At 38.0% G+C, this 144,179-nt stretch overlaps 6 protein-coding genes and 2 long non-coding RNA genes across 8 annotated transcripts; 7 read left to right on the plus strand and 1 right to left on the minus strand.

The window, feature by feature from the left end:
• Positions 1–19,553: 19,553 nt before the first annotated feature.
• On the plus strand, positions 19,554–75,230 carry LOC122968833 (synaptic vesicle glycoprotein 2C-like). Its single transcript, XM_044334330.1, has 13 exons — positions 19,554–19,743; positions 40,528–41,442; positions 52,548–52,728; positions 57,771–57,922; positions 65,834–65,967; positions 66,173–66,262; positions 66,349–66,459; positions 66,547–66,635; positions 68,801–68,965; positions 70,430–70,563; positions 73,244–73,447; positions 73,634–73,793; positions 74,261–75,230. The coding sequence occupies exons 2-13, from the start codon at positions 40,836–40,838 to the stop codon at positions 74,442–74,444; spliced, it is 2,211 nt and encodes a 736-aa protein (XP_044190265.1). The 5' UTR covers positions 19,554–19,743; positions 40,528–40,835; the 3' UTR covers positions 74,445–75,230.
• A 3,771-nt stretch (positions 75,231–79,001) lies between these two features.
• Positions 79,002–82,041, minus strand: LOC122968834 (proteinase-activated receptor 3). Its single transcript, XM_044334331.1, has 2 exons — positions 81,861–82,041; positions 79,002–80,549 (listed from the first exon to the last, which is right to left on the minus strand). Exons 1-2 carry the CDS (start codon positions 81,922–81,924, stop codon positions 79,510–79,512), a joined length of 1,104 nt encoding a protein of 367 aa, XP_044190266.1. The 5' UTR covers positions 81,925–82,041; the 3' UTR covers positions 79,002–79,509.
• Positions 82,042–95,289: 13,248 nt separating this feature from the next.
• Positions 95,290–99,074, plus strand: LOC122968855 (proteinase-activated receptor 1-like). The gene is made up of 2 exons (XM_044334356.1): positions 95,290–95,527; positions 96,662–99,074. Exons 1-2 carry the CDS (start codon positions 95,428–95,430, stop codon positions 97,915–97,917), a joined length of 1,356 nt encoding a protein of 451 aa, XP_044190291.1. The 5' UTR covers positions 95,290–95,427; the 3' UTR covers positions 97,918–99,074.
• Positions 99,075–101,109: 2,035 nt separating this feature from the next.
• LOC122968985 (proteinase-activated receptor 2-like) lies at positions 101,110–123,351 on the plus strand. Its single transcript, XM_044334540.1, has 5 exons — positions 101,110–101,118; positions 101,529–101,547; positions 102,697–102,720; positions 103,826–103,852; positions 122,069–123,351. The coding sequence occupies exons 1-5, from the start codon at positions 101,110–101,112 to the stop codon at positions 123,124–123,126; spliced, it is 1,137 nt and encodes a 378-aa protein (XP_044190475.1). The 3' UTR covers positions 123,127–123,351.
• On the plus strand, positions 114,579–116,667 carry LOC122967892. The gene is made up of 3 exons (XR_006398705.1): positions 114,579–114,714; positions 115,872–115,895; positions 116,651–116,667. It is a non-coding gene; the product is annotated as an uncharacterized LOC122967892 (long non-coding RNA).
• Positions 123,352–131,113: 7,762 nt separating the features above from the next.
• Positions 131,114–133,742, plus strand: LOC122967891. Its single transcript, XR_006398704.1, has 3 exons — positions 131,114–131,198; positions 131,919–131,951; positions 133,720–133,742. It is a non-coding gene; the product is annotated as an uncharacterized LOC122967891 (long non-coding RNA).
• LOC122968986 (proteinase-activated receptor 2-like) lies at positions 131,695–141,227 on the plus strand. Its single transcript, XM_044334542.1, has 9 exons — positions 131,695–131,701; positions 131,919–131,951; positions 132,930–132,962; positions 133,714–133,746; positions 135,463–135,486; positions 136,028–136,051; positions 136,613–136,627; positions 137,772–137,786; positions 140,110–141,227. The coding sequence occupies exons 1-9, from the start codon at positions 131,695–131,697 to the stop codon at positions 141,225–141,227; spliced, it is 1,302 nt and encodes a 433-aa protein (XP_044190477.1).
• On the plus strand, positions 139,384–141,592 carry LOC122967888 (proteinase-activated receptor 2-like). Its single transcript, XM_044332679.1, has one exon. It carries the CDS (start codon positions 140,160–140,162, stop codon positions 141,225–141,227), a length of 1,068 nt encoding a protein of 355 aa, XP_044188614.1. The 5' UTR covers positions 139,384–140,159; the 3' UTR covers positions 141,228–141,592.
• The last annotated feature ends 2,587 nt before the right edge of the window (positions 141,593–144,179 follow it).

The raw sequence follows: 144,179 nt of genomic DNA on the forward strand, positions 1-144,179 counted from the left end.
GCTGACAGAGAGCCCAGGGTTGCATAAACAACAAATGACAGCAGTGCAAAATACATGAACTCTCAGTCTGTTTTATAAAGACATGATGATACAGGAGTATGTATAAACTACCAGTAGGCTACACTGCTGCACTGTCCTCAGATAGGATGTTCCTCCTTCTCACACTGTTAATTTCAATGCTTTGCTCATTTTTTGCCCCCGTCAACAACACTATAACCAGTTTTAAGATTTTACATGGTTCACAGACACAACAATCACTGCTATTGATCTTTAAATGAATTTACATCACATGCATTAAAAGGTTTCCTATATTTATTGCTAATATTCAGTTCAGGCTGCGTGTGCACTATTTCTGGGTCACCATCAATACTGAGAGAACAAAAAACAAACCAAATATGAACAAAGCAAAGGAAATACATCCAGACACTTTTATATTTAAGGACTTCAATGTCATTTAATATTACCAAAAGTATACAGCACACCTTTTTCACAGCAGACATTTCAACTTGTAGTAGCAGGAAAAGCAAATGTGTTACTAATAATGTTAAGAGCTTCTTTTAAACCTTTGGGTAGAGCCAGGCTATCCTTTCCTTCTATTTCCTCTATAAGTCTTTTCATTAAGTCAACAGTCTCCTGGCTTTAGTTTCATATTTAACAGACAAACATGAGGGTGTTTTTTTCTCATCTAACTGTTGGCAAGAAAGCATCCCAAAATCCCAAAATCCCAAAATGTTGAACTATTCCTGAAGTTGGAACGCAACGGTACAGCCAAACTTTATCAGTCACGTGCATGTGGACCATGTGAGTGAGCCAGGAATGATTTATGAGTCTGGTTTAATGTACCTCAGAGGAGGAGTACTGCTTACATAAGATGGAGCGCTGTTTTAAACAAGAGCTGTCCCTGGCTCATTGTATATTCTGATAGAAGACCATTCTCGCTGTCTCACAGGATGACAGTCACAAAATGAGCCGCACCGTATGTCTGTGTACAAGTCTCAAAAGCACACCGGTCTCGAGGAAACTTGAGGGAAATGCTGACTAACTGAACAAGAGAGATGTCTAAAATTGCTTGTGACAATGATCGTAGTTTTAACTCATCTCATCACTCCCATCAGTCAGTGAACTGGAGACGCCTCTTAACCTTCAGAGGACCGCTGACAGTAAAGTCTGCATTAACAGATTTATAGTTCATGAGGAAGTAAGCATAGATTCTGCTAATGTAAACCCACATGTACAGTAGCAATGATGCAGATTTATGTACAGTATGTGTGTATAAATGCATACAGTATGTCCATATTTCAGTACACTCAGTGCAGCCTAAGAAACATTAAGGTATTCTGTACAGGCTTTTCTTCAGCCTGCAGATAGACCTTCTCAGTTCTAATCTTAATTAAATTACATAGAGGAGCAAGACAAACAGCCTGAGGGGCAAAATCTGACACTTTCACGACATTGTGCTGGACTGTTACCAGGATGGTCATAAATCAACCTGGTATCACGCCAAAGTGTGTAATACATCCGCTGGTCCATCCAGTTAGTGTCACGTTGCCTCGCCTAGGCATGAAAAGTACACACGTGTACGTAAGGAGCATTTTCTAATATGGCGCCTCTGTCGGCAGTAATCGGCAGGACAACTTTAGGTGCTTTCCAAAACTATTACAAATCGCTGTTAAAGAATAATTGTGTTTTATGGTGTAACAACGCTGCAGTTAAGGTCTGGTTAGGTTTAGGCACAAAAATCACTTTGTTAGGGAAAGATCATGGTTTGGCTTGGAAATGTGACACTTGTGGTTGGAAGTGAAAAATTATTTTAAAATCTGTGATGTCACCACAGTCTATGGGCCGAGCGGGAACTCGCAGACGAGGCCAGTGGTAGAAACAGTACTGTGCTTGTTACCCCCAGAAGTAAACCTGGAAGCTAGAAACTTTTTTGGCGTATGTGCCAGGTGAGCAATTCTTATTGGACTGAATAGACACCATTTTCGGTCTGGTATCCAACTCTTTTAATACATGCATGGTGGTATATGAAGCAAAAGAAGTTTGTCTTAAGTTCGGCATAAATTTACCAAAATCCCATGGAGCAGGCGTACTAGAGACTTCTGCCTGCCGATCTACCCTCTGCTAACTTGAATGAGGTTAAAATAATTTAATTGTGCGGTTCCTCTAGACTTTCCAAATGTTATTGGACCTAATAGATCACATTCTGATAATGAAACGAATCAGTTCGCAGGGGTTGTGACGCCCAAAAAAATGTATCCGCTGATTTACAGATATCTCTTTCACAATGTCTATGGGAAAAAGTCTTTTTGAGCCAGTGTGCATCATGTGACGGGCGTAGAAGTTTACTTTTCACGCCTAGGCAAGGCAAAATGTGACACTGACACAGTGTCCTCTAGTGGATTGGCACATGTATTACATGCTTTGGCATGATACTAGGTTGTAGTAGTGCCCAACAGATGTTAGCAACAGCGGCCTTCTGATGTCACTGAACTGTTGACAGTGTAAACACTCACCAAGACACTATGAAACTGAATCCCTTTACTATTAATTTGTACTGTAAAATTCCATTAATTTACCCATTTTAATGATAAAATTAAGGTATTTATCAATAGGATGTCAAAGGGATAATTAATGTATTGAAATAAATTAAGGGATATTTAATGGATTACTTGCATGGTTTTAATAGGCTTTTAAGGGATAAAAACCGCTTCAAATAGTGCAAAAGCCATTAAAAAACACCTTTATACCTTAAAATGTCCTCATTTTCTAAATAAGGGAAAGGGAAATAAGGTACATTCAGGAGTGGTTTTCATGGATTTCTGTCCATTTCAAGGGATTTTTTTTACCTCTTAAAATCCTCTGGAGGCTTGATGCATAGACACTTTTTCCACAAGTCTGAAAATGGTTTTATCCTCCTTTGAAAAGTACACACAATAGCTGCAGTATCATCATGCTGCAAAACATGAGGAGAATTCACATTTCAGTTCAAATTTCCAGTTCCCTCGCCTCACATTTACACTTTAATCTGTATATTGATCTGTACTCACTGCACAAACACAAGAGCTTCAGTTAATATGACTACTGAATATCAATGATAACTGAATAATGGCCTGTTCAACAAATGAAACAGAATCAGTTTTATGGCAAGATATTATTCAAAGCTTGGTCAAAAACGCTGCACACCTCAGGGTGAAATATGGAGCACAGAGTGGCGGTGGCACTCTGAAGTATTGACCACGCCTCACAGGGATTCACATTTGATTTATTGTTCAGGGGAGACAAAAGGTGATACAAGAGCACCTAGGGTGAGGGTTAAAGAAGAGACTACTATATTGATCAATCGTAGGGAGATAAACAAAAAGGGGGCAGAAAACAGAGCAATATATAACATTAGGCATGGAAGCAAGTGGAGAAGGAAGGCAGTTGCCAATCCATTAATTACATTTTCCTGTCAGTCACTCCCCTTTTAAAGCAGTGGTGGTGTGTGAATATTATTAAATTGGCTAATATTTGGTTGCAAGCACATGTTTGTCCTCGTGTGTGTATGTTTTGTGAGTTTTTATGCATGTATGCCATTGAATCAATGCACAGGGGCCAGTATTGCAGTGCAGAGCTCCTCTAGAAATAAGTGTATATGACAAGGCTAATCCTACTACGATGTCATCGAAGCCCTACTCTAAAAACCTCACCGTCTGACAATGTCATATGGTACCAGCTTAGAGGAACAAGAGGCGAAAAGCAATCTGTAGTCACTGACCAATTTCCTGGAGAGTGTCAGAGACGTTTTACTTTCTGCTGTCACTGTGACTCAGCAAGAGGTAGATTTAAAAAGTCAGTGGAGGTATTCAGCCAATATGATCTCTAGAATCATTATCATACAATAATCCTCACTGTCACTGGAGAAAATGAGGCATTGTAAAAGTGATCTAAGAGACCATTCATGACAGAATAAATGGATTAAAGGTAAAATTAGCTGTTTGCTAAGCCTCGTTCCCCTTAGTTATTCCTGCTACACCAGCTTTCTATTCTCGTACGTCTCATAATGCAGTTTACAACGAAAACAATGGCAGACTCACTTGAAATTCTTTAAGCAATGGGTCCTTAATTTCAGATAGAAGTAAACAAAAGCAGGCTTTTCATTTCTAGCTAAATTTTGCCAGCAGAATTGACAACATTTGCAGATTTCATCAGTTGTAGCAAGCTATCTAGCTAATTAAGCTAACGTTAACTGCATGAGTTGGTTGAACACTCTGTCTCCAGTTGACTTTTTTAATGTTTCCAGCTGACTTGAAGACGAGAACCCTGTAAAGGATCATACTGTACACATGCTATTAATGGTTACATACATACAGTAGGCTACCAGTCAAAAGTTTGGACACACTTTCTCATTCACAGGAATGAAAAGGTGAGTCCAAACTTTTGACTGGTATTGTACATGATATTGTGCTAAAAGACAGAGGCTAAAGCTGCATATCTGAAGTAAAAAAGTCAGCATTCTCACCAGTTGATGATCCATGTAGAAGACGCAGAAATAAAAAAAACAGTATTATTCTCATATTGCATGTGTAGTGTAGTTGTAATATTATGGCTGTTATTTTGTCCCAGCATATCACTGTTTGGGTGCTTAGCTTACATTCAGTGGTTGTTTGAATTTTGAAACAGTATGTTTTCACTTTTAATGTTAAAAGAGGAAAGGCTTTTAGGATGAGGACCAACTGATGTGTTTGCTAAATGTAATGCTATCTTGGGTAACATTGACTGGGGTTGATGGAGTGTAAACTTCTCTAATCAAGAGCAGGACAGATGCTAACATTATCCTAAACTCTGATAGCATCCAGGACCAGTTTACTTACCATCAGGCCTAGTCATCATGCACTACTTTGGTATAAGTAATGACAAACATTTGAAATTAGGCAGACTTCCATATTTTCATCAATTACTGAGTGTGTGCCAAAAAACTGATACTTCCTGTTTAACTTTACAGTGACAGAAAAGCATACCTGAGGCATTTCAAGAACCCAGCACTCACAGTTACTCACGGAAGATCACAGATCAATGATATTCCCCAATTTATGGATTTTTCACCATAATGTAGCATATCAGTTCAGCTCGTCCTCACAAGAAAAACGACAGTGTAGCTCTAAAATTCAAGCCGGCAAAAATGACCTATACTTACGTTCATGACATCTAGCAGCTGTAGTAATTATGACCCAGTGAAAGTGACGCAGTTCAGATGACGTCAGTGTAAGGGGAAAAGATGATTTTGCCTTGTTAGGAGGAAGCGGTTGGTTGGGTGGATGGCTAGATAGTTAATCCCGCCTCCAACTGCAAGTGTCATGTTTCCAACTGAGTCACAATATTTAATATACTGGACTTATATAAGTCCAGATGAAACAGCATTTGGAGAGAATCTAATTTCTGTATTGTGACATATTTCCTAGTGAAACAAGATAGACAGGCAGGAAATAACATTGGGAGGAATTTGAGTTGATTTGATAATGAATTTTAGCTCTGTGCTGCTAAAAAATGTTTATTGATTAAAGGGTGGATAGCATGACATTATTGGTTGAAATTGGTTGGTTCAAGCCTACGTAAGCACATGTCATATTTTGATTTACAGGAAGAAAACATGATTGGATTTTGATATAAGAATATCAATTGTATTTTTTGGCATATATTGTTAAATAGGTACACAATATGACCAGGGATGTGATCTAAAAGGGTTAAAAAGGCATTTTTCATTTCATCTCCACTTTAAAACCCATAATGTTGTGGTGTTTACTGTTGCCATGACAACAAAGGTTGCGTAACTTTAAGGAAGTATAAATCATGTTTCAAGTGACCATTTTAACCCAAACCATGATCTTTCCCTAACCCCAACAAAGTGTTTTTTGCGCCTGAACCTAACCAGACCTTAACCACAGCGTTGTCACACCATAAAATACAATTATTTTTTAACAGTGATTTGTAACAGTTTTGGAAAGCAGCATATTGCGGTCGTTCTGGAGTGCATTACTACAGCTGCTAAATGGCGTAAACGTAACTATAGATTTTGCCAGATGAATTTTAGATCTATACTGTTGTTTAATTATGAGGATGTGTTGATTAGTTAATTAAACTGCCGGTTTGAATACTTCTTTTCCTACCATGTTCTGATTTTCACTTCATGCAATAAGGAGGCATCTTTGGCATACCTTTATTACAACCTCTCAGCAGAATTATGATACTTAACATCTCTCCTGGCTTTGAACATCCAAGAATAACAATCCTACACTCTGCAGACTATAATACGCTTTCGAGTTTTAACATTCCTGCAGGTCTATCAGCTCCTTTCATTTATTGCAGACCATATGGCAGCGACCAAGCTGGCAGTGAAGACACCTACGGGACGTGGGCCATATCTCTGCAGTGATTCTCAAATCATGTTAAAAAAAGGCTTAGCTCATAGACGCATTCTCATCATGCAGTGTTCTCTGCTGGAAGCTATAGCTCCTTTAGCATTTTATCTGTTCTCATGATGCTATTACTTTAAAAGAAAGCTAGTTGCGTTGGCAGAGGTCACTGAGGTAGTTGGAAAGTTCCCACCGGTTTCCCGAAGGCAATGAAAACGCTCAAGGGTGTGTTCAGGCCAGAAATTAAATGGATACGTAATCAAAGTACACAAGTAGCAGCAGGGGTATTCAGACCAGAAGTGCATTTCTACATGCTACACATTTTACATTGTCCGTCAACAGTTGAGATAACATCACCCCAAGCTTTGACTTTTTAAAAGTTATCTTTGAACTAAAATATTTTCATATAAATAATTGGATCCATCAACTCTGGTATAACTTTTCTGTTTTTGAGAGGAGGAAAGGAGGTTGTGTTTACTGAACTGGAAGATTGATTGCAAATAAAATCTCAAGGCACAATTTACACTCAACTATGTCACAGTCACGGCCATAAGATACATGGTAGGCATTATATTGAAACTGTGTTAATTAAAAGGACATGCATTTGGAAATCTGCTATGTAATGTTACTCTATTGCCAAATCAATCAATGTGAAATGTGAAACAAAGTATTTGGAAATGTCGGCTGTTCACTTATTCATCACCAATGTCAGCATGAACCTTTCAAAGATGCTTTCAAAGTGCTGCCAAGAAATTGCAGGGGGAGCAAGGTGTGCCGGTACTTGCAAACAAGGAAAAGCGAAAAGAAGAAAGAGATGAAAAAGAAAAATAAATCAGGGCATGTAGTTAGAAAGGGCTTGTGCAAGAAAAAAACGCACAGCCACATGTGGAAGATGGGAGAGATGCAAGGAACTATCTTAGCATCGACGTGTCATCATCTCTTCACTGACACTGATCAGAGCTGATTTGCATAACACTAAGGATCCCTCTTTCAAAAGATAAGGCGGATGAGCGGTGAAGGGAATCAGTGATTCCTGCAAGGTGGCTTTTCACTCCCACTCCCGCATGTCCCATAACAATTCACCATCACATGACTCACATCTGGGAATTCCTCTGTGGTGAATCTGGCCGCTACAGTATATCCTTGGCACAACACTTTCATTTGGATTGAGCTGACAAGTTAAAGCAATAAATAAATCCTTCTCTTAATTACCTCCATAACAAGCAGCCATTAGTTTGTACAAGCCAAGGAGAGGATACTGCTTTGTCCTATTAGCTTGCACACTGGTTTGTCATATCCATCAGGGCTCCTTTTGCTGTAGTTAGTGTACAGATAATGTGCTTACAGGCCCACTGCAGCCATTATAGGCCTGACACAATCATCCAAACCTCATATTTCCTACTTACTCAGATAAGAAAACACATGCATTACACCTGAGAAAAGACATTAACAGTGGAGTCCTGTTCAGCACCTATTATGTGACTATGTGTTTTTGATCCTTACAGTTATCCACAAGGTTTCAGAAATAACTGCCACAACCTCTGAAATGTAAGTGTCAAAATGAGCACAGTTGGATCCCACTATAAAATAACCAGTTCAGCAGCTTTGTGAGCCCATTATCCACTTAACCATTTCACATCTCAACCCACACATGATAAAACATTTTATCTGTCTACATTTATCTTTGAAATTGTGCACGATCAGCTAGATTCAGGTGCCACTAACCTAACAATAGCATAATGTAGGTTACCTTCATGTGTATTCTTGTTATTTTATATTAATAATGACATGATGATGGTTAACTGGAATATACATGTCGGTAACTTCATTATGCTAACATATGTAGCTGTTGAAATGCATGCAGCATTGTTAGTTTAGAAAATAATTGATTCCTCCAAAGTGGCGCCTGACAAATGTTAAATGTGAAAGCATACACTCGTAGCCACCAAACCCAGAGATTCACAGAGCTCTGCAGTTCCCCTCAGCTCTATAGTGCATTTTAGCATCTTTCAGCTCTTTGTTTTGGATTTACAAACTGCAACTTTATTGTTTTGATCCCACCACTCTCATCAACCTAGTTTTCAGACACAGCAGGCAGCTGTTTTCAGCAAAAACGCTCTAAAAACCCACTGGACACCAAACAACAGACAGCCAAAGTTAGCGACCAGCTATAGTGGAGCATTTAGAAGCTACGAAAGCCTGATATTTCTCTCTGGAGTTGGTGGAGAGCAACGGCTTCAGCTGGTTACCTACCTGAGTGGAAACTGGAATTGAAGTGATCTAACAAATTCATTTTTGTGCCTACCCCCACAGATTTTGCACCAGTGAAATTGCAGATCCAACATCAGCACTTGCACTCACTTGATAGTACTACATCTTGGACCAAATAAATACACAAGTCAAAACAAACACTGAGGATATACACTCACTGAGCACTCTAATGTGCAATCTAATGCGATCCAATACAACAGTTCTGCCATGAATTCTTTCACAAAGCTTATCCATTTTCAGTTTCTGTTGTCAGAAAGGTGATAATTCTACTTCATGTTTTTTTTATTAAGGTTGTAGTGGGTGGTGATGTACTGGAGTGTATTATATTGAAAAGTGTTCCTAATATTTTGCCAGCCTCGTGTATGTTAATGCGGTGGAAAAAAGATGTTTTTTAACAAACATGAATTTTAATCTCAGTTCACCTTTAAATAGTGAGAAAACATATCTGTATTTGCATGTTATGTCTGTGGTGATAAATCTCATAGCACCTGGATAGCATCATGGAGAAGACATACTCCTTGAATTCACTTCAAACTCCTCTGTCAGGAAGACAGACAGAGCTGTTCACAAGCTGCCGCAATCATTACAACCTTTATAGCAGTTTCAAAAAGGCTGCAGCGCTGTGGCAGTTTCAGAAAAATACATCTCATAAAAGAAAAGAGACAGGTTCTTTGCAGTTTCACTATCTGCTGCTGGTGCAAAACCACAAGTGGCAAACAAAAGTATCTCAGTGCTAGATTAGTAGTTTCTCAATTTCCAGAGTTTTCCTGAAACCATTTTCTTTGTCTGTTAAATATAATAGACTTTCCTCTTGTTTTAATGAATGAAAATACTCATTGAAAATAATTGTCTTTAGTTGATATGTTATCAGTAATTTTTTTTCAAGCCGCAGCTGAATTGTTTGGAGGCTATTAAAAGCAAAAAGATAAAGAACCTACCTTCACCTGCTCATATGATAAAAATTTAGTGTCAGCTGTCAGTTTCTACAACTGCTGTGCCCCTAAAAAGGAACGTTCATGGACATAAAATATTTCACACAATGTGGCATTCTGTGGCAGAATTATCGCAATGTCTTTTCTGCTCTAATGCAGTTCCTGTCAGCTCATGCCACAACTTCACTGTTTGGATCCACTCTCACCACTCTAATCAGCTTAATTTCTGATGCAGACAGTCACTTTCAATGAAAAAACTCTAAAAACCACCTGTATGCTACCTGCCCAGCATTGAGCATTTAGCCACTGAAGAGCCAGGAATTAGTCTAGACCAAAACCACAGCTAAAAGTAGAGTGAATATTGGACTTATATTCATCAGGTGGCCAGGAACGAGACTCCAAGTCAATTCTGATATTGCTCCATGTCTTCTGAATGTGTAAATAGGCAACTGTTTGCTAACATGTTCACCATATCAATTTTATATGGTGAAAATACAGCCAAGTATCCTAGGAATTCATATTGGACAAATCTGCACTTCACAATTTATGTCCAACGAAAGTGTTCAGTGCCAATGCAGGAGTGTAGTCTACAACTAATAGTGGCATTGCCAAGTAGCCAAAAAAATCAACAAATGTAGTTGTTTTTTTTAATGTAACTCCATATAGATTGATAGATTAATAATAGTTATGTTTCCTGAGGTGAGGTGACTTGTATCTTTGGTTTAATGGTATACAGTTGATATGAAAGTGTAATCAGATGTGTCTGGAAATGGCAGATGAGTACAATATGTTCTCTGCAACAGGAAATGCAGAGGAGTCAGGCACAGTATCAGTGATGAGACAATGTGATTAAAGACAAAAGCACAACACACATATATGGATGGACGGATTTGACTGGCCAGGTCCAGAATGGATAGACACGCACGAGAAAGAAGAGGAGGCTGAAATAGATTGCGTGGAAAAACAAGAGGTGGAGGAAGAGAAGAAGAAAAATTGAACATACAAATGAGTGGTACTAAGAATAGTCTTTCTTCCTTTTTTTCTTTCTACCTCTCCTCCTGTCTCCTCACCCAACCTCTGGTTGACAAGAGGGGGGAAAGCAATTAACATCCCTGTCACTATCCATCTATTATCCTCCATCCTAATGGAAGATGACAAATTATGGAGTACAATATGGGATGCCGTGGTCCACCTCCTACACCCTTCTGTGTGTGTGTGCAGGTGGGTGAAAGACAGAGAGATGGAGTGAATTGGGTAAAGTAGGTTCCTCCGTTCGCCCTGAAAGTGGTTCTATACTTCAGAAACTAGGCTTGTAGTATCAGAGGGGAATCCTAAGGGATTGAGACAGACATTAGCTTTCACTTTGGTGGTCACATTATATGTAACCTGTAACAACTAACTTACAATTAGCTTGGACATGAGCTTGACAGGGAATAAATGTCATAAATGACAGCTGGAGTGATGCTTCTGTGAGGTCTTCATGAGAACTTCAGTACATACAGTATAGTAGTAGTACCAAGATGTGTTCAGTCGTTGTTGTTGTTGTTTTTCAACCATGGGAGCCATAAGTACTGTAGTAGGGGACATAAAATGCTTTTTGTGATTTTCTGTATTGTATATATGGTTATAATGTTGGATGTTGGATTGTCAAAGTTCCAAAACTTGCGGTGAACATATGTAAAAATGCTGCCTTCAAGTCAAACGTCCAGGCTTCAGCTCCATTTGCAAAGTTACCTCTTCTTCCCCATTGAACTGACGTCAGATCCTTCACACATGCCCACAAATGACTGTCCATTGCACACACAAAGAAATTCACTGAAAACTGGAATATTTCAGTTTAATGTGGCTCAATGTCAGTGATGTAAATGTAAGCCAAAGTGTAGCCACGCCCACCTGTTGTAGCCACACCCACCAGCGGACTGAGCACTGTCCCTTTAAGTAAAAGACTTCATACAGAGCCTTTGTTGCTCAGTTTGTTGCTAAGGTTGTTGCTAAGGTTGTTCCAGGGGTTGTTCGCGTTGTCCACTTGCATATTTCAGATCAGATTCGGGCTCAAACAGGTATGGATAGTTTATATTTTGAGTAAAGACTGGGAAAAATTGGGGAATCTGACTGCTGTTTACGTAGCCTCCAGAGTTGGCAGATGACCGCTGAGGGGCAGCTTCGGAAATCCAGAAGAGAGTGGACTCATTGGGAGTAAGGCCTTAAAGAGAGAGGAGCTAAAACATCCTATTTCAGACAGAGGCTGACCTGAGGGACTACATAAAGGGCCAGTATAAAGCCTCTTTCACTCATAGGGTCCGATAAATGACTGGGATAGTAATCACTGCTAGTGATTTTCACTATTCATACATGCAGCCACATTCAGGAACATTTCCGTCTTGCGTCTTGTCACACACGCCATGGCAATGCCGAAATAGATGGGGCAAGGGACAGTCCAGCAGATGGTGGTCATGCAACACTTATGGATGCCAACCACCATAGAACTCAACAGAAGAAGAAGGAGTGGCGAGGCCAGATGTACGTCTATGTGGCGGAAGACGTCTCCTATTATTTTCAGGAACATGGCAGGCAAGAAGCTGTTTTTGTCCAGTGCCGATGTTCTTGTCATGTTTTTAATATTCAACAAGTTTGAGAGAGATTTTCCCTGAAATGTTACTAGGTCTTGAGGTGGTAAATTGATGGTACAGATTTCCCTGAATATTGATCCCATTGCTCCCATTCACACATGAGCCCATGCAGGAAATTGACTGCTTGTGTCAAAGAGGCTTACGACAAATAAGGAGAACTGTAAATCATGCAAAGATATTCCAGTAGAGCTCCAGAATAGAAATATAGACCTGGAAATGCATGGAATATGTCTTCTTTAATATAAGATATTTCACTGGTTGGTTCACCCAAATTACTGTAGATTATCCTGGATAATCATGAGTTCTTAATTCTTTAATTTTTTTAAAAATTCTTAAAAATGCTGTTTTTTAAATTTGTGAGCACCACAAATGACCCTCCATTGTATTTGGGTGGAGGCAGAAATCTCGGACACATATCTAAAAACTTTGGCAAATAAATAATCTGTATAAAAGTAACTGAGCAAAAATGCAAATGAATTTTTCTTGTAAATTGGATGAAAGAAAAGCTTTTCTGACTGTAAATCATGACTCCTCAGAGAGACAGATTCTCATTCTCTTTCAGCCGAATATCCTCATACTGTTGGGCATTTTATGTCCACCTCTCCAAACCAGCCTGGTGGAAAAATTGGTCACTTCCAATCTTTCAGATATCATTCTTCCCGGGTGACCAGGTACACATTTCTCCACCTCATAGTACTCATCTGACAAATGCTGCAGTCTCTGGCCATGTTCAGGACTCTGAATTTGTCAAACTTTTGGGAAATATGCTTATTCGCTTTCTTGCAGATAGTGAGATGAGAAGAACGATATGAATTTTGTACAAAAATATGACCACTAGTTCCAGCATGTAACTCCTTGGAAAACCACAACTTGTCATTTTCACATTTCTACCTGTGTATGCATTAAACAAAATTAGATACAACATGTTAATTTGTCAGTTTTAAAATGAATTGGTAGGTTAATTTTTTAAAATTGACTAGCTGTTCCCCCCTGCTTCCAGTCTTTATGCTAAGCTAAGATAACTCCTGGCTGTATTGAACAGATAGTTATGAGAGTGGTGTCGATCTTTTCATTTCACTCTTGGCCAGACAGTTAATAAGCTAATTTCTCAAAATGTCGAACTATTTACCTTTAAAGGTTTCTTTTCCTGAAGAACAGGCAGTTTTGCTTAACATCTTCCAGGTAGCTTATATCCCCCCACCTCTTCTGTTCATCACCATTGAGTTTTATATCTCCACATACATCTACGACTGGATGTTTCTGCACCTGAGGGATAAACCAAGTCAATGTTCATTCCTGTCCTAATAGAAGGGTCCACCTCAGCTTTACCTTAGGCAAACTGTGGTTCTTGGTGCGGACCACAAATGTTGTTTCTCATCTAGAGATCATCAACCTCCAGGCCTCCATCCCCTTCATCCCTCCTGGTTTTTCTCTCTATCTCTTTCCTTGTACTTAACATTAAGCATCTCTTTGGCTCCACATTGAGTGTGGACTTCACTCCAGAGGATCCTCTCCCCCAAGTTTCATGAATTACTGTTTGTATGGTATGTCATTCAGCTCTTCTCTATTCTCACGCAACCTCCTTCTAGTCCATAGGTCAACTCAATAACCTGAGAGTGATTACATGTTGTTTTGACTGATGGGTCCTGGCTATTCTGCCGCCCACACTTGCCTCATTGCATTAAGTTTCACATGACAACACTTACTCACACACGCACTTGACTGCATCTATACACCCACACACACTAACACACACACACACATCATTTGTGTTGCTTGTAATTAATACAAAAGCAGTTTGTTTGGAAAAGAGAGCCCCAGAGAGGGTATTTTTCCTCTTTTTTTTTTTAAATATAATCTTCCATTTGCTCCTGTGATGGGAAAAGAAAATGAAAAAAGAGAGATGGGGGGTGAAAGCCCTGGAGCTTTTTCCAGCATCATCAGGTTCATGTCATACTTTGTAGTTGATCCTTTTAATACTCGGAAAATAGCTGTACCTACATAGAGGGGAAACAAGAATGATAATGGTAAGATATTATAGTGAGATGATGGTAAGCAGTACAATAAAAGGAAATTCTAAATAATGTTTCATCTACTGATTGCTTTGTGCTTGCAGATTTTAAATTCTTTTATGCAATCAAATCACAATATAAAGTCACTCTAACAGGGAAGTGTCATAACACATAAATATGGTGATGTTAGCTTAAAAGCTCTGCAAAAAAAAAGCATCACGTAATAACCAGATCAAAGTGATAAAATACCAATTTGTTGGTTTAAAATCAGAAAAAGCAAAAGGACAAATCCTCAAACTCTCAGGCTTCTAAATTAGTGCTTGCGTCATTTTTTCCTCTAAGGAGCAAAATGACTTGACATTTTGGCATTTGCAGAAGGTTTGTAGACAAAAGTATCCACTCTCCTTGGGGTTTCGGAGACGTGACACATAAAAGATCATAGGGCAAAGGCAAATCGGGCTGTTTTCATTGAACTTTCCATGTTTGCGAAAATGAATATCAAAAATAGCATTTCCACTCGGTCACTGACTGTATTTATACTATCCTCCATTATGGTGCAGCTCACGTGTGGCTGCAGATCAAAAGCATTCATTCAGGTGTCCCTTGACACAGAAATCAACAGTGGTGTATTAAAGTATTATATGGTGCCACATTGAGGACACTATTATACTGAAGGGATCACAGTGACATGACTGAAACACCGAGATGAACATGATCACATTTCTAGTAGAACCACTTTGGCCTGCTTTTATCAGCAAGAGGCACTTTTCACACAGAATAAATCCTGGTGGTATTGGCTTTTTCTTCCTAAAGGGAACCTATCATGCTTTGTGATTTTCTGTTATTTTCTATACTGTTATAGTGTCGGATGTTAAGCATGATCAAAGTTCCAAAACGTGAGGTGAACGTATGGAAAAATGTGCCTTGCAAGTCAAAAGTCAGGGCTTCAGCCTGCTCTAAAAGCTTCATTTATAATGTTATCTCCATTTCCTCCTCGTCATGATGTCAGATTGTTTGTGCATGTCCACAACGACTGTCCGTTCTGTAGTCTTTGTTGCTAAGGTTGTTTGCGTCAATTCGCATATTTCGGATGGGTTTTGGGTTCCAACATGTACAGATGTATTTGAGAAGTTTCCATTTCAAGTAAGGAACAAGAAAAAGGAGCAAAATCCAACTATTGTTTGTTATGTAATCTGTGGAGTCAGCAGAAGCCCTCAGAAACTGACCAATCAGAACAGAGTAGACTCATCCGGCCTTAAAGAGACAGGAGCTAAAACGGCCTGTTTCAGACAGAGGCTGAACTGAGCTGCTGCATAAACGGCCAGTATAATATAAATAAGGAGTTTTTTTAAGCTGTATATCATGCAAAGATATTCCAGTAGAGCCCCAGAATATAAATATAGACCTGGAAATGTGCATGATATGTCCCCTTTAACTCTCCCTCTGTCTTTTAACTGATTTCCCCTCCTCTCATCCCTCCGCAGTCTCCTCATCTGCAACCCTTCACCCCTGTGTGTTAAGAAATGTAATTAACCTTGCTTTAACCTGCCAGGCTATTCCAGAGGCTATTTGTCTTGTTACTTAACACCACTCAACAGTATCTCAACCCTCACAAGCTCTTTTATGTAGCTTTATGAGAGGGTGGAAACAGAAGCCAGTCCACTTGTGATGTGTCGGGCTGAATGAACAGTTATATTCAGCATCTTTTCTATCTTACCGAAGGGGTTAAAATGACAGACGTTGAATGCTTTTCATCTAAAAGTTCATTCACTGCTGATATTATCATATCAAAACCAGTATAACTAAAGATTTCTTTATGTTAGTAGCTACCTGGAATAGAGTTTTTGTCCATTAGTTTGTGTGAGTCATCACTCTTTAAACATACTTACTCAGTAGTTTGGAAGTTATGGTAAAAACAAATAATTAACTACTACTTAAAATACATTTTTCAAAGGTGTGTGTGTGCAAAGTATGAGCCAGAAGATGAGCGAAGTGTGTAATTACAGGGAAAACAAAGCAGTGCATCCTGATTCATTCTAAAGCAGACCTTGCTAACAACCCCCCCTTTTGTTTTTTATGCATGAAATTATGCGCCCACCAGGGCGTATAATTAGAAATCAATTAAACTCCATATCACACATCCAACTAAATTGCTCGAAACAATTTTGCAGTATATTATCTAAGTGTACACCCCCCAAAGGCCATAATATTGAGAGGTTTGGAGATGACAAAAATGTCAAGTTCATCCATAAGTATTGGTTATATTCACAATGTGTTTGTTTGAATGCCATACATGCAGACATGCATAAAGTTCTATTTTTCATTTGTTTTTCATTGGTGAAGCAGTTGATTTTATACAGTTTTATACAATTAAACAAGCCTTACATAACACAGACAGACAGAGGGAAGGTTGTAAGTGTGAACTGAAGTTGATACTGTGTAAAAATATATGTGCAGGTGTGGTGTGCATGTTAGGAGTGAATGAGCGATGGGCAAAAACCAAAGACGTGGATCCTACAATTTCCATAATGCAACATGGTAGCATCTTTTCTCAGCAGTCCATTGGAATAACGTCTGTAATGGATTCATCTCACGATTTATAGTACCAGTCAAACGTTTGGACACACTTCCAACATTATATATACTGTAAAGTTGTTCAAATTAGCCCCACATCATGATTATGCTGCTTCCATGCTAATGCATCAGTGATAGTATTCCAATAATATACACAGTAATATGACTCTGAATGGTGCCACTTTGCACTTTCCAGTGAACAACTTTAAGGACATTTTGCCACTAATACTTCTGCACTTTTGTGTGTAAGTACATTTTGAATGCAAGACTTTTCCTTAAGTAAAAGATCTCAATTCTTCTTCAACCACTGTGGATGAATATTGTAGATTGATGATTGTGAAGCATGTCTGACTTTCATGCAGAAGACTGGAGTTTGTGTCCTGTCACAGACTTTTTCCCTAACTTTAACCAAATGCTGTGGGTGCTTGAATACAATAATAAAGTAGTTCTACTATCATTTTCTCATATTAGTTTTTATGAGTGGATATTGTATTGCAAGAGTGGCACCAGCCTCTAGCAACAGATGGCATGAGGCTGCAGTGTGGCTGCAGTAGAGTGTTTTTCCAAGTTCTGCAGCCTATTTACTATCATTTTACTTATCTTATTGTTATCATCCTTATATTGTCATATGTGCCATCATTTTTTTTGTTAATTCGCCAATTGCTACGTGCAGCAAGCCCATTTATTTTACTAGAGAGAGCCTGCACAGATTACAAAATCCTCTCCTCTTCATGTTGAACCTTAACAATAGGGCTTTGTTTTGTTAGACACAAGCACACAGAATTTAAAAATGTCTCTTTATCTTTCCTCTCTTGCTGTTTCTCTCCAGTATTATTCTCTACGGCTGCCCACTCACCTACCTGAATTCTGCGTTTGAGCATATTTGTGATTGATCTGAAGATTGTGGGTAAATGTTCATGAAAAGGAAAGAAAACAGAGACAATAACTATATGAAGATTTATGAGTTTGCATACTCAGGTCTTGATTTCTGACACCAAGAACAGAGCTCATGTTTTGTTAATGCAGGAGTAAATTATTGCCAGTTGAGTACTTTTGCGTTGTGCATATACAGTGTATGTGTACGTGTGTGTGTGCAGGCATGACCCGCTATGTGTGTGTGTGTGTTTGGTTTTCATTCATTTCAACCCTCAAATTAAACAACAGCTGCTGGATAGAAATGCAAATGTGTCTGCATTTTTATTTGACTGAGTGAGAGGGACGTCCTTCCAGGCTTCCTTCCTCGCTCCTTGAGAATTCTCTGGTAATGGTTATTTCTGTGAGCGGAGAAGAGTGCTCATTCACTGGAGTTCATAATGGCCCCTCTCTAGCCATGCAGAATAGGATGGGTTTTTTGGGGATTGCTTACTGTCTCTGCCCAGACGTCCGCATTGAACTTGAGCCTGAAACTTTATTTGGGAGTAATTTGGTGCTGACTGACACCCTTCAAAAAGTGCAAATATAAAGAGTTCAGATATGCAAGGAAACATGCATACACACATACAATTGTGCACTTCTCATGCACAAATATGGGTTAATGATAAAAAAAAATATGAAGGAAAGGCAAGTGGGCAAAACTGACATTTTACCAGCTGACATACAAGCTTTTTATTCATTAAAAAATAAAAAAAATTCTAAGTAGCTTTTATATCACATGAAAATGAAAAAACTTCAACCTAATAAAACACTCCCGATTGCCTTAAAATTTGTGATTTGGCTGCAATACTATTCAATAGTTTGGTGAAATACTCCCGAACTGACACAATAATGTCAGTTGCACATCTGTATCTATCTAAAGTTTGCAAATATTAGCCACCATAAGCTAACGGTAGGTAAGGCTGAAGCAGGAAAACAACTGAGAAATGTTGCATTTTATTGTTAATAAGTTCATATTTTTGTTATTTCTCATTTGAAATGTTACACACTCTTTAACGTAACTCTTTCAGTGAACATGTGGACATGTGTTGAGCTGAATCCATTTATCTTTTCAGTGTCAGGCCAAAAATCTAATATTTGCACCACGTATATTTATCTGCCTCTAAAACTAGACAGCTTGATATATTTAGAGATCCAGACATAATACTGAAACTTGCCCAACACTATTTGTCATTTCTAACAGGGATGTAGATATGTCTAAATCGCCTTATTGTTCTAATTTTCATCATTGGAGTGATTTCTTGCACCAGAGGAAGCAAAAATGTTTTTTTGGAGTGTGGAGATTGATAAAGTAGCCACACATCAAATTTTATAGGTTCAGACAGTTATTATCGTAATTGCTTTGTAAGATGATGAGGTCATTTGAAATCATATCCTGCTTAGAATCAATTAAGGTGATACAGTAGATATGGGTTTTAAGGTGTAATTGATACATTGATAACACAGCCTACTGTGGGTGATTTGGTTTCATTAAACTGGGCTTTAGGATTTTTAAGACTATTAGGTTCCAAGTTGACAGTGCAGATCCAGTAAACTTCTTCCCGGGAGCCACATTTCAGCCTTCACACCTGCTCTTCTTCCTCCTCCTCATCAACAACAAGTCTGTGATTCTGTCATCCATCCTGCATCATCGAACCTACGCAAAACACTGATGTTCATACGGAAATACTCACTATTCTCCGTAGGATACGAGCCTACTATTGATTTCAGTCTGCCTATTACTCTACCTCCCCCCCGTCCTCCCTTCTCTCTCTCTCTCTTCCTCCCTCCCTCCTCCTCCTCCCATCACACTCACGCTTCCCACCTCTCTCAGCCTCTCTCGTCTTTCTTGGACTGCAGCAGAGGAACCGCTGCATCGAAGAAGACAAGGAACAAGAAATCAACGGCGCGATGCTTTCTACAGTCTCTGCTGCTGCTGTGTAGAGAAGCAAATCGGGGGGAAACGGACACTTCAGACTCATCGAGCTTTTGCTACGATGCATCTGCTGCTGTCTACATGGTGAGAATTTTTAATCTTTTTTCTTTTGTAAATGTGCCAAACTATAACTTCATCCTTCCTTTACCTTTTAGTGCAACACAGATGGAATCATTTACACGCATTTCTGGATCATTTCATATGCAAAATGGAAATAGGACATAATGATGAGATGGTGCTTTAAAATGCAGTGCTGTTTTTTTTTTTTTTTTTTTTTTTTTGACAATAAAATTATCAATAAGCAGCCTGTGCGCATGATTGACAGAAAAGTTAGGGAACTTTCTGAGTTGTCCATCTTGACGCGTGCTTGGAATAACAAATTGGCACCACATGAACTATATTTGATCAGAATATTTCTTAATGATGTTAAATCAGAGCATATTCTAAGACATGAAGATGATTTATTCCCATATATTCTTTTGGCAAAGTTTTTTTTTTATGAAATGCAGAAAAAAAGGATTGTGTGCGTCTTCAATACAAATTTGCCAGCATTGTACAGTGACTTTTCGGATGTGGTGGTGGTGGTGGTGGTGGTGGGTGGAGGGGGGGTGATGGAGGTGGAGGTGGAGGTGGGGGTGCTGCTTTACTGACGTGATCAGTGTGGTCATGGAAAGATGAGTTAGTAACGTTACACACACACACACACACACGCACGCACGGAGGAGGCAACCCCGAGCTTTCCCGTCCGCCGAGCGCGCACATGAAGGCAGAGTGAATCTGCAGTGAGCTGCGCAGAGAGAGAGAGAGAGAGAGAGAGGGAGAGAGGGAAAAAGAGAGAGAGAGAGAGAACAGCTCCATCCATTACTCAGGAGGAGTCAATGCTCGATGCAGTGTGGGGACAGTCACCTAACTGTATACAGCTCCACTGTGCCGCCGCCTCGCAAGGGTGGATTGATTCCCAGGCAGCAGGACAGCCCGAAATCTAATTATGGGACGCGACTTGCGTCAAAAGGCTGCGTGGTGATTGATGTCCCTTCATGTACGTGGTCTGTGGGCTGTGCTCAGCCTGTGGAGCCACTGTGCAGCCCGCATCAGCAGTAGTAAACGGTGCAAGAGGAACAAAGAGGAGGAAAGTGACATGAGTTTTGCATTAAGCTCTCCCTGGGAAGTTTAATTGGATCAAATATGTAGAGATTCTGTCCAGGTGTTTGCTTCAAGGCAACTCTCTGACTGGATAATGGTTTTGTTTGAATAGATATTTGTCAAACACCCAAGTCAGTAAATTAATGTTTGCTTTAGCCCTGTATACCTTACGGTTTGCTTCAGCTGCAGCAGATGACAGTCCAGGCACCTATTCAGTATGTTTAAGCATTTTCTTTTGTGTGTTATCTCAGCCTCATTTATATTTGGTAACTGGACACAAAAGAGGGTTTGTGGCTGGTTCTACACCACATGTCACCGTGAGGGCCAGGGCAGAGAGTCAGGATGCAATCTGTCTGCCAATCACTAGCCTGGAAAGAGGAGAGAGGGTAACATCATCAAGCCAGTCAAATGTGCAAACGTACCGAAAAAAAGATGGTTGCGCAGGACTGAGCACATGGAGTTTTAATGGCAATGCAGTCAAGAATTGCCCCCCACAATTCCCACCAGTGTAGAATGAATGAATGGCTGTATAGTAGTCTGTACGTTGCTCTTTGCGACTCCTCAACTGTACGCTAAATAGGATTCAGTTTTCCGTTGTACATGCCAGCAAAGGTTACACCAGTAGAGGTGTAACAATAGTTTGACCCACAGTTGCTGATCGTTAGATGAGAAAATTGATACCAGTCTCATAGGCTATCTGGTGTTTCAGGCCAAGAAACAGTTCTGCACAAAACCCTTGTTGTCTTTACACAGAGGACATACAGTACAGTACAATGTCTTGCAGAAGGTGAAGCAAATTTTGCATATAAAGTCAATGAAAAGATGCAAGTAGATTTGCCAAGAGTGGTGTGAATTGACACAAATATGCTATCTATTCCATAAACAGGTGGACAGAAATAACAGAAAGAACCAGAGTTTTGGTAAATTCTGAGTTAAGTCAGAGGCTGAACTGAGCACAAATACACAGACACGGTTGGTGCGTCCATTGCTAACTACCTTTGTTGGTATTTTTGGTTGTTTGGGGCAAATAACCGGTACAGTGGTCAAATGCAAGCGAATGAGAGGAGGCAAAAAATGGCTTCATGTTCTGTGTGAACACACTTTAAAAGATAGTAAGTGGGTTTTATAACCTTTCGGACAATCCAGGCTAGCTGTTTTCCGCTGTTTCCAGTCTTTATGCTAAGCTAAGCTAACTGGCTACTGGTGGGAGCTTCATATTTACCGTTGTGAGATGTGACTGGTATCAATCTGTGTATTTCCCAAAATATTGAGCTATTTATTCCTTAACAAAAAATGGGAACTTTTCCAGTGCAATAAATAGAAAAAGGAAAAAAAAAATCACACTTTTCTGTAAACAAAAAACACCATCGGCAAAATATAAAAATACTGAAAAGACAGACAGACACACACTCACACATACACACAGTTTCCATCAGTAGGGCATCCACCCAGGGACCCCCACAGCAGCTGGCCAAGCTCCAGCAGTCGGTAAACCCTCACAGCCATCATTATATACAAGCAATCAGGCAGCTCTGTGTGTGTGTGTGTGTGTGTGCGCACATCAGGAGGAGAACCCAAATTAAATGCTGTGTTGTTTGGTAGTTCCCTTTGCGGCCTTTGTTAATATATGAATTTATGTATTTCTGCTCTTCACTTGCGTTCAGTGGATCTCGGAGCTGTGTGGCATGATTTTGCTGTATAATGTAGTGTGTGTTCATTACTTTAATCTGAACCTCCACTCCGCTGCTCCCCCGGCAGTCATGCTGCTTCAACAGCCTCCCGAGGACGCGTGTTTAAACTGCTTGTTCATCAGCCTGGTTCCCCTTTTGGGAAAGCAGAGCCTATGCTTCAAGTGCCTAAAAAAGTTTAATTCTAGATGTTTGAGAGTACATTCAAGTTAGTGCAGGAAGTCTTCAGACCTGCAGTCAATTGTAAAAATCACTTACGTCCATATCTGTGACCTCAGCACTTAGTATCTACTGGGTACTAACATTGTGTCATCTGTGCCAGCCTCAGGAAAAAAAGTCTAAACTTGAGTTTTTTCACCTGTTTTCCAGCAGTGGGTTTGCATCATGCTCTTGATTTCAAGGATGTGTGAAATCAACCTGGGATGACAAAATGTTTACCCAGAGCAAAGCTTAATGTTTAAATCCAATTTTTCCACAGATTGCGTGAAGTTTTCCAGTAATGTAGCTACAAACACGACTAAGCTTTTCTTTTTTTCAGCGTACATGCTGCGTATTACGTCTACTGCCTCGGCTTTACTGTTCGCATATTTCAGATCGGATTTCGGCTCTAACATGTATGGAAGTACTTGAGAAGCTTATAGTGCGAGTACGTAACAGAAAGAGTAGCGAAATCTGAATATTATTGTGTGTTTACGTAGCCTCTGGAGCCAATCAGAACAGAGTGGGCTCATTTGGAGGGGGGGGGCTTAAAGAGACAGGAACTAAAACAACCTGTTTCAGACAGAGGCTGAACTGAGGGGCTGCATAAAGGGTCAGTATTCATAGAGAGTTTTTTGAACTGTAAATCATGCAAAGATTTTCCAGTATATAAATATAAATATAGACCTGGAAACATGCATGTTATGTCCTCTTTAATGCTCAAGGTTGGTTGCACTTTTTTGAAGATGTTAAATCAAGGGAAAATAACAAAAAAATCTAAGAAAGTAAATGAGAAGGTGCTGTTCTTACAATCCTTTAAAGATGTCAATTCAACATCTTCAACAACCTTAAAGCTGGAAAAATGTATCTTTACAGATAGAACTCATATTGCACATTAAGCTGCATGATTATAATGGGAGTCCTGTGTTATTTCTGTCAAAAGCCAAACCTCGAGTGTGTAGCATCTGCAGAGCTTGGCGTGTAGTTTCATTCACACGATGTGCATTAGCAAATGCTCACTGCAGCCATCTGTGGGCGCCGCAGAAAGCCTGCAGGGCTCTGCACACACCACTTGCATATTGTCAACCAGTATGTTGCATGCAGATACAGAATCTGTCTTATCTGCATGTTAATATTGCTATTCCCCACTTCAAAAACACTATCTGTACAGAGAAAGTTTTTTCTTTTTTTCTTGGAATACAGCAATGTCCCGTAGGAAACATTTTCTCCATTTCACAATGCACAGCATGAATATGTCTACCAGGGTCCCAAAGTGTGCACCTGCAGAGTGTATGCGTGTGTGCGTGTGGATGTGTCTACTGTATGTGTGTGACGGTGTGTGCGTTTGCGTGAGTGATTAATGAACGTAGCTGGATGGCGTCAGCGGGCCATGACAGCACGACTGCGAGGGGAATCATTTCTTCTCTCTCCGTGGACTGCTGATTCAGAGCTCGCAGGAATTTTGCTGATTGCTAAAATCACATCATAAGGGTGCTGTTATAATAACCCCAATCACAGCATCACAGCAGAGGGCGAGGGGAGTCGCCATCAAAAAAGAAATAAAGGCGGCCGTAAACGATATTAGCTTGCCTGTTTATGAGGGGAAAGGCCAAGGTTGTGGGTTGAAGACCATCCCTGGATGAGAGGAGTAAAGTGCTTTACAATGAGGTTGATCAGTACGTGGGGTTGGAAATATCTATTAAAATGGGCAAGACAATTAAAATTATAATGAAGGCAGTGGTGGGAAGTAGCTAACTAAGTATATTTACTCAAGTCCTGTATTTAAATGCAATGTTGAGGTGCTTTGGTTGAGTAAAGTTTCATTTCTACATCTTTATTCTACATTTCAGAAGGAATATTTTACACCATATTTTTCTTCCATCACATTTACCTGACAGATTTGCAAATTAAGCTTTTAAATAAAAAAAGACTATTATTTTGGAAGTGGCTATTGGTATGGATTCCTCTGTGTCAATAGTCCGTTTATTGTTAGTACAGAATTATTACTCATTGGTATTGATTGTGCAAAATCACGTGATTAAATTCAAATTGTTTCAAAGTGGAGGAACGTTATTGCTTGCAGGTGATCCGCCAATCACTTCCCATGGTTTGGGTTAAAATGGTTAATTTTAGGCACTTGGTTAGGGTTAGGGAAAGATCATAGTTTGGGTTAAAACAGTAAAATGCAGTAAAAATGCTGACGTGATGGTAAAAAATGCCCAGTCAATGGTCTACTCTGAAAACCGTACTTATAGAACAAACTACTAGAGAAACCAGTCCGGACCAACAGCCTGTGGGCTACTGGCACAGAATACTGTTCAGTGTTAATGGTTGGTAAATTATTGCACCAGTTCAGTAGCCGTAGTCGGTGCCCATTATTTTATAAAATGTGATGAAAAATGAATATGATGTAACAGATTAAATTGTTAGATGGTATATAAAGAACTTAAAATTAGCTCTATCAGCCGCAACATTAAAAGTCTGCTTACAGGACGTTGCATCAGCAATAAAGATCTAATAAAAAGAAGACGCCCTCCTGCAGCAGAATGAGTACTTGTACTTGTACTAAACAATTTTGACTGCACAACTTCTACTTGAAGTATTTTTACAATGTTGTATTGCTTATTTCAGGCTACAAAGGTAACCGATTTATTTTTTTATTTCCACCAACCAACCTCAATTAATGGACGTATAGCTCATTCTGTCAGCTGTAGCCTCCTTAAACACCAGTATAGCAAAGTTGACTTTGTGAGAGAAAGGGAGAGAGGAGTTTAGATGTATAGATATACTGTTGACAAGTGAAAATAAATAGCCTCTGCAACCTGATAAAGGAATCTTAACGTGCAATGCAGTATATCAAAATGCAGCATGTAGCCTATAAAGGCTGTAGATATAGCCGCAACCGTAAGGAGCACTTGATATAAAGACTGAGACCGAACTTTACAGCAGACAAGTAGGCCGACGGAGCACAGCAGCTCAACCAGCTCAGTCAACAGCCTGTTAGAGCATAATGTGGGTAACAAGTGTCCTGGAAATTTTTGCATCGTTGCCCAAGAACCACACAGAGACATAAAGAAAACATTAATCATTGTTACTTGTTGAAGCAGTTGTAGACACTGTACAATCCATTACACAATCAGCAGCCATTATACAAATGTCCATATACAAAAACACAAAACAAAAAGGCGATTATCGTGCATTTTTGGAGAGAAAGCATGTTGTTTAGCCGGCCCTTTCTCTAAAGATGGTGAACACAAACCAGACAGCTTTATACCTCTCTGGAAGCAAAGCTAAAAACAGTCAGGTCCCTAAATATCCACTTCCACAAACCGCTACCCCTTCTTACAAACAAGTATGGTCATATGATGATCCCACAGAGACCTGATGGTCAGTCAATAACTTCAAATAAGGACATCCTTCAAATTTAGCTCGTCTTGGTGCTTCATGATCCACAAAATGTCTAAAACAATACGCCTAATGCAAAGATATCTCTAGCTAACTGCAGAGGTCAGCAAACAACCCTCAGGACAAGTTCAAGAGTTCAACTAGTCTAGGAGCAGGATTTATTATACCACAGTGTCACAGTGACATTAAATTACACTACACTCATAACCTATTATTCAATTTTCTGTCACACAGGACATCAAATTATTCAAGCGAGAAATGGATCAGGATTGACTTGATAATTGATGAATCTTTAATAAGTAGTTCTTACTTACTAATAAGTAGGTATTAAGCAATTAATCAGGTATCAGGTTGCTCCTGATTCATTCCTCAATAACTACTTACAATTTTGATATTGCTCTTCTCATATCACTCTGGGTCATACAGAAAACTAAGTATATTTAATTCTTTAATATATAGTTATGTCCTCCAAGCAACAATGAAAAAGACAAAGGAATTCTTGTTTTTCTGGACTTTGAATGTAGATGTAGGATACACTGATAAACTGAAACATGTAAAGGTCAATGAGATGAAGGTAATACAACAGCCCCGTAATAAATGTTCAGTTTGTACGTTGACTTAATGATGCAGTATGTTTTAACACCTTAATTTGAGATGCTGGTGTATCATTGTCAGTAGGTAAAACAGTAATAATAAATTCTGATTCTCTCCTGATATGTTCTGTCCTACTGTGCCCTCAGGTGGTGGACTACAGCTTTGCCAAATAGGGTCACACTTGATAATAAGGTCACAAAATAGATGCTTTTAAGTGATGCATTTTGCTGAGGTCACCAAAATCAGAAAAGAATTGTATAGACGAGGATTGTCAGGAATCAACAGCCAGTACACACCTACACAGTCCTGAGACCAGGTCCAGTCTGGCAACAAGTGAAAATACCTGTGTTACTGAACGATTGGGGGCTGTTGCTGTATCATTAACTGAATTATGGTGTGACGTGTGGAACAAAATGTCCTCAAAAGCTCTGGATTAAACTGAATATCCTTTGGTGAGGTGATGTCACAAGACTCCACACACTTAAAAAAAAGTCCTAAAGATGTACAGTGAGTTGTACCGTCTTAACAGAATTAACCAAGCTTGGTCTGTACACACGGACACTGTCCTGACAAGAGGCCTAACTAGGCAAAAAGTAAAAAAAACACCTGTGTGGACGGGCTTCAATAAATAAACCAGAGGCTCATAAATTATCCATCCTTCACCAGTCGAAGAATTCTTTTGAAACAGAATTGTGCATCCAGAGTATGTTGAAGGGCTTTTAAAACTTCTTCACATCTAAATATAAGAGAGATGTCAAGGATAAAGGATATATTTATTTCTTCTAATATAAAATTAAAAACTAAAAGGTGAAAATGGGATTCCACAAACCTTCACCTGAAAACCAAAACTTCCAAAAGAAGTCAATATATTAAGCAAGAATAGTGCAAAATATTTAGATAATTCTTCATTGATCATTATGCTTTCATGCATGAATTCATTCACTATGTGTCACAAATTTCCTGCTGCTCGCTCTAAAAAAGACCGAGTCACTATGAGTTTATGTGATTAGTTCACATTTAATGGATCATCAAATAATGAATGTTAACTCTCATTTGATCAGCCTCTATGAAACCGTTCTCATGCTGCTCTCATAGAAATATGATGCTGTTTTATTTTTTATCAAACTGGTAGTGAGATGTACACAGATGGCCGACATGTTGCTCCATGATTCATCGTGTTAGATACACATGAGGGGAGTATGTGTCAACTGCTGTATAGTATGATGTTATTTTTGTGTCTTTTTAATGCAATCATTAAAAAAAAAAACAGTTTTGAGAGCATATTTCTCACGCTGCAATCAAAAATCAAGTTTGTAAGTACAAACATGAACTGACAATAAAATAATCTGGATCGCAAACAAATGATCTGTTACAGTTTTGTTAGTTTTGGTCACAGACTTGAGAATTTTGCTTACAAAACCGGCCTCTTTTTTGCGTCACAAATTTTTTTACTTGCGAATCAAAAAGTTTCGCTTTCATGCTGAACTGGACGTAATGGGCGGGATCTACGCTGATGGATGAGAGAAAAGTTTCTATTGGTGGGTTTGACTCGGACTGACAGCATAGCTACATTCACAATTTCCTCGCTCCCGCTGTAAATACTCCACTGTCTGGAGATGAAAGGTGAGCTACAGGGAGGTAAGTGGACATTAATTTCCCTCTTTTTAATTGAAATACCTTTAAATGTATCATAGCATTATTTACACTTTACGTCAGCTTGTCAGTGTCATGGAGTTTGTCGCCGTCGCCATCTCTTTATAAATCAATAACACAGACAGTTTACGCAAGGCACCAACAGCAGCAGCCAACTTGGCTAGCTATGTTTTTTGCTACTAACTGGCTATGCTGCATGCTAATGGTATGTGTTTTCCCTGTGTGAGGGAGAGAGAGAGAGAGAGAGAGACAATATTGGCGGCTTTAATATTTCATGTAGCATGTGGTGAGAGTATTTAGGCATAATGAAAAAATATAGGCATATGTAACAGTCTTTATTGTCTGGCAAAAGACGTCAAGACATTCCCATCGATGCAGCAGCATCATACACATGCACAGCGCTGCATAGAAAGATTTACTTGTATTTACATATATACATATGCACCGTAGCTAGATGCATGATGTGAGTAGGAAACTATTTGACATTTAATCATTAATTTTCTCCATGCAATATTAATAGAATAGCATGTACCATTTATGATAGTTGATTATTAACAAAATTGTGTCACTTGTGATGTTCTATGTGCATTTATAATAAACCGTTTTTGCATTAGCAGCACTGTGTAACTGAAGACTTGCCACTAGCAGGATGCTCAGGATGCTGCAAGTACCTGAGCCAGAGCCAGATCTGTCAGAGGTATGAAACAAGAAAAAAAAAATGGATTCTAAAGTATGGTATACACTGAGTTGCTTAATTATTATAATCTGATAGAATACATATTAATTTATATTAGATTTTCTACAGCATTTGAAAAGACAATGATTATAATAGTAATTAGTGTCTGATGTGTTGTTTTCATCACAGATCCAGTAAGCAGAACACCTGCATGATCAGGAACCTGACAGTGCTGATCCAGAACATGGAGTCACTGTAGCAGAGGTGCCATGCCCCTCGTCAGCTGAGGTTCTTGCTGCAGTGCAGCAAGTAAACCCCACCGCGGAGTCCTCTTCTCTTGGGTGGGACATCTATATGCATGTCCTTCAATTGGCCTCATTTTTTGGGCCCCATTAATACTTGATGTACATCTGAATTGCTAATTCTAAAATCAGTCTGCACTTTCAACTAGTCACAAATAAAGCACACTAAATAGATACTTGTGTGTCTTTTATTTTGCACATTGAAATCATAACAAGGCTACACTAATGACCCCGGGGATTCAATGATTATGAACTATTTTTTGTGTTTTTTTTCACAAAAGAACAAAGAATACATCAAGAATAAGCATAAGTACTGCAGATCATAACACAGAACTAATTTCTCGCCTACAATTTAATGCATTCAAATCCTGCACCGAACTTAATGGCAGTTTGCAGGAGTGTTTTGAAGGATTCATTGTCTCTGATGTGGGCTACTGGGAATGTGATTGTGTCTGTGCAAGCACCGGGTAACATGCAGTGTGGTTAGGCATGGTGTTCAGACAGCAATGGTCAAATTTCATTGTGATTTTGAATGTTTGCCAATCTGCCAAAAGCAGATGTCTGTGAGCTTGACCAGTCATCCATTGCATGACTGAGGGTACAGTCAAAGTCACCCTACCGTGCCATCCTCAGGTTGTGAGTCTGAAAAAGAAATACAAAGTTTAAACCAGAATAAATCTGATGACTAGCCATCCATGTCATTCTTTAACAAAGAGATAAACTCCATGACATGGAGAAATATAAGTAATAGAAATCATTACATACAGGAAATCTTGACGTGCTACATTTAAAAGCATTTCCATTAAAAAGAGCAACATATCGTCAACTGCAGCAGTCCTCTCCAGTCGAGTGTTCTTCCTCTTGCTGCCACCTACTGTACCGGAGTGTGTAACTCCAATTTAGTGTTTACTGGGAGTGAGGGCATTGTGTATGTGGTCATGCCATGGATCCAAGTCAAACCCACCAATAGAAACCCTTGTCTTATCCATCAGTGTAGATCCCGCCCATTACATCCAGGTCAAGCCCCCAGGAAGAGAGCTGGCTTTAAAGCCAATTTGACATAGTGGCCAAACCATGTAATTACAATGTCACATGACGCTATTGGGTCCAAAAAGACTTTTCCCCATAGACTTTGTGAAAGAGAGGTCTGTAAATTAGCAGATACATTTTTTTTGAGTATAACAACCCCTGCCAAATTACTTTGAATTAGATTAATTTGGTCTGAGAGAGAGCCACACGATTGAATCGTTTTATCCCCAATCAAGGTAGTCGAAGGGCTTAACTAGAAGTTAGCTGTCTCGGCCAGCAGAGGTCTCTAGTGAGCGTGCTCCGTGGGCACATTGGGCCCATAGAGCGTGTGCAGTATGTTTTCAGGAAGTGGCTTTTTTGGCTTCATGCGCCACTGAGCAACTTTTATAGGAATGAATGGGGCCCCGCTTCCGACGCTGTATCCAGTTCTCTTTATACGTCCGTGGTCCACATCAACTTACAAGCAAAACTTTTTGACTTGCAACCAATGAGGATTCTCAGTCAAAACTTTTTGTGACGCAAAAAAGAGGCCTTCGTAAGCAAAATTCTCAAGTCTGTGACCAAAACCAACAAAACTGTAACGGATAATTAGTTTGCAATCCAGATACTTTTATTGTCAGTTCATTTGTTTTTACTTACAAACTAGATTTTTGATTGCAGTGCGAGAGATATGCTCTCAAAACTGTCTTTTATGGTTGCATAAAAAGACACAAAAATAACTTAATATATTAGGAATCTTGTGTTTTTCCTTCTCAGTTCTGATTCTCTCCCTGACATGTTTTGTCCTGGTGTGCCCTCAGGTGGTGGAGGACTACTACAACAGAAGTACAGCAGGGTCAGCAATTACGTTCAACCATGGGACAGTTTTTTTTAAAGATTTTTCATTGTGGCCATTAACTGGTGCAGTGGAAAGGCAGGACTATATGTTTTGTTTTTATTTGAACTCATTTAAGAATAAAATTGATTTATAACGCTGTTAAGGACTGTGTCTGAGGGGGGAAAATGTCATCAACACACCATTTCTGTTCGACTGCCAACCATTTGTGTTTGTGAAGAGCAAATCTGTTCTGGTCATACAGGCTGAAGTTGTTGAGTTCACACATTAAACTTTAATTTCTGGTAGGTTTATTGGACATAGACATAGTTTTAATGCCTATCCTCATGTGGGGGACAGTATTAGATGTTACAAGGTTATATGGCGATAATTGGGATTTTCAGGATCCTTGTGTTTATTTTGTTATTTGTGAAAAAATATGTTTTGATGTCAACTATGAAAGTGAAAACTTTAATCATGGGGCCAAATATGTTTGCTGCAGGGCCGGATTTGGCCTACGGGCCACTATTTGCCTACAACTGGAGTACAGCTTTGCCAAACATAGGAATGCATGGACAATCGACCTGTGTGGTCATCTAATTATGAGGATGTGTTGGCCTCAACAGTCGACCACTATGCCCAATTTGTAATCCAGTTTTACAATAACAGCAAAGTAACATTTGTAATCTCTCATTAGCAGCTATAACAGTGAAATGGAAAGATTTCAAGTTCAGTAACTTTTGTGCAACTTATTTTATACAACATTGGACTACACTGATAGCGGAATCATAAAATATATCCAGACTAAAGCAGCTACTTGCACATCATGTTAATGCAGCTTTAATGGAGGAGAGCTGGTTTGATGAGATAAATGACCAATAGGCAAATTATTATTATTATTATTACTATTATGACACATAATTCATACACACAATCAAATAAAATGACATTCAAGTTTATATTGCACTGAATTATTGCAGACACAGAACATAGATACTCCCATAATGTAAAGACTGAAAGAACATTTTATAGCAGACAAATAGATATGGGCTTGATCTCAAGCCTTTTGCAGGTTAGTTTGGATGACACTTTATATCATACAGGTGAGCTGTGACTATAAAAAGACATGAGCACAAAATGGACGCTAAGGATTGCTATGGTTGCTATGTTTTGTTCATGTCATACAGAACTTTCTTATCTGGATGCATCAGTTACTACAAACCTGTCAGTGAGTAAACTTACCGATACGAGTAGAGAAAGAGCGTAAGAAGACAAAGGACAAGATGACTGCAAAACACAAGGTTCCTTTATGAATAAAATGGAGATTCTGAAAAGCCTGATGAAACTGACCCCGGAGGAGAGACAGAAAGAGGTCAGAAGAGGAAAGTACATTGAGCTGAGAGCTTAGTGGAGATAGGATGCAGAGAAAGAGTTGCTCTGGAGATAGCAGAGAGATGCAAGAGTGAGAAAGAGGACAGGAAGGAAGCAACAGAGAATCAGAGGAGACAGAGAGAAAAACATGAGGTGAAAAGGATGAGGTGGAAGGCTAAACAGAGGAAGGAGGAGAGGAGGGCAAACGAACAAAAGGCCCTAGAGGAAGTCAAAGAAGACCAACTGAAGAAAGAGAGGCTTTACTAGGAAAAGGTAATGCTGGTAGAGGAGTAGCTGGTTACAAGGCCCAGGTACACTTTGAGCACTCTGAAAAAACAGCAACTGAGGAGGCGTGAGGACGCTGAGCTCTGTCATCTGCCAAGAATGGAAGACAAAGCTAGCCCAAATCGCCTGACCTCTGACCTGAAGGTCAAGGAACAGAAAAAAAGGAAAACTCTGCACCCACACAGCTCCATCTACCTCCTATTCATTGCAAAACCAGGCCCCAAGCCTGAAGGTTGTTATCCAATTTGTTACATATTTCTTTATCCTACTCTACATTGACCTTGTATATAGTTGTACTATATAGTTGTAACTTGTAATTTTTTATTTGATGACTACATTTTTATCTTATCTTGTCATTAGAAAAACAAGCAACCAAGGCAGTGGAAAGTAGGGGTGTGGAGGGTGCTGCAGCACCACCTAGTGGATGGTAGAGGACCTGCACATTCACGACGATAAATTTAAATAATGATAAAAAATAATAAATAAAAAAGTTTCATTTAATTTTTTTGGTTATTTTCATATTCAGTAAGTGGTTAACAGTGGTTCCAAATTGTCAGTGCGGTTGGAAATTACGTTTAGGTCTCACATGACCACACACTTGTTGCAAACAGGCAGGCAACAGCACGAGAAAATTGCAATGCAAAAGTTTCAGTAGTCAGGTGGTTTTAATGGGAGGTGCTGGAAACAATATTTTTGAAAGGGGGGCGTTGAGGTGTTCTTACATATATGTATGTATATATGTGTATATATTATGTATATGTGTGTTTGTTTTTCAATGCCAGTTTATTCCAACATTTGAATGTACATTTTCTCAATTTTATCATTAGACTTGCTTTTACCACAATCACCTGAAGCTTTTTTTCGATGAGGCTTTCCCTGCTAAAGACGAGTCTTTTTTCTGAATCGCTTGTGTGCAGCTTTTCATTGTTTTCTATGTAACAGCGTGCGCTCCTCTGTCAAAGGGTGCGCTTCAATTCTTTTAATGTGCATCAAAATAGAAAGCTATCCTACTTGTATGCGGGGTGCGTTGGAAAACCACATGAAACAGTGCTTTACAGATAGAGAGAGGGGGACTCGGCCAAGGGACAGGCAAGCTCGGCCAAGAGGTTGCGGCTGCGTCCACCTCGCTTTTTTTTCAGCATAGCAAGAAGCCTCGTCTATAGGTCAGCGGTCCGTACAGTCGGCTCTCCTCGCTCTTTGTTAGATCATTTCTGCATGATCGCAGCTTATTCAAAAGTGGAACTTCAATTAGCCCACTCTGCTCTTACTAGCCAGGTTTTCACTACATTTAAACCCCTGTGGGCCTTTTTGTAATGATATAACAGAATAATAATCAACATTAATATTCAGGGAAGACATTTAGCCTTAGTAAGTGTTAGTAAGGGACATGGATAATGGATACGGGGGTGCTGGCCTAAAAAAGGTTGAGAACCATTGATTTATACAGATCTTTTTCATGTGGGTGTTGAGGGTGGTACCTCCCCACCCCCAACTCACACATATTGCGTCATTCCCACAGCAATCCTCACTTAAAACATGTTCCCACGGCTATAGTTAGGGTGTGTTGACTTCTTGTATCACCATAGGTGTTGCTTACATCAGCAGTATGTGTTTTATGTAAACGCTGTATAGGTTACTTCAACAAAGGACTGGACATTGACTTTTAAGAATTATCTTTGTAGCTTAAACAGCATGGAAAAACTAAATGTCAGCATTAATGACAATTTGCATAAGGAGAAGAGCGGTTAGCCTATCATGAATAATGAAATGTCAACAGAAGAGGGATATCTTTCATGTTCTGCATTGCATTGAAATTCTCTGCGCACTGGGATGAGAGAGCTGGGAGGATAGAGAGAGAGCAGGAAGAACGAAAGAAAGAAGAAGTGAAGAGAGACTGACAGTTACAGAGAGAGAGAGAGAGAGAGAGAGAGAGAGAGAGAAGGTGAATTGAGACCAGGGATTATACACAGACCTGGCTGCCTGTTATGCACCGTTATTCATTTTCCCTCTATTATAAAAAGTTCTCTCAGCGATGCAGTGCAGTGAGTTGATTGGCTATTTTCTTCTTGGCCATTTGGTGCAGAAACTCTCAGAGCATATCATGAGGTTTATCACAGAGTTTGACCTTTAGTCTCAGACGTCAAGCTCTCAGTTGGAGGAGCTGCGTCGCTGGAAATGACTTTTGGAAAGTTTTGCAAAAAGGAGTTCTTGTAGATACTCAGAGTACATGTCTATTCCTGTAATATGCTTTTTGAGGCTATTCTCAGCAGTTCATAAACTACAGCATCTAAAGCTTTAAATAGGTGACCAACAGAAAGAACACAACTGTGAGGATGAGCTCCTCTATCTTATACCTTAATTTTTATACTTCATATGGCAACAAGTCTTCATGCAGTACCTAAACAACAAAATATGTATTTTGTCAGCACCTTCCAAAAGACCTACTGTATAAGATCCTTACAGAAATGGTTGATAAAAGTGTTTGCTGATCTGCAACCTTTATGGTTATGTTGACATATAAGCAACTGAAAATATGTGGTGGATGTTAAGGAAAGATTGTGGTTTTGGTTAAAAGAGCATTTCAACATCTTGGGAAATTAACTTATTTGCTTTCGTGCCAAGAGTTAGATGAGAAGGTCGATACCGTTCTCATATCTGTGTGTTAACTATGGAGCTAGAACCAGGAGGCAAATGGCTCAGCTTAGTTTAGTATAAAGACTGGAAGCACTTCTTCCAACTCGTTTGTTTGGTTTTGGGAACAAGATCTGGGAGCTGAGTGGATCAATAAACTTGTACAGTACCTAATTTCATTGGAAACCTTTGGAGACATCCAGGCTGGCTGTTCCTCCCCCTGCCTCCAGTCTTTATGCTAAGCTAGGCTAATCACCTCTCAGCTATAGCTCCATACTGGAAGCACAGACATGAGAGTGACATTCATCTTCTCGTCTAACTTTCAACAAGAGACAAAACAAGCATATTTCCCAAATTGAGAACTATACCTATAAAACAGAGAAACAAACAAAAAAACAATGTTCTAGTGTTAAGGTCACATTCTTTGTATGCCCAGCCAGCGCTAAAGCTAACCCACCATGCTATCTCAGCCTTTGACTCTGAGAGATAAGAGTCATTATTTGCACAGCCACAAGAGGTCACTAGTCAAGAAAATGTAAAGATGAGTCATTTTGATAAATGCTGTTTCTGGTGAGGACAGTCTCACATATTGATTCAGTATAATTATTTGAATTTTAAAGGTAACAGGTAGTAGATATACAAATCAGATATACTGTACACATCAAACCCTCCAGCAGAGCTTTATTGTACTAAAATACTGGCTTTAGCAACTTGTAAAACCACTCACTTGTACGTCTCATTACTGTAGGACATGTTGATGCAGTATAAATTTTTATAGCAACAGATATTGTCCAGAAGCCATAGGATGGAGAGACTTTGCATTCATGGCCAGGGGCAGCTAGTGTCTCATCATCTGGCCGTGCACAAAGTTAGTTAGAACACACTTCCAACTTCCTTTCATTGCTGCATTGCACCAAAGTCTTTCGGGCTGCTTTGCGTTGCTGTGGAGCCCCGGCGCTTATGTTCAAATGACAGATCCCAACTGATGTTTTATCTAATCCAGCAGAGCAAAGTTTAGCAGAAACACCATACATCAACCTGCCTCCGTCTATTTGGGCCTTTAACCCAGTCTCTGCACCTCAGTGTATGTTTTCTATTCCAGGGACTGTAGACATAGATAGAGCAGCATGTTAAGCCTAATGTAGAAAAGATGGATTTTCTTCTTTTTGTTTGCTGATTGACACAAGTATGTCACATGACTGAATGGCTGTATGGTTTTATCTTACCATTATTGACATTGAGACACTATGAAACTGAATTCTACAAGAATACTTAATTGATATGGGGATATTTCTTCTTTGGCTGATTGAAATTATAGAAGACTATGCTGAGCATGTTTTCTTCTTCTGTATATGAATCATTTCACAGATTATAGTAGATGATGATTCAGGTTTCAGTGCTGTTAGTGTTTTTGACTAGCAGACGCCACTGACTGCTGCTCTTCTTTAGGTCAACAACTAAATTAACAAGATGCATGAAACAACAGACAGTGTCATTCTATTATTTAATTTCAACTTTTAAAACTGATAAACTATGTATTGAATTATGGAGGATGAAGGAAGATACAGAGATCTTGGGCTGCAACTAACGATTATTTTCATTTTCAAAAAATCTGTTAAATAATGTCTTGATTAATTGATTAATTGTTTTGTCTATAAATGTCAGAAAATGCTGAAAAATGACCAGAGTCAAAGGTGACGTCTTCAGATGTCTTGTTTTGTTCGACCAACAGCTCAAAACCCAAAGATATTCTGTTTACTATCACTTATGACAAAGAAAAGCATTAAATCACCACATTTTAGAAGTTAAATAGTTGCAGATTAATTTTCTGTCGATGGACTAATCAACTAATCCGTGCAGCTCTACAGAGATCAGTGTTTTCCAGACGTATGTCTGGCAATGAAAATGGTACTTCACATGTGTTTAGCATGTGCAGTATATTTGTATTTGTACAATTTGTGCTCTGTAATGGACCCATCAATAACACTGTTGCTTAAGGGCTTTTGGGTGTAGTAGGAGGGCCCAAAGATTGCTGGTGTTTCTCTGCAGCAGGCTTTGGGTCTGGTGACTGCCGGCTGCAGTGTGGCAGACAGACGGCTTGGGCCTGATGTGTTGACAGGTCTTCTGAGAGGTCATGCCAGTGTCACAGTAAAGAGAGCCCTAAGGGTAGTCAGTCGTACAGGCTGACATGTAGTCTGAGCCTCGAAACATGAAGCAGAAAAGCTCTGACAGAAAATACAGCCACAAAAGCCAGATTTCCAAGAATGTGATATTTCTGAACCCATAATATTAATGAATAAATAATGTCGGGTATGAATAATATTTATTTAAGTCAGTTTAATTCTGTTTTGTGCTCTGAATCTAAAAAAAGCCTTTGTGTCATACCACGCATGATGCAAGCCTGACATCAGAACAATGTAAAACAGAACAGTGTAATAACAGAACCCACTGCTGCAATACAAGGTACTATTTCAACAGTAACAAAGTAATGATAGGAATAAGAAAAAGAATGGGGTTGAAATAGATTTGTGATGAAAAGAGGATGCAGATAATATTGTAATTGGCAACAATGGTCAGCAGATTAGCAAGCCAAGCAGTAGTGCTTGTTTGGTTATCAGTCATGTGACTCTCATCTTGAAGGTCGTAGCAGTTTGTCGAGAGTCTCCTGCAGCTGCAAAGCAACCAGCAGAAACTCACAAAAGAGGAAATCACCCAGCCCAACCTGTGTTTTTTTTGTATAGAGAAACGAGATATGATATATTGCTTAGTGAGCTTTAGAGGCTAATGGGGTAGCTGTTCCCTCTGATTCAATCTTTGTGCCTGGCTAAGCTAACTGTCTCCTAGCTCCATCTACATACTTACAAATTGTGCTTTTTGTGATTTTCTGTCATTTATACACTGTTAAAATATTGGGTCTCTATCTTAACATGGTCAAAGTTCCAAAACTTGAGGTGAACGTATGTAAAAACGCTGCCCTCGAGTCAAAAGTCAGGGCTTCTGCCTGCTCTGAACGCTCCATTTTCAATCTACTTCCCCATCCAACTGACGTCAGATTGTTCACACATACCCACAAATGGCTGTCCTTTCTGTTGTCTTCACACTTTTTTTCTCTTCAAGGTTTTTCTTCATGCTGTTTGCATTACGTTACGTGTTAAATTATGCGCCACTCGCATGTTTCGGATCAGATTTGGGCACAAACATATATCGATGTATTTGAGAAGTTTATATTTTGAGTGAACAACGAGAAAAAGAAGCGAAATCCTACTACTACTGTTTCTTGATGTAGGAAACCTGCTGAGGGGAAGCTTCTGGAAGCTGACCAATCAGAACAGAGTGGGCTCATCGAGAGGCGGGCCTTAAACAGACAGGAGCCAAAACGGCCTGTTTCAGACAGAGGCTGAACTGAGGGGCTGCGTAAAGAGTCAGTATAAGATAAATAAGGAGTTTTTAAAACTGTAAATCATGCAAAGATATTCCAGTAGAGCCCCAGAATATAAATATAGACCTGGAGACATCAGAAGTGGTATCACAAATAAGTATATTTCTCAAAATGTAGAGCTAATCACATACAGTATATATAATACTGTAAATTTTGTGGTGACTGAGCATAATATATAAAATGTTTTTTAAAAAGGTTATTCCAATACTAATATTACTCTTGTAATATTCCTGTTTTGGTGGTGGTGAGTTTGCAGGAGTCCTGTGGTCAGAAGGTGGTCTGATTGTAAAATTGTTCTTGACTTGGACCAGAGAGCCTCTGTCTGATGCCGAGGGTCACTTATGATGTTACAAGCTTTCTGCTTCGACAACTTGTTTTACAGTAAATGTTCTCTACGGGTGAGAGTGAGATGTCACTGATGCACTGACGCATTTTATCACCTTTGTCACGACACTGCAGTCGGAGACCATAAAGTGCAAAGCAGCGTTGTGGAGGTTGAAGGGGGGTCACCGTGACTTTTTTTTTTCAGATTGCTGCTGTCTTTTCCTGCTCAATGCAGAGACACTACAGAAAACAAGAGGTCATCATTAATGTGCAGCTGTTGATTCTCCAGTGTGGTCCTATCAAACAGTACATGTGAAAAACTTTGTCTTACTGAATGAAGTACCCACTGCTATCTACAGACCATTATTCAAGGTGTTTCATCTCTTCCCTGAGGGCTGGCTCATCATAGTCCATGATTAGACCCACTGCTGTGAAGTCATCAGCACGCTTATAATTGGTGAATAAAGCACATCAGTGGGCTTAGTACAAATCACTGGAGGGGCCCAATTCACAGTTTGTGTGTAATATTCTGAGCGCGACAGTCCTGGAAATGCTCCAGAAATACTTCAAGGGCACGAGTTGTAATTAAAAGGAACTCTGTTGTTGGGTTGCAGTTGTTAGTTTGCAAGCTTGGCTGACAGCTAATAGACTTAGCATCATTATAGCTTTCTTGCAATCAATCGCATCTGTTTGGATTTTCTTGTTTTTATTTTAATTGCTTAATCAATGTGCTCATTTAAAGTAGCTTTTTCTTTTCCACATAATTCAAAACAAGACTAAGTGCGGGTAGTTTTCATTAAAGTTTCAGAAAATCCTTATTTAAAAGGTAAAGGAGTACACTTTGCTATATACAGTACATCCAGATAAAAGAGCCCTGCAATAGATCTTACCTATGTGAAGCTTGTCACATTCAGTTTATCAGACACATATTCAACTCTTTTTGAAGGCTGTAGTTTGTGCTTATAAATTACATTGTATTATATTCATAGGTGTCTTAAATTTGTCCACACCTGTTATATTTGTAGTATTGCTACTCACTGTCACATTTGTGAATATAGAAAATACCCAATGACATTGCACAGTTTGTTCTCAATGAATCATTTTCTTTTGTTATTCCCCTCTCAGTAAAGCATGGCTACAGGATCTGTGACTCCAGTAAAACAATGCGTCAAATTCAATGGAAATTTTTGTGTCTCTGTGTCAAAATGTTCTTTTGCAGTTCCTTCCACTGAGCTAAGAAATACTGCAGTCAAGTCTTTGTGACAGACAGCTTTTAATCAAGCTAAACTTGCTTTTCTCTCTCTCTGTCCCCACAGGCTGACGGTCTCTTCTACTGAGCTCTGACAGGGCTGAGGAGCTTTCCAATTTGAGATCAACTGTCTCCATTTCAGCACTGTCTGGCTGCTCCCATCCAATGGAATTAGAGATCATTACTTAATTATTAGTGTCCTGGCAGCTGACTGACCTTTCTGCACTTGGCTGTTTGAACTAAAACTGCCTTAAGTCTTGCTTTGACTGGGAATAGAAAGAATAAAAAAGGTAGCTTACATCTGTTTGATCTGGTGAAACAAGCTTTGTAGAGTTGAATTAAAAGACATTTAGTGCCAGTTATCTATTTGCCACGATGGATGAAACTCATAACAACAGGACTTCCTTGGCAAAAGGTGCCAAGGACATCGCTAAAGAAGCCAAGAGGCAAGCTGCCAAAAATTTCAGCAAAGCTGTTGATCGTGCCTCAGATGAATACTCATCGCATCGCAGCTACAATCGCTTCCAGAACGAGGATGAAGAGGAGGACAACTACAATTCTTACACTCAGCAAGACTGTCGTTATGCTGACAACGCAGCCAATGACGACGACGGGGCCTCCAGTGATGCCACAGAGGGCCACGATGACGAAGATGAGATCTATGAGGGGGAGTACCAAGGCGTGCCCGCATATAATGACGGGAAGCTGGGGGACGGAAAAGTGGCTCTGGGCCAGCCGGTCTCTGACAGCCTAAAGAGCCGCAAGGAGCTGGAAAATGAGAGACAGGCAGATGAGGAGGAGCTGGCCCAACAGTACGAGCTGATCATGCAGGAGTGCGGCCACGGGAGATTCCAGTGGCAGCTGTTCTTTGTACTTGGGCTGGCGCTCATGTCGGACGGCGTTGAGGTGTTCGTAGTGGGCTTCGTCCTGCCCAGTGCTGAGACAGACATGTGTGTCCCCAATTCTGGTGCCGGATGGCTTGGTAAGGACTAGTGGAAAAAACCCTTCCTTTCAAATCAATTTCAAGATGTTAAGATAAGAAAATAAGCACATTCAATTTGTTTTGTCATTGTCAAACTCTTCAATATCTATATTAATATATTCCCCCTATTCATACTGACACCCCTCTACCACCAGACAGGGAATCACATTTGTGGAGGAGGGATAAAACACAGAAGCCTAAAGAGTAACTTAACACCCCTTAATAATCTTGTCTTTGCTCAGCTCCAGTGGTTTAGTAACTTCTTACCTTGCTGCAGTGATGCAGAAGTGTACTCTAAGGTATGTCAGTACACCATGACATCACTGTTGGGTGTGGTTACAGGTGCAACACCACACCCAAACACACCCATCAGTGATGCTTGGTGTATTCAGACGTGAAACTGACTTGAAACTCTCAACCATGGCAGTGAAAACATTACTTTTCAGCCTGGTAGTAAACTATCCTTCAAAAACATAACATATTTTCTGAATCAGCTTCTTACTGTGACCGATAGGGTCCCTTTCACATTTTTTGTCCTTGATTTTCTCACTAGTTTGGAGTGGGCAAGGCCCATTTGAAGTGACATGATGTTTTATTTCTTTGCGCCAATCAAGAGCTTAGCAACATTTGAATTAACAAGATAAATTTCCCTGCACTCAGCTCTGAAAAAGGGTGCGATGTCACATTTATGATGCTACAGCTTGTAGTCTGGTAGGGCAATAATGTACTGAAAATGGTGACTTCTGCATTTCTAAACACAGTGCAGCAGTGTTTCTACTGGTCGACTGATCTGCTGGTCAAAGTTGAACAAAGATGAACTCTGACCTGCAGGTTAGAGTCAGCTTGTATATTGATCTACTGAGTGAGAGCTTAAAGCACTTCACTTCATCAGACATGTTCTGAATCTGTATGTGAATTGGCTGTGATATGGATTCACATCCATAAATAGTGTATCTGTCACACAGTCAGTGTCACTCGCACAGTGAGAACTCCTGATTTTGGAAAGGTACAGCGTGCCATTTGCAATTCATCTGGAGCTAGTCGCAAAAACCATGAATTCAACTGAAAGTCAACCTTGCAGGCGCAGAAAGGACTTCTGATTGATGTAGTTAGATGGAAGTAAAACACATGAAGTCTACAGACTGGCTTGGTTTTCCTGCTCACCACCTGCTAATGATTTGTGTTGTTTATGACATGCAGGGTGGTACATGGAGTAGTGGTGGGTGACATTTTCAACAGTAATCTCATTGCTTTAGGAGCTGCCAGTGCGTTGTCATGGCACCAGGTATTTGGATACATGTGTAGGAGGTGTGTTAAGCTAGATGGATCTCTCCCACACCAGGGAAAAACTGTGTTTGTGTGACCCTGATGCATTTGTATGTTTGAGTGTGTGTTGTGTGTGACTTCATTATTTCTCTTACTAATAACTGCAAAAAATAGTTGCACAGCATCGGCCATTTTTTACGATATACTGTCTACGTTCAGTGTTAAATGAGAGCATTAGTCACTTATCATTCCTATACAAAGATTAAAAGAAAACAACCTGCTTTTTTGTGTCTTTTTACAATATGATTGTGTGGTTTTAAAAGCAAAAAGAGCACGCTAACATTGTTTGTTGGGAGCAGGGTGGTTTATTATTCACCCAGATTTCACCCGTACTCTGACTCATCTCTCAGTGGGAGACAGGAGGGAGAGAATAGAAAGAATGAGTCATTTTACCAACTCACTCACGCACACCGTGTGAATAAAGGATGTGTATACATGCTCCCTTGTGCAGAGGAGTAAGCCCTACATGATGATACTGATTGGCATTTTCATCGTAGTTTCTCTATGAAGGTCAGTGACTTTTAAAGTGGTCAGTAAGTGGACATCTGGCAGGAGACTAAAAAAACAGAGAGAAATAATAGAATACAGAATATAATACAGATATTATCCAGTGGTTACAGCACAATCTTGAGCTTGAATTACCCTGCATGACTGTTTAGAGCATTAAGAGGCCAATTAGTACAAATATAATGAATGCATAATTCATTCACATTAGATGTTTCCCTCTGCAAATTGTATTGCTAATCATTTAGGTGCAGTATATGTGCACAGAAACACAATCAGCTGAATTAAATAACAAGGTAATAAGGAAACCTTAAAACACATCTTTATTACCAGAATATATAAAGTAGAAGAGTGGTAGATAAGATTTATTTTAGCTGGAGCATTACATCAACAACATGCTCAAAAATAGATATTGATTGTGCACAGGTGTTGTCCGGCCATGTGCTGCTGAGTCAATGGAGTATTTGGAGGAAATTGAGAGTGTTTTAGACGAGTGTCCGTCAGATATGGCAAAAGAGCAGAGTCACCGCAGCTGCTGAAGTAAGATGCTAACCTATATTTTCCTTTGTAGGAGGCAAATGTTTTACAGAATGTCTGTTGTTAGTTTAGTGTTAAAGTGTTTAAGGCTGTAGCTAGCTAGTTACCGTTACTCGATTCGGCAGGTTTATGTTTCCGTCGTGGCTCCATCACTCAACTCTCGGTGTGCAGCTGTCAGTCAAGTGACTCTACTGGACAGACTCCTGTTGCAAGTGACATCACAAACGCAAGATGGCAGCTTCCCTAACTGCGATATTTTAGCTTCATTTTGCATTTTGTCAGGAAGTGGTGACATGTTGTCCATTTTTACATACAGTCTATGGTTATGATTCATATGGGTTCGGACTTTTAAATATACTGAACTTTCAAGTTTACCAGGTTTTCGATTATGAGGTGTTGCACATCTTTCAGGCCAGAACAGTACAGCACACTAACAGCACTAACAGGATGTACAGTGGAAGTAAAAGATGCTTTATCATCCTACCAAAATATTAAGTTGTAGGCCACATGAAGCTGATAACTTAAAATCCCCTCCCCCTCTCATATGCTGTACAACAATCTGGCAAGCACTTTGTCTGAAGCATATAGACCCCTTTAATCTGAAGTTGTTTGGAGAAATATGTGGATATTTTATTATTAAATAGAAATAATGTACAGCATTTTAAATAATATGTTTATATTCATGAAAAAGGCAAACTGGGAAGGGAAATCTACCTTTTATTTAATAATAAACATGATGAGCAGCTTTGTATAGATTTATCTTATATTCCCATAGCCAACCAGAATATTTTAATTTGCCACCATTAATGTCCCATGTTTCATAGTTCTCATTTGTACTTTTCTTTATAATCACCATATAATTGTAAAGTGTAAAATATTTACTGTAAATTCAGTCATATAGTTTTTTTTTTCAGTGAAGTGCAAAATTATCTTATTTTTCCTCATAAATGGTGACTAATCACCTTTTATTAATCAGCATATTAGCAAACTTAATAGCAACCAAAACATGATTCACTGGTTAATTAAGCATTGCTGTAATAGAAAGTGTTACCTATACAGAATAAAATGAACCAATAGCTTCATAATTGTACCACTGCAAAAATTTAAAAAGGAATTTTGCCTTTTACATTTCTATCGTATGATACGTCTCAATTTCCTCCAAAAGATCTTATTCATTCATTCATTTTCATGCATTATTGGCATTTCTCCCTCTAATCTACCCCAAATCCCGGGTCTTTCCCCCCCAAACAGCTTCTCTTTAGTATGAAATAAAAGGTGAGATGCCATCCAGATTTGGGATGTTCCAGTTTTTTTTTTTTTTTTCCTCCCTGCTCTTGTCTGTCCTCTCCGTTACCCTCCTGCTGTAATCCCTCTCTGACACTCTCTCTGTGTCTCATAGCCATGCAGGCGATCTGAAGATATGGGCTGGAGTTAATCTCTGCAGCATTGTGCTTCACTGCAGTTTAGCCATGGTAGACTGGCTCACGTACCTCCCCAGAGAAAGAGAAAGAGAGGGAGAGCGCTGCTTCCATACGCCTCCTGTCAATGCCCTCCCCTCCCTTCTCTCTCTCTCTCTCTCTCTCTCTCTCTCTCCCACCACATATGGCGTTCGTTTGTCTGCGGGTGTTTTCCTGCACCACAGTTAGCATTTTGAGGATGTTCAGTAAAACGTGCGCTTGCTCAGGTGAAGCCGTGCTGCAGGTGTAGCGTAGAGTGTAGACCTCAAGGTGGAGCTTTGTGCAACTGATGCCAATCTGTTTAAGGTCAAACTTGCTTTGTTGTTGTGGTTACGTTAGTGATCAAAACACCATTGACAGCAGGACTAAGCAGTGATAATTAACTAATTAAAGAATCCAATATTTGCTACCACCTCTTAATTCCTTCCTCTCTTCTCTTTCTCCCTCACAACAAAGCACCACCACAGCATCCAATCACACATTCACTGTCCAGGCAAAGAGTTCACAATTCAGTGTGGATTCACACTAAAACCTGGATGATTCAGCTGTTGTGTGTTTCAAGGAGGAACATGAATCCTGTTCCTTGTTCATGATTAGACTGAACGACGAGAACAAAAGGAGCAGGATGATGGTGGTGAATCAAAACTTCTCTGGAAATCAGCTGAGTGGGTTAAAACATTTTTGTTGTAACTATGAGTAGGAGATGCAAAGGCAACGTTAAAACCCTGGCTTTTGACTTGCAGGGAGCATTTTTACATATGTTCACCTCAAGTTTTGCACCTTTGACCATGTTAAACAGTATATAAATGACAGAAAATGACAAAAAGCATAATATGTCCCCTTTAATCTGGATGGAGCTCTACGTGGTGCAAATTTTCAGGCTGTGTGCACAGATCAGGTGACTCTTACTTGATCTGAAGATGTTATGTTAGTTGTAATAACTTGTTCTAACAGTATACTGAAGACATGTACATCAGATGAACTTAGATGAAATAGAAGTGCCGAGTATTTTGAGTGAACACCTGCTGATTTGTTTGGTGTTTATGTAATTAATACCAGAGGAATGTGTTTTGCTCCCAGGGGTCTACACTCCCCTCCCTTCCCCGCCGCCACCGTCTCATTCCCTGCTGTAACCCACCTGTCAATCACACTCGCTCCTCTGGGAATCCCCTCATCTGTTGAAATCCTCAAGCTCTCACATAATGTCCTGAATGTTCCCACCGAGGAAATTAGCGCTTCATTCGACTGACTGCTGTCTGTCTGTCTGCCCGCGTTCTCCTCTCATCCATGCCAAGACACTGCGCTGCTGCGAGGAGAGAAAACAGAGCAGAAAGGTGTCAAGAGAGAATTACACTTACATGTAAGAGCTAATTACTATATATATATATATATATATATGTATATATATATATATATATATAAAAGCAGCATGTGTGGAGACTGCTGTAGACAATTTAAGAGTCATCTGAAATAATCCCTCTGGATGCAAAGAAAAGCTGCACAGTGTACCATAAAAAAGAGCATAGACACTGTCCGCTGGGAGCTGTTGCTTAAGAAAAAGATTAGTAGTATAAGTCTGGTGTGCTAAGTACAACTTTACTGACATTGGCTATGTCATAGTTTATAACCACATTGTTTCTGCTGGACAGATTTTGGTGCGTTTTAAGGCTTATGTCTTTTGAATTGTGAATAACACATTTTCTTACTAACCTCTAGTAGGATTTAGCCACGATTTCATTTTTCCTGATTTTGAAGTAGCCATTTCTGCAGCCACAGCAATATAATGGCAGTGAGAGGAATTTCATTTGTGGTGCTCACAGCATTTAAACAAGTCTAAGGGTGTTTTCATACCTGTTCTTGTTAATCCACAGGTATGATCTTTTCCCCCTCGGTGCAGTTTGTTTGGGCAAGTCTGAGCACAAACGGCTCCCATAGCCAGGTTTGCTTTGCATGGTGGGATGAATCAAGATCCTACCAAGTCCGTACTGGACTAGTGCAGCAAAGTGTGTTGCATTTTTGATGTCTGGCAGATAGTCTTCTTCAGGACCTTCTTCCTGTGTTAATATTTTTGCTCTAGTCCCAGAAACATGACTGATGAGCAGAGAAACCTTCTCACAAAGCTTGTAGTGAAGCATTTTGGTTTGCTTGGATTTTTCCCTGTATGAGAAGAAACCAAACCAAGCAAGTTTACCTACTCATCCACTGATTCCGACCAGAGCAAACAAACTATAGGTTTGAAAATGCCCTAAGACTCTACAGCCTTGCTAGCAACTTTGCTAACATGCTAACATGCTCTTGATGATAATGCAAATAAGTTCATGTAGCTGTTGAGACATTTGAAGGTGCAGTCTGTAGGATTTAGTGGCATCTACCATTTAGTGGCCGTTTTAGAAACAGTGTCCTTATAATCCAGACTTCATTGTCAAAAGTTTTCTTTCTTTGTTTTCTTTCTTCTGAATAGTTCGCAGCAGAGATGTACTGTATATCTAAAAACCCAACCAAATAAAACAAAAGTGTTCTGTATGATTAGATACCGATAGGGCTATGTATGTTTTTCATAATTTAGGTGAACCTTTAACAAACAGTGTGTTACATGCTGTCTACACAGGAGGCATTTCAGTTTAAATTTTCAATTGTTTCATGCACATCTGATGGAACAGATACACTTCTATTTTATCAATCAATAAAGCTGCTCTACGCATGTAACCTGACACAAAGTGTCTTTTTACGGTCAAAGTCCTCTTGTCCACTGTTTAACAGCATGCAGTAATTATTTTGGGGCTCTAAGGGCATCCATAATGTGCGTGACCACAAAGCTGTACTGTGGCAAAATGCAACCCGTGTAGACAATGATGGAGGACTGAAGCTGCTGCTGACGTGCTGCTTTCATTACGCAGCCTGAGTGAACACGATGTCACGGATGTCTATCAGTTGGAGCTGAAAGAGACAAACGTTTTGTTTTTTCAGATGAATCATATCCTCATACTGTACGGCACTCTTAAAAGACTTGTGTGCAAAGTCCAAAGCCTTGTAGTGAGAAGAAAATCTTTAATTTTATACTTTTTATGTTTTATTAGAATCATACGACGTACATCTTACAACATTAAACTTAGGTTTAGTCATTGTCTGATATTACTCAAGCTATTAAATGACTAATCAGTGTGAGGTTGATAGCAGGTACAAAACCTGTGTGTCAAAGTATTCTTTTAAATTTTAGTGGTGGACATTAGATATTCAGTTGATAGTGTGGTTCCCTGAATGAGGCCAAATACTTAAACACATCTATTGTCCCTGTGTTCCACTACTTTTAACTGACCCCCTCTAATTTACATAAAAGTGCTGCAATCTTGAGGTAAGTGGAGGTTTTAAGGTCTGACCTGAGTTTGAACCCTGCAGGAAATCACGAACCCAATCTTAGAGAGAATCATAGTGCGTCTCGGATGCCCTATCACCACAACCACCCTCCCCTTTATTACACATACAAACCCAGTGTGAAGGGGAGCCATAAAACAAATGAGCTGGCGTTACTAGATATAGCATCTTCGCGGGTTTATGCATTCAGATGCATTGTTTATGAGCAGCTACACTGATCAAAAGATGTCACCAGTTTGTGCAGAATGCCGCGTTTTTGATATTCAGTTTGATATTTGTGAGCCAGACGTAGTGTAGCTTGCTCTTTATATCCTGCTGCCTATAGGAGAGCCTTCTCCGCCGCAGCAGTGCATAGATAGATCCAGTGGCTGTCACCTGTAATGAATCACTAGCTCTCAGCATCATGTCTGCGCAGCTTGATAAGACCCTCTACTTTCAGCGTATCTGTCCCGTCACCTCAAACACAGCGAGGGAGAGAAAAAAAAAAAAAGAGAAAGAAAAAAAAGAGAAGGCTTCCTTTCCTCTGTCGGCGTTCTTTTTGCCGCTGACTCGTCAAACATTCGCAACTCCCCCTCTAAGCACATTAGCATTTTCATTAGCACATAGAGAGTAAAGTGGATTATTTACTGGCCTGACAACCCCCTACCCCACCCCTCTCCACCACCCCCACCATCTTTTCTTTATGCTGCATGTTGGTGGGGACAGGAAGAGAAATGACCCCGACTTCCTGCAGACAAACCGCAGTAAGAGACAAATGCCTGGACTGTAAAAGCAGGGCTGCGAGGTCAAATACTGCTCTGTTTCCCCAAAGTCACTTCCAGAAATATCTGTCACCAGACAGACTCATTTCTGTAAGACAGAAATAAACTGAAGTCAGATCTTCCGTATTCTGCAAGAGATATTTAGTTTATAGACATAACAGATAAATTAAATACAAACACATCTCTCATTTAAACACATTATAGCTTGAGCACAGTGAGTAATCTAACAGCAGCTGTTAATCCCTCTAAATATAAGTTTTATCATGTAACGTGGTACCAAAATGTCAGCCTGCCGTGTGAACTGTGGAGCTCATTTAAACCCAGACATGTTTACTATCATAATTAGAATTGGGAAATTGAATACTATACAGTACGTTCAGTCCAGTGAAAACACAGTCGAGTTGATCTACAGTGTTGTTTCCTCGCTCAACTTAGTTTAAGACTAATTTTGGCTTTCGATTGTCAGGTTAGACTAGGCTAATTAAGCCTATCTGTTGCATAAATATTAAGACTGGCTTAACTTGAAATAGGAAAGTTAACCAGCTCTCCCCCTGAGGCAAGAGCTTTGCTATGGCAACAACAATCTGTTAGAACATCAGTCAGAGGGCACAAAGACTCACGTATATTGATCGTTTTTGCCATAAAAAAGAGGAGGGGGGGTCCTCCCCCATTCACTTTTTAGTTTCCAGATTTCTTCTTTGGATTTTTGTACCATATTCTTAAAACGTTTCTGAACATCTTTCTAACGACCATTGGATTTATGCTGGTTACCTTTTCAGTTATTTTCTCCCATACTTGGTGTTGCTTGCATTGTATTCCTTCAGCAGACACAGGTTTTCAGCAGGTGTAAAATGTATCGATCTTCCGCTGCAAAGTGTCGTTGTTGCATCCACCATTTTTGCACAACAGGATATTTAAGTCAGTCTTACATTAGTCACTCATAGAAAAGCTTTATGCAACAGGTACATTTAAGTGTCTATAGCAAGTCTAATTTAATGTTATATTTAAGTCAAAGACTAGATCTATTTTTATGCAGCTGGCCGCAGCTCTGCTATTTATATAGACCCACATTTTATGTGACCTCTCAGTGTTCTGTTGATAGCTGGGAAATAACACAACCAGTTTCAGTCTGAGTTCTGTTACTCCACTGATGCACTTTATGCTTTAGATGATGTTTAGCAGCTGTGTGCACAACTGTGTGTGTGTGTCCAAGACCAATGCACTACTACAGGACTGACATCTGCAATGCCACAGCTATCACCAATCTAACAGTGTAACAGATAATATGGTGTAATGTATTTCATTTATGTATAATATAGTTGATGCCTCTCTACAGTAACATTGACTCAGCATGTAGCAATGTCCTTGCTACTATATGCTGCACCAGTTTAATTGTGTAGAAATGTAGACATTTGGAGGATACCACCACTTTTAAATTCACTTTGAAATCTCCAACACAACTTTTAAATCTAATAGGACAGCAAAGTTTTTAAGATTTAAAGAGTAACTGCACCCAGGCAAATACTCTTGCTTGTGCTGCCAGCTAATGGTGAACTACAGTGTTGCCAATTTAGCAACGTTTAAGACCCCTTTAGTGATTTATTTTTCATCTAACTTTTTGCACTGACCTTAGCTCGTCCTCTTTGAAGGGAGTTGATAATATTCCCTAGTTAGTGTGCTCTCATCCTCGCTCATTATCTGGATTGACTGTGTTGAGTGAGTGGGTGAGAGCAGCAGCAAGTTGAGACGACCAATCATCAGCCAGACAGAAACAAAAATGAGCTGTGAATATGTTAACCAGTGTTAACGACCAGTTTCTAATCTCCGATGGTTGATTTAACTTGACAATAGAACATAGTTTTTCACACAATAAAGAATTTCTTACTAGAGTTTATTGCTGTGTCTATTCAAAATGTTCCAGTTTATATGACAGCTTTCATAAAAAAGTTTTTGAAATTATGTAGATTCACAGTAGATTGCTACATATTGATGAGATGATAGCAGCTATAATAATAATAGCTAATCATGAAGCTAATTAAAGTCAATCAAGTTTAGCTTGACTTCATTTTCGTACAGTAAAACATCACACAATGTCACCACACAGATGCAAATTAGCTTCTGACATCATCTACCAACATCCAGCGACATTTCCAGCCGGCTTTAGCTACTTTCCATTGAAAATAGTTGGCGATATTGTGCAGCAGTGGGTGTCGGCTCAAGTACAAAAGTCCCTCTGACCACATCTAGCTGTGATCATGTATTTGGTTCAACAGACTTATACCTTTAAACCCAAAGAGGTCAATACAGCAATGCTTTTACTTCATCCAAGATATGTGGACTTACAAATGTTAAGAATGCAAAATATAAAAGTTAAGAATTGCTCCATATGTGTCTAAATAAATCAGTATTTTATCCATCTATTGTATATCTGTATTTTGAACTAAGGGTTGTTTTAAACAGGCACCTGTGCAGACATGTTTCAGTGGTTCATCCTTGTCAAAATGGGAAAACTTCAACACATAAACTCTTGAATCTAAGCAGAGCCCAAAATTAGTTTATCTATTATCACAGATATAGTACATCAGTATCAGCATATTGTTTAGGTGATCTAATAAATAACAATAAATTGCAGTATAGAAACACAATAGATTTGTTTGAGGTAATTTCTAAACTTTGTCCATGAGAGAGCATTTATTCTTCAACTGTAAAATCACATTTCTTTTAATATAACAACCAAACTTAAGGGATATTTGTGAAAAAAATGGTTATGAATGCGTGTATATTACAAAATCATTTTCAGCCAATATGCCGTCTGATTGTTTCAAACTCTCATAAATTGATATCAGTATTGGCTCAAAAACCTGGCCTTTAAATGTAAGTGTAAATGTAAGTGAGTCAAGTTTGGTGCAGAGAGAGTCCAGCTGTCTGGATCTCTTGATTTTTGCTGGAATTTGAACGCTGTGTTTATGGGGGTATACACCTGTGAATAACTGTTGGTGCACATTCAACTGTCTCTCTTTTAAAAGAGTAATATCTGTTTTTTATTCACTCAGCAGTTTAATGAATAAACATTTGAGTCCAGATGTTCATGATCATTTACATCTTTTACTGCCTCCCTTTATCCCCTTGCCTGCCTTTCTTTCTCCAGGTAGCATCGTGTATCTGGGGATGATGTTCGGAGCGTTTTTTTGGGGCGGCCTGTCAGACAAGGTGGGCCGTAAACAGTGCCTGCTGATATCCATGTCTGTCAACGGCTTCTTCGCTTTCCTCTCCTCATTTGTCCAAGGCTACAGCATGTTCCTCCTCTGCCGCATGGTGTCTGGCTTTGGGTGAGTTTACTTAAATCTTCCCCTTCTTGTCGTCTTTCCTCTTCTGTTGAATATTCTTCTACTTTATATCCTGTCCTCTTCCATGTTGTTGAGAGACTGAAGCCCCTCTGAGGACTTTTCCCTCTCTGGCCTGATCTGTCCTCCCACCGGTTCCTCTGCCATCTCCCCTCCTCCAAAGTCAAAGACATGACAAGAGGGTATTCTAACTGCCTGGCACCAGCCCATTCTCATCCCCTGAGTTGGGGGTGGGGATGGGGGGGACAAAGGAAAACAGAAACGTTTGCAGAAATGAGCTGAGCACAGTAAATGAACATCTGTGCATTTTAGTGCTGGTGTGGTCTGCTTGACTGCCCACATCCTTGGGAAATGACATGCCCTCCCATCTCAGTGATCTGACATCCCTGCTCATACAAAGGTCACACTGAGTTCAAATGTCAAGCTTCTGAGGCAAATGTATTGTAAATTATCTGGAACACGCATAATTTATGTCCTACCTCAAAGACTTTTTATGGTTTTATGTTAAGCTGTTTTCCATTTATTTTTTTTTTAAGTGTTAAATTAATAAACTTTATTATTATTATTATTATTATTATTATTATATGTTGATTATGGTGAGTACTGGTCCTCTAGTTCAAAGCTGCATTGTGGGGTTCCTCAGGGTTCTGTGCTTGGCCCAATTCTCCTTTAAAGGACATCTTTTAAGAGCGAACAACATCAGTTTCCACCTTTATGCTGACGATACCCAAATTTATTTTAGCTGCAACGCCAACAATTGTAATTAGACTGTCTCCCTTTTAAACTTCCTTGAGGACAGCCAAAAATGTATGGCTGTTAATTTTTACAAATATACCCTCAATAAACTGAGATCCTTTTAATCAGTGCTGATGTTGCTAACCCTAAAATTCCAGACAAACTTGCGTCTTACTCCCACCATATCACTCAGCAGTATAGAAATCTCAGTGTTTTATTTGACAGCAACCTCAGTGTCATTGGTCATATTAATTCAATTTTGCAGTCCTGTTTCTATCAACTTAGGAGAATCTCAAAGATCAAGCCATAACTATATGCCATAAATGTGGAAACTGTTATTTGTACCTTCATCTCAGCGTGTTTTGATTATTGTAACTTGCTTTTCTCTGTCTGTAGTAAAAACAACTTTTTCTACTTCAAAATACAGACATCAGAATTTTAACAGGTGCCAAAAAACAGGAGCACATCACAGCCATTTTAGCATCTTTGTTGGTTGTCAGTTAGTTTTAAGACTGATTTTTTAAATTTACTTTTAAAGCCCAGATGGAGCTGGCCCCCAGCTACATCTCAAACCTTTTAACTGTGCCGGCCTGTTCCCTGAGTCTCCTGAGTCACAACCATTATAGTACTGGTCCAGCTATTAAACTCAGTGTAATCACCCTGTTCTGGCTGTAATGTTACTTGATTTGCATTCAGCTCACTTGTATTTAATTACCGTCGAGTAAGCAACCAGTAAGCCTCTCACTGTATCTTAGTTAAAATTGAAAAAATCTGCCTCTACTGTAATACATTTCTTTAGCTTTTATTCCATCACTTAATTGTCATACAATTATGCAGATGCAAATTTATGTTGGGAGTAAAAGAGTTTTATGATTGCACATACTCCTTCTAGAAAATGGTATTATTGTGGAAAAAACTTCCTGAACAAACAAATCTATAAAGTCTGTAGCTGTGGTAGTGTATATAACAGTGTAACAGTTATCTAAGGGAATATTGGGGTTTCCATCTTTTTTACAAACTTAGTCTGGGAGAGATATGATCCTGCCACTTTGACTAGATTCTGCTTGTTTCATTAAGATTGTTCTCACCTCATTAACTTTGCCACCATGAGCAACAAATAGGAAACAAGAGAAAGGAGATTCAAAGTGCTAGTTTGTCAAATCACAGATTAAGTGTCTAAATTAAAAGTACGTTATACTTTTTTATTTTTTGATATGTGCTGAAAAGATGTTTATTAAAAAAAACTCATTGTATATTTACATTGTAGTCATTGTAAATATATGCTAAAAAATATGAATTCTGAGCATATGTTTATATATTTCACCTGAACTATTCTTTCCTAAAGTCAAACAATTCTGAAATATGGTGCAAGCAGATATTCTAGAAAGGAAAATCCCATATTCAAGTCCATGGTTGAGCATTGATTAGTTTAGGCCAACTATATTCAAGTATATTGATGAATATTTTTTTATTTCTGTTAAAAAATAGAAAGAATGTGGTTGATCTCACTCTCTCCTTTTGCCTTGTGCATTGAATGAGTTGGTGTTGTGTAATTTGAATTAGCTCTTAGTGTGTGGATGCAATTAGAAATTTAAATATCACAGTTGGCCGCTCAAGTGAGCCTGCTGAGATGTAACATTATGTTAACTTATGGATATTTTGGGTGTAAGTTACCAACTTAAACCTGCAATGTGGAACTTTTACATATAAATGTAACGTCTGTTACATCCAAGCCCTTGCCAAACGAGGTTAGCTAAGCATAAATACTGAAAATAGGGGAAAAGAGCTAGCTCGGCTCCATCCAAAGAAAATACAAAAAAACCAAAACTGAAGTCTAAAAATAACAAGTTATGGTTTTATAGGGGGTTATGTACCAGAGTATGTCTTAGGCAGGTTCAGTCATTTCCTGGATTCACCATGAGGTTGATGTAATGTGCTGGTATATGGATTTTGTTACCTTTGGACAGAGCCAGGCTAGCCTTTATGCTAAGCTAAGCTAACTGGCTGCCAGCTTCATATTTAATGGACAGATATGAGTGTGGGTATCAATCTTCTCATCTAATTCGCCACAAGAAAGCAAATAAACATAAAAAATAAACAAATAAACATATTTCTCAACATGCTGAACTATTTCTTTAAGGAAAAACATTTCGTTTTTGTCATTAGCATATTCAAATACTGTCAAACGAGTCCCGCATAATGTCACATTATGTCCTACATGATCTGTGATACAAGAAAAAAAGCAGCTGAAACCACACAGCAAGCAGAAACTAATTTTATTTTATTTTAAACACACTGTTTTTCAGACAGAAAAATATGCCTAGAGGCAATCCCTCACAAAAATAATGTTGACTCAAGAAATAAAGAAGCTGTGTTTTACACTAAAGCCGAATACTCAACCAAAAACCCAACTCAACATTTCATTTCATTATGATATATTGTTTTGTATGGTAATGCATACTGAGAACGGGCTCCAGAGCCCCATTAGCTAAATAGAAATAAATGTAAAATGACATAAGAACATAAATCCTTAAACACAGAGCAGATGTAAGTTGGAGAGTCTTGGTCTGCTCACACTTCTTTTATTAGCCTCTGTGGTCCAATACAATGCTGATTTTTTTTGCTGATATGAGAGGAATGGTCATGATGAATAAACTCAAGCTATGTGACTCATTCCATATTTCCATAGTGAATTCAATAACATCAGCACTTTATGACAGTCTGTGCTGCATTTCACTTACTTGTCTAATAGTTTGCCATTTGGTTTTTCTTCTATAATTTATTTGGAGTTGTGAAACAAACCAGCGAGAGAGTCACTGCAAACACAGATGGGATCCCGCTGACTCTGCTTGACACCTCACTCGTGGTCCAGTTCAGTGCAGCTACACATCAGATAAACAGAATGACATGACATTATGTAATTGTATTAGTATGGGTCAATTGTAGACATTTCGCTATAATGAAAACATTTATTCAAAAGCTTAAAGGATACCTTTGATTCTGTGCAATAATGTAACAAGGACCTTTGAGGGAAAGGAGCAGTGAAGATACATCAAAGATTAAATTACGCACTTGCAATATCCTGTGTGCTACAGCATGGTGCTTTTTCATTTTCTGAGGTCAGTAGACGACAACATGTTTACCTCAAACAAATTTTAAGTTGGATGGCGGCAGAGGGTGTTGCTGCTCCCTGAAGATATCTGTTTAAAAATAGGATGAAACAATGTTGTTTCATTTAGGAATCTTTCTTGTGACATGATTGAATATCTTCAGTTCATTTTCCAAGACAAAACATTCACTAAGCAAAAGAAATTACATTCAGTTCCAAGCATTAGGGAACAGGACACACTGGTCAGATCATATTTTTTTCCTTCTTGATTGTCTAAATTAGCTGAAATCTAACATCCCCAATGATTAATTGGATAATTAGAAGATGTCTGTTGGACATATGTATGCATACAGTATTTTGTTACATGGGATGATGAGTTGTTTGAAGTTGATTCACATTCACAATTCATATGCAAATTTAATATAATTTAAAGGGGACACAACATGCTTTTTATGATTTTCTGTCATTTCTATCCTGTAATGATGTTTCACAACTTGGTGAATATATGTAAAAATGCTTGTTTCAAGTCAAAAGCCAGGGCTTCAGCCTGCTCTGAACCCTTCGTTTGCAAAGTTACCTCTACTTCTTGACGACATCAGATTGCGTAAATGGCTTTCTGTTCTGTAGTCTTTGTTGCTAAGTTTGTTTCACAGGCTATTCACATCATCCACCGTCATATTTCAGATCAGTTTCGGGCTCAAACTGATGTAAATGAGAAGTTTATTCCAAGTAAAGAAAAGGAAAAGAAGCGAAATCTGACTACTATTGTTTTTATTATATAGCATTGGTAGCTGGCGGAAGCTTCCGGCAACTGACTTATCAGAACAGAGTGGGCTCATCAGCTAAAACCGCCTGTTTCAGACAGAGGCTGAACTGAGGGGCTGAATAAAAGGCCAATATAAGATAAATAAAAAGTTTTTTGAACTGTAAATCATGCAAAGATATTCCAGTGGAGCACCAGAATAAAAATAGAGACCTAGAAACCTGCATAATATGTATGCATAATATCTCTTTAACAGTGACAAATAGAAATATGCAACCACAAACTCCTTTACTTTTTCCCAAATGATTTTCTGCATAAATGCAGGTTCATTAACATTTGTCATTGTGCACATTAATGTAAGACAAATGAAGGTTGGCTTCTGAGGCATACATAGCTAATTACAGCAAACTATATTTGCAGGATCGGTGGAGCGGTACCAATAGTATTCTCGTGGTTTGCGGAGGTGTTGGCTCGTGAGAAGAGAGGAGAGCATCTGAGCTGGCTCTGCATGTTCTGGATGATCGGAGGAATTTACGCCTCAGCCATGGCTTGGGCCATCATCCCACATTATGGTGAGTGACAGTTCTGACCTGATGAAGTCAAAACAATGCTACACCGATGTTAGTGCCACACAGCGCTTTTCAGTCATTTGTGACTTTTTCCTGATCAGCATTATAGTGATCTGCTCCTTATGAGGGTCACTGATTTGGACATGTTGGACATTCAGCACCAGTGATAAAAGCAAGGCAAGAGATAATAGAAGACATGTTAGTAATACCAGACTTTATTGGGCTTTATACCAACTATCAGTATACAGAAATATGGTCGATACACAAGAAATTATGCAGGAGATATACAGTACTTTTTTTAAAATGAACACAGCAACAGATACAGACAGTATACAGAAGCTTAACTTGCATAGTGGAAAGTAAAGGCAAAGTGAAATTCCAAACTCGGTAAGTTTCCCACTGTGACTGAACTTCTGTCCGAAATCACTTGCATCACCAGTTCAAACATTACCGCAAATAGAAATGGTGATAAAGGTTGACTCGGCAGTATGGTTCTGCTCTTGATGGTGCTTCCTGCTGTAGTGATGCAAATACAAAGTAACATGATAGATAACGTGCAGGGAACATTGCAAATAATCCCCCACCCCCCCGCCTCATGGGACTTAATTTAGAAATCAAGACCCTCTGGGGTGCAGACAACACAGAGCAGGTGGCAGCGTAGGTGGAGGCTCTGACAATAGCAACAACAGAAAAACACAACATATGTCAGCCTACACAGTGAATATGAGTGAATATGAGCATAAGCTTGTCTTTATTAATTTTACCACTACTTTTTAATGAATTTGACTAGATATGACACTGTATTTCTAAAGCTTCTTTCATTGGTATCTTCAAATTATCTGCTGCCTTATTTCATAATTTTCCTGTTGAATCTCCTCCTCAATGTTATGATGTCTCACAAAAATGTCTTCTGCGATAAATATTTTGATATTTAGAAGTAAGAATTAGATTCACAGAGTGGTGGAAAGAGGCAATTAAAAAACTTGGCCGTACAACTTCCTCTGCTCATTTAGATCTTTTCAGTTCAAGATCACATACAGAGAACATCTCTGTACTCATATATTGATGATAAATGTGGCAGATGCCACAACTTGTTCTGCCTCATTATCTCATCCACAGCTTTGTCTAACATACTCAGGATTTTTCTAAAGCTGTATCCACTAAATGCAATTTTTAGTGTTCCACAAAATCTGTTGTATTTCACTTCAAAGTAAAGAGACTAGATGGTTTTATATCACTCGTAGCACAGCACTCATCACTCAGTGGCCTGATAATTTTTTATTATTGGAAAGAAATGTAAGGGTTTTTTTTTCTAAATGGCAACCTTTAACAATTTATAAACCCTACTGTACCATGAGAGCAAATTCCATTTGCCAAAAAAACAAAACAACAATTGGAGACCTTATCACATAATTGTGACTACATGCTGCTAAACCGTACCGCTTTAGCTGCTCCAGAAGGAAAAGCAACTTTTCGAGGAGGTCAGGACTTCCCATCTGAAAAATCCCAAGGATTTTAGATGCCTGTGCAATGTTGACATAATAATACTTTCATCCACATTACTCAGAAACATTAATATATATTACTGTTTCAAACCAAGGAGGAAATAAATGTGAGTTAAATCCGGTAGCACCATCATGCCTCTGCCTTCTCAAATAGAGATGATTTATAACCACCTTAACCTTTTCTCATAATGCAAGATAGTATTCTTGTAATTACATGATCTTAATCTGGTAATTATGAGAGATATGATATTTTCAAGATTAATCAAGAGTACATTTTAGCTGGATTTTAGCTTCACAATGGGAGGTGCTCGTTGCAGTTTGCTGGAGCTTGGTGTGACGTCTTCAACCTACAGTCCAGGACCCAAAGATATTCAGTTCATAACCATGTGGGACAGCGAAGGGTGGCGCATCCTTAGACTGCAGGGGATATCTGGCAAGAGGAAGGACTTGAACGACTGAGTGATCAGCAGACTAGTAGCTGATTGATCTTCTGTCGATTGACTTATTGACAAGTCGACTAATTGTCTAAGCTGTAAAGTTACACGTTCTGTCTCTGTTGTCTTTCTGTGGTTTTTATCAGGGAGGAGTTTCAGGGATGTAACTAAAAGGCAACTATGAGAGGCCACTGATGTTATTACAGTGATCTTTGCTTTGTTTTTTTTCTCTCTCTATAAGGGAGGGTTAAAGGTGAACATGTGTTGGTTTTATGTTTTATATGAAAGCATTCTAGATGGAAAGAAAATTATTTTAAAGGAAGAGAATTAGATAAAAGGGGCAATTGTTTGTGTGCTTGCTCTTCATGTATTTAACTCTCTTTCAGTAGAATACATTTTTAAAAAACTCACAAAATGAGTACACTGAGATACACAGGGGATGTGGCAGGCAAGACACAGTAAAGCAGGATGAGAGAGTCCGATGTTGTTTTAAATGTTTAGCTTTATGACTCCAAAAATCTTACGGGAGCAATCTACTGCAATCTTTTATAATTTATGTCTTCAGGCCATCTTCTGCATAATCAATATTTGTTCTCATTTTGTGGACCAACGGTGTTGGAAGCGATGAAAAAACAGATGATGAAAAAAAGTAAAAGATTGGCTGATATCTCATAACGTGTAGTGAGCGTGAGCTAGAGGATAACAAAGAGGGGATGTCAGAGGATAAGAACAAAATGGGAGAAATGAAATCAATCTGGGTCGGAGGGGTGTGGACAAAGAAAGAGGAGCAGAGAAAGAGATTAGGAGGACAAGAGGGACGCAGAGGTGGAGAGTGCACTTGATTTATGTGGCCTGTGTCAGGGATAATCGAAAGGTGAAGGAATACAGCGGAGGGCTAAAGGGAGGTGGAGAGAGAAAACAAAGAGAAAGGGACAGAGAGAAACAGTACTAAAGGAAAGGAAGAGAGGAAGGATGAGTGAAGAGGAAGGGTTTCTTTGTTTGCCATTTTTCAGGGACATGTTGATCAGATATAATGAAGTTTACTCTTGGATGCTGGCCATCAGGACACTAATCTCTGCCGGGGACAATGCTCTGAGTGTGTGACTCTATAATGTGTGAACACCAGTTTGATGAAGTACTTCGACCAAGTGGCGTACTTATCTAGGACAAAGTCAAAAGACCAATACAAACATCACTACAACATGTAAAGAAAACTAGATGGGGAACAAAACAAGTGTAAACTTTTTTTTATACTGAATGGACTGTAAAGAAAATGTGTGCAAGCTAAACAGACTCATCAACTGTTTCCATCAACATATTTTTATGCGTGTTTTGAAGTATCACATTAGAAAAGGTTTGATGGAAACAGCAAAATTCGAAACACCTTCCTGATGTAGCAAACATTCAGCTCACATGACTGATGTTTCGTCTGCATGAGCGTGATTCTGATGTTTTCTCTTGATACTGTGTGTGGTGACAGTTTGAAATAAAGATTAAAAAAGAAACTAAGATGAAAAATAACAGCAGATGAAAACAGTAGATCAGTGAGAAGCGATGAGGAGTCTAACACAACACAAATTACTACTTGAAACAAACAGAAATATCATATTTCCATTATATTTTCTACATTATTATTCACTGTCTGATGTTTGACTAGCGCTTGTTTATCTTGTTGAGCCCTCTTCTTCTGCAGTGTATAATGGCACCTGACTGGAGAATTAGCGTCACCTGCTGCTTATCTTGATGAACCAACTCCTAATATTCGCATAACAGTAATGGATGAAAACGCGCATAAATTTGCTTTCTTTCGCTGATTTTCTGAAAATTTGGTTAAAATTTGTGATACATTTGGATGGAAACCTAACTACTGTTGTTGCTGATTTGCGTTTACACATTCATTCACATTCACATTTTCGGTCTTAGTCAAAGTCCATAAAGAAGACATCACATATGGTAAATGGACTGTACTTGCATAGCACCTTTCTAGTCTTCCGACCACTCAAAGCGCTTTTTACACTACGAATCACATTCACCCATTCACACACATTCATACGCTGAATGGGAACAGGGGCTACCGTGCAAGGTCCCAACCCTCCCAACCAAGGAAATCTAATCATTCACACACATTGACACAGTGATGGCACAGCCGTCAGGAGCAATTTGGGGTTAAGTATCTTGCCCAAGGACACATCGACATGTGGACTGGAGGAGCCGGGAATCGAACTGTCAATCTTCCGACACACATACTGTGCAGAAAAAAATCATCTGGACAAAGACAGACTGGTGCAGTGGACTCCTCTGAAGGTTTTAAGAACAAATACATAAAAACCTGAAAAATAAGAAAGTTTGATGATGTTCACGTTCCATTTAGTCCATCATTTGAAGTTATAAACCTTATGATTTCAGTCCTGGTGGATTTTGTGACACCTGTGGGAAATGCACACAAACACAAAAGCAGCTGGTGGATTTGTTTACAGTGCAGCCAAACAAACTCATGTGTTTTTTTTTTTTTTAAATAAAGAAGTCAGTCAACCATTTGCCTTTTTTGTCATGCCATGAGCAACTGCAACCTGATTTCATGCTTCGCACCACAAAATAGCAGCTTTTACAAAGTAAAAAGAGTTGGGTTAATTGGATCCACTGTTTAAAAAAATGAAGAAAATTACTTGTCTTCTAGGCACATTTTTGATGAACAATTGCTGTCAGCGCTAACTTCTGTGATGAATAAAATACGTTTCCTGTGGCTGCTTCACAACAAAAGCCAGCTCGTGTTTCACCAGCTGGATGCTTTTAATGTGAAGCAGCAGCAGTTGTAAATGTTGGATTTGTATTGGCAGTAACTTAATGCAGCTCTGATACAATTTGGAGAGTGAATAGTAAACAGTGAAGCTGATGAAATTAAACTACAAACATGCTGCATCATCTCCTGTGATTCAACCCGCACGGGAAGGGCGGACTCCGCCACTAACAATGAAAACTACATTATAGTGAGGTAATTACAGAATTTAAATACATTGAATGGCTACTGCTCAACAAAAGCCAGACATTACTATAAACTATAGTTTTATTTCATGAAAATCCTAAGGATTATAACTTTAAAGTACGACCAAGACACAGACCGCATTTCAAATCGTATAGCAATTAAAACACACTAAAAACATACAGTACATGTATCATGAAAACTCCCAAAACAATGGAAGTATATGGAACTTTGTGCTCACAATATTGACACAAAATTACATTTAAAATATGTTCAACTGTAGGATCTTTGTCCCTGGATAATCCAAAGACCTCTACAGATTTCTTAGGGACTATTTCTTTGGTAGAAAGTATTTCCAATGAAAATGATCTCTACTCTTTACAGAAATTGTGACACCAAACTGGGTTATTTGCCTTCAATAAATAGTGGATAAACACCAAAATAAAGATGTATTATTTCATGAGGAAACAGAATATGTTTGTGCGCAGTATCTGTGTCTCATGTGCAATAACTGGCTCTGTACAGCAGAACCAAGTTTCTATCTTAAAGATCTCTGTCTGTCCTCAGAAACTTCGTTTGTGAGAGTGAGTGTGAGAGTACCGGCTGAGGCTCATAATTGAGGTCAATTGATTAGATGCCAGTATTTTAACACATTTTTTCTCCAAGATGCAGTGGTGTGTGGGTAATAGGTTCCGCCGCAGTGCTCTTTGCATTGACTGGTGAACAAAGGCCAGAAAACTGTGTGTGTGTGTCTGTGTGTGTGTGTGTTTGTGTCATTTTGTCTATTTCAAGGTCTTAAGAGTGTGATAACAGTAAAAGAATTGGTAAATTACAAGCACACAACCTGCTTTTTGAGCAGCTTTACGTGTGGTGTGTGTATGTCGCAGTGTAAATGTAAGGCGGTTTTGTCTGTATGCCTGTCTGTGAGTGAGTGCACACACCAGTGCTTTAAAATTTGTGTCACAGCACTGAACGATAGCCAAGGACTGTGTGTGTTTGTGTGTGTGTGAGTGAGAGAGAGTGTGTGTATGCGTGTGTCTTAGCTGTGCTCACTTACTGTAGAGTAGGGACATAAATCTTGTTGAGTATCTGAATCAGTCAGCCATCCCCTCCAGTCCATTATAGCTATAATCCCCCTAATGACACACACACACACACACGATTTTTGTGTGTGTTCACACTAACATACTTCCTTGATACTGATTCTCTGACACAGACTTGGCTGTATGACTGAAATTCAAACACTTTCACAAACACTTTCAAAGTGTTGTTATTCAAGACTCGCTGACGATCGGTGCGCAGTGATTTCTGCCAACAATCCACTTCATCGTTTCCGTAGACTTTATGATAAAGAGGAGAATAATAGGAACGTTTATGAGATTTGCTAAAAGCCACTTGTACAACTTTCTGAGAAATCACATTTTAAGTTTTATGCTTTTTTATGCCCTTTATAACGAGATGCAGTGGAGTCAGAATGAAGGATATTGTTGCCAAACTTAAACCTTAATTGTGCTTTAATACATTTTGTACTTTCAGAGACATCACACATTCAATATCTAGAATAGACTGAAAAAGTCTAAATTTCATTTCATTTCATTCATTCATGGGAACTTGTGTGAGCACTACTGTACAATATAGTACGTACATTTTACACTGAGAATTTGGAAATTTAGATAAAATGGCAGAAAGTAAGTAGTACATGTCTGCTACTATTCAGAGTGTGAAAATGGGTCTTTTTGAGTTATTTGAATGCTTCCAATGTCATCCCTGCATTCATAACTACAAGCTACTTGACTGAGCACTTTTTAATAGACAGTTCTCTGCTTCTATCAATGGCAGTGAGCACTGCTACTACCACTCATACAAATTCAGTGATTTTTCCATTGCTTCTTTGCCACATTATGCTTCATCTACTGTATGTGCTTATCAGCGAGCACAAATACATTTTTATCCAAATTCATAAAAAAGCAAATGTGGGTCATGTCCTTCAGGTTTGATGTTTAACTTCTGCACATGATGGACTGGACTGTAGTGTACATGGGTTATGTTTAATATATCCACACAACTTTAATGTCTGGCTTTCATTATTTACATCCTGCAAAGGTTTTTCATTGCTGTATTTCAAGTGAAATTTACCAGCAACAAATGACCACATAAACACTATAATCAAGTGATGTCTCCCGACTTTCCAAGCTGACGAGCTTTGCCTGAACACTGAATTAAACAAGTTAGCGCAAAGGATTGTGGGATTGTGATTGAGTTGCATCCTATAAATTCTTGCTAAGAAAAACTGCATTTCGTGGCTGCTTTTGTAGGAGCCTTTGACATGAAATAGAACCTTTCAATCCTGTTTCAAACTGCTTTACCCCATTCAGAACACTACACCCCGCAGAACACCCTAGCAACCAGTTGAATATGCCCTAACAATCATGCCAAACACCTTAGCAACCATCTACCACATCTAGCAACCACTTATAAGCAACCTGGTGACATCTACCTGAACACAGAGAAAGTATCTACCAATAACCTAGCAGCCACGTAGCCTCCACCCACAGCAGCAACACCCCAGCAACCAAACAGCGCTGCCGTCCAAGCGTGTTTTTCTCCAGGAGCAAGCACACCTCTTGCTTAAGAAAATGCAGCCGTTTCTAATTTCTATTGCAATCAATAAATGATTCAGGTGTGAAAAAAGACACAATAGGAGACAGAAACGATTACATTATGTATCAACAGATGCCAAAGAGTGTACAGTGACACTCTGGGAGTTGTTGACCTGTTGGTTATTTAATTTCATTTACTTGTGACACAAGTGTAACAGACTGAAAGATAAAACCTTGAGGGAAAGAAAAGAAATGAATGAAAGCAGATTGAAACCACAGGAGCTATCAGTTCTTCTGTGTTCGTTTTGTGCTTTTTGAACTCTGGCCTGATGCCGCACCACATTATTTCTGACTGTACAGTATGCGTGTCCTTCTGTGCCTCCTCCTTTATGCAGGCTGGAGTTTCAGCATGGGTTCAGCCTACCAGTTCCACAGCTGGAGAGTGTTTGTGGTGGTGTGTGCGCTGCCGTGTGTCTCTGCAGTGGTAGCGCTCACTTTTATGCCTGAGAGCCCCCGTTTCTTCCTGGAGGTAAGAGTGGCGAGAGACTGTAAATTGCCATCTTACTGGTAGCACTATCATGTCTCTTAATGATATCAGGGAATACTAAAACCTTTGTAGAAAGTCAAATATGGTCAGAAATATAGAATCTGAACCTGTGTAATGACATAATGGAGGTATAAAAAGAAGCTCATACTCACGCATACAAATTACGTTTCACTTAACTGCCCCCTAGATGGGTAAACATGACGAAGCCTGGATGGTGCTCAAACACATCCATGACACCAACATGCGCGCCCGTGGAGAGCCTGAGAGAGTGTTCACTGTGAGTACGCACTGCCTCTACACTTTGCATCCTTCTTGTTGCTGCAGTGCCACCAGCAGGTGACAGATCAGTGTCTCCCCCTGCAGGTGAACAGGATAAAGATCCCCAAACAGCTGGACGAGCTGGTGGAGATGCAGAATGAGTCAGCCAACCCCGTGCTCAAGGTCCTCTTCAAGATCAAGGCTGAGCTCAGAGGGGTATGATGCTTTTTTCTTTTTTTTGGTTTTGTTTTACTCTGATTTTTTTTTTCGTGGTTGTTAAAATCTTTTTTTTTTTTTAAACAGATCTGGTTGACTTTTATGAGATGCTTCAACTACCCAGTGAAAGACAACACTGTGAAGCTGGCTGCAGTCTGGTTTACTTTGTCTTTTGGGTAAGATTTTGGGTGATTTCCTGCACACAGTGTCTGACGTCCCCTCCAGCTCTTCTTCTACACTTCTCTATGATATTATTATATGCTTCCGTCGTGTTAAATAACGCTATATCGCCCCACGGTGATACTTAGCTGAGTCACCACTACTTTCCAGCTTAATAACAGAGTTTTAATGAAATACTTAGCACTGAGGCAGATGTACTCTCATTTATACCCTCTTGATGAATGCTGACAGGTTAGATTGGAAAGAGAGAGCCTATTTGAGAAAGGGTGTCACTTTTTCTGCTGGCTGGTTTAATGAATTACAGTACGTAGATGTCGGGAATTTTGAGCCCTAAGGACAGTCATTTAAAATTACAAGAGACAAAAGTAGGCTGCGGTGTACTACGAGGGAAAATAATTTATTCTATTCTGGTTTCATTTTGTGTCAAGTCTTTTTGTCTCAATCTTTTTGTTTTATCTCAGTTTTTTGGCTCCTGTTTTTTTTTAATCTTGTCTCTTGTTTTATGAGCTTGTCAGGTCACTTTTTTTGTCTTGTCTGCTTGTCACATCTTCTTTTTCCCCACCCTGAAACAAGTCCAGGATTGTTTGCTTTTTCTTTTTAATTTGGCTCCTCAGCTCAGCAATAAGAATAAACCAGCTGCACCTCTGACACCACCTTGCCCTGTTCCCCTCTGGAGATGTACAGCACAACCAATTACAGCATGAGAAGATGTGTCATTTCTCTGACCCTCTGTTCCTTTTTTTACGTACACATACACACACATGTATAGACATTTACAGGCACAAATACACACACACACACACACACACACACATAGCTGCTTCATTACCAGAGTTAATTAAGATGATGCGAAATGCAGTGGCATCTTTTTAAAGCTCAGAGAATGATAATTATTTTATGATGCTCAGATCCACCTCAGGCATATAAGACACTAATATACGACACATAAGAGAAAACAACAGCAAACACAGAAGACTTTTGGACTTTTAAAGACTTTTTTCCACCACAAACTTTACATTTTGCTAATTTGGGTGCATATGATTTTTGGGAATATGCACCTTTTTGGAGTGTGTGTGGAAAACAGAGCAAAGAGCACAGGGGACAACCCTGTCAGGAAACACTTTCACACCTGAGACATTTACATTTTACACCTTAAATTAAGGTTCGGTCACCTTACACCTCTGACCTATGAATATTCACTTCAATTCACTTCTATTGAAGCCCTGTTTCGTTCCTGTTTCACTGTGATGTCTGCTCAGTCCCAACAGACTCAGAGGTGCAACAGATGTGTTCGGTTTGCCAACAAAAACACTGATATACTGTGTTTGGGAATGAAGAAGTTAGTTATTTTTCTAGCATGTTTTATCACTATGTTTAGTATGTTGTACTCAGTATTGGACTATAAACTCTAGCATCGCTCTCACACACTGTTTACAGTTTGCGACCACTCTGATAAATATTTATTCTGCATCTATTTTGGGAGCAGAGTGACCATACCTGTGCTCTAATGCTTTTACATGTACGTGAATTTTTTTGGCTACATGTTATTTATGTTATTAATATATTCATCATTATCATCATGTAATGTTTTTTTTGTAAACAATTTAAACAAAATAAACCTCAGGACAATTTAAACAAAATAAACCTCAGGATCATACACTAAAAGTTCAGTTATAGGGTGAGCTACCAGTTTCCATTAGAAAACAGTGGAAAAAAGCAAAAAAAAAAAACCCTCAGAAAAAAGGAAGGAAACTGTTAGATACAAAAAAATGAGAGAATTTAATATGCTTAAAATGTGCACAAATAGGAAGAGGAAGACTGTCAAGCTTGAAACACCTTGCAATTCAGAGTAGCTGCTGATCCTTCATGCCATTGCCTGTATTCATGCACATATTGAGTAGAATCTAACAATTTGCCACTGAGATGAAATCATGTCATTATAGTTATTAAAAAGCAAACAAATGCAATAACAAAACAAATAGTATAACAACAAATATAAAACATCACATGAAATAGAAAAATCCATCTCAGTCTTCTGTCTACTATCATCTGCTTCTTCCGTTGTCAGACATGGTCATGAATTCAAAGTGACCAGTACCAGTCTGTGTGGTCTGTGATAATGTTTAACACACTTTACTACAGAGGCTGATGCTGTGTGCAGGTACTACGGGCTTTCCGTGTGGTTTCCTGACGTCATCAAGCACCTTCAGGCTGACGAGTACGCCTCCAGAGTGAAGATTCACAACAACGAACGCATCGAAGACTTCACCTTCAACTTCACCCTGGAGAACCAGATCCACAGAAATGGAGTATTTATAAATGACAGGTAAAACTGGATGTGTGCACAAACTCAGCGTGTTTTCTATCCAGCCCCCGGTTTTTCTCAGGGATTAATGAATAAGAAATGTGTGCAGACGTGAGAGATGATTTAAAAACCAGCTGCGATGTAACACATTGAGATTCAGACCTGTGTGAGTCTCCCCAGGCAGAATGTTTGCGGTCAAAGCTGCTTGTCCCGTTGTGGGATAGCAGCACTATTCGTCATTCCCGCTAACAACACACTGCTGCTGGTAATATTAATCCTGCCTCCTTTATCTCCACTGCCACCAGGAAATTAAAAGGCTTATCGCTCTCTCCTCTCCTCTTTCTCTCTCTCTCTCTCTCTCACTCTCTCTCACACACACTCACATCTTTTCCTTCTCCTGCTGATTATGATTCTCACTTACACAAAGGCCAGAGAAAAGACGCATCGATATGCTGTTTTGTTGTTTTTTTTTTTTTCCAACCCCGCTGCAGACCAGCATGTAAGTTTATTAAGAGATTGAATCAAGACCAATACCCTGCTACTGTGTTCAGCAGCATGCAACAGATCAATAACAGACTGGTAAGCTCTGTCATATTAGATATGCTGAAGAAAGGACATGCTGGTCTTTCCTTAAGCAGTAGTGGAAGAAGTACTCATATCTTTTACTTAGGTAAAAGTAGCAATACTATTCTGTCAAAATAGTCCTGTAAAAGTAAAAATATTTAAAGTTTTGCTTAAGTAAAAGTACAGAAGTATTAGTAGCATATGTGAATATCTTTAACTGTGTACAAATATGCACTGAAGTTGGCTATTGAGGTTCACTGGAAGATACTATATGTGTAGCTCAGTTATGGAATTGGTTACTTGGTATGGAAGAAAACAAGCTGACAAGAGAGATATTTATTTGGGATAAACAACTCGGTCTAAAGACGTGTGCACATTGTTCTGCGACTCCGGGTTTGGTGAGGCTTTTTTTTTTTAAAACAAAAAGCTCCACATTTGTTTGTTCAGTTGTGTTTGCTCAGAGCAAAGGGGCAGCGGGCATTTAAAATGTATAAAACATGAATTTTAAAGTCACAGCTGGTCGAGTCGGAACTAATTAATTCACTCTCTGATTTTTCTTTATATACTGTTCGCTATTTGCTGCTCGCTAATCTATAATGATGCATCATATTTTGTAAGTAGACAATATGTTTTGTATGTAAAATCTTTATCTGTTAAATAACTTGTAAATATGGCTGTCAGATAAATGTTGTTGATTAAAATGTAAAATATGTTCCTCTGAAATGTAGTAGAGTATAAATATTATATAGCATACAATGGAAATACTCAGGTACCTCAAATTGGTACTTAAGTACAGTACTTGAGTTCAATTCAACACCTTTGTTGTCAGAAATATTTCACCAATCCCTGTTACTCCCACTTTACTGGTTGATTCTTTATTAACTTTTCCGCCTCCATTTCTCTTCTCCTTCCTCTTCCCAGGTTTATCAGTATGAGGTTCAAGGCGGTCACATTCATCGATTCCTCTTTCATCAACTGCTATTTCGAGGATATCTCCTCAGTAGGATCCTTCTTCAAAAACTGCACCTTTGTAGACGCCTTCTTTTACAACACGGGTGAGTTTACACCTGCAAGATTCACTCGTTGTTCACAGCGTTCCTCTCCTGTGAGTTCCCTGTACTGAGGTATTTCCTTCCACCCCAGAAAATCCTATTATACTGTAGGTGCCTTACACATAAGTCTCTCTCAGTCTCTCTGTCTCCCTCTGACAGTTCATTTTGGATCTAATGTCCAGGCTTAGAGAAGAAAGAATGGGTTTGAGCATTTATGGCTTTGCTTTATGCAACTAAATTACTGCTTAACCTCTCTGCCCCCTGCACAGATTGCCTCTCTGAACTCAGGTGACTGTAGTTAACAAAGAAACCGAACCAGACTGGGTTGAAGAGAACAGAAAATGGCCATTTTTAACCGTACAAAGACTCCTGAAGTGATGCTTTTGTTGTAGGTGATAGACATGATTCTCTGGGCAGAGAACGATATAAACTCCAGACCGTGGGACCGAGACAGCTGCACAACCATCCAAAACATCTTCATAAATCCAGACTGCAGTATAAAAGTGCAAGCCAATCATTCCAGGGCTGACAAAAACACAAGCAGGAAGCAAAAGAAAGGCAGAGAGGCATTTTAAATGTTCTGAGGGAACTGGCGCTGATTCAGACCTTGTGGGAGCTCAGGGTTGAAAAATAGTTCCCTCCAGCTCTCTGGAAATCGCTGAACATGGAAACAGTAAGGGTATGTCAGGTTGCTTGTAATGCCCCATGGGAAATGAAGTCTCTTTGCCCCCAGCTATGTGTCTCGAGGGAGCAGAGCATAAAGAGAAACAAGGAGAGACAGAATTAGAAAGGGAGGGAGGAGTGAGAGCAGGGAATGTTTTCTTATTCCTGCATCTGCTGAAGTTTATTATTACTCAGTTTCTATTGAGGGAGAGATCACAAAGATGTTTAAACTACACAGAACACGTGCAGCGTCTAGATATGAATATCCCATACACATAGTTGAGAAGGGTTATCTTTAAAAATGAAAATATGCAAGTGCAAGGCTTTTTATTTAGCCTTTATTTATCCCAAAGTGTCTTTAAGATTAAAGGAATCAAGTTCAACATTTTGGGAAATATGATTATCCGCTTTGTTGCCCAGAGTTGTACGAGAAGATTGATACCACGCTTATATTTGTCCATTAGATATAAAGCTACAGCCAGCAGATAGTTAGCTTAGCTTAGCATAGAGACTGGAGACAGGGGTAACAGCTGGCCTGGCTCTGTCACAATATCAGCCTACCAACACCTCTAAAGCTCACTAATTAGCATGCCATATCTCACTGTTTTAATCTGTACAAAAGCTGAAGTGTAAAAAAATGAAAAGCTGTGGTTTTACGTGTAACTATGTGCCGGACAATTTCTTGGCTAGGACAGAGCCAAGCTAGCTGTTTCCCCCTACTTCTTTATGCTAAGCTAAGCTAAACAGTCTACTGGCTCCAGCTCCATAATTACTGTACAAATCAATCTCATCTATCTCTCTGAAAGAAAGTGGATATTCAAATGTCAAACTAATCTTTTAAGATATTCCGACAGGCAGCAGTAACTCAGCCTCACAGATTAACAACATAAAACATATAACGTAAAATATGTCACGGATTAAATAAAATTGGCGATAAGAGTCATAAACAAGGTCACATCCTCAAAACAACCTAACATGGCACCTCAACTTGGCCGCATTAACCTGTTAGGGGACCAGAGCACTAAAATTTGTTGTTTGGCTTCCACTGACACCTCATGCACTGTGTGTGTAACTATGTCACCTCACATTAATTCCCTTTAAGTACAGTTCACGTAGCAGACTATATAGTATATGAATGACAACTTCACTATATATTCAGAGACCATACAGTACTACTGGAGTGATACTACCTGGTCCCAGATTTTTTGTGTGCAAATTAGTTTGTAGTAATTTGATTAAACACAATTTTATTTGAGCACAATAAAAGACTGAGCATCAGGGTGGAGCTCGGAGTAGAGCCGCCGCTCCTTTGCTTCGAGAGGAGCCAGCTAAGGTGGTTTGGGCACTTGGTCAGGATGCCTCCTAGACGCCTCCTTCTGGAGATGTTCCAGGCACATCCAACTAGTAGGAGACCCCGAGGCAGACCCGGAACACGCTGGAGGGACTTCTTATCTCTCCTGGCCTGGGAACGCCTTGGGGTCCCCCAGGAGGAGTTGGAGGGTGTTGCTGAGGTGAAGGATGTCTGGGTTTCATTACTCAGTCTGATGCCACTGTCCCGGATAGGTGGATGGATGGATGGATAGATGGATAGATGGATAGATGGATGAATGGATAGATGGATGGATGGATGGATGGATGGACAAAAAGACAGGATAAAAGACAGGACCTCCAGATCACCTAATAATTACATGCAGTGAATGTAGGACTTTTGCAGGCCCTGTGGCAGCTGCCTGCTTTGCCTGGTTGGTAAGACAACCTAAGAGGAGTCTAAAACCATCAATAAAAATAAAAAAAATAATTAAAAAAATTAATGAAATTAATAAACCAAATTAAACCACCAAAAAATAAATTAATGAGATAAACACAACCTGATTTTAATAAGAACCAAAACATCAGCAGAAGACAAAGCATTAAAGTTTTTGCAGCAGTGATTGAAATTCACAGGAAGAGACCAGTTTTACAACTGTTCATTATTTAAACACAATATAAAAACTTCCTCTCTTGTCTCTCACATTCACAGATATTGATGACGCTAAGCTAACAAATTCGATGGTGATCAACAGCTCCTTCCACCACAACAAGACAGGTTGTCAGATGACATTTGATGATGACTACAGTGCCTACTGGGTCTATTTCGTCAACTTCCTGGGAACGTTGGCTGTGCTGCCCGGAAACATTGTCTCTGCCCTCCTCATGGACAAAATAGGCCGCCTTAGCATGTTAGGTATGTCATGACATACTCTGATCTTTGCTCTGACTTTTTGTTTTGGCTATAAATAGCAGCCTTTCCTCTTGCAAAATGTCTTTATGTCTTCTGATGTTGGCCTTTGTATCTGCGTGACCTCTGGTGACGTAAATGAGGCTATTTTGTGTCTGAGATGTAAAAGATGTGTCGCGTCGTGTCCTGCAGGAGGCTCCATGGTGCTGTCAGGCATCAGCTGCTTCTTCCTGTGGTTTGGCACCAGTGAGTCGATGATGATCTTCATGCTCTGCCTGTACAACGGCCTCAGTATCTCTGCCTGGAACTCCCTGGATGTGGTCACCACTGAGCTGTACCCAACAGACAGGAGGTAAGTACTGAACTCACTGTATATTACTTAGACCATTACCTTTAATGTATACTTCTGTATAAAGTATATATGAAGCATTTAAAGGTAGATAGAAGATCTGTATTACACTTCCTTTGTAGGAGATAACAAGAGTGCATCTGTGCTTTATCCCTGACCATGTGTGCATACAATTTTCACTCTCTTAATCCAGCACAATTAAAGAAACATAACTTTCCCTTTTCTAAAGTTGTACTTGCGCTTGACTTGGCTAAAAATATTAATTAAGCTACTGAGACGTTGCAGTGAGATTGCTTTGCTAAGTAACTTCTAAAGTCAAGAATGAACTTTCAATTTCAACACTTCAGTCAGCAACTTATTGCCTTTTTCAAAGAAAATATTGCAATGCAGTAACTATATCAAGGTATGCAGTAAAACATCCGACACGTCTGACTCTCTTTGCTCTTTCTTCCTTGTCTCCTTGTCTTCAGGGGCACAGGCTTCGGCTTCTGTAATGCCATGTGTAAGCTGGCAGCGGTGCTGGGCAACCTGATCTTTGGCTCGTTGGTTGGCATCACCAAGGCTATCCCCATCCTGCTGGCATCAGCTGTGTTGGTTGGCGGCGGGCTGGTGGGGCTCCGACTGCCAGACACGCGTGCCAATGTCCTCATGTAAACCTCAACACAGAACAATATATTGATTACCAGGTATTTACTCAGTTTACTGCATAATGACGCATTCAACGGACTATGATTTAATTACAGTAAATACCACTGAAACAAACACTGCAGTCATGATTATTTGATAAATACTGTAAGTTGAAAAACTCAAATATACAAGTAATTGTTATTCTGTTATTTCTGAGTACATACCTGGTACAGCAGGATTACGAAATGCTTTTTAACTTCACAGAGAGCTGTGGATGTACAGAGATTGAGGGATATAAATTTGAAATATCAGCGGTTACAAATCTTCACAGTATCAATGGCTGCTTGCCAAAGCCCTGCACAATCTTACAGGAATTCAAGCTGAACAGGCTATTCTTAAGAAAAAAGCTAGAGCATAGATAAAACTCTGTATATCAACAGCTCATTATCTAACATGGGCTGATTCATACATGCAAACCACAAACGCATGTGTCAAGGCTGCAAAAGGCTTGAACTTTCAGCAACCTTCCACTTCTGAATCCTGCTGTAATCATTTTGTAACAGTTGAGTATTTACGATTATATTTATTTATTTGTATTTGTATTGATTTATTTAGTTGTTTAGATGCGTTATTTATCGCTTCACCGGCGTGTTTTCCTGTTTCAAGGCCAGAAATTGTGTCTCATGTAAGAATCTCTGTTTCTAAACCTGCGATCAATACTCCAGGAATGGTTGATGACGTTCGAGCTTTTTGCTGCGATTTGCAAGAATGAGAAGTCCATAGTAAAAAATAAATAAATAAATAAATAAAAAATCAATAACAATATAGTAGTTTAGTGAACACTTCAGCAGCTACATTTCTAAAGTGAAAAGAAGTTTACATTTTCTGCTTTTTACAGTCAGAGACTTTTGAGATTGGAAACCTTTTGTCTGAATGCTTCCTCTCTCCCTCTCTCGTGTCTGTGTTGTGTTCGTCTCGTGGCGCTGAGCTCACCATGAAGGGCTTTGCTCTCCGTTGCAATCCAATCTGTCAAGAAGAATTTATAATAGAGGAAACCTGTGCTGTTATAAAAAAAAATATGCTCTTCTCCTTGTTTTTTTTTTTCTTTGTTTGTTTGTTTCCTCTATCTGTCTCACCAGTGTCTTGTCCTCTCGCTCGTTTATCTCCTCTTGCCTTGCTGCTGCTCCCTCCAAAACTCAAAGGCCTTTCTCAAATGTCGTGCCTCTCTCTCCATTGAGCCTGTCTCTCCTTCCAAACCTTGCTGGAAGCTTTGCTGCTCTGTCCTGCGTTTTTTGGTCTCTCATCTCTTGATACTGCAGTGTGTATGCATGTATGTGTGAGTGTGTGTGTGTCCAGAAAAAAAACCCTTATGAGATAAAATTACCATGGTTTTTTTTGTTTTAATGTCTTTTTATACAACAGAACTGAGGTTTTTGGAGGATTTGAACCACATGATAAAGTGAAATTAAAAGCCATGTTTAAAGGGTCAGTGCAGCCAAATCACAAAAAACATATTTCTTTACTTACCTCTAGAGGTATCTAACATGTAGATTGTTTTTCTGTGAAAATACCAACTGTTTTCAGGTGAATGACGTCCTGATGTCCTGTACTTAAGTCACGTGATGACATCTCGTTAACAAAGGCTGTGGGATACAGTCAAAAGCTTCAATTTAATATTTTAATATTTTTTTATCGCAGTATGTGTTCCCAAGGTCAATAATTCCCAAGGTCTGATAGTTTTACCCATGTGTGCGGGTTTTGAGATACCCCTCCCTCTCCCTACCACCTCAATATAATGAAGGTCAATGAAGATTTAATTGTGCTGCTCAAAAATGTGAGGTTTCTTTGTACGAGTTATTCAGCTTTATGAATGTCACCTGTTCATGAGGAGGTGAATGTTTGTGAGATTTTATCGTTAGCATAATTAATGCCCCTAAAATTACCATATGAGGCTAGATGTTCTGATCCATTTCTGGGCTAGTTTCATTCACAAAAATGTTCCCAATGACTAAAAACACACCGCAACATAACAAATGTTGGAGTGTCAGTAGTGTCATCAGAGCAGCGCTTTAATGTGACAAAGAGGGAATGTTTCTACATGAAGTTAGATGCTAAAAAATGTCTTTCTAAAGCAAAGCGTTTCATGATTTATATGATAGGCGGTCATGTGACAGTCACAAGAGATATTAGAGGAGAGAATAAGCCTTCAGTAGGTGATGTTACACTGTCAGCTGCAACAGAAGATGATACTGGACAGAGAGCTGCAGAGAGACACTGAAGCAGCTGTTCACAACAACAGCTGAAATGTAGAAGCTGCTCCGCCAAAATAAAAATCATAAATTCTAAAAAACCTGTCAGTAAATTGGCAGCCATGATGATGATAATAATATGGTGATACAGTTGCAGAGTTGAAACATTTACCAAACATATGTTTTATTTTAGTTGATTTCAGTATCATATTTAAACTCCAAATTCATTCAGATTAAAACATTAAAATTCTGAATAAAAAAACAAGTGTTTCTTCCCTTGAGGCCCGTTGTTTCTAGAAAGACAGATTCCTCTTGAGATTTTCATTCGTAATTTTCCAATGCTTTGTGCACCGTAAACAAAATTCCATTCCCCCCCCCCCCCCCCCCCCCCCCCTCTTTTTGGTCAGATGCCGAAATCTCAGAGAAGGATATTGCAAAACCTCTGCAAAACGATCTGCATGGCTAGATAACCCTAAAATAAGAGATATTTTTTTTATGATTTATGCGTGAACAGACCCTTTAAAACTTCCAATGACGGGAACTCTTGCTGCTACAATGTCAGTGCTTTGATGTTAAAATGTATTACCATAAGTAATTTGTAAAATAAAAACCTGTAACGTGTTCTTTTCTGGGTTTGCTCAAATACAAGTCAATTAATACAAAAGTACAGAACAGTTTCATTTGGTTATTTTCCAATTAGTGTCAATCAGATGTTCTGCTGCTCATGTATAAATTTATGCAGTACATAACCTCCTACACATGCAGCTATTTCCTTTTAAAATCACATTTGTTATGACTGAAATGCGACTGAAGTTATGAGTCTGGTTTCTAGATGTTTGATGCTTTACTTCTCTGTCTGCTTCCGTCCCCTCCTCCAAACTCTTGTGCTCATCACTGTTTCCACAAAGAAATCCTGCATGTTTGTTATTGAAGTCCCTCTGTTGTGTGCGCTTTTTCTGTTTTGGTGTCTTCGCTGTTCCTCTGCGGGGGGGAAACAGACATGTGATTCCGGGTCAAAGGTGAATGTATCATTCTCGTGTGTTGTCAGATTTGTTGTGGACAGGTGTTCATTATACTGAGTTGACTTCTACTGTAGGTCATTGTGAAAGGGCATGCTAGTGGTGAGATGACTGTATCCAGCAGGGGTGGTCAAATCTGCTTTTTGGGAAGGTTTCCATTTAGATGAGTCATTATCATAAAGTCACTCCGAAACTGGGATGAAATTGGCCTGAACGTTGTGACTTTCAGATTTGAAAACCTCTGCTCTCAAACAATACGTGGAAGTGTGTGTAAAAAACAATTACCTGTCCTTGATATGATTTATTTTAATAAGAAAAGGCTCAAGTGAATGCAGTGTAAAGGTGGATTCCTCTGGTGTCTACACATACTGAATAAAGAGTTTCATTTGAACAGCTGTGGGAGTTTTGTTCAGTTTATTCAGTCCAAATATACTCACTCACACCAGCAGATGGCACTATTTACACAAGCCTAACCAAGGCAGGACCCAATGTCTGTCAGGGTTTATGAGTTAATCAAAGACTTTTATGAAGACTTGTTTTATTACTAACTTCTGAATCACTTTATGACTGCTCTCTTGTGAGTCTTCATGTTTGTTTTGAGGTCAAAGGTCACAGAGATTCTTAGTTTTTAGTGTAGTTTATTTGACATCAGGGTAACATCTGGAGCTGTTAGAATTGCTGCTTGCCAACATGTGGTCTTGGTTTCAGGCCCAGAACAACCCTGACTAACATGTTCTGAAAGCTCTCTAGTTTTTCTTTAAGTGTCTTTCCCAGACCTTCAAACCATGAAGAGACTTTGGGGAACTATTCTTGACGAGTAAACAGAACTTCATGTGTGAAATTACTGGAGTGCCCCATTAAAAGGTAACTGATTTGGTGTAAGACTATCCACAATATTTTTTTATCTGAAATTTTAGCACAATGTTAGCAAAAGAGTACCACACTAATATACAGTATAAGTCAACAGATTTCAACCATAAATAGACTTTATATTTGTTTCCAGACGTACAAATCATTCCAGGAACATTCCATAACTGTTTTTTTCCAGTTATACAGTATGCATCTATGTGTAAGTTTTGCCATTGAACTGGTGTGTTATGTGTCACAATGCATCCTGTCACAGGCAGGGCAGGAAATGCCAACTCAGTGAGAGAAGAGTGCAGTCTTCCTGAGCGGTTAAATGATAACATAAACAAAGCTCCTAATTGTTCTATATGTTTGAAAATGTGCTTTTAGTTTGGTTGTTGGAAAAAGGGGATTTAAAGAAACAAGCCACTTCATCTACAATACAAAATAATAAAATAGCTTAGACATGGTTAAGTTTATGCTTTAATCAACATATATTATAGCTCCATATATGACTATTATTAATGCACAAAAAGCCTGGGTGACTAATTTTCCAAAATCAGTTTGTTTCACATCATTCCTTGTCAGCTATACTGATTTCAAGGACAATTTGCCTCTAAAGGAATACTTAAGACTCAGAAATAATGTCATTTTTGTGTTAGTTTTTCCTCCAAACTTCACATAATTCAAATATATATAACAACTATAACAACACAGACTATTGTAAAAATATAAACTAAAATCATAAACTATTTCAAAATGAACATACTTTCCTTTCATCTTTTATATACATTAACACATATGTTTACATCATTCCCTCTCTTGCACATAAGAAAAACTGTATTGCTACATAAAAATATTTATTCAATCTGTGGAGAACATATACTCCACTTTCTCTTTGGATTCCAGCCAAAGAGACCATTTCCTCCTCATCAGAGACAAAATCAGAACCAGTTTTTGGTAACATGGATATCTGTCTCAGATCGATATGCTCACAGTCTTGCTCCTAAAGGGCCTGAAGAAAGGCGTGGAGCCTGCAGACTTTGACATGAAGATGAAGAGGAAGGGGTCCAGACAGGCATGGAGGCAGCACAAACACACTGCCACATTAAAGTACACGTACAAACTCTCTGTTCCGTTCAATGACAGTTGCATGTAATGGAGGAAGTGCAGGAATCCAGCGGGGGTAAAACACACCAGGAAGATGACAAACACCAGTGAGCTGGCCTTGATGTACATCGTCCAGTCGAGGTGTGACTGGTTGAGCTCACAGATGATCCGGGCATAGCACACAACCGTGACCACCAGCGGCACCAGGAGGCCAAAGATGGTTAGTAAGAGGTTGTAGTAGAGCAGGAAGTTATGGGAGCTGTAGTACAGAGGCAATACGTCATGGCAGGTGATTCGGCCCAGTTCAGAGAGCAAATAGGTCTGCTGGACGAGGAGCTCAGGGATGACAGCGGCACCAAACACCCCCCATACGGCCAAGCTGACCCCGGCAGTGCACATCCTCTTGGGAAGACTTTTGTACATGAACGGGTGCACTACAGCCAGGTAGCGCTTGATGCTGATGCATGCCAGCGTCTGGGCCGAGCAGTAGAGGTTGCCATAGAAACAAGCCGTGACCACTCGACAGGCAGCCTCCCCGAGCTCCCAGTGGTTTCCATGGAGATGGTAGTGAGCCTTGAAGAAGAGGGAGAGGAGGAGGAAGAGGTCAGAGACAGCCAGGCTGCAGTAGAGGATGGCCGAGGACACCTTCCTAATTTTAGTGGCCAAAGTGCACAGAATGGCAACATTGGCTGGGACCCCGAAAGCCACGACAAACATATAAATAATGGGGATGACCCTCGTGCTCAGAGTGCCTTTGAGGTAGCCTGCTGTGCTGTTGCTTAGTAACAGCAGAGTTGAAATGGGAGCTTGTGTCCCATTTAGGACAAGAGGGGGCTGAGTCTCAATGTCTCCGAGAAATGTTCTGGGCACAGGCAATAAAGGCTCAGAGTCGTTCTTCTTACGTTTCCCTGCAATAAAAACAACAAAATACAAAAGTTAACAAGAATTCTAACAATTACATCGATTATATTCAGTGGTGCAAAGAATCATTAGTAGTATTATCATTTTATGCTACTTGATACTTCAGAGGGAAATATTGTACTTTGTACTGTACTACATTCATTTCACAGCTTGCATCGCCATCTTGATGGTGTGAAAGGATGTTTGAGAAACATGCTCTGCTACCTTGGACCGAAGAGAATATTAGCTTACTTAGGCCAACGTTAGCTATACTTTAGCTAAAATGTACTAACAGGGCAGGTATCTCAATTAAGTAACATTAAACTTAGTGAAATATTGCAACAACAATGAGACTCAACGCGAGTCCCAGAGCCGGGGAGAGCAGCAGGTGAACCAACTGTCAATCACAGCTGTCAATCAACACCCACACGGCTGCCATCAAAGCTACTATAAGTCTACCAATTTTGTTAACGGAGCAATAATTTCAAAAATGACCACCAGCACACTTATTAGAGGTCCTGAATTTAGTGATTGAGACCATAATGATTCATTGAAAAAAATGATTGACTTTGTATTTCTAAAGAGAAGTTTAGGCTTTTTGATAGGGAGTCAACTGGAGCATCTAGTGGCTGTCAGTGGAATTGCACTTTAAGGTAATTCAGCCTCAAGCCGTGGTAGTTGTCGCTTGGATTTATGGTGACCCTTTGGAGGGGCCAGACCCCTAGGTTGGGAATCACTGGACTAAACTACCAATCTGTTTATAAAGCAGTTATAATGATCTCCAACAGTAAAATGCTGCTTACACACCGGGGCTTCAGTATTCACAATGTACTTTTTTAAACATGTAAGTTCTTAAAGGCCAAAGTGACACCTTTTTAAAACCTACCTCTTTAGATCAGCTTTTTAATTAGAATATTTTATGGTAATTATTTATTTTATTTAATCATTTATTTTATTGTGTTCAGGTTCCTAATCAATTAATCAACCAATTGTTTCAGTTCTAATACTGATTATAAACCACCTTGTCCCAGTTACAATAATGTGTTTTTTGGTGTTATAGTGAATCTGTGACGGTCTCCACTGTCCAAGTTGTTTTTCTCAACCTGGTTTTATAATCAACTCTTCACTTTTGTTACTGATAGATGTCAGAAAAGTGTATCAGCAAATAATATTTTACATTATATTCTACACTTAATAAAATCACCAGATGAGTTTACGAAAGGTTCATTGTTAAGCAACATGAAAAAACAGATAAAAGAAATGTAATCATTTAACACAGGAGTATATTCTTAAACTAAACTTTTATAAGCATTTCTTACCTTTCTTTTGGAGTGTACCGCTTAGACAGAGAACAAAAACCAGACAAAACAAAAGTTTCTCCATAATGTCTTCTTCTTTGAACAGCACTCAACTCAAGCACAAGAGCCACATCTCACTTCTCTACATTCAGCTCCACATTTCATTGCTGTTCAACGTCACCTCGGTCTGCAGCTGCTCAGTCACCACCTACCAAGTAAAAAAAAAAATCTTGACGTTTTCGCTGAACAAGAATGTGGGTTGTCTTTGGTTTGTGTTTTAACATGCAGAGTGTGTGCTTGTGAACCAACAGTTTCACATATGATCTTTATCACTTTACTGTACTATCTCTGTGTCACTCCTTTGTTTATTTATATTTACCATAAGCTATAGTTTGCTTTTTACTTAATTTAAAAAAAAAACAACTGTTCAGACATTTCCCCTTAAATTCCTCCTAAAATAGACTAGAAGTTCCCTTTCTCACACTGTTTTATAATAGCTATTCTGTTCAGACACTTCATTGGAACTTTATGGTGCCTGACTGAAATATATAACCTCCAAGATATAAAACAGCCTGACATTTTGACACCTTTGGAAACTTTTGGATTTTTTTTCCCCCAGAAGTGTGATGCCAGGAGGGATATAGTGAGGTCATTCATGCTAAAAAAGTACTGGTTAAGTGGGGAAATGCCTGTCTGGAGATGATAAGCGTGCTTGAACATGAGCAGTTTTGTTTAGTCTTCATTTCCGCTTTACGTTGTATTTTCCATGAAGATACTGTATTTCATGTCATATTTTGGATCATCATCCCTTTGGAAAGATGTGAGATAAAAGCCTAGCATAGCGTTATATGTAAATGTTGTGTTATCACGTGGGAACCCGGTTAGGATGAGTCACTTGCAGACATATTTATCATGTTCTAATTTCTCTGCAACTGCAGTGGTAGATGTCTTTTATAATAACTTCAATTCAGGTTTTCTTCTTTTCTTTTCATGCACTTTTATTTCAATTTAATCTTAGTCATATAACTCTCAGTCACTTACATTATTTGCACATTCCACTTGATATTTTGTTATTTCAGCTTTATCTGAGCACTGACATCCAGCTGAGTACAGCCATAACCTGTGTCTTGTTTATCAGATACTGTTCATGGGAAGTGATGTTTTAACCCTTGCAGATGCCCGCTGCCCACCTGTGACGTCACCACGGATGTGCAACTAAAAATATTACAGATGACTCGAACCTGAGAGCAAATGAAATGCATCTGCTCTGCACTGCAGTTGAGTATACCAAAATATAAACATGTTGTTTCCATACTTGGTGGAAGAGAGGCAGAGAAGAGAGAGGCAGTGACAAACCAGCGAGGTTATGTTTACTGTAACACTCAAAAATGGTCAAACAGTCATCCTGGGCCACACGCTTACGAGAAAGTTTGTTATGATTGTTTAGAAATGTTTTATGTTGTGTTTTATTTTATTTTTGACATACACACCCACAAAACATAAACTCACTGAGAAACATTTATTACAGGGCAGCATTCCTTCATTAGTCAAACATGCAGGCAATGGTGGAAAATTACTAAGGACATTTTCTCAAGTACTATAAAATTTTGAGGTACTTGTACTTTACTTAAGTATTTCCATTGTATGCTACTTTACACTACTAGTTTATTCCATTTCAGGGGGAATATTGTACTTTTTACTCTTCCGCTACATTTATTTCACAGCTATAGTTAGTAGTTACTTTTCAGATCTAGATTTTACATATAAAATATGATGTATTTATATATTTTTACATATTTGTAATTAACTTTGACTTTAATGCCAAAATGATTTTCTGCTGATCACATTAAAGCCACATTAAATTGCCTTTGATTCAGTGTTGTTAGACATTACAACATGAAAACTTTCAATGGGAGTGAATACTTTTGAAAGGCACTGTATATCTGTCTATATATACTGTATATATAGCAATATAAATATAAACACAGAATGGGGCCATTTTGCAATATGAGTACTTTTTAGGGCTGTAACTGACATTAATTTCATAATCACTTAATCTGTGGATTATTTTCTCAATTTATTGATTAGTCATTTGATCTATAAAATGTCAGAAAATGGTGAAACATGTCTATCACTGCATCCCAAAGCCCAAGATGCAACCTAAAATATCTTTTTTTCGTCCTGGCCAACAGTCGAGATATTCAGTTTACTGTCACAGAAGACAGAAGATCTCAATACTTCACAGATTCAAGAATAAACACAACCAGAAATGAGGGCAATACCCGTTAACTGTGAAATACACTGAAGACACACATCTATTTCAGGCCTTATAGAGAAGACGTATCCTTCCGTTCAGTTGAACTCCTGCAAAGGGTAACAATGCATCCAAAAAGCCACAAACAGCTGTTTCCTGTATAGGTCATACAACAACTTCATGTCCCACAAGACTGTTCTCTGTTTCCTAGTTTTCACGAAGGCAATAAATCAAGTTTTTTTTTGTCAAATTTGGGGCATGAACTTCTCAGAAAAAACTTAGTAATCAAGCTGAGCTATTTACTCTACCAAAGGAAAAAAAGGATGCTAGATTCCACACACAGATTGTGAGGCTGGTGTTGTTAAAACTGTGAAGTTGACTGAAATTTCTAGAAAAACTCCCAGTTTTCCCCACAAGATGGCGATATTTCCCGTTATTATAGGACTATGGTTTCATTTTTTTCATTCCATTGATTTTTTTTTAAGACATAACGTCTCATACAGTTCTGTTGTTCAAACCTCCGAAGAACAGCAGTTGCTACAGTAATTAGATTGGCATGCAGAGGAATTTATGCTGGTATTATCTCTACACTCTCTCATTAATCACCGAGTTGTCACGGTCACTGCTGGTTAGTCAGATGGCCCAGATAAGAGGACAATTTCGATGGTTTCCTGTGCTGCCAACCCACCGCCCCCCCTCCCCCCCCCCTTTTTTTTTTTTTTTTTTTGCAGTACTCACAAGGCTGAAGTAGAGGTAATTTTGAAAATGAAGTGTTCAGAGCAGGCTGAAGCCCTGGCTTCAAAACAAAATTTCAAATTTCGGGGGTCTTGAAAATTCATAAATAAACATTACCATTTATCTTGTAGTGTGTGTTGTATTTGTCTGTTTGTATTGCTTGTGTTTATTTTTGTAACAATGTTTATGCTGCTCTCTTGGCCGGGTCATTCTTGGAAAACCCCCCTCACAAATTCCTGATGAAATAATATTAGTCCATGAAACACCAGCTCACCTTGTGCTAACTATCTTGTCATACATCGAGCCACATGCTACCAGTAAATCACTCTGTTTAAAAAGAGAGAGATAAGATTTATTCCCTCTCCAAGGAAATAATCAACTGCTTTTTCACAGACTTCAAACAGTTCAGGCATAGTTTCAGTATTTAAGATGAAAGTCATGCTAGGAAATGAATCATCATCAACACAACCTTTAAGCAGTGACTCAACAAAAAGGCAGGGATGCTGTGTTTTTGTCATTGTGATCACATCTACAATGGAAGAAAGGAAATTTACTCAATTACTGTAAATACAATTTTAATGGTATACCACTTGAGTATGTTGATGCTATTGTATACTTCTACTCCACGGAACAAAAGATTGTCTTAGACAGTAAGGATAGTTAAAGTTAATACATTAAAAAATAAATTGATACCAGTGAAATTGATGCCTTATCTCAAGAGGGAGCCATCTGAGTGTGTCTAACATTGTGCAATGGTGTTTAAAAGAGAACAACCTAGTACAAATCTCAGAGTAGGGGTGTGCCCGAATACAAATACATTATTCGGCAAAGCACAAATAGTGGGTTTTATATGAATATTTGTATCATACAAATATTTTAGAAATTATTTGTTGGGGGTGTTTCCCTGAGATGAAGCTGAGCTGCTGACACATGCAAAGTGCTCCCAAGGGACTCTCCATAACCTGTTGTTCTCCTTCTCCTTTCCACAAAGTTAGGTCATAAAAAATAGGCAATAAATGTGCAAAGTGCAAAGCAATAATTGCCTTATTAAGTTTTTCTCTACACGTTACATGGTGTGCTGTCTCTGTGTTATGGGTGATTAAACAGGAAGAGGTCTGTCTGCAGTGAGGTGATGAGTGAAGTTTTAGCTCAGTAGTCAGTGCAGTTGTCTATGACCTGGGAGACTCCAGTTCAAGACCCGATGTGGGGACCTCCTTCTTACATCCCTACTAGGTAAATCTCTTTAGAAAGTAGAAAAAATTAAATATCTAGGTGTGTGGAATGACTCTGAACTTACCTTTAATTGTTACCATTGTTTACCAAGATGCTTCAGTCTTTATCCCCTTAGTGTTATATATAACATACTCTGAAGTAAGGATGTGCAGAGATCCCAGTATTTGTATTTGTATCTGTATTTGTTGAGGCACCAAAATTATTTGTATCTGTATTTGTGTTTGAATAAAAGTGGAAAGAGGCCTAAAAATCCTGTTTTTATTTTTATGACACTTTTAATTTTAGAAAATTAAAGTGTTACAATAAGTGTTCATGAATAAACTACCTTACAAAGGAGGTCCCCACATCGGGTCTTGAACTGGAGTCTCCCGGATCATAGACGACTGCTGATTACTGAACTAAAACTTTACTCATCGCCTCACTGCAGACAGACCTCTACCTGTTTAATCACCCGTAACACAGAGACAGCACCCCATATGGAGGAACTTCAAAGGCAATTATTGCTTTGCACTTTTCAATTCTTGCCTATTTTTTACAATCTAACTTTGTGGAAAGGAGAAGTGGAACAAGTTATTCATTAAGATGCTCTGATCAGATCCTCTTTGTGGTCCTCTTTGTATCTAAGGAAGTTGGTAAAAAATCTTTTATGTTTCAGGCTCATTCTGATTGAAATAAATTACCTGCAACTATCCGCTCTCTATCATCATTTTGTTTATTTAAGAGTGTTTTGTTTTCTCATCTTAAAACAGATTGCTGATGTTTTCAGTAATGTCATCACTGTTCCTTTATTTCCTTTATTTCCAGTATTTTTAGACTGATTTTTTTTTTTTGCTTCTATAAGCTGTAACACTTCTCTTTTCCTCTTTCTTGTTTTGTTTTTTTGGGTTTTTTTCTGCTTTTTGTGTGTGTTTTAATTTTATTCTATTATTTCCCCCCCCTCTTTGTCATCCAATGTGTTTGTTTGTTTGTTATATGTTGTTTGTTGTTTTGGACTCCCCTGAAAACAAGATGATACATCTCATGGGGTTTATCCTGATATATAATACATTTCCAAAACTACATTTCAGAGGGACATATTGTAGTTTTTACACCACTACATTCATTTCACTGTGACATGAATTGATTCAAGTTTCAGACAAAAGAAGGAAGGGCACACATGTGGTTGTGGTCTAAAATGAAAATAATTTATTTTACAAAAAATATGACACACAAATATCTGTGCAATCAGTTATATAGGAAGGTGTTTAATATTTGTGCTTTAATATTTTACATACAAAACATATGATCCGCTTAAAGTACCCAGTATTATACAAGGTAGTGAAGAGGCTGGTGTCATCAAGGAGATCCTGATATCCTCTTCTGATTGATCAACACCTACTGTAACAATTTTTAGAGTTATGTCTCTGGCCATCCTACAATTGAAAGTCCAATAGTCACATTTGGCTCAAAGATCACAAATGATTCTACATGTATATGTTGCTTTCTTATAAAGTTTGAGAGCATTAAATACAATTCTAAAAAGCATTCATTTTCAGAACTGTTACTCTGGGTGATAATGATTTGTTTAGGACTTGAAACACAGAGTTTAGGACTTGGTCTTGATGTTGGACTTGTCGATCTTGATGCAGAACTTCATTGCCAAGATGTGAGATGTGACCTGTAAAACATATAATGACTTTGTCCCACTTTGCCCCTCATCCAGTGCTGTTTTTTTTTTTAACCTAAACTAACCAAGCAGCTGAAGATGGCCTTCTGTACAGTCATGTTTTCCCTGCAAACAACCTCACTTCTCGCAATGACGCAGATCTAATACAAGAATGTGCTTATGTGGAAAAGTACAAGTTGAAGTTTTCTCACAGATCAAAATGCGCACATGGTCTGTGGGTCCACAATTAAAGCTGCATTGCGGCTCCCATATGTCTGTGCTCAAGACCATGCATGGCCTGTCATGTGAGCAAAAAGGGGATGTGTGAAAAAATGCTAAAATATTGGTTTGCCCAAGTATTCGCATTCTGTTTCCAAAGATACATCTCCTCAAACTCAATAACGTCATCTTACAGGTGTTACTTGTAGCGCTGCAGTTAGCCATCAATACCACATCATTCTGCAGTATCCCCCATATGTCACTCTTTCACTCCCCATCAAAGTAGCCTCCTTTTCTTCTTAGAAAACACATCTGGCACCTCTGCATAGACTTTATTGATAACACTAAGAGGAGTTAAAATGAAGAGATTATTTGAGGGACATGTCTCTACCATCCATACCCAAATCTACATATATGTTGTTATGTTAAATTTAAATGCAATATTACTAAAATATTAAAATTCTGCCTACATGTCAACAGTAATAACAATCCACTAATAAAACATATATAATACAGGACTTTAGCCTGGAGTTTTTGGGGGTATTGCCACTATTACTTTAATTGTTTGCAGGATTTTGGTAGAGCATGGGCATTTCTTTAAATGTAATATAGGGGAGACCGGGGATGGTTGTAACATTTTTGACATCTCTGTCTGTAGCTTGGAGCTCTTTTAAACCAATGCATTCAAAATGTGATGCAAACTAGTGACGTGTCTGCTATTAAATGATGTAGTTTTTATCTCTGCAACACAAACAGAAAATGCATGGTTTAGTCTCAAACACAAGGAGTGAAATGTTACAACTGACCCCATAGTCTGGGTTAGTCGTAACATACCCTGGGGTGAAATGTAACATTATGAAATAAAGATTATGACAAAAACTTAAGATATTGAAAACTTTTTACTCAACACTTAAATTACTTTTTAACATAATTGGGATGTGTTTACGTGTGTGTGTGAGTTTTTGTGTGTCACACTAACATTTGAACATAATAATAAAACTAAAAACAAATGTGCAAATGTGCACTAGTGTGTTTCTGTGTGACTGTGTCTGTGCGTGTCAAGTATGTCAGTCATCGTCGGAGTCACAGTGGTGACAAATGTATGGCACTCCTGGAGTGCAGGCTTTGTGGGCCCACAGACTACATGTCATACACCAAACCCAATCTTAGCTTTCCCTGCTCTTTTACATCATTTGATGCTCTTTTCTAAATGTTGAGAGGCACCCCCCTGTCAGTCTTTCTCTTTCAGGACCTAGGCAATTCAAGGTAAACATATAAATATAGTGAAATGTTTTGCTTGGGGTAGGTTGCAAAATTTTATCACATGTTGTTACAATTAAACCAGACTCTTGTAGCCATGAACTATCTTACCTTACAGCTAACAAATAAAACATTAGCACTAACAACTTGCATGAAAGATGTCTACACTACACAGACACATAATTAACATGATTTAAGTTTGATGAGTTTATCTACAAAGCAGGCAATGCTATCACAAAAATAAATGAAGTAAAAAAAAATACTTACCTCAAAATTAGTTTTTTCTTTCTAAAATGGGCTGTGTCTGCCACAGGGTGCTACTTCCTCACATTTGGAACAAGTACTAAATTGAACATGTGCAGAGTGAATCAGGTGATTTGTAACTTGTTCCTGATTGGAGAAATTGAAAGTGTTACAACTAACCCATGTTACAACCATCCCCAGTCTCCCCTACTATCTGTAACTCTGGGTGCATAATGATTTGTTCAGGACTCTGAACACAAAGTTTAGGACATCTCTAGCTGATGTTTAGATCATGCTATTTCTGTTTATCTTGCTTCTCTAAACTGACCAAGCAGCCAAAATTGTCTCCTCTATGCATGCAAACTGCCTTCGTTCTTATAATAACTTAACTGCTCCTGATGACGTCAGTCTTACACAAGAATGTGCTTATATGGAAAAGCATATACATACAGTAAATAGTCTGTGGGTCTACTATGAAAGACACATTTTCGCTCCCATATCTTTGCACCTGTGGCTAAACAGCAGTTTGACATGTTACATCGCCTGTCTCATTTAAGTGTGGCTACAACTAATGATTATTTTCATGATCAATTAATCATTCTTTCTATTAAATGTCAGAAAATAATGAAAAATGCCTTTGACCTTTTCTTAGAGGCCATGGTGACGCCTTCAACTGTCTGGTTTTGTGTGATCAACAGTCCAAATCACAAAGATATTCAGTTTACTGTCATGTATGATATAGTAAAGCTTCAAATCCTTAAATTTGAGAAGCTGTGACCAGAAAATGTTTGGCATTTCTTCTTATATTTACAGATTAATGTCCTAAACATTGTTTTGTTTCTTCTACTGAGGCTGCAGGTTGCCAATCACTTTTTCACTATACTTACACCGAAAGGAGAAGAGTTTTCTTTGCACAGTTTGCTTTGTTTTTTGGTGAGAGAAGCTTTTCTGCCTTGTGAGCATATCGGCTTGATGTACTGAAAGGTTAGCTGAATCTGTAAATTGTTAATATAAGCTATTTAATACCAGACACCTCCTTCTGTCTGATAGGAAATACACAAAGTTCCTCTTTCAGAAGAGGCGCATCTATATCTAACTGGTGGTTTTGGTTTTCAATGTTGTAGATTTGAATAATACACCAGGTGGTAAATGTATGGAAGAGTGGTCAGACTGCCTATCTCTCTCTCTGCATGCCTATATACACAAACTGACAAAGCCAGTGTCTTAGTTTCCTCTAAAAAAACGTCTTCAAAGACACGATAGAGGATGTTGTAATTCTGAACAGGGTCAGTTTATGTCCACCGGATGTTCTGTGTATTTCAAAGATCCTGTTTTACCAGTTAAAACACTCTGTCAGCATAATCTTCTGTGCTACTGTCATTGTTCACCTCTATGTTTTTGTCTGTTCCTTCTCCCAACAGTGTAACACCCTATTGTTGAATTTCAGTCTATCCTGACTGGAAGATACCCAGAGAACGATAAAATGTATTAAAGTGGACACTGAAAACAACAGGAATTAAACTTGTGAAACACTGGCCTGGAACTATGCCGCTGACTTCACTCTGGATCTAATCTCCCACAGTCTGTATCCTGCCTCCTCTATGAGCAGGAATGAGCTTTTGTTAGTCTAGGAACACCCAATCCCAGGAGGCTGCAAGAGCAACATGAACTCTACAATGGAGAGCATATCCAGCTGCACTGTCTCTCACTGCAAAATTTGAAGTGGCTATTATCAATATTTTATTATTATATTACATCACTACTTGCATGTGAAAAAGGGTCGGTTGTAGTGATGAACCCCCAGAGAATTTTTACCCGACTCCGTTGTTCCCCTCAGGTCAATGCATCATCTTAGCATCTTTCTGCTTGCTATTTTGGTTTTATGACTCAGTTTTACTGTGTGTCTGTTCATTCTCACAGTTCTCATATTGTTTATCAGTCTTCAGTGAAAAAGCTTCTTAGTGAAAAGCTCTAAAAACTGACTGTACGCTTCCTGCTCAGCACCAAACAGTAAACAGACAAAAGTTGCATGTAGATCATGTAGATATCTCAAAGTTTAATCCATAGTATTTCTTGGCCAGGTACAGTGACTTCACCTCACGGTAATGACAAGACTTCATGTTGATGTAACTTGTTAAAAAGTGAGCTTTAAATGTGCTGGTGGGTAGATTTTGTTACCTTTAAACAGAGCCAGGCTAGCTGTTTCCCCCTGTTTCCAGTCTTTATGCTAAGCTAAGCTAACTGGCTGCTGGCTGTAATTTTATATTTAACATACAAACATGAGGGTGATACCAATCTTCTCATCTAACTCTCAAGAAAGCAAATCAACATTTATTTAGTGATTTAGTTTATTTGAATCATAAGCATGTTGGACAAAGAAATTAGTTTTAGAAATAAGACCATTGAGACCATTGGGATAAATATTTTGTAAGGAATGGGTTTAGTCTGGCTGGCTGTGAGCTCAGACACTGAGTCCAAGAAGATGTGGATGAATGAGTCAGACTACTCCCACCCCATCCTGCACCCACCTCTCCCTCTGTCAGAAACTTTCTTTTCATCTCACTTTTTCTCTTTTCTCACAGATAGAAAGGACACATATTTCTCTTTCTTTGTTTCTTTGTTTCTTTGTTTGTTTCTTTCTTTCTTTATAACACACACTTTTTCTGTCCTGCACATTTTGTTCTCAAGTTCTGGCCTCTGTCTCGAGGACACATGATGGTACCCATCAGCTTGTTTGGTCTTGATCTGTACCAGAGGCAGTGGAAGCTGTCTCGCCATATGCAAAAAAATAAATAAATAAACATCTTCTAGAGGAGTCATCAGAGCTTGAACAGCTAGTGTACGTGAGAAAGTACACAAGAACTTTAACCACAAAAAGATTAAAAAAGAAAGAAGAAGGAAAACAGGGCTGCCAGCTGCTGTTGTACACTCAGAACATCATGATACACTTTTAAAGCATATGTTTGGATGAAACAAAAAAATAAAATAACTGCCTGCAAACAAAGTACTTTTTATCATCCAACATTATAATCTGCTCTAAAATAGGTTATCTTAACTATCCTCTCTAAATCTCTCTCTGATGGTTATGTATCTGATTGCTGCAAACAGAGGAAGCACTTTAGCATCCCCTGGGATACACAGCTTCATGACAAACAAATTGTGTTTATGTAACACAAGCTGTACTCAAAAGCCAACCCCCACTCTTTTCGACTCTGAAGCTATCTATTTTCTTGGCTACATTATTTCAAATGACTGAATGCATGATTGAATGAAATACATGTGGCTATTTTTATGACATTTGTAAAGTTCAAAGTTCAAATTTTCATTTAAAGAAATTTCTTAGGCCAAAGACATTTTTTTTATATCTTTTGAAAGTGCTGAGAAATCAGTTCATGTTTGTTTGTCCTCATGTCTATATTATCATAAGTCATTGAACTCCTTCCTGCCTCAGCCAAGAAGCTGTAGCTCGTCTGCAGATGGTTCAAAAGGTGGCAGCTCATCTTCAAAACAAAGACAAAGCAGGGACCACACACTTAAGTTGTAGTCTCACCCAGTGTAGTTTTGGATTCAATAAAAACTTTGAGGTAACACCTGACTATTTTGTGGTATTACTTCAGGAAATAATGATTTTCCTTAGCAACAGCAACAACACTTCTTCCGACCAAAAAGTCTACGCTTTTTAAAAAACTCTCTCTACAGTTTCTCAATTATGGCAAACAGCCTGAGTAAATGATACAGAGAGCATGTCCTACAACAGCATCTCCCATTTACTGTCTTACAGGTATAAGAAACTACACAAGTGAAGTTCCTGATTAGCTAAATTTTCTGAAATTTTATGTCCTTAAAGTGTAGTCAGCTAAGCAGTGTCTAATGGATGTTTGCAGAACTTGGCTTATAAGGATTTGGGTGGTGATTTTCTATTTTTTTCTAATTGTCAACCAATTTTATGTGCAGAGCCAAACAAACAATGAGCTCATCTGCTAAGTATGTGTGCCTGATATGTCGTATTCCTCTGTGCCGTAGACCTCCATTGTTCCATTGCTCCAAAAATTATTAAAAACACATCAATGAATCACTCCACTCCACTGGATGACAAGGTCTTTCATTATGAAGAGTTTGGTCACATTGGTTTCTTTAGAAACGCCTCCAAAGACTTATAACAGCAAGCACGTTTTTAATCTCTGGAGAGTAGTTCTGTGTTAGGCAGACGCCACTGAGCATGTGCAGGAAGACGGGTCTGTTTACAAAGGTTCACTAGCTTGTTGTGCTACATATCACAACCTCTTTACTTTGTATTACATTGTTAATTTCTCAGAGAACATCAGTATAAAGGCCTGGCCTATTAAATCATTGTTGGTTTGACTCTGCACTTGAGAATTGTTGACAATAAGAAACATACAAAATCGCAGCCTTATCCTTTAAAATGAAGAAAGATGAGCATTTGCTTTCTTTGCCCATGAACTTGCCCAATTCAACTTAAAAAAAAAAATTCTCTCTTATATTTCCTCTTAACTGGTGTTTTGCTGTGAATTCTATTTTGTTGCTTTTATTGTAAAATACTTAATCTTTACTCTCTTCCTTGATTTTTTGTTTAACTCAGGTTAAATAACGATTAATCTACCTTGTGGTAAAATTGGACAACAGCATGGTTACATTTGACTTTCAGAAATTACAATGTAATGAATTAATTAATTCTTAAATCAATGTCAGCTGTGCACCATTTCTAAATTTTGAGTGCAAAAACTAATAAATTAAACTGAAATTGTTGATATAATGTACTAAATGATTCACTTTGCTATGGTTATGAGTTACTGTTTACTATTAGGTCTGTCGTGTTAATCTCTGAATTCCATGTATTTTCAAAAGTGACACCATCAAATGAGAAAAATGGACTTGGTCCCTTCATTTTTAACACAAGTGACTGTCATGCCCTCTTGGGGAGTAGTATATGTATATGTAATTAAACTAGTAGTTTAACTACATTTTGCAGTAGCTTGCTGGTAGTTCAACTACATTCATATTTGCAGTGACTCAAGTAGTTAAATTACTCTTGCCATTTTGTGTAGTTAACTACTGAAACTACAAACAGTTTTGGACCATAAAAGGAAAGGAATGATTATTTATTTATTTACCTTTGATCAGCCTGCCCCCCTTTTCCTGCATCCTGACTGCTGTGAAGGCACACCCAGACAGCGTCACTGATTAGTCATAAGTATTGATTATTGGTATTTATTAATAGATGTTCAGAGAAGTTGTTGCATGCTATTTTAGAAGTTACCTGGCTAACTGAGTAATCCACCTGGACTCTGGTATCTGAAAGGCAGGTGTCTGACTGATAGACATTGTATACAAAAAAACAGCTGACATGCTTTGCTCTTTCCCATGAATACTGGGGTATTTATTTATTTATTTATTTGGATTATGTATGACCTGTGAACAAGTGTGCACTTTTGCAATAAACTCAATTGAGTGGCTTTTTTTTTTTGCTGGCATTTGACTTTTTGTATTATATTTTGTTATAATTTCACATAACGTGTATTGTCAATTTAATATTTTTGTTTTACTACGTAGTTTGAACTATTTTTTATGAGTAGCTTTAGTTGACTAAACTAGATTTTTCACTGTCGGGTAGCTTTGCTGTATAGTTCATCTTCTTCTTGTGTGAAATTATTGGAAGCTTGCACAGCTTTCAAAGTAGCTTCCCAAACACTGTTGTCATGGTTCATTCAGTGCTGATAAATTAATTGCCAGATTGGATGTGTCTGCTGTGTGACGGGAAAAGTGACATCAGACGAAAGGAATTCTGCTCTGCGTGAAGTCGGCTGCTGATTGGAGGGCGGGGGCGTTTCGGACCCACTGGACTCTGGGCGGAAACAAACATTTTCACATTCACTGAGTGGTGATCCGCAGCAGAAAGACCCTGAGAACGACACGAGAAACAGCGACAGTATCTACGCGTGTGGACCATATTTGACACAGGTTTTCTCTCTCCTGTTTTTATGGCTTCATTTTTCGGCAGCAATATGTTTTCAGTTTTTCCAAAAACTTTGCTGTTGGTTCTGGTTTGTGCGCGCGCTGCCTCGGCTGCAGGAAGAAACGGTAAGAAAACTTCACTTTGTACTGAGTGTAGCATAAAGTGGATGTTTCATGCAGTAAACAGTTTTAAATTGCACTTTCATACGTATTTTATTACAAATGTTTTGTACATTCATAGATTATAGTAGAAAATGTATGATATAATTTACATATAATAGAGCTGAAAAGGTTAGTTGATTGATCGATATTATCGTCAGAAAATTTATCAGCAGCTATTTTGATAATAAATATATTGTCTCAGTCATTTTTCAAGCAAAAAAAAAGACAAAAAGACAAACATCGTATGTTTCCAGCTTCTCAGATTGAGGATTAGTTGCTTTTCTTCGTCATATATTATTGAAAATTGAATATCTTTGGGGTCTTTGAATTTATGACGTCACTGTGGGTCTGGAAAACTCTTATACCCCCTACGTATACAGTGCTACAACTAACTATTATTTTCATTATTGCTTAATTTACGGATATCGATTCATTGTTTAGTCTGTGAAAGGCAAAAAAAATCTGAGAAAAAATGTCCCAGAGTCCAAATGTCTTGTTTTGTTCAACCAAAAGTCCCAAAAACAAAGTTTATAGACATATAAAACACATAAAAACTGAAAAACTTCTCATTTTGAGAAGCTGGAACCAGAAGATTTTTTCACTCTTTGGTATCAAAACAGTTTATTACTTTTTTATTTTACTCTTGATTGACTTATCGATTTAGGGCTGCAACTAATGTATATTAAATTATTAATAATCAATGAATCATTAGGTGTATAACCTGTTGAAAAATAGTAAAAAATGTCCATCATAAATCTCCATGGCCCAGATTGACGTATTCAAATTGCTTGTTTTGTCAGATATTTAGATAAGATATATAATCTATTATAATAGAAGAATCTGAAAAATAAAAAAACTGCAAATATTCACAATCTCGAACAAAACAAGAAAAATGCTTTTAGAGATTATAAAATTAGTTATTTTATTATTTTTCTGTCAATCAACATAGTGGTTAATTGACTTAACTGTATCATCTCTAAATCGATGAGTTAGTTATTTGTTTCAGCTCTATAATATAAATCATTATATGAATAAAAACACAAATCATTTATTCCTGTGTCTTGGATCCTACTGACTCATTTTCTTTTCTCTGTGCAGGCAGCGGGTATGGGAGGACCTTTGTTGTTTTTCCCAGTACCATCACAGATGAACCAATAGACCTGACTGAATTTTATTCAGATGATGATGTTGCTGAATTCAATAATTCTACAAGTGTTCGGGCTCGTAATGTAACCTCTATCAGGAGGCAAGAAATCTCAGAGCAGGCGCTGCTGTTTCTCACAGGCTCTGTGTCCACTGTCCTCATACCGTCCTTCTACACGCTGGTCTGCCTCATCAGTGTGCCAATCAACATCTGTGCAGTGCTAGCCTTCGCTTGGAGCATCCGGCCCAAGAAACCAGCAGCGATCTATATGCTAAACCTGGCCTGCGCTGACTTGCTCTTTGCCTTGCTGCTCCCCTTCAAGATCTCCTACCACTTTGGCGGCAACAACTGGATATTCGGCCCAGTCATGTGCCGCGTGGTCACTGCAGCTTTTTACTGGAACATGTATTGCTCTGTTCTGCTCATAACTTGCATCAGTGTGGACCGGCTTCTTGCTGTAGTCTACCCCATTGACTCCCTGGCTTGGAGGAAGCCCCAGAACTCAGTCATAGCCTGTGTCACCATGTGGATATTATCCTTCGCTGGCTCAGTGCCCCTCGTGCTTTCCGACCAGACTTTTTACCTGAGAGAGTTGAACATCACCACCTGCCATGATGTCCAGCAACCACATGAGCTAATCTGGAATTACAAGATCTACTTCGTCACTCTCTGCTGCATCCTCTTCTTCCTGCCTCTGCTCATCACAGTGGTGTCCTACGCTCGGGTGATCTGGTCGCTGACCGTAGTCCCACGTGGGGTTCCAGGACGCTCACGCAGACGGACGAGAGCAGTGGTGATGGCTTTAACGGTGCTGGTGATGTTTGTGTTGTGTTTCATGCCCACAAACTGCCTACTGCTAGCGCATTACCTGCAATTCAACGAGGGAATGGAAGAGAGCCGAGAGGCCCCTGATGGCTCCTACGCGGTCTATCTGGTTTTCCTGTGTTTGGGTAGTCTGAACTGCCTTCTGGATCCCCTGGTCTACTACTTTGGATCATCCCAATGCCAGAGACAACTGTCCAAGGTGCTGAGGTGTCAGAAGGTTACAGAGGGCAGCAGCAGTCATTCATCATCTGGTTCATGCAGATCCAGTGCCAGAACTATTCTGAAATCCAGCCGCAGCGAAAGTTCAAAGACAAACACATCGACTACCAAAGTGGACTCTTTCCAAGCGAGCCTCAACAGCCAATACAAGAAACTACTGGTCTGATAGACTGTCACACTGAGCGAGAACGAATCAAAGTGACTCAGCTGACTTCACTGAAACAATAGAAATATTTTTATCATGAAGTTGAAGTAACAGCAAATAAAGAGCACAAAGCCTGTAGGGTCTAGCCTTTATGTTTTTCTGTCACGATTAGTATAAAGGGAGGATAGCTGAACCTATGATACCAACAGAAAGTGTTAAAAATGTAATTAATTGTTTAGACTGAGAAGTCTTGCTTTCATAGAACAAACTGTGAAATGACAGACATGCTCATTTGCGTGAATAATGAAGTTAAAAAAAATAGGGAAGGAAGTTTGAGATTAGATAAAAACAACTCAGCTGAACATTTGATACTATGAAATACTGTTATGTTTGCACTGTATATGTAAGAGCTTAAGAGTTTATAAGCTGCAAGTGAATATTGAAATGAATACAAGAACTTGGTATTTTGTCAATATTTTCCTGTATGTATGTATGTATGTGTGTATATATATATATGTATATTTACTGAAAAGCGTATTTTATTGCACTTATGTTTCACCTATGAAAAGCTTTCAGTTGTGTCTTACTTTGTAATTTCTTTAAATATACATCACTTTTAAAACAAAACAACCTTTTGTCTAAATATGTTTGAGTATCATTGTGATATTGAAAGACAACCAAGAAGCAACAGTTATGTGATCAGCAAACAGCCCTCCTTGGCATAGTTTGTTTTATGCTTCCCCCTGCTGGTGAGAAATATGCAGTACATCCTATATGTACACTCACTGAGCACTTTAGTAGGAACACCTGTGCAATTAAATGCAATCCAATACAACAGCTCTGACATAAATTCTACTTTTTTTTTTTTTTTTACGAGGCTTATACATTTTCAGTTTTTGTTGACATTATGAGAAAGATGATACTTCTACTTTTTGTTTATTATTGATGTCATAGTGGATGGTGGTGGTGTACTGAAGCGCATTATATTGAGAATTGCTGCAAATATTTTGCCCCCCTCATGTATGTTAATGTGGTGGACACTTTTTACTCCACCACATTTATTTCACAGCTAGAGCTTCTTTTCACATGAACACTAAAATGTAAAACCGACCCAACAATATATAGCCTTGTTAAAATTTGCTCCATTTTGAAAGCAATAAAATGCTGCTTACAGGTTACTGCATCAGTAATAATGTTTCTAATATTCATAAGTCAGGCTGGATTACCAATCTGGCAGAGCAGCAACTGACCAGACCCCCAGGTGGCCCCAAAAGCCCCGATGTTATTTGAGTCTTTGATTTGACTCAAATAATTTGATTTGATTAATTGCATATTTGTTTATAGAAATCTTCAAAGAAATTTGCACCACCGAATATCAACTCTGACAGGTCCTCCATCCTCTGTATTTCTCATTTATGCAGAAATACAGAAAATTCTAAGGAATTGTATTACGTGTACAAATTGAAGACATCCAACACCATTGTTACCCTCCCCAGGAGTGGTCGAACAACAAAAATCACACCAAGAGCAGGCGTGTAAAATACTGGGAGGCCACAAGGGACCCCAGGGTAAAGTCTAGGAAATTAAAGGCCTCTCTTGCAGTGGCTACAGTCAATGTTCACGAGTCCACCATCAGGAGAACATTGAACATTAATGGTGAGCATGGCAGAATTGCAAGGAAAAAAGCCACTTCTCTCCAAAATGAACATTGCTGCCATCTACGGTTTGCTCAAGACCATGGGTCCAAGGTGATTGGAAAAATATTCTGTGGATGGACGAGACCAAAATCAAACTTTTCTGCTTAAATGAGAAGCATTATGTTTGGTGATGAGCAACACTAAAAGCAAGGGTTCATATACTTTTGGCTCCCACACATATGTAAGATTGCATATTTTTCTTCAATAAATAAACAAAAAAGTTAATTTTTTTGTCTCATTTGTTTAATTGGGTTCACTTTATCTAGTTTTGGGACTTGTGTAAATATCTGATCATGTTTTAGGTCATATTTATGCAGAAATACAGAAAATTCTAAAGGATTCACAAACTTTCACGCAGTACTATATATGGATGTAGGAATGTAAGAAGGGGGAGATGTATTGATATAAAAAGAAAAGCCAAGAGAGACTCAGGGTATCTTTTTGGGCTTCCCTTTTGGGTTCGTCACTTGAGGTCCTTTTGCAAGTTTGCCTGTTTTGCATCTTTAAGTTTTTATTCACGCTTTTGTATTTTACTTTTTGAATTTTGCATTACTTATTTTTGAAAAAAAAAATCCAAATAAAACTGGTTTGTATTTTTGTACACTACAACCAAAGTTCCTGACTTGTGCTCATCTCTGAGGTCTTCTAGTATCTCCTTCCAGGTAAGAGGGCGCCCCCCTGGGATATGGCTGACATGAGATTTAAATTTACTTGGATTACAAATTTATAATGAAATTTGCTAAGGATGAACTTGCAATATTTATTAATTAATAGAATCTGAATGGTTTAGATTTAATAATTGAGATCAACCTGCTTCACATGTGATAGAGGTATAATTTCAGTACAGAATCAGGTTGACAGGTTTATTATAGATGTTTAACTGGCTAAACTGTTAGGGCCAGGGCATCGACATTGCCCTATAAAAACAGGCAATGCCCTCGACCGTCAGAGTGGGCCTCCTCCAGTGATGACCTATTAGAAGGCCATGTTGGAGTACTTTCAAACCTCCAACACCTATTTGCACCAATACACTTCGTTGCAACCCAGCTGTCAGGCATTCCTTACTAAATAGGCCCGTTTAGAGCTGTTCAATGACAGCTTGTGATTATAGAAGACAAGCTGAAATCTGGTTCCCTAAGCAAGGCTAGGATGGTCTCGCGTGTAGATTTTGGGAACCCGTTTGATACCTGTGTCAGAGGTAGAGGAAAGCCGTCTGCCGGTGCCTTATCCACATCAGGGGGTTTCGGTTGTCTGAAGGCAGAAATCATTACAATATATATATGAATATGTATAATATATAACAAAACTAGCACATATTCACATATAAGAAGCTGGTACCAGAGAATTTCTGGCATGTTTGATTAAAAAATGACTTAAACAATTAATCAATTATGAATATTACTGGCAATTAATTGTCAGTCATATCAGCAAATCAATTAATCAACTAATAATTTCAGCGCTAGAGTCCTACTCCCATATGTTCTGGGGGCCAAAAACAAACCTTTGCCCTGGGACCATGTCGGAGGTAATTCCGGCCATGTTCATACGGAGTATTTTTACGGCATTAATACTCATGTACTTTTAGTGAAGTAATAGTTTGAATGCATGACTTTCCACATAATGTTCCTGTAGTGCAGATGAAGAGAAATGCGTGTTCTAGTTATCAATGACGGAAGGAAGATGAACTCATGAGTGAGATTATTATCATATTACCGAAATCAACCTGAGCTGTGTCTCGGTTGGTTAGATGCGGTCAGCTGACTCAGTGACATCAACTAGTGTCCAAATCATCTATTTAAATAGGGGATGGCAGTTCAAACAGTGAAGCAGTAACACCATCGGACATTACATTACATATTATTTTAACCCGCTTTTGCAGCCATGACTTTAAAGACTCGATGGTCTCACCTGTTTCTCCTTTTGTGTTGCGTCCAGACTTGTCTTTGTCAGTCAGGTAAGATAAGACAAAGTAAGAAGATTGCTTTGTTTTTTTCTTTGTTTTTTGTGCTGTCATGAAAACATTCACCTCAAGTAGATTTAAAATCCAAAAAGACTTGGTCATAACCTAGTAGCCTATATGGCTGGACCGTGTATGTTGAATGTGTGAAATTATGGACAATTTGTTACAGAGATAGTCAGTGTCAGGGGCGCCGGATTCATTTCAGAAGTGCGGGGGGACCGCGGACGCGCACACGGTTCCATTCATACTTTTCTGGGGTCGCGGACACAGATATTGTATGTTCATGTATATGCTTTATTACAAACAATCCTACCGTATAAACCTGGAATCTGTGTGTAACAGCTGACCTCTTTATATACAGTCAATGGTGTAGATGGGTAGCAGAACACAGAACATTATTTACCGTTAGATCCTTGCCGATCCTGTTAATGAAGTTACTGCTGCTGTGCCAGGTGCGTGAATGCGCACATCACTAATGTATCGTTTCAGCCTCTGTGTGATGCTGCAGGTATTTAATAAAGTAAAAAGGAAAGAATCTGACGCACAGCCAACTGTGGGCAACAAACATCATTACTGATGTTTTTGCAACATTACATTATTCACTATTTAAACTCTACATTCATGCAATTAATTTGCAATAACTATTTTCATTCACAGTAGCATTTAGTGCCAATGCATGAAGTAGTGTGATGTTCGTAGAGTCCAGGGAAAACAAATTGATCTTCTATAATCTTAATTTATTTCTTGGAATCTTCCCAATTTATTTTGGTTCTATTTTAACCAGTTAATTAAAGTTCAGATCATGGGATAGACCCAGTGAGGGTACAGTACACAATGTTTCTGCTCATTATATTTAATTATATTGTTTTATTCTGTATTCATTCAAATGTAATAGTCACAAGGAAAAAACCTACATTGTGCTTTTTTATTTGGCATGAACCACATCTCCTGTCCTGTACTTCTTACACCTCTGCTGATATCGCTACAAAGCTAGTCAGTTTAGATGGAAATGGATACTTTAATAAAACAAAACAAGGAACCTACAAAGTCCCTGTTTGTAATGTGTGTATATTTATGTTATTCTGCATAGTAGTAGTATACACTCCTTTATTACATGTGTGTAAATCTCTTTTGTTATTCCAGGTACACCTCCACCATTTCCACCAAGTGAGTGACTGAAAATAAATTCTCTTTATATATAACATTCAGTTGTAATTCTAATGTTTACAATGTCTACTTCTACCATCAGCTGTGCTTTACCATGTACTATACCTTCACCTCAGCCTCCCTTTACCTCAAGCTCACTCTTGACTGTCTGATCTATTCATGTTTGTAGCAGCACCAAAGCCAACATCTTATCCAAATTTACATGAAATGATCAGAAAATTCAAATGAAAATGATGTACTCTTTGCACATAAAGTGGCATAAGTTTATTTTCTCAATTTCACTAATCTGGATACCCAAGTTCTGGGAAATTGTAAAAGTACTTACACCAAATAAATTAAAAAAAAAAAAAAAAAAGTCTAACTCCACCAACTGCACATGAATAAAGTATAAGAGGAAAAAAACACTACATGATAAACAGATCAGAACTATATTGAATTATTGCCATAGTATACGCTAACATGTGGTATTCACATCTGCCTTTTAGGGTATATATATATAGTTATTTTATACAAGAAACATGTAATGTGCAATTTTGTATGAAAAGAAAATGTTTTGTAAACAGCATGAAACTCAAACCTTTCCCACCACAATCAACCTCTTGCCAAATATTATTCACTATTTAAGCCCTACATTTACACAACTAATTTGCAATAACTATTTTCATTCACTTGTAAGATTCAGTGCCAATGCATGAAGTAGTGTGATGTTCATATAGTGCAAAGAAAAGAAACTGATCTCTTTTTATCTTAATTTATTTCTTGGAATTTTCCCAATTTCTTTCTGTCCTTCTTTAACCAGTTAATTAAAGTTCAAATTATGGGATGATCCCAGTAAGGATACAGTACATAATGTTTCTGCTCATTATATTTAATTATATTGCTTTATTTTGTATTTATTCCTGTACTCCTGTACCTCTTACACCTCTGCTGATATCGCTGCAATGTTACAGCCAGTTTAGATGGAAATGGATGCTTCAATAAAACAAAACAAAGAACCTGCAAAGTCCCTGTTTGTAATGTGTGTATATTTATGTAATTCTACATAGCAGTAGTATACACTCCTTTATTACCTGTGTGTAAATTTCTTTGTCTTTTGTTATTCTAGATCAAGGTCCAGGAGACGGTCATCCACGTGAGTGACTAAAAATAAATTCTACTAATATATAACATTCAGCTGTAATTCTAATGTTTACAATGTCTACTTCTATCATCAGCTGTGCTTTACCATGTACAATACTTTAACCTCAGCCTCTCTTTACCTCAAACTCATTTTTCACTATCTGATCTATTCATGTTTGTAGCAGCACCAAAGTCAACATCTTATTCAAAATTTACATGAAATGATCAGAAAGTTCAATAGAAATGATGTACTCTTTGCACAAAAAGTGACATAAGTTTATTTTCTCAATTTCACCAATCTGGATACCCAAGTTCTGGGAAATTGCAGTAGTTTCACCACCAAAAAGAAAATAAAAAAAGAAATATGTCTAACTTCACCAACTACACACAAATAAACTATAGGAGGAAAAAAATACTACATGATAATCAGGTTAGAACTATTTTGAATTATTGCCATATACACTAGCATGTGGTATCCATGTATGGCTTTTAGGGTGTATATATATAGTTATTTACGTACGAAACATATAATATGAAATTTTGTTGAAATTTTTCCACCTGCCAGGTACAATGAACAGTTCTCAAGTTATGCGAAGGACAATCCTACATACATGCATACAGGCATAGTCAGTGGTAGTGTCTGTAATGTGCATTCCTGGATATTAAATGTTCATTTGCAATTTTCTGTAGTGGTCCCAGTAATATTTGCTGGTAAAGTGTGCTGACGTAGCATATCACATGACATGGTTACGGTACGTTTGAGTCAAAAAGGGTATAAATGCAGTTGCAAGAACAATACTTTCCACTCATATCTTGGGATGTTTCATATGTTTCACTCTGCAGATTCTCGTTTCTCACTCTGCATTGAAATTTTTGTCAGAGTGATTATTATTTGGGGCGCTTTAACTACATGTTCAACCTCTGTCATGACTCTATGTGCCTTTTTTCTGCCTCTTTCCCAGTCGATGATCATGGAGGCTGCACTGGAAATTATGAATGAAAATTTTGACAGCGTTTTGTGTGCAAATTCAGGAAGCTCATCTCTGCCCAGTTACCACAATTGCAGTCAAATCAAGCGCACCTGCAATGCAGTCACCCCATAGAAATCTGATATAACAGCTCCATGAGTCGCATGTTTTACCCTCAAGACTCGTATTTAACTGCTGTTGTTCATAGTTTGTGATGTGAAAACATCAGAGAAATAAAAAGTTTGCGTCCTGGTATTAGTTCAGTTATAAAATCCAAACACACCACAGAGGAAACACAGTCAGTCTGCGCCTCGCTGCTGTTCTCTGTTTCCATCATCTCACGCTGATTCATTTTAAAAGAGCAACGGCCAATGGTGAAACTTCATCACTCTGCCGGCCAACCAGTGGTGAAACTTCATTACTCAGGCACTCACTCACTTACAGATAACTGCGGTTATACGGCTGGTCTGTGGCTCATCCAGCCAAAAAGTACTTCTACATTAACATACGTTGAATATAGGCCCTGTTTGTTTGATGTTTTGGTCTTGATTGCCTTTATAGGCTGGATAAGAATTACTTTGATCAAAATATAAAACAAAGTTATATGTAAAATGGATGTTGTTGTAATGCTGCTGACTCAAGCTCAGAGGACTATTATTACAAGTAGGAAACAGATCAAAATGTTCACAGCTGATCGGAACAGAGTGCAACTCACATTTGAGTTTCAGATGTAGTCAAATTATAGTTTGTTCCTTCATGTAAACCTGCATACTTCTGCTTTTCACATGTTTTCATATTATCACTTCACAACAGGTGGAGGCATCCCTGATATAAAGAGCCCAGATGGGGTAGAAGTCAGACGTCAAGACAAAGAATACCTGAGCAGTCATCTTACAACTATCTTCCTCCCAATCATCTACATCATTGTGTTTGCTGTGGGGCTGCCCACCAACGCCATGGCAATATGGGTATTCCTCTTCAGGACCAAGAAAAAGCACCCGTCGTCGATCTACATGGCAAACCTGGCTCTGGCTGATTTGCTCTTTGTCATCTGGGTCCCCCTGAAGATATCATACCACTTCAACGGGAACAACTGGATCTACGGAGAAGGGCTGTGCAAAGTGCTGGTGGCGTTTTTCTACAGCAAAATGTACTGCTCCATCGCCTTTATCACCTGCATAAGTGTCCAGCGTTATTGGGCGGTGGTCCACCCACTGTCCGCGCAGCAGAGGGACAACCGCATACCCGTTGCCGTCTCCGTCACAATCTGGGTGGTGGCCTGGCTTATCACCATCCCTCTCTACCTGTATGACCAACAGGTCAGAATAACAAACTTCAATCCAAAAATCCTTACCTGCCATGATGTCACCTTGGAAAGTCAGGTGAAAATAGCAGCTGGCTACTTCCTGACAATGGGAACTCTGGGATTTGTTGTTCCCACTATTGTGTGCATCATATCCTACATCCTCATGCTCAAAGCTCTCAGGAACAGCATGACAGATGCTGCCATCACCAAGAAGCGACGGAAGGCTGTGGTCTTGATGATCACGGCGTTGGTTATGTTTTTAGTGTGCCTCACCCCCAGTAACATCATGCTGCTGGTACACTATATCCTCCTGTTGGGCGAGGCCAACAAACACCTGTACAGATTTTACATCGCCACCCTGTGCCTGGCTAGTCTCAACAGCTGCATCGACCCTTTTGTTTACTACTTTATCTCCAAGAATTTCAGGGATCATGTGAAGAACACGTTCCTCTGCAGGAGTGAGAGAACAGTGAAGAGGATGAAGGTTTACACTTAATTTACAGGTCTCTTTATTTGTATATTAAAATAAAATAAAGTGTTACCTTTCTTTTCTTATTCTACTGTGACGTCTTCCACCTCAGGTTTGGTTCAGTACATGTAAGGAAATTTAGGAGTCATCTTTGGCAATGACCTCCTGTTTCAGAGCTTTGAGCTGTCTAAATGACTGCTTATATTGTTTTAATACATTTAATTGTCTTTATATCTTTTACGACAAACTTGTTTTATGCACTTTGCTTGATGCAGTTTGCTTGATTTCAGCAGGATATGAATGATTGCCTTTATTTAGTTTTAATGGGTCTAATCTTTTATTCCATGTTGTAATTTGATGAATTTTCTGTCAGTGTTTGATGTGCCAGAATTGAGACCCAAACCTAAAATGGGCAAAATTTAGCAGGTTTTATAATGTAGGATAAAAGTTTGTGTGTGTTGTTTAAAGTAATAATTTTTGCTTGTATATCTACATTTTAGTTTGTCAATAAAAGTAATTGTCTAACTAGCTGTTTCCTGACTCTGTGGACTGGTCGACATGGGAAAGGTCAATCCAGGTACTTCTCATTTTCAAAATAATCCTGATATTTTAACCTTTGTTCACAATCCAGGGTTGTGTTCATCTAAAATTCCTCTCAATGACAAAATTTCATCCCAATTATTTATTCTGTGTGTAGAAGATTTTTCATACCTCCCAGGGCCTGGCATAATGTCAGAAATGTCTCTTTCTTTGTCCAACTGTAAAAATACCAACTAATTTGTTGCCATTTTGTGAAAACACACATCATCCACCCGTCTTTGTTTTTTCTTCTTTTCTTTTGAAATGGCATTTTAACACCGTAATTGTTCACTTCAGTTAATGATTGTCACTCAGTTCTTGTTCACTCCTCTTCTGTTACACTGCTGCACAGAATACTACGGGAGGTGAAGGTAAACTTTTATGGAACTTTATTTATCACTGTTCTCAGTTTACACACAACATGTTAGCATATGCAACCAATAATACAATTGACTTTTCCCAAAAAAAAACTCCTCTTCTTTTTAACCCTCTCCACAATTTCCCTACTATGGCAAGTAACCTAGGTCACTAAAAACATGCCACTCAATATTATTTCCCATTTACTGCCTTACATCATGTTGAAGAACTTTGTGTTTGGTCATCTAACTGGTCATCAAGTCAATATGACCAAATAATGATTTCTTTGTTCAGGTGGGATCTGTCACTGTAGATTTCACAAAGCACGTAATAAAAGGTAACTGCAGTTTTCAACATATTAAACATGCAGTTGGAGTTTGTGCTTCCTGTTTGGGACTTGGCAAAAGAAAATAAAACTTTCTCCAAAGTAAAACTAATCTTTACAAATTGAACCAGTTTTTATATATTTTATTCTTTTATAAGCTTGTCTTGTGTTTAGACTCAACCCAAAGTCACAACTGCTTGTCCAGAATGCAGCAGTTCAGATTATTAGAGGAGTCGAAAGACGTGGTCACATCACGCAGTTGCATATTTACCTTAGTTACTAGATTGCTTCAGAGCTGTTATTTAAGATTTAACTGATCATCTTACGTGATAAGGTCGATTTTGAAGTCAACAGGAAATTAGAGGGATTGACATGAACTTGACCTTCGCTGTAATGTCACGTATCAATAGTTGCACAACAAGATAAAGTGGACGTGGCAAACTTTGTACAAACCAGAGACATTTAGTCTGATGAAGTGCATTTGTCCACTCAATTTATGTTAATCCAATTAATCTAATGAATCCAGAATATTGAGTTTTCTTTTTTTTGTTGTTTGTTTGTTTCTTTTATATTTTTGGGTTTTTTCTTTTTACATATATTGCGCCATACTAAGCATGTTCTGTAATGAAATGTTGAAAGTAGAGCTGAAACAATAGCTCAATTAATTGATAAGTCAATCAACAGAAAATTATCAGGTAGCTATTTTGATAATCAATTGTTGCAGTCATTTTTAAGTATAAACGCCAGTACTTTGATGGTTTCAGCTTCTCAAATGTTAAAATTAACCATTTGCAGGAAATTTTGATGGGTGTTTTTCACAATTTTCTGATGTATAAAAAAAATAAACATTGATCAATTGAGAAAATAATCGGCATATTAATAAATAAAGTGAGATATTCAATTCCAGCATCACATTACATCATCAACATCAACACATTAAGTGGCAGGAGATTTGGAAATTTGATTCATGACCTCAGTATTTATAAAATCCAACAAAGAACATCGGTCATGAACGAGAAATAAATTTTGACCTGATGATGTCACTACATGAAAGGCTAGGGGAAGGGTTCAAAAAAGTTATTAAATTTCATCCTTGGCGTAACAGCTACCAAATTTCATTGCAATCCATCCAATAGCTGTTGAGACGCTTTATAAGCTGCAAGAGAATATGCAAATAAATACAAGGACTTACTATTTTGTTAATGTTTTGTATTTCCTGTATACATATATACACACCCCAGGTGTCACCTTTTCTTGGCCTTGTGATTTATCTGTCTGCTCTCTCTGCTGGTCCTCCAGCTGTTGGTCAAACATTTTATTCAGCTGGGGTTGTTGTTGTTGTTTTGACGATTGTTTTGTTTTGCTTTGGTTGCGGTGATCCTGATGGGACATCTTAAGGGAGGGGAAGGGGTGGGTGTCACATTTTGTTTGGCCTTGTGATTTACCTGTCTGCTCCCTCTAGAGGTGCTCATGAGGGCAGCTTGCAACAGCTGAGGGCCCACAGGGTTCCCAGGTTATTTAAGTCCAGGCTGCAGCACAGCCCAGTCTCACATTCTTCTCTGACTGCTTACGGCTGCTACTGGTTGCGGCTCTCTGTTCTCCCCTTCAGCTACTTGGTTTGGTTTAGTTCTGTTTCTGTAGTTTGGTCATTTTATGTTCTTGCACCTTAAAACACTCACACACACATTTTACACTCATGCACATCATACACCACTGAATACTGATTTCCACACTCCATATTGTGAATTTTTCATTTTGTTTAATTTTGTCTAATTTGTGTTAATTAACTTATTCTCTATTAAAACTAAGCATGGTGTGTGTTCTATTTTGGTGCGGCAAATGAGCCGGGTCATAACAATATATATATTTACTGAAAAAATTATTTTATTGCACATATGTTTCACAGTGAAAAGCTTTCTGTCATTCCTTGCTTTGTACTTTCTTTAAATATACATCACTTCTAAAACAAAACAACCTTTTGTCTAAATATGTTTGAGTATCATTGTGATAGTGAAAGACAACCAAGAAGCAACAGTTATGTGATCAGCAAACATCCCTCCTTGGTATAGTTTGTTTAATGCTTCCCCCTGCTGGTGAGAAATGTGCAGTACATCCTATATGTACACTAACTGAGCACTTTATTAGGAACACCTGTGCAATTAAATGCAATCCAATACAACAACTCTGACATAAATTCTACTTTTTTTACAAGGCTTATACGTTTTCAGTTTTTGTTGACATTATGAGAAAGGTGATAATTCTACTTTGTGTTTATTATTGAGGTCGTAGTTGGTGGATGGTAGTGGTGTACTGGAGAGCATTATATTGAAAATTGTTGGAAATAATTTGCCCCCTCATGTATGTTAATAGAGTGGAAACTTTTTACTCCACTACATTTATTTCACGGCTAGAGCTTCTTTTCACATAAAGACTAAAATGTAAAACCAAGCCAAGAGTATATAACCTTGTTAAGATTAGCTCCACTTTGACAGCAATAAATTGCGGTTTAAAGGTTACTGCATCAGTAATAATGTTGCTAATATTCACAAGTAAGGCTGGATTACCAACCAGGCAGAGCAGCAACTGACCAGACCCCCAGTCTTTGGCAATGACCCCCTCTTTCAGAGCTTTGAGCTGTCTAAATTACTGCTTATATTGTTTTAATACGTCTAATTCTCTTTATATCTTTTACGACACATTTGTTTTATGCAGTTTGCTTGATTTCAGCAGAATATGAATGATTGCCTTTGTGTAGTTTTAATGGGTCTAATCTTTTATTCCATGTTGTAATTTGATGAATTTTCTGTCAGTGTTTGATGTGCCAGAATTGAGACCCAAACCTAAAATGGGCAAAATTTAGCAGGTTTTATACTGTAGGATAAAAGTTTGTCTGTGTTTTTTAAAGTAATAATTTTTGCTTGTATATCTACATTTTAGTTTGTCAATAAAAGTAATTGTCTAACTAGCGGTTTCCTGACTCTGTGGATGGGTCAGCATGGGAAAGGTCAATCCAGGTACTTCTCATTTTCAAAATAATCCTGATATTTTAACCTTTGTTCACAATCCAGGGTTGTGTTCATCTAAAATTCCTGTCAAAGACAAAATGAAATGGCATTTTAACACCGTAATTGTTCACTTCAGTTAATGATTGTCACTCAGCTCTTGTTCACTCCTCCTCTGTTACACTGCTGCACAGAATACTACGGGAGGTGAAGGTAAACTTTTATGGAACTTTATTTATCACTGTCCTCAGTTTACACACAACATGTTAGCATATGCAACCAATAATACAATTGACTTTTCCCAAAAAAAAACTCTTCTTCTCCTCTTCTTTTTAACCCTCTCCACAATTTCCCTACTATGGCAAGTAACCTAGGTCACTAAAAACATGCCACTCAATATTATTTCCCATTAACTGCCTTACATCATGTTGAAGAACTTTGTGTTTGGTCATCTAACTGGTCATCAAGTCAATATGACCAAATAATGATTTCTTTATTCAGGTGGGATCTGTCACTGTAGATTTCACAAAGCACATAATAAAAGGTAACTGCAGTTTTCAACATATTAAACATGCAGTTGGGGTTTGTGCTTCCTGTTTGGGACTTGACAAAAGAAAATAAAACTTTCTCCAAAGTAAAAATAATCTTTACAAATTGAACCAGTTTTTATATATTTTATTCTTTTATAAGCTTGTCTTGTGTTTAGACTCAACCCAAAGTCACAACTGCTTGTCCAGAATGCAGCAGTTCAGATTATTAGAGGAGTCGAAAGACGTGGTCACATCACGCAGTTGCATATTTACCTTAGTTACTAGATTGCTTCAGAGCTGTTATTTAAGATTTAACTGATCATCTTACGTGATAAGGTCGATTTTGAAGTCAACAGGAAATTAGAGGGATTGACATGAACTTGACCTTCGCTGTAATGTCATGTATCAATAGTTGCACAAAAACACAAAACTGCTGGTTGCGGCTCTCTGTTCTCCCCTTCAGCTACTTGGTTTGGTTTAGTTCTGTTTCCGTAGTTTGGTTATGTTTTATGTTCTTGCACCTTAAAACACTCACACACACATTTTACACTCATGCACATCATACACCACTGACTACTGATTTCCACACTCCATATTGTGAATTTTTCATTTTGTTTAATTTTGTCTAATTTGGTTAATTATTCTCTATTAAAACTAAGCATGGTGTGTGTTCTATTTTGGTGCGGCCAATGAGCCGGGTCATAACAATATATATATTTACTGAAAAAATTACTTTATTGCACATATGTTTCACAGTGAAAAGCTTTCTGTCATTCTTTGCTTTGTACTTTCTTTAAATATACATCACTTCTAAAACAAAACAACCTTTTGTCTAAATATGTTTGAGTATCATTGTGAGAGTGAAAGACAACCAAGAAGCAACACTTATGTGATCAGCAAACATCCCTCCTTGGTATAGTTTGTTTAATGCTTCCCCCTGCTGGTGAGAAATGTGCAGTACATCCGATATGTACACTAACTGAGCACTTTATTAGGAACACCTGTGCAATTAAATGCAATCCAATACAACAGCTCTGACATAAATTCTACTTTTTTACGAGGCTTTTACGTTTTCAGTTTTTGTTGACATTATGAGAAAGGTGATAATTCTACTTTGTGTTTATTATTGAGGTCGTAGTTGGTGGATGGTAGTGGTGTACTGGAGAGCATTATATTGAAAATTGTTGGAAATATTTTGTCCCCCTCATGTATGTTAATAGGGTGGAAACTTTTTACTCCACTACATTTATTTCATGGCTAGAGCTTATTTTCACATAAAGACTAAAATGTAAAGCCAAGCCAAGAGTATATAACCTTGTTAAGATTAGCTCCACTTTGACAGCAATAAAATGCTGCTTAAAGGTTACTGCATCAGTAATAATGTTGCTAATATTCACAAGTAAGGCTGGATTACCAACCAGGCAGAGCAGCAACTGACCAGACCCCCAGTCTTTGGCAATGACCTCCTGTTTCAGAGCTTTGAGCTGTCTAAATTACTGCTTATATTGTTTTAATACATCTAATTATCTTTACATCTTTTACGACACATTTGTTTTATGCACTTTGCTTGATGCAGTTTGCTTGATTTCAGCAGGATATGAATGATTGCCTTTGTGTAGTTTTAATGGGTCTAATCTTTTATTCCATGTTGTAATTTGATGAATTTTCTGTCAGTGTTTGATGTGCCAGAATTGAGACCCAAACCTAAGATGGACAAAATTCAGCAGGTTTTATAATGTAGGATAAAAGTTTGTCTGTGTTTTTTAAAGAAATAATTTTTGCTTGCATATCTACATTTTAGTTTGAAATACATACAAATACATTTAAAATACATACCCCTCAATATTATTTCTCATTTACTGCCTTAGAGCATGTTGAAGAACTTTGTGTTTGGTCATCTAACTGGTCATCAAGTCAATATGACCAAATAATGATTTCTTTGTTCAGGTGGGATCTGTCACTGTAGATTTCACAAAGCACGTAATAAAAGGCAACTGCAGTTTTCAACATATTAAACATACAGTTGGAGTTGGTGCTTCCTGTTTGGGACTTGACAAAAGTAAGAAAAATAAAACTTTCTCCAAAGTAAAGATAATCTTTACAAATTGAACCAGTTTTTTATATATTTTATACTTTTAGAAGCTTGTCTTGTGTTTAGACTCAACCCAAAGTCACATCTCCAGCTTGTCCAGAATGCAGCAGTTCAGATTATTAGAGGAGTAGAAAGACGTGGTCACATCACTCAGTTGCATATTTACCTTAGTTACTAGATTGCTTCAGAGCTGTTTTTTAAGATTTAACTGATCATCTTACATGATGAGGACAGTTTTGAAGTCACCAGGAAGTTATAGGGTGCTTTTACTCACGTTTGTTGCAACATCAGGTAATATCATGTATCAGTTGGCGCACAATAAGATAAAGAGGACGTGGCAAACTTTGTACAGACTACAGACATATAGACTGATGAAGTGCATTTGTCCACTCAATTTATATTAATCCATTGAATCTAATTAATCCGGAATATTGAGTTGTTGATTTTTTTGTTTGTTTGTTTGTTTTTAGATTTTTGGGTGTGTGTGTTTTTTTAAGGTGTATTATATATATTTATCTGACCAAGACTCAAAAACTCAAATACATAAGAAATATATATAATATATCAGAAAAATAGCAAATATTCACATATGAGAAGCTGGTAACAGATAATTAATACTTATGTACTTTTAATGAAGCAATAGTTTGAATGCATGGCTTTTGCTTGTAATAGAGTATTTTACGCTGTGTTACTGTCACTTCTAAAATTCAATGCATAATCTAAATAGAAGGACAATAACCACCAAAGTCCATAAATGAAACCTGCAGACCTAAAAAAAAAAAAAAAAGTCACACACGCTGGTCATTTAAACATAAAATAATATCTTCTGACAATATATAAGTTATTCTTTGATATTATATCAGTGGAGGCGTAGAAATATAATTGATAAGCGGGTTTTGAATGTTTCCACATAATGTTCCTGTAGTGCAGATGAAGAGAAATGCGTGTTCTAGTTATCAATGACGGAAGGAAGATGAACTCATGAGTGAGATTATTATCATATTACCGAAATCAACCCGAGCTGTGTCTCGGTTGGTTAGATGCGGTCAGCTGACTCAGTCACATCAACTAGTGTCCAAATCATCTATTTGAAGAGGGAATGGCACTTCAAACAGTGAAGCAGTAACACCATCGGACATTACATTACATTTTATTTTAACACGCTCTTGCAGCCATGACTTTAAAGACTCGATGGTCTCACCTGTTTCTCCTTTTGTGTTGCGTCCAGACTTGTCTTTGTCAGTCAGGTAAGATATTGCTTTGTTTTTTTCCATCACTAATGTTTTATGCTGTCATGAAAACATTCAGCTCAGGTAGATTTAAAATCCAAAAAGACTTGGCCATAACCTAGTAGCCTATATGGCTGGACCGTGTATGGTGAATGTGTGAAATTGTGGACAATTTGTTACAGAGATAGTCAGTGTCAGGGGCGCCGGATTCATTTCAGAAATGCGGGGTGATCACGGACGCACACACGGTTCCATTAATATATTTTCTGGGGTCACGGACACAGATATTGTATGTTCATGTATATGCTTTATTACAAACAATCCTACCGTATAAACCTGGAATCTGTGTGTAACAGCTGACCTCTTTATATACAGTTAATGGTGTAGATGGGTAGCAGAACACAGAACATTATTTACCGTTATATCCTTGCCGATCCTGTTAATGAAGTTACTGCTGCTGTGCCAGGTGCGTGAATGCGCACATCACTAATGTATCGTTTCAGCTTCTGTGTGATGCTGCAGGTATTTAATAAAGTAAAAAGGAAAGAATCTGACGCACAGCCAACTGTGGGCAACAAACATCATTACTGATGTTTTTGCAACATCCCGGATTACATTCAGTGACACATGAACGACATTAATGTACAATTCAGTCTCATTAATAGCTGTATAAAAACCATTCTGACGGACATTTCAGTAGATTATGTTTTAGATGCGAAATACTATAGAAGTAAAAGAAGCAAAATACATGAAAATTGATTTGTGATGTTGAAGAGCTCTGTGTGCGTGCCTCTGTTGACTAAAGACACACAAAATGTGTCTCTTACTCTTTCTGTAATTTTCATTATAAAACAATCTCTGTGCTGATATGTGAAGAAAAGCGAAACCGCTCCGCTCATTGTAAAAATAACTTTGTCTGTAATACGTTCACGACCTGTATGCGTCTTGTTGTTATATATTAATATATATGTAGTTATATTGCTTTATTCTGTGTTCATTCAAATGTAAAAATAGAGGGTGAAAAACCCCAACAGTATGCTTGTTTATTTGCCTCGAACCACATCCCTTGTCCTGTGCCTCTTACACCTCCGCTCATATCGCTGCGAAGTTATTCTGCATAGTAGTAGTATAGCTCCCTTTATATGTGTAGATCTCTTTATCTTTTGTTATTCCAGGTCAAGGTCCACCAGATCTACTAAGTGAGTGACCGCAAATAAATTCTCCTAATATATAACATTCAGTTGTAATTCTAATGTTTACAATGTTTACTTCTACCATCAGCTGTACTTTACCATGTACTATACCTTCACCTCAGCCTCCCTTTACCTCAAGCTCACTTTTCACTGTCTGTCAGCATGGAACTAAAACCTCTCCCACCACAATAAACCTCTTGCCAACTATTATTCACTATTTAAGCTCTACATTTATGCAATTAATTTGCAATAACTATTTTCATTCACAGTAGCATTTAGTGCCAATGCATGAAGTAGTGTGATGTTCGTAGAGTCCAGGGAAAACAAATTGATCTTCTATAATCTTAATTTATTTCTTGGAATCTTCCCAATTTATTTTGGTTCTATTTTAACCAGTTAATTAAAGTTCAGATCATGGGATAGACCCAGTGAGGGTACAGTACACAATGTTTCTGCTCATTATATTTAATTATATTGTTTTATTCTGTATTCATTCAAATTTAATAGTCGCAAGGAAAAAACCTACATTGTGCTTTTTTATTTGGCATGAACCACATCTCCTGTCCTGTACTTCTTACACCTCTGCTGATATTGCTACAAAGCTAGTCACTTTAGATGGAAATGGATACTTTAATAAAACAAAACAAGGAACCTACAAAATCCCTGTTTGTAATGTCTGTATATTTATGTTATTCTGCATAGTAGTAGTATACACTCCTTTATTACATGTGTGTAAATCTCTTTCTCTTTTGTTATTCCAGGTGAATATGAACCAGGTGAGTGACTGCAAATAAATTCTCCTAATATATAACATTCAGTTGTAATTCTGATGTTTACAATGTCTACTTCTACCATCAGCTGTGCTTTACCATGTACTATTCCTTCACCTCAGCCTCTCTTTACCTCAAACTCACTTTTGACTGTCTGATCTATTCATTTTTGTAGCAGCACCAAAGTCAACATCTTATTCAAAATTAGATGAAATGAACACATAATTTAAATGGAAATTTTATACTCTTTGCACAAAAAATGGCATGAATGTGTTTTCTCAATTTCACTAACTTGGATACCAAAGTTTTGGGAATTTGCAGTAGTGTCACCACCAAAAAGAAAAGAAAAAAAGAAATATCTTTAACTCCACCAACTTCACACAAATAAAGTATAGGAGGAAAAAAATACTACATGATAAACAGATCAGAACTATATTGAATTATTGCCATAGTATACACTAACATGTGGTATTCACATCTGCCTTTTAGGGTGTATATATATATATAGTTATTTGTGTATGAAAAAAATAATGTGCAGTTTTGTTTGAAAAGAAAATGTTTTCTAAGCAGAATGAAACTCAAACCTCTCCCACCACAATCAACCTCTTGCCAACTATTATTCACTATTTAAGCCCTACATTTATGCAACTAATTTGCAATGACTATTTTCATTCACTTGTAACATTCAGTGCCAATGCATGAAGTAGTGTGATGTTTATATAGTGCAAAGAAAAGAAACTGATCTTTTATAATCTTAATTTATTTCTTGGAATTTTCCCAATTTATTTTTGTCCTACTTTAACCAGTTAATTAAAGTTCAAATTATGGGATGATACTCATTATATTTAGTTACATTGCTTTATTCTGTATTGATTCAAATGGAAAAATAGAGGGAAAAAAACATACATTATGCTTGTTCATTTGGCGCGAACCACATCCTCTGTCCTGTACCTCTTACACCTCTGCTGATATTGCCACAAAGCTACAGCCAGTTTAGATGGAAATGGATGCTTTAATAAAACAAAACAAAGAACCTACTGAATCTCTGTTTGTAATGTGTGTATATACATGTTATTCTGCATTGTAGTAGTATATATCCCTTTATTACATGTGTGTAAAGTTCTTTGTCTTTTGTTATTCCAGGTCGACCTCCATTAATTACACCAGGTGAGTGACTGACAATAAATTCTCCTAATATATAACATTCAGTTGTTATTCTATTTTTATTCTATTATTCTATCTATTATTATTGGTATTCACGGATGGCTTTTAGGATGCATATATAGAGTTATTTTTATATGAAAAATGTGAAGTTCAATTTTGTTTAAAAAAAAAAAGTTTGCTAAGTAGTATGAAACTCAAACTTCTCCCACCACAATCAGCCTCTTGCCAAATATTATTCATTATTTAAGCCCTACATTTATGCAACTAATTTGCATTAATGTAGGGCTTCTTTGAATTTTCCTAATTTCTTTCTGTCCTATTTTAACCAGTTAATTTAAGTTCAAATTATGGGATGATCCCAGTGAGGCTACAGTACATAATGTTTCTGCTCATTATATTTAGTTACATTACTTTATTCTGTATTGATTCAAATGGAAAAATAGAGGGAAAAAAACATACATTATGCTTGTTTATTTGGCGCGAACCACATCCTCTGTCCTGTACCTCCCACACCTCTGCTGATATTGCCACAAAGCTACAGCCAGTTCAGATGAAAATGGATACTTTAACAAAAAAAAAAAAACCTATAAAATCCCTGTGTGTACATTTATGTAATTCTACACAGTAGCAGTATGCACTTTATTACATGTGTGTAAATCTCTTTGTCATTTGTTATTCCAGGTCCACCACGTGAACCATGTGAGTGACTGAAAATAAATTCTCCTTATATATAACATTCAGTAATAATTCTGATGTTTACAATGTCTACTTCTACCATCAGCTGCCACCAAAGTCAATATCTTATTCAAAATTAGATGAAACGAACATCTTTTTTAATCTTAATTCATTTCTTGGAAGTTTCCCAATTTCTCTCTGTCTTATTTTAACCAGTTAATTAAAGTTCATATGATGGGATGGTCCCAGTGAGGGTACAGTAGCTACATAATGTTTACTTTCTATGTAGTTATATTAGTTATATATATTTAGTAATATTGCTTCATTCTATATCCATTCATGACAATGAAACATGTTCATGTTTTTTGCTTCATGTCTAATTTGTCTAAAGTGCCTGTAAAGCAAGTTATGCACAAAGTCAGATTTCTGATTTTTTTGAAATGATGTGGTGTTTTGCTCTGTTCATCCTCTTTCCAGCCTCTTTGTCAAGATATACTGTAGGAAAGAATTAACAATACAATTAACAATAGCAATAGAATTAGAGTAGAATTATTAACAAAAGAATATCTCATTGCATCTTCCCTGTGCTGGGCCAAAAAAAGTCTCGATCAGTATTTCTTATCATGTTGATGTGTTTTGAATATTTAGTTTGGATGATGTGAATTATGAAGTTCAAGGATCACAGGATTTAGTTGTAATGATGTCTACATGTGCTTTTCTTTTGGCAATCCCTCAATCAAACAAAGGTAGTGCGGAGAATTTAAACCCAAAATCTATTTTCAAGTTAGTATTTTGAATAGTCACATTTCATAAGAGCTGATATTAGCAGCTTTCTCCTTCACAGGAACAAGTAGGTTACTGGTAGTGATAGTAAGGAGGCAGTTTGAGCATGATATTGTCTGGAAGGGATTATTTGGTGCTTCTGGTTTTATGGAATGAAATGTGAGATTATTATATAGTTTTCACAAGCAGGCCAAAAGAACTTTTCATTAAAGTTGAATAGGTCACAATTTTACCATTGTTGGTAAATTGAGACTTCATTTGCTCTGTCTAGTGTAATATGTACACTTCTGGCAGTCTGAAATGTACTTTATAAAACATCTAACCTACTTATGCTATTTGTGCATCTTGTTTGTACATTCATCAATATAACGAGCTTCTGATACTGCTGTGTGTTTTTCCGTTCGTTGACTCGACGGGTGGAAGAAGCAAATCAACATTGTTTATGGGGTATTTTTATATATTTCTCAAGAACCACTCATTCAAACAACTTCACACATCGACATTGCACTTCCTTGATTCCCAGCAATAGACCTGCCAGGTACGAAGTAGATCGAATGAACAGTTCTCAAGCTATAGGCTGGATGAGAATTACTTTGATCAAAATATATGATAAAGTTATATGTAAAATGGATGTTGTTGTAATGCTGCTGACTCAAGCTCAGAGAACTATTATTACAAGTAGGAAACAGATCAAAATGCTCACAGCTGAAAGGAACAGAGTGCAACTCACATTTGAGTTTCAGATGTAGTCAAATTATAGTTTGTTCCTGCATATAAACCTGCATACTTCTGCTTTTCACATGTTTTCATATTGTCACTTCACAACAGATGGAGGCGCCCTTGGTATAGAGAGCCTAGGTGGGGAGCATGGCAACTCCCGAGCCAACGAAGTACTGAGCAATGGACATCCAGACATGATCGGTAAAGTGAGCAAAGGTGGGTAGAAATCCCTGTTTGTAATGTGTGTATATTTATATTATTCTGCATAGCAGTAGTATACAGCCTTTATTACATGTGTGTAAATTTCTTTCTCTTCTGTTATTCTAGGTCAAGGTCCAGTGGGTCCAGTGGGTCCACCAGGTGAGTGACTGAAAATAAATAATAATATATAACATTCAGTTGTAATTCTAATGTTTACAATGTCTACTTCTACCATCAGCTGTGCTTTACCATGTACTATACCTTCACCTCAGCCTCCCTTTACCTCAAGCTCACTTTTCACTGTCTCATTTCTTCATGTTTGTTGCAGCACCAAAGTCAACTTCTTATTCAAAATTAGAAGAAATGAACAAAGAATTCAAATGGAAATTATATACTCTTTGCACAAAAAGTGTCATAAGTGTGTTTTCTCAATTTCACTAATTTGGATACCCAAGTTCTGGGAAATTGCAGTAGTTTCACCACCAAAAAGAAAATAAAAAAAGAAGTATGTCTAACTCCACCAACTTCACACAAATAAATTATAGGAGGAAAAAATTACTACATGATAATCAGATCAGAACTATATTGAATTGTTGCCATATACACTAGCATGTGGTATCCATGTATGGCTTTTAGGGTGTATGTATATAGTTATTTATGTACGAAACATATAATATTAAATTTTGTTGAAATTTTTCCACCTGCCAGGTACAATGAACAGTTCTCAAGTTATGCAAAGGACAATCCTACATACATGCATACAGGCATGGTCAGTGGTAGTGTCTGTAATGTGCATTCCTGGATATTAAATGTTCATTTGCAATTTTCTGTAGTGGTCCCTGAAGTAGCGTATCACATGACATGGTTACGGTACGTTTGAGTGAAAAAGGGTATAAATGCGGTTGCAAGAACGATACTTTCCACTCATCTCTTGGGATGTTTCATATGTTTCACTCTGCAGATTCTCGTTTCTCACTCTGCATTGAATGTTTTGTCAGAGTGATTATTATTTGGGGCGCTTTAACTACATGTTCAACCTCTGTCATGACTCTATGTGCCTTTTTTCTGCCTCTTTCCCAGTCGATGATCATGGAGGCTGCACTGGAAATTATGAATGAAAATTTTGACAGCGTTTTGCGTGCAAATTCAGGAAGCTCATCTCTGCCCAGTTACCACAATTGCAGTCAAATCAAGCGCACCTGCAATGCAGTCACCCCATAGTAATCTGATATAACAGCTCCATGAGTCGCATGTTTTACCTTCAAGACTCATATTTTACTGCTGTTGTTCATAGTTTGTGATGTGAAAACATCAGAGAAATAAAAAGTTTGCGTCCTGGTATTAGTTCAGTTATAAAATCCAAACGCACCACAGAGGAAACACAGTCAGTCTGCGCCTCGCTGCTGTTCTCTGTTTCCATCATCTCACACTGATTCATTTTAAAAGAGCAACGGCCAATGGTGAAACTTCATTATTCAGACACTCACTCACTTACAGATAACCGCGGTTACACGGCTGGTCTGTGGCTCATCCAGCCAAAAAATACTTCAACATTAACATACGTTGAATATAGGCCCTGTTTGTTTGATGTTTTGGTCTTGATTGCCTTTATAGGCTGGATAAGAATTACTTTGATCAAAATATAAAACAAAGTTATATGTAAAATGGATGTTGTTGTAATGCTGCTGCCTCAAGCTCAGAGGACTATTATTACAAGTAGGAAACAGATCAAAATGTTCACAGCTGATCGGAACAGAGTGCAACTCACATTTGAGTTTCAGATGTAGTCAAATTATAGTTTGTTCCTTCATGTAAACCTGCACACCTCTGCTTTTCACATGTTTTCATATTATCACTTCACAACAGGTGGAAGCATCCCTGATAGAAAGAGCCCAGATGGGGTAGAAGTCATATCCAAAGACAAAGAATTCCTGAGCAGTCATCTTACAACTATCTTCCTCCCAATCATCTACATCATTGTGTTTGCTGTGGGGCTGCCCACCAACGCCATGGCAATATGGATATTCCTCTTCAGGACCAAGAAAAAGCACCCGTCGTCAATCTACATGGCAAACCTGGCTCTGGCTGACTTGCTCTTTGTCATCTGGGTCCCCCTGAAGATATCATACCACTTCAACGGCAACAACTGGATCTACGGAGAAGGGCTGTGCAAAGTGCTGGTGGCGTTTTTCTACAGCAACATGTACTGCTCCATCGTCTTTATCACCTGCATAAGTGTCCAGCGTTATTGGGCGGTGGTCCACCCACTGTCCGCGCAGCAGAGGAAAAACTTTGTAGCTGTTGCTGTCTCCATCACAGTCTGGGTGGTGGTCTGGCTTATCACCATCCCTCTCTACCTGTACGACCAACAGGTCAGAATAACAAACTTCAATCCAAAAATCCTTACCTGCCATGATGTCACCAGGGAAAGTCAGGTGAAAATAGCAGCTGGCTACTTCCTGACAATGGGAACTCTGGGATTTGTTGTTCCCACTATTGTGTGTATCATATCCTACATCCTCATGCTCAAAGCTCTCAGGAACAGCATGACAGATGCTGCCATCACCAAGAAGCGACGGAAGGCTGTGGTCTTGATGATCACGGTATTGGTTATGTTTTTAGTGTGCTTCACCCCCAGTAACATCATGCTGCTGGTACACTATATCCTCTTGTTGGGCAAGGCCAACAACCACCTGTACAGATTTTACATCACCACCCTGTGCCTGGCTAGTCTCAACAGCTGCATCGACCCTTTTGTTTACTACTTTATCTCCAAGGACTTCAGGGATCATGTGAAGAACACGTTCCTCTGCAGGAGTGAGAGAACAGTGAAGAGGATGAAGGTTTCCTTCAGGGCTCTGAAAAACTCACAAGAGCAACACACTATGCCTAACTCAGATAACACACAGAGCACTGAATGCTAGTGGATTAATCATTATTAAGCTGTTTTATGCCTGATCATTATCTCCCTTCAGATATCGTTTTTCGGTAACACTTAATTTACAGGTCTCTTCATTTGTATAGTAAATTAAAATAAAGTGTTACCTTTTTTTTCTTATTCTACTGTGACGTCTTCCACCTCAGGTTTGGTTCAGTACATGTAAGGAAATTTAGGAGTCATCTTTGGCAATGACCTCCTGTTTCAGAGCTTTGAGCCGTCTAAATGACTGCTTATATTGTTTTAATACATTTAATTGTCTTTATATCTTTTACGACACACTTGTTTTATGCAGTTTGCTTGATGCAGTTTGCTTGATTTCAGCAGGATATGAATGATTGCCTTTATTTAGTTTTAATGGGTCTAATCTTTTATTCCATGTTGTAATTTGATGAATTTTCTGTCAATGTTTGATGTGCCAGAATTGAGACCCAAACCTAAAATGGGCAAAATTTAGCAGGTTTTATAATGTAGGATAAAAGTTTGTCTGTGTTTTTAAAGTAATAATTTTTGCTTGTATATCTACATTTTAGTTTGTCAATAAAAGTAATTGTCTAACTAGCTGTTTCCTGACTCTGTGGATGGGTCGACATGGGAAAGGTCAATCCAGGTACTTCTCATTTTCAAAACAATCCTGATATTTTAACCTTTGCTCACAATCCAGGGTTGTGTTCATCTAAAATTCCTCTCAAAGACAAAAATTTCATCCCAATTATTTATTCTGTGTGTAGAAGATTTTTCATACCTCCCAGGGCCTGGCATAATGTCAGAAATATCTCTTTCTTTGTCCAACTGTAAAAGTATCAATTAATTTGTTGCCATTTTGTGAAAACACACATCATCCACCCTTCTTTGTTTTTTCTTCTTTTCTTTTGAAATGGCATTTTAACACCGTAATTGTTCACTTCAGTTAATGATTGTCACTCAGCTCTTGTTCACTCCTCCTCTGTTACACTGCTGCACAGAATACCACGGGAGGTGAAGGTAAACTTTTATGGAACTTTATTTATCATTGTCCTCAGTTTACACACAACATGTTAGCATATGCAACCAATAATACAATTGACGTCTCCCAACAAAACTCTTATTCTCCTCTTCTTTTTAACCCTCTCCACAATTTCCCTACTATGGCAAGTAACCTAGGTCACAAAATACATACCCCTCAATATTATTTCCCATTTACTGCCTTACATCATGTTGAAGAACTTTGTGTTTGGTCATCTAACTGGTCATCAAGTCAATATGACCGAATAATGATTTCTTTATTCAGGTGGGATCTGTCACTGTAGATTTCACAAAGCACGTAATAAAAGGCAACTGCAGTTTTCAACATATTAAACATGCAGTTGGAGTTTGTGCTTCCTGTTTGGGACTTGACAAAAGTAAGAAAAATAAAACTTTCTCCAAAGTAAAGATAATCTTTACAAACTGAACCAGTTTTTACATACTTTATACTTTTATAAGCTTGCCTTGTGTTTAGACTCAACCCAAAGTCACAACTCCTGCTTCTCCAGAATGCAGCAGTTCAGATTATTAGAGGAGTAGAAAGACGTGGTCACATCACTCAGCTGCATATTTACCTTCGTTACTAGATTGCTTCAGAGCTGTTTTTTAAGATTTAACTGATCATCTTATGTGATAAGGTCAGTTTTGAAGTCAACAGGAAATTAGAGGGATTGACATGAACTTGACCTTCGTTGTAACGTCACATATCAGTAGTCGCACAAAAAGATAAAGTGGACGTGGCAAACTTTGTACAAACGAGAGACATTTAGTCTGATGAAGTGCATTTGTCCAATTAATAATGTCCAATGTCCAGTTATTAATCCAGAATATTGAGTTGTCTTTTTGTTTGTTTGTGGGTTTGTTTCTTTTAGATTTTTTGGGTTTTTCTTTTTACATATATTGTGCCATACTAAGCATGTTCTGTAATGAAATGTTGAAAGTAGAGCTGATATTATAGCTCAATTAATTGATAAGTCAATCAACAGAAAATGAACAGGTAGCTATTTTGATGATCGATCAATTGTTGCCGTCATTTTCAAGTATAAACGCCAATACTTTGATGGTTCCAGATTCTCAAATGTTAAAATTAACCATTTGTAGGAAATTTTCATGGATGTTTTTCACAATTTTCTGATGTATAAAAAAAAAAAACATTGATCAATTGAGAAAATAACCGGCATATTAATAAATTAAGTGAGATATTCAATTCCAGCATCACATCAAACACATTAAGCAGCAGGAGATTTGGAAATTTGATTCATGACCTCAGTATTTATAAAATCCAACAAAGAACATCGGTCATGAATGAGAAATAAATTTTGACCTGATGATGTCACTACATGAAAGGCTAGGGGAAGGGTGCAAAAAAGTTATTACATTTCATCCTTGGCGTAACAGGTACCAAATTTCATTGCAATCCATCCAATAGCTGTTGAGACACTTTATAAGCTGTAAGTGAATATACAAATAAATACAAGGACTTACTATTTTGTCAATGTTTTGTATTTCCTGTATACATATATACAGGAAACACCCCAGGTGTCACCTTTTCTTGACCTTGTGATTTATCTGTCTGCTCTCTCTGCTGGTCCTCCAGCTGTTGGTCAAACATTTTATTCAGCTGGGGTTGTTGTTGTTGTTGTTTTGAAGATTGTTTTGTTTTGCTTTGGTTGCTGTGATCCTGATGGGACAACGTCTTAAGGGAGGGGAAGGTGTGGGTGTCACATTTTGTTTGGCCTTGCGATTTACCTGTCTGCTCCCTCTGGAGGTGTTCATGAGGGCAGCAGGCAACAGCTGAGGGCCCACAGGGTTCCCAGGTTATTTAAGTCCAGGCTGCAGCACAGCTCAGTCTCACATTCATCTCTGACTGCTCACAGCTGCTGCTGGTTGCGGCTCTCTGTTCTCCCCTTCAGCTACTTGGTTTGGTTTAGTTCTGTTTCTGTAGTTTGGTCATTTTATGTTTGCTTTTGACTCTTTGGTTGCTTGTTTGTTTATTTTTGTAGATCACATGACTTTTGTATCTGTTTATAATGTGTAATGAGGTGAGATTACTTCCATAAGCCTCTAGGGGTTTTCTAAATCTCACCTGCACAATTTGTTTCTTCTCTTTTGTTGTGTTGTTTTATGTTGTTTTGCTTTTACTGTGCAAATAAATAAATAAAAATAAACAAATAAAGTTTACGTTCTTGCATCTTAAAACACTCACATACACACTTTATATTCATGCACATCACACATCAATGACTACCGATTTCCACACTCCATATTGTGAATGTTTAGTTAATTTTGTTTGATTTGGTCTAATTTAGTTAATTTGTGTTAATAAACTTATTTTCTGCTAAAACTAAGCATGGTGTGTGTCCTATTTTGTTGTGGTCATTATATATATATTTACTGAAAAGATTATTTTATTGCACATATGTTTCACAGTGAAAAGCTTTCAGTCATGTCTTACTTTGTACTTTCTTTAAATATTCACCACTTTTAAAACAAAACAATCTTTTGTCTAAATGTAACATTTGTATCATTGTGAGTGAAAGACAACCAAGAAACAACACTTATGTGATCAGCAAACATCCCTCTTTGGCATAGTTTGTTTAATGCTTTCCCCCTGCTGGTGAGAAATGTGCAGTACATCCTATATGTACATTCATTGAGCACTTTATTAGGAACACCTGTGCAATCTAATGCAATCCAATACAACAGCTCTGACAAAAATTCTACTTTTACGAAGCTTATACATTTTCAGTTTTTGTTGACATTGTCAGAAAGGTGATAACTTTGTGTTTATTTATGAGGTTATAGTGGGTGATGGTGGTGAACTGGAGTGCATGATAAATTATTGCAAACATTTTGTCCCCCTCATGTATGTTAATAGGGTGGAAACTTTTTACTCCACTACATTTATTTCACGGCTAGAGCTTCTTTTCACATAAAGACTAAAATGTAAAACCAAGCCAAGAGTATATAACCTTGTTAAGATTAGCTCCACTTTGACAGCAATAAAATGCTGCTTAAAGGTTACTGCATCAGTACTAATGTTGCTAATATTCAAAAGTAAGGCTGGATTACCAACCAGGCAGAGCAGCAACTGACCAGACCCCCAGTCTTTGGCAGTTAATTTGTTGCCATTTTGTGAAAACACACATCATCCACCCTTCTTTGTTTTTTCTTCTTTTCTATTGAAATGGCATTTTAACACCGTAATTGTCCACTTCAGTTAATGATTGTCACTCAGCTCTTGTTCACTCCTCCTCTGTTACACTGCTGTACAGAATACTACGGGAGGTGAAGGTAAACTTTTATGGAACTTTATTTATCATTGTCCTCAGTTTACACACAACATGTTAGCATATGCAACCAATAATAAAATTGACTTCTCCCAACAAAACTCTTCTTCTCCTCTTCTTTTTAACTCTCTCCACAATTTCCCTACTATGGCAAGTAACCTAGGTCACAAAATACATACCCCTCAATATTATTTCCCATTTACTGCCTAACATCATGTTGAAGAACTTTGTGTTTGGTCATCTAACTGGTCATCAAGTCAATATGACCAAATAATGATTTCTTTATTCAGGTGGGATCTGTCACTGTAGATTTCACAAAGCACGTAATTAAAGGCAACTGCAGTTTTCAACATATTAAACATACAGTTGGAGTTTGTGCTTCCTGTTTGGGACTTGACAAAAGTAAGAAAAATAAAACTTTCTCCAAAGTAAAAATAATCTTTTCAAATTGAACCAGTTTTTACATATTTTATACTTTTAGAAGCTTGTCTTGTGTTTAGACTCAACCCAAAGTCACAACTCCTGCTTCTCCAGAATGCAGCAGTTCAGATTATTAGAGGAGTAGAAAGATGTGGTCACATCACGCAGTTGCATATTTACCTTAGTTACTAGATTGCTTCAGAGCTGTTTTTTTAAGATTTAACTGATCATCTTACGTGATAAGGTCAGTTTTGAAGTCAACAGAAAATTAGAGGGATTGACATGAACTTGACCTTCGTTGTAACATCACATATCAGTAGTCGCATAAAAAGATAAAGTGGACGTGGTTTTGAAGTCACCAGGAAGTTATAGGGTGTGCTTTTACTCACTTTTGTTGCAACATCAGGTAATATCATGTATCAGTTGGCGCACAATAAGATATAGAGGACGTGGCAAACTTTGTACAGACTAGAGACATATAGACTGATGAAGTGCATTTGTCCACTCAATTTATATTAATCCATTGAATCTAATTAATCCGGAATATTGAGTTGTTGATTTTTTTGTTTGTTTGTTTGTTTTTAGATTTTTGGGTGTGTGTGTTTTTTTAAGGTGTATTATATATATTTATCTGACCAAGACTCAAAAACCCAAATACATAAGAAATATATATAATATATCAGAAAAATAGCAAATATTCACATATGAGAAGCTGGTAACAGATAATTAATACTTATGTACTTTTAGTGAAGCAATAGTTTGAATGCATGGCTTTTGCTTGTAATAGAGTATTTTACGCTGTGTTACTGTCACTTCTAAAATTTAATGCATAATCTAAATAGAAGGACAATAACCACCAAAGTCCATAAATGAAACCTGCAGACCTAAAAAAAAAAAAAAAAAAAGTCACACACGCTGGTCATTTAAACATAAAATAATATCTTCTGACAATATATAAGTTATTCTTTGATATTATATCAGTGGAGGCGTAGAAATATCATTGATAAGCGGGTTTTGAATGTTTCCATATAATGTTCCTGTAGTGCAGATGAAGAGAAATGCGTGTTCTAGTTATCAATGACGGAAGGAAGATGAACTCATGAGTGAGATTATTATCATATTACCTGAATCAACCCGAGCTGTGTCTCGGTTGGTTAGATGCGGTCAGCTGACTCAGTAACATCAACTAGTGTCCAACTCATCTATTTGAAGAGGGGATGGCACTTCAAACAGTGAAGCAGTAACACCATCGGACATTACATTACATTTTATTTTAACCCGCTTTTGCAGCCATGACTTTAAAGACTCGATGGTCTCACCTGTTTCTCCTTTTGTGTTGCGTCCAGACTTGTCTTTGTCAGTCAGGTAAGATATTGCTTTGTTTTTTCCATCACTAATGTTTTATGCTGTCATGAAAACATTCAGCTCAGGTAGATTTAAAATCCAAAAAGACTTGGTCATAACCCAGTAGACTATATGGCTGGACCGTGTATGGTCAATGTGAGAAATTGTGGACAATTTGTTACAGAGATAGTCAGTGTCAAGGGCGCCGGATTCATTTCAGAAGTGCGGGGGGACCTCGGACTCGCACACGGTTCCATTCATATATTTTCTGGGGTCGCGGACACAGATATTGTATGTTTATGTATATGCTTTATTACAAACAATCCTACCGTATAAACCTGGAATCTGTGTGTAACAGCTGACCTCTTTATATACAGTCAATGGTGTAGATGGGTAGCAGAACACAGAACATTATTTACCGTTATATCCTTGCCGATCCTGTTAATGAAGTTACCGCTGTTGTGCCATGTGCGTAAATGCGCACATCACTAATGTATCGTTTCAGCTGCTGTGTGATGCTGCACTGATTTAATAAAGTAAAAAGGAAAGAATCTGACGCACAGCCAACTGTGGGCAGTAAACATCATTACTGATGTTTTTGCAACATGCCGGATTACATTCAATTACACCTGAACGACATTAATGTACAATTCAGTCTCATTAAAAGCTGTATAAAAAACAGTCTGACGGACATTTCAGTAGATTATGTTATAGATGCGAAATACTATAGAAGTTAAAGAAGCAAAATACATGAAAGTTCATTTGTGATGTTGGAGAGCTCTGTGTGCGCACATTTGCTGACTAAAGACACACAAACTGTGTCTTTTTTCTCTCTGCAATTTTCATTATGTAACGATCTCTGTGCTGACATGTGGAGAGAAGCGTGAAACACTGGAAACCGCTCCGCTCATGGTAAAAGTAACTTTACTACCTGTAACACGTCCACGACTTGTAAGCATCTTGTTGTGCAGCAACATATTTCTCTTCCACTCTGTTACATTAATAACAGTTTTGATGAGATGAAATATGCGAGGAAAGGCTCAAAACACTTGGGGCTGAAGCAGTGGTGGCCCCCGGGACCTACAGGAGGGCCCCAAAGCTTTGGCACCGCATCACAGCTGTTGTGTTCACTTTTGCTGTTAACATGAACACAAATGAGACGCAGGAGATTTTCTGTGATTCAAAGAAACTTGTGGCATTTAGTGCCTAGTGCATGAAGTAGTGTGATGGTCACATAGTGCAAAGAAAAGAAACTGATCTTTTTTAATCTTAATTTATTTCTTGGTATTTTACCAATTTTGTTCTGTCCTACTTTAACCAGTTAATTAAAGTTCAAATTATGGGATGGTACCAGTGAGGCTACAGTACGTTATGTTTCTGCACATTATATTTAGTTATATTGCTTTACTCTGTATTGATTAAAATGGAAAAATAGAAGAAAACAAACAGTATGCTTGTGAGGAAGCTCTAGTTCCCTGCTATGACTGTGTGCTGGATTTGTTCACGTGGAACCCGCTGAAGGTGAAGAATCGCGCAGATGTCTTGAATTTGTATGGATTTATTGTCACCACCACAACCACAATCCTTGTACAACTGTCTGATGACTCAGTGGTTCTGTGTAAAAGAACATAATAAATCAGAATAAACATGTCAGATATCCGTATGAAAGTATAACAGGCTAATGTAGAAATGATAAACTATATTACTTTCTGAATGTATACATTTCAACTATACAAGATAATACAACTGGCAAACAGCCGATAAATAATGTGGCCATGTATTAAACAGGCATAGCTGGGGCTGAAGCAGTATATTCCCTCTAACAGTGGGTTAATATACATTAGCAGTGCAACACTGCTATCTATTGGCCAGTAATAGACATGCATGACATCAATCCAGGGGCTGAGCGAGCTGCTACACTGCACGGGTTGTGCACGCCTGTTAACTAAAGAGTGGACCTACAAAAGGCCGTTCAGTCCACTATTCTATTGGTAATATGGTAAATATCACACAACACAACTCAAACATAAAGTCCTAACCGTATGCTTGAGAGTATGATGCCTGTTAACATCTAGTGACTGTGGGTAACAGTAGCTGCTCATATGAGACTACACAGTCGGCAGAATACATGAATATGAGCCCCTTTAGATTGGTTAACACAGAAACAATTCACTAACGAACAGCAACTATAACAACATTCTTAAACATTTCACTCACTTGCGCTAGACGCACTTGACACCAGATGACTGTTTGTACAAAGCAAAGTTCTTAACCCAAAAGAGCGTCTGATGCGTGGCAGATTTCAGACTACCATATTGAGGAAACTGCGGGTCAACCTAGTTTAGTTCTGATGAGCCCCAAAGTCCATGTCACATGATGCAGAGTTCAGGTGGGGGAAGAGAGAGAGAGAGAGAGAGAGAGAGAGGGGGGGGGGGGGGGGCATTATGTATTGAGAATGTTGCTGTTAAATGGGGCCTTTTGGACAATGCTTGTTTATGTGGCGTGAGCCACATCCCCTGTCCTGTACTTCTTACACCTCTGCTGAAATTGCCACAAAGCTACAGACAGTTTAGATGGAAAAGGATGCTTTAATAAAACAAAACAAATAACCTACAAAATCCCTGTTCATAATGTGTGTATATTTATGTTATTCTGCATGGTAGTAGTATACACTCCTTTATTACATGTGTGTAAATCTCTTTCTCTTCTGTTATTCTAGGTCAAGGTCCAGTGGGTCCAGTAGGTCCACCAGGTGAGTGACTGAAAATAAATAATAATATATAACATTAAGTTATAAATCTAATGTTTACAATGTCTACTTCTAACATATGCTGTGCTTTACCATGTACTATACCTTCACCTCAGTCTTCCTTTACCTCAAGCTCACTCTTTACTGTCTCATCTCTTCATGTTTGTAGCAGCACCAAGGCCAACATTTTATCCAAAATTAGATGAAATGAACACAGCCTTCAATAGGAAATGATGTACTCTTTGCACAAAAAGTGGCATAAATGTGTTTTCTGAATTTCACTAACCTGAATACCCAAGTTCCATGAAATTGTAGTAGTTTTAATACTAAAAAAAAACTAAAAAAATTATTACATGATAATCAGGTCAGAACTATACTGAATTATTGCCATATACGCTAACATGTGGTATTCACGGATGGCTTTTAGGATGTTATTTTTACATGAAAAATATAAAGTTCAATTTTGTTTAAAAAAAAAGTTTGCTAAGTAGTATGAAACTCAAACTTCTTTCACCACAATCAATCTATTGCCAAATATTATTCATAATTAAGCCCTACATTTATGCAACTAATTTGCATAAATGTAGGGCTTCTTCGAATTTTCCCAATTTCTTTCTGTCCTATTTTAACCAGTTAATTAAAGTTCAAATTATGGGATGGCTCCAGTGAGGGTACAGTACATAATGTTTCTGCTCATTACATTTAGTTCATTTCAATGGAAAATAGAGGTTAAAAAAAACATACATTATGCTTGCTCAAATGGTGTGAACCACATCCTCTGTCCTGTACTTCTTACACCTCCGCTGATATTGCTGCAAAGTTACAGCCAGTTTAGATGTAAATGGATGCTTCAATAAAACAAAACAAAGAACCTGCAAAATCCCTGTTTGTAATGTGTGTATATTCATATTATTCTGCATAGTAGTAGTATACACTCCTTTATTACATGTGTGTAAATTTCTTTCTCTTCTGTTATTCTAGATCAAGGTCCAGTGGGTCCAGTGGGTCCACCAGGTGAGTGACTGAAAATAAATAATAATATATAACATTAAGTTATAATTCTAATGTTTACAATGTCTACTTCTACCATCAGCTGTGCTTTACCATGTACTATTCCCTCACCTCAGCCTCCCTTTCCCTCAAACTCACTTTTCACAGTCTCATCTCTTCATGTTCGTAGCAGCACCAAAGCCAACATCTTATCCAAAATTAGATGAAATGAACACAGCTTTCAAATGGAAATGATGTACTCTGTGCACAAAATGTGGCATAAATGTGTTTTCTGAATTTCACTAATCTGGATACCCAAGTTCTGGGAAATTGTAGCAGTTTTAAAACAAAAAACAAAAAAAAGAAAGGAAAAAAATTTCCCAATTTCTCTCTGTCCCTTTTTTAACCAGTTAATTAAAATTCAGATTATGGGATGGTCCCAGTAAGGGTACAGTACATAATGTTCTTGGACGTTATATTAATTAAATTGCTTCATTCTGTATTCATTTAAATGGAAAAATAGAGGTAAAAAACATACAGTATGCTTGTTTAATTGGTGTGAACCACATCCCCTGTCCTGTACTTCTTACACCTCTGCTGATATTGCTGCAAAGTTACAGCCAGTTTAGATGGAAATGGATGCTTCAATAAAACAAAACAAAGAACCTGCAAAATCCCTGTTTGTAATGTGTGTATATTTATATTATTCTGCATAGTAGTAGTATACACTCCTTTATTACATGTGTGTAAATTTCTTTCTCTTCTGTTATTCTAGATCAAGGTCCAGTGGGTCCAGTAGGTCCACCAGGTGCGTGACTGAAAATAAATAATAATATACAACATTAAGTTGTAATTCTAATGTTTACAATGTCTACTTCTACCATCAGCTATGCTTTACCATGTACTATAACTTCACCTCAGCCTCCCTTTACTTCAAACTCACTCTTTACTGTCTGATCTATTCATGTTTGTTGCAGCACCAAAGCTTACATTTTACCAAAATTACATGAAATGAACACAGCCTTAAAATGGAAATTATGTACTCTTTGCACAAAAAGTGGCATAAGTGTGTTTTCTTAATTTCACTACTTTAACCAATTAAAGTTCAGATTATGGGATGGTCACAGTGAGGATACAGTACATAACGTTTCTGCTCATTATATTTACTTATATTGCCTCATTCTGTATTAATTTAAAATTTTGGAAAAATTGTGGGGAAAAAAACCTACACTGTGCTTTTTTATTTGGTGTGAACCACATCCTCTGTCCTGTACTTCTTACACCTCCGCTGATATTGCTGCAAAGTTACAGCCAGTTTAGATGTAAATGGATGGTTTAATAAAACAAAACAAAGAACCTACAAAATCCCTGTTTGTAATATGTGTATATTTATGTTATTCTGCATAGTAGTAGTTGTTATAAAAATTATGACTACACTGTGTATGAGTGTTACTATTTTATCTTGATCATGATAAATTTTTCCTGTCTTGTACTGCAACTCTGCAACATCAGCAGACTAATCAGCTAAGGTTAAAGGAAGCTCAGCATTATATTTGTAAAGAGGAAGATGTAGAAATTAAAATTCGTTGGAGACAAGGTGAGACATGTCATCTGGGGGTCAGTTGGGCAGGATGGCTCCTAGACAGGAGAACTGAAAACAGACATGACGTTATCTATAAGTCTGTATTTGATAGATTAAGAAAAGAACTGTAATGCCCACTTAAGGTGTATAAAACCCTGTTGTAGGCACTCCTCTGGAAGCCTTTTTTTTAATCCTGTGTGTTGCATTGTGAAACGCTCCTTCTTGTACAAGAAAATACATTCTGTTAAATTTTGATAATTCAGCTCTGGTCTCTATTGTTTAATGGTCGTTATGAAGAATTTCTTTCAACAATACTATACACCCCTTTATTACATGTGTGTAAATGTCTTTCTCTTTTGTTATTTGAGGTCATAGTCTAGTAGGTCCAGTATGTCCACCAGGTGAGTGACTGAAAATAAATTCTCCTAATATATAACATTCAGTTGTTATTCTAATGTTTACAATATCTACTTCTACCATCAGCTGTGCTTTTCCATGTACTATACCTTCACCTCAGCCTCCCTTTACCTCAAGCTCACTTTTCACTGTCTGATCTATTCATGTTTGTAGCAGCACCAAAGTCAACATCTTATACAAAATTAGATGAAATGAACACAGTCTTCAAATACAGTACAGTACAGTACATCATGTTTCTGCACATTATATTTAGTTATATTGCTGTATTCTTTATTCATTCAAATATAAATATAGAGGGAAAAAAAACTAAAATATGCTTGTTTATTTGGCGTGAACCACATACCCTGTCCTGTACCTTTTACACCTCTGCTGATATTGCTGCAAAGTGGATGCTTTAATAAAACAAAACAAAGAACCTACAAAATCCCTGTTTGTAATGTGTGTATATTTAAACTATTCTGCATAGTAGTAGTATATACTCCTTTATTACGTGTGTGTAAATGTCTTTCTCTTTTGTTATTCCAGGCCACCGTCCAGTAGGTCCACCAGGTGCGTGACTGCAAATAATTTCTCTTAATATATAACATTCAGTTGTTATTCTAATGTTTACAATGTCTATTTCTACCATCAGCTGTGCTTTACCATGTACTATACCTTCACCTCAGCCTCCCTTTACCTCAAGCTCACTTTTCACTGTCTGATCTATTCATGTTTGTAGCAGCACCAAAGTCAACATCTTATACAAAATTAGATGAAATGAACACAGTCTTCAAATACAGTACAGTACAGTACATCATGTTTCTGCACATTATATTTAGTTATATTGCTGTATTCTTTATTCATTCAAATATAAATATAGAGGGAAAAAAAACTAAAGTATGCTTGTTTATTTGGCGTGAACCACATACCCTGTCCTGTACCTTTTACACCTCTGCTGATATTGCTGCAAAGTGGATGCTTTAATAAAACAAAACAAAGAACCTACAAAATCCCTGTTTGTAATGTGTGTATATTTAAACTATTCTGCATAGTAGTAGTATATACTCCTTTATTACGTGTGTGTAAATGTCTTTCTCTTTTGTTATTCCAGGCCACCTTCCAGTAGGTCCACCAGGTGCGTGACTGCAAATAATTTCTCTTAATATATAACATTCAGTTGTTATTCTAATGTTTACAATGTCTATTTCTACCATCAGCTGTGCTTTACCATGTACTATACCTTCACCTCAGCCTCCCTTTACCTCAAGCTCACTTTTCACTGTCTGATCTATTCATGTTTGTAGCAGCACCAAAGTCAACATCTTATACAAAATTAGATGAAATGAACACAGTCTTCAAATACAGTACAGTACAGTACATCATGTTTCTGCACATTATATTTAGTTATATTGCTGTATTCTTTATTCATTCAAATATAAATATAGAGGGAAAAAAAACTAAAGTATGCTTGCTTATTTGGCGTGAACCACATACCCTGTCCTGTACCTTTTACACATCTGCTGATATCACTGCAAAGTTACAACCAGTTTAGATGGAAATGGATGCTTTAATAAAACAAAACAAAGAACCTACAAAATCCCTGTTTGTAATGTGTGTATATTTAAACTATTCTGCATAGTAGTAGTATACTCCTTTATTACGTGTGTGTAAATCTCTTTGTCTTTTGTTACTCCAGGTGAATATGAAGAGGGTAAGTTACTGCAAATAAATTCTCCTAATATATAGTGTTCAGTTATAATTCTAATGTTTACAATGTCTACTTCTACCATCAGCTGTGCTTTACCATGTACTATACCTTCACCTCAGCCTCTCTTTACCTTGAGCTCACTTTTCACAGTCTCATCTCTTCATGTAGCAGCACCATTTATCCAAAATTACATGAAATGAACACAGCCTTCAAATGGAAATGATGTACTCTGTGCACAAAATGTGGCATAAATTTGTTTTCTCAATTTCACTTACTTGGATACCCAAGTTCTGGGAAATTGTAGCAGTTTTAAAACAAAAAAACAAAAAAAAGAAAGAAAAACATGTCTAATTCCACCAACTACACACAAATAAACCATAGGAGGAATAAATTACTACATGACAATCAGTTCATAACTATATTGAATTTTTGCCATATACGCTAACATGTGGTATTCATATATGGCTTTTAGGGTGTATATATATAGTTAATTATGTACGAAACATATAATGTGTAAATTTGTTTGAGAAGAAAATGTTTGCTAAGCAGCATGAAACTCAAACCTCTCCCACCACAATCAACCTCTTGCCAAATATTATTCACTGTTTAAGCCCTACATTTATGCACCTAATTTGCAATAACTATTTTCATTCACTTGTAACATTCAGTGCCAATGCATGAAGTAGTGCGATGTTCATATAGTGCAAAGAAAACAAACTGATCTTTTTTAATTAATTTCTTGGAATTTTCCCAATTTCATTCTGCCCCTTTATAACCAGTTGATTGAAGTTCAAATTATGGGATGGCCCCAGTGAGGGTACAGTACATAATGTTTCTGCTCATTACATTTAGTTATATTGCTTCATTCTGTATTCATTTCAATGGAAAAATAGAGGTAAAAAAAACATACATTATGCTTGTTTAATTGGTGTGAACCACATCTCCTGTCCTGTACTTCTTACTCCTCCGCTGATATTGCTGCAAAGTTACAGCCAGTTTAGATGGAAATGGATGCTTTAATGAAACAAAACAAAGAACCTACAAAATCCCTGTTCATAATGTGTGTATATTTATATTATTGTGCATAGTAGTAGTATATACTCCTTTATTACATGTGTGTAAATTGCTTTCTCTTTTGTTATTCCAGGTGGAGAGCAAGGACGTGAGTGACTGCAAATAAATACTCCTAATATATAACACTCACTTATAAATCTAATGTTTGCAATGTCTACTTCTCTATCAGCTGTGCTTTACCATGTACTATACCTTCACCTCAGCCTCCCTCAAACTGACTCTTTACTGTCTCATCTCTTTGTGTTTGCAGCAATACCAAAGCTTACATTTTACCAAAATTACATGAAATGAACACAATCTTCAAATGGAAATTATGTACTCTTTGCACAAAAAGTGGCATAAATGTGTTTTCTGAATTTCACTAACCTGAATACCCAAGTTCCATGAAATTGAAGTAGTTTTAATACTAAAAAAAAGAAAGAAACATGTCTAACTTCACCAACTGCACACAAATGAAGTATGTGAGGAAAAAATTATTACATGATAATCAGGTCAGAACTATATTGAATTGCCATATTTTTATATGAAAAATGTAAAGTTCAATTTCGTTTAAAAAAAAAGTTTGCTAAGTTGTATGAAACTCAAACTTCTTTCACCACAATCAACCACTTGCCAAATATTATTCATAATTAAGCCCTACATTTATGCAACTAATTTGCATAAATGTAGGGCTTCTTCGAATTTTCCCAATTTCTTTCTGTCCTATTTTAACCAGTTAATTAAAATTCAAATTATGGGATGGCCCCAGTGAGGCTACAGTACATAATCATAGTTTCCTCACATTTTTTATTTTCTATATTCTATATTTATTTGTGATGATGAAATATGTTCATGTTTTTGCTTCCTGTCTCATTTGTCTGAAAAGCAAGTTATGGAAAAAGTCAGATTTCTAATATTCTTGAACTGATGTGGTGTTTTGCTCTGTTCATCCTCTTTCCAGCCTCTTTGTCAAGATATACCGTAGGAAAGAACAAACATTACAACAATAAAATATCTCATTGCATCCTCCTTGTACTGGCCCTCCAAAAAATCTTGATCAGTATTTCTTATCATGTTGGTGTGTTTTGAATGTTTAGATTGGATGATGTGAATTATGAGGGTCAAGGATCACAGGATTTAGTGTAATGACTCAAACAAAGGTAGTGTGGAGAATTTAAACACAGAATTTATTTTTAAAAAGTTAGGATTTTGAATAGTCACATTTCATAAGAGCTGATATTAGCAGCTTTCTCCTTCACAGGAACAAGCAGGTTACTGGTAGTGATAGTAAGGAGGCAGTTTGAGCATGATATTGTCTGGAAGGTATTATTTGGTGCTTCTGGTTTAATAGAATGAAATGTGAGATTCCTATATAGTTTTCACAAGCAGGCCAAAAAACCTTTTCATTAAAGTTGAATAGGTCACGACTTTACCATTGTTGATGGACTGAGACTTCATTTGCTCTGTCTAGTGTAATATGTACACTTCTGGCAGTCTTAAGTGTGCTCTATAAAACATCTAAGCTACCTATGGTATTTGTGTAATATAGGGGCATTTGAGGGGGTACAGTGATTCATGACATAAAAAGAATGTGGGAACAGGGTAACGTGAAGGGGCCAATGGCCTTTGGCCCCCCTGCTTCAGACGCCAGTGGTCAGTGGTAGTGTCTATTATGTGCATTCCTAGATATTAAATGTTCATTTGCAATTTTCTGTAGTGGTCCCAGTAATATTTGCTGGTAAAGTGTACTGAAGTAGCATCACATGACATGGTTAAGCTACATTTGAGTCAAAAAAGGGCATAAATGCAGTCGCAAGAAGAATACCCTCCACTCATATCTTGGGATGTTTGATGTGAAGGAAAACTTTCTCTTTCATCTGTTTCACTCTGCAGATTCTTGTTTTTCACTCTGCATTGAGTGTTTTATCAGTGATTATTATTTGGAGAGCTTTAACTGTGCGCTCTCTCTCATGCCTCTGTGTGCCTTTTTTCTGCCTCTTTCCCAGTCGATGATCATGGAGGCTGTGGTGGACGTTATAAATGAAAATTTTGACAGCATTTTGGGTGCAAATTTAGAAGGCTCATTTCTGCCCAGTTACCACAGTTACAGTCAAATCAAGCGCACCTACAAAGCAGCCACCCTGCCATAAACTGATATAGCAGCTCCATGAGTCGTATGTTTTACCTTCAAGACTCTGTTTGTGATGTGAAAACATCAGAGAAATAAAAAGTTTGTATCCAGGTATTGTGTCCTGGCTCAATCTCAGTGGACTGCTATGACAAGTAGGAACAGGTCAAAATACTCACGGTTGAAAGAAACCGACTCCAGCTCACATTTGAGTTTCAGATGTAGTCAAATTATCGTATGTTCCTGCATATAAACTAGCATACTTCTGCTTTTCACATATTTTCATATTGTCACTTCACAACAGTTGCAGGCTTCCCTGGTATAGTGTGTGTCAACTCCCAAGCTGAAGAAATCATGAGAAATGGATGTCAAGGAATCTGTAAAGGGAGCAGATATTCCGTGGGGGTCAGCTCCCAAACCAAAGAAATCCTGAGCAGTCATCTTACAACTGTCTTCCTCCCAATCATCTACATCATTGTGTTTGCTGTGGGGCTGCCCACCAACGCCATGGCAATATGGGTATTCCTCTTCAGGACCAAGAAAAAGCGCCCGTCGTCAATCTACATGGCAAACCTGGCTCTGGCTGATTTGCTCTTTGTCATCTGGGTCCCCCTGAAGATAGCATACCATTTCAACGGCAACAACTGGATCTACGGAGAAGGGCTGTGCAAAGTGCTGGTGGCGTTTTTCTACAGTAATATGTACTGCTCCATCGCCTTTATCACCTGCATAAGTGTCCAGCGTTATTGGGCGGTGGTCCACCCACTGTCCGAGCAGCAGAGGGACAACCGCATACCTGTGTCCGTCTCCATCACAGTCTGGGTGGTGATCTGGCTTATCACCATCCCTCTCTACCTGTATGACCAACAGGTCACAGTAACAAGCTATGATCTAGAAATCCTTACCTGCCATGATGTCACCTTGCAAAGTCAGGCTGAAATAGCAGCTGGCTACTTCCTGACAATGGGAACTCTGGGATTTGTTGTTCCCACTATTGTGTGCATCATATCCTACATCCTCATGCTCAAAGCTCTCAGGAACAGCATGACAGATGCTGCCATCACCAAGAAGCGACGGAAGGCTGTGGTCTTGATGATCACAGTGTTGGTTATGTTTTTAGTGTGCTTCACCCCCAGTAACATCATGCTGCTGGTACACTATATCCTCTTGTTGGGCGGGGCTGACAACAGCCTTTACGGATTTTACATCACCACATTGTGCCTGGCAAGTCTCAACAGCTGCATTGACCCTTTTGTTTACTACTTTATCTCCAAGGACTTCAGGGATCATGTGAAGAACACGTTCCTCTGCAGGAGCGAGAGAACAGCGAAGAGAATGAAGGTGTCCTTCAGGGCTCAGAAAAACTCACAAGAGCAACACACCGCGCCTAAGTCAGGAAAAACACAGAGCACTGAATGCTAGTGGATTAATCATTTTTAAGCTGTTTTTATTCTAGATCAATAACTCCTTTCAGATATTGTTTTTCGGTAATACTTAATTTTACAGGTCCCTTAATTTTTCATAGTAGTTTCCTGGAAAATTGCTGGTAATTTTCTGGTATGAACCATTAAGTTTAAGGACATTTTCCAGAAAGGGAAGAAAAAGTGTTGCTTTAGTTGGTAAGTACCAACTCATTATATTTGGGTTCTTGGTTGTAAATTTGCAAAACTTAGATTCTTAACAGTTCTTTAATTGACAGAAAAACTTAACTGAGTTTCTTTCATAAAAACTGCATGAGTCCATTTCCCATATGCTACAAAACAAGGTAACCCTTTCAAAGAATGAACAGTTACTGTACCTAACAGTTACTTTTAGAAAGTTATTGAGAAAAACTCCTGGAAATTAGTAGGAAATGAAAGGACCCGTAAATTTAAGTGTTATGCTTGATGCTTGATGCTCCGAAAAACACACAAGAGCAACACACCACGCCTAACTCAGATAACACACAAAGCACTGAATGCTAGTGGATTAATCATTATTAAGCTGTTTTATTCCTGATCATTATCTCCCTTCAGATATCGTTTTTCGGTAACACTTAATTTACAGGTCTCTTCATTTGTATATCAAAATAAAATAAAGTGTTACCTTTTTTTCTTATTCTACTGTGACGTCTTCCACCTCAGGTTTGGTTCAGTACATGTAAGGAAATTTAGGAGTCATCTTTGGCAATGACCTCCTGTTTCAGAGCTTTGAGCCGTCTAAATTACTGCTTATATTGTTTTAATACACTTAATTGTCTTTATATCTTTTACGACACACTTGTTTTATGCACTTTGCTTGATGCAGTTTGCTTGATTTCAGCAGGATATGAATGATTGCCTTTATTCAATTTTAATGGGTCTAATCTTTTATTCCATGTTGTAATTTGATGAATTTTCTGTCAATGTTTGATGTGCCAGAATTGAGACCCAAACCTAAAATGTTCAAAATTTAGCAGGTTTTATACTATAGGATAAAAGTTTTATGTGTTTTTAAAGTAATAATTTTTGCTTGTATATCTACATTTTAGTTTGTCAATAAAAGTAATTGTCTAACTAGCTGTTTCCTGACTCTGTGGACGGGTCAACATGGGAAAGGTCAATCCAGGTACTTCTCCTTTTCAAAACAATTCTGATATTTTAACCTTTGTTCACAATCCAGGGTTATGTTCTTCCAAAATCCCTCTCAAAGACAAAATTTCATCCCCATTATTTGTTCTGTGTGTAGAAACTCTAATTGGAAGCTTTTTCATACCTCCCAGTGCCTGGCATAATATCAGATATGTAAACAGTAAAAATATCAAGTAAATTGCAGCCATTTTGTGAAAACACATATCATCCACCCTTTTTTCTTTTTCTCTTTTTTTTTTTTTTTTTTTGAAATGGCATTTTAACACCACTACTTGTACTTGTTCACTTCAGTTAATGATTGTCACTCGGCTCTTGTTCACTCCTCCTCTGTTACACTGCTGCACAGAATACCACGGGAGGTGAAGGTAAACTTTTATGTAATTTTATGAATTACTGTTCTCAGTTTACACACAATGTGTCCACATATGCAACCACTAATACAACTGACTTCTCCCAAAAAACTCTTTCTCCTCTTCTTTTTAACCCTCTCCACAATTTCCCTACTATGGTAAGTAACCTAGGTCACAAAAAACATGCCCCTCAATATTATTCCATTTACTGCCTGAACTTTGTGTTTGGTCATCTAACTGGTCATCAAGCCATTATGACCAAATAATGATTACTTTGTTTAGGTGGGATCTGTCACTGTATATTTCACAAAACAAGTAAAAGGCAACTGCAGTTTTCAACATATTAAACATGCAGTTGGAGTTTATGCTTCCTGTTTGGGACTTGACAAAAGTAAGAAAATAAAACTTTCCCCAAAGTAAAAATAACCAGTATTTTATACTTTTATGAGCTTGTCTTGTGTTTAGATTCAACCCAAAGTCACGTCTCCAGCTTGTCCAGAATGCAGCAGTTCAGATTATTAGAGGAGTAGAAAGACGTGGTCACATCACTCAGTTGCATATTTACCTTAGTTACTAGATTGCTTCAGAGCTGTTTTTTAAGATTTAACTGATCATCTGATGTGATAAGGTCGGTTTTGAAGTCAACAAGAAATTAGAGGGATTGACATGAACTTGACCTTCGTTGTAACGTCACGTATCAGTAGTTGCACAAAAAAATAAACAAGACGTGGCAAACTTTGTACAGACCAGAGACATTTAGTCTGATGAAGTGCATTTGTCCACTCAATTTATGTTAATCCATTGAATCTAATTAATTCAGAATATTGAGTTGTTTTTTCTTTTTGTTTGTTTGTTTCTTTTTGTTTTTGAGGTTTTTCTTTTAACATATATTGTGCCATACTAAGCATGTTCTGTAATGAAATATTGAAAGTAGAGCTGAAAGGAAAGCCCAATAAATTGATTAGTCAATCAACAGAAAATTAACAGGTAGCTATTTCGATAATCGATCTATTGTTGCAGTCATTTTTAAGTATAAACGCCAATAATTTGATAGTTCTAGATTCTCAAATGTTAAAATTAACCATTTGTAGGACATTTTGATAGGTGTTTTGCACAATTTTCTGATGTATAAAAAAATAAACATTGGTCAATTGAGAAAATAATCACCATATTAATAGGTAGACCAAAATCCAGAGTTGCAGCCTTATCTGAAGTAAGCGTGGGAGACAGTACTGAGATGACGGTTACACAGAGTGAGATATTCAATTCCAGCATCACATCAAACACATTAAGCAGCAGGAGATTTGGTTTTTTGATTCATGACCTCAGTATTTATAAAATCTTTACTACAGGAGGACCAGATGTCACACTTTTACTGAGGAAACTGTGAAACTGTTAGTGCAATATTGAACATA

This window comes from Thunnus albacares, chromosome 18 (assembly GCF_914725855.1).
Source record: "Thunnus albacares chromosome 18, fThuAlb1.1, whole genome shotgun sequence".
NCBI lineage: Eukaryota > Metazoa > Chordata > Actinopteri > Scombriformes > Scombridae > Thunnus > Thunnus albacares.

Coding starts and splice junctions, on each gene's coding strand:
- LOC122968834 (XM_044334331.1), bottom strand. CDS start 81,924: ATGGAGAAACTTTTGTTTTGTCTGGTTTTTGTTCTCTGTCTAAGCGGT. Junction 80,550..81,860: donor CGGTACACTCCAAAAGAAAG/GTAAGAAATGCT, acceptor TTTTTATTGCAG/GGAAACGTAAGAAGAACGAC.
- LOC122968833 (XM_044334330.1), top strand. CDS start 40,836: ATGGATGAAACTCATAACAACAGGACTTCCTTGGCAAAAGGTGCCAAG. Junction 52,729..57,770: donor CGCATGGTGTCTGGCTTTGG/GTGAGTTTACTT, acceptor CTATATTTGCAG/GATCGGTGGAGCGGTACCAA. Junction 66,460..66,546: donor TCAAGGCTGAGCTCAGAGGG/GTATGATGCTTT, acceptor TTTTTTAAACAG/ATCTGGTTGACTTTTATGAG.
- LOC122967888 (XM_044332679.1), top strand. CDS start 140,160: ATGAGAAATGGATGTCAAGGAATCTGTAAAGGGAGCAGATATTCCGTG.
- LOC122968986 (XM_044334542.1), top strand. Junction 131,952..132,929: donor GGGTCCAGTAGGTCCACCAG/GTGAGTGACTGA, acceptor CTGTTATTCTAG/ATCAAGGTCCAGTGGGTCCA. Junction 135,487..136,027: donor CCGTCCAGTAGGTCCACCAG/GTGCGTGACTGC, acceptor TTGTTATTCCAG/GCCACCTTCCAGTAGGTCCA.
- LOC122968855 (XM_044334356.1), top strand. CDS start 95,428: ATGGCTTCATTTTTCGGCAGCAATATGTTTTCAGTTTTTCCAAAAACT. Junction 95,528..96,661: donor CTCGGCTGCAGGAAGAAACG/GTAAGAAAACTT, acceptor TTCTCTGTGCAG/GCAGCGGGTATGGGAGGACC.
- LOC122968985 (XM_044334540.1), top strand. Junction 102,721..103,825: donor ACCTCCACCATTTCCACCAA/GTGAGTGACTGA, acceptor TTGTTATTCTAG/ATCAAGGTCCAGGAGACGGT. Junction 103,853..122,068: donor TCCAGGAGACGGTCATCCAC/GTGAGTGACTAA, acceptor ACTTCACAACAG/GTGGAAGCATCCCTGATAGA.